The sequence below is a fragment of the Perca flavescens genome, chromosome 18 (assembly GCF_004354835.1).
Source record: "Perca flavescens isolate YP-PL-M2 chromosome 18, PFLA_1.0, whole genome shotgun sequence".
NCBI classification, from domain to species: Eukaryota; Metazoa; Chordata; class Actinopteri; order Perciformes; family Percidae; genus Perca; species Perca flavescens.
In genome coordinates, this window is record NC_041348.1 from 14,968,042 (window position 1) to 15,090,462 (window position 122,421).

At 41.0% G+C, this 122,421-nt stretch overlaps 2 protein-coding genes across 4 annotated transcripts; both read left to right on the top strand.

Moving 5' to 3' along the window:
- Window positions 1-12,771: 12,771 nt before the first annotated feature.
- nkain2 (sodium/potassium transporting ATPase interacting 2) lies at window positions 12,772-100,897 on the top strand. Of its 3 annotated transcripts, none has more exons than XM_028605052.1 (7): window positions 12,772-14,318; window positions 52,459-52,596; window positions 54,306-54,386; window positions 69,182-69,382; window positions 85,637-85,697; window positions 93,468-93,549; window positions 97,586-100,897. In XM_028605052.1, the coding sequence occupies exons 1-7, from the start codon at window positions 14,265-14,267 to the stop codon at window positions 97,593-97,595; spliced, it is 627 nt and encodes a 208-aa protein (XP_028460853.1). In that variant the 5' UTR covers window positions 12,772-14,264; the 3' UTR covers window positions 97,596-100,897. The 3 variants fall into 3 exon arrangements, with proteins under 3 accessions (XP_028460853.1, XP_028460854.1, XP_028460855.1); XM_028605054.1 differs by lacking the exon at window positions 12,772-14,318 and adding an exon at window positions 48,533-48,813; XM_028605053.1 differs by lacking the exon at window positions 97,586-100,897 and having other exon boundaries at window positions 93,468-93,553.
- A 5,429-nt stretch (window positions 100,898-106,326) lies between these two features.
- rnf217 (ring finger protein 217) lies at window positions 106,327-118,319 on the top strand. The gene is made up of 7 exons (XM_028605227.1): window positions 106,327-107,560; window positions 112,509-112,730; window positions 112,880-113,044; window positions 114,022-114,119; window positions 114,215-114,318; window positions 116,247-116,318; window positions 117,062-118,319. Exons 1-7 carry the CDS (start codon window positions 106,571-106,573, stop codon window positions 117,139-117,141), a joined length of 1,731 nt encoding a protein of 576 aa, XP_028461028.1. The 5' UTR covers window positions 106,327-106,570; the 3' UTR covers window positions 117,142-118,319.
- Window positions 118,320-122,421: the final 4,102 nt, after the last annotated feature.

Here is a 122,421-nt window from a genome sequence, read left to right on the forward strand (position 1 = left end):
GCACAAGTACCTGTGTACACAGTGTACTACATGGAAGTGTACTAACAGAAATATCCGAATTGTGACACAGCATATCTCTCTATACCACACTCTGTCCCACTGTGTTTCTTTCCCTCCCTAAACACACACATACATGCGCAAGCGCGAGCGCATACACACACACACACACACACACACACACACACACACCTCTTCTTATTAAATTAGTAATAATGTCACCATCCTCCCTCCCAGGAGGCCAGTGTTATTGACTTCATTATGCAAATGTAAACCAGCCCACAGCTATACTACTGATGGGATAAGACACACATACACACACACACACACACACACACACACACACACACACACACACAATGTGCTGGCCAGGAAAGATTTCTTGCTGTTTCAGATAATTATGTCAACCAGTAGAGTTGATGTGTGTATTAGCATGAAATCTGCTAAATCCAATGGGCCTGGGGCTTTTTATATCTGTCATTGAGTGACAATGTGTTAGTATAGAATACAATACAATAGAACAGAAAATGAAAGCCCACAATGTAAAATTTGTATCTGAATCTGTCACACATTTGTACTGCTTAAGGTATGAAAAAAAAAGGAAATTTATAGTAGATTTTTTGAAAACTCTCTGTACCTCAGCATCCTGTAATCAAAGACTTGGTGGTTTGATACGTCTTAGTGTCCTTGAGCAAGACACTGAACTTGGAATTGCTCCCGATGTGTGTATGCGGGGGGGAAAAGTCAATTTAGCAATGTCTGCTAATGAACGTTTCATTTTAACAAATTAATTTCTATTATATCAGACATAAGAGTGTAAAGAGACAGAACTGTTTTCAAAGATTCCTTTCTCACATTTTTAGATGTTCTTGGCTCCCCAAATATAAAAAGCCTATTTCACATTTGTGTTGGATCTTCATTTTGTTTTCAATGCCAGCTTTAACAAACGTATTTGGCTGTGAACAACTCTTCACAGGAAACGGACTGATGGCAATGCATGTCAGGTGGATGTATCCAGTACCTACCTAAATGGCCCAGAGTGCCTTCTGCAGTGATTTTGGTTTTGTGGCTCAGTCAGGAAGTAATTTTCTTCTCATCTTGACTCTGATCTGCCGCTCATGCAGTTTTTTCCCATCACACTGGCACTCACTAGTCACAGTCGCCAAACCACGCTGTGTCTTGATAGAAGTTCACAGACCTGGAAACAAAGTACTGGAGAGTGTACAGTAAACATACATGCGCACACACACACACACACACACACACACACACACACACACACACACACACTTGGAAACACAGTACTGGCAGAGGCAGGCCAGACAGATGGAAAGACAGCAGAGAGCAGGGAGGAAGTGGAAATTAAAGTCACAGTGTCAGGATGAACAATTAGAGCTCAGGGTAAATGTACGCTGACTGACTGAGGTCAGTTATCATTTTAACATTATTATGTCATTTAATTGTAGGGTATGCTAGTATTGCCATTGTTAGCTTGTTAGAATGCTGGGATTATGCTTCTCTTAGCGTCATAATAATAAAACTTTATTGCAGACCCAGGTCCATATAACACACAATACAGTATAAAAATATAAAAGAGATACAAAAATACATAACAATTACACATTAACCCATAGGATATACAGGCTATTGCACCAATGCTGTCTTAACCTGGAAGTGTATCTATAACAGCTTTTCACAGGGCTGACTAAAGCTTCAATTATGTGGTTCTCTGACTTGTCCAGTCGACACATGAAACTAAACATCAGCTGTCTTAAGAGTGCCTCACAGGTTGGCACTCTAGTGGACACAAACAAATGGCTGGCACTATGCCACCTAGGGACACGGAGCAGCAGCCTCATTGCATCATTGTATGCTACCTGAAGCCTCTGCATACTTTTTTTCTTATAGTTAGACCACAATTGAGCCGTGTATAGCGGTGTGATGTAAGTTCTAAACAAAGAACACTTCACAGAATCGGAGCACATGGAAAACTTCCTTATAAGCATGTTAGCTTGAGAGTAAATTTTACAGCGCTGTCGGTAAAGGTCTTTGTCATCTGTCCAGTCAGTATGACATTACCTAAATATTTAATTTCCTCACACACAGTGAGAGGACTATCTGACAGATAAAAGGTCAGAAAAATTGATTTCCTATCCTCATCGCTTCTAACTATCATTATGTGACTTTTCTTAGCATTATACTTTATGTCATAATCAAGGCCATACTGAGAGCACACCTTCAGCATCTGCTGCAGCCCAGCACTATATGGACAGAGCAGGACCAGGTCGTCTGCATACATAAGATGATTAACAATAGTGTTGCCCACAAGACAGATGGTTTTTAACCTATTTAGCTGATTTGATAATTCATCCATATAAACATAGAGCAGCTAACATGGCTGTAGACTCTTAGTCTTGTTAACGATGTTACAAAAAAAGCTTTTCATAGACAGGAAAATTAAAAATGTATAGGTGATTCATAGGTAAAAAGAGAGCAAGACAGTTCGAGTCTAATAAGCTAATAAAAGTCGATATGAGTGACATTAATAGCAAAGCTGAATACAAATACAAAACACACTGCGTTTAAAACAGCTGAGAGCAGAGTGTTGGTTTCAATTGGTGATTTCTTTTTTTTTTTAAAGAGATTAAAGTGTAACAAACTCAATATGTTTCCGTTTGCCTGTCTTAGTGTCTGAGTGACTGACCGACTGAGTTTACTGACTCACTGACATAGAAAATGATATAAGAACATCTATTCAACACAGTTATTCAGGGAGATGATGCTTTCAGACAGTCTGGTCATAGTGCATTAAAAATGAGGAGCTGCGTACTGTACCAGACATCATGCATTTTTAACCAATCAATATCCTCTTTTCTTCATCTATTTCACCTTCTCTCTCTGTCTCTCAATGTTTCTCTGCCTTTCTGACTGTTGCTTCTTTTGCTCTCATGCTTTCTCTGCTGTAACGTTATATGTACTTTAATTGTTTCCTTCTATTTCTCTTTCTTGCCTTTTGTCCTTGAAATGCTGCTATGTTTATTCATTTGTCTGGTCTGTCTCCTCTCACTCTGTCTGTACTCTCAGTCCATTTCTAGCCCTATCTCTCTATCCCTCTCATCTGTTGTGTTGTCCTTCCTTTGTTCTTTCTCTCTCTGTGTTGCTCCGTATTTGTCTTCGCTCCAATCACTGTGTTCTCTCTGTCTTCCTGCGTCCTGTCTCGTCTCCTTGATTACATCATGAAAGACTGGGCTTATAAACAACCTGCCCCATTTGACTAACTTTGGAAATGTCCCGGTTTACTTTGACTTAATCTGTCTGTGCGTCACAGCACAGACTCCAGAGTGAGACATGTAGACATCCAGAGACTTGGGCTCGAACTCTAATCTCTAGAGACTCACACAGCTATCATTTCAATCTAAGGCATTCATACAAAAATAATGAAGGGTTGGTTCACCAAATTACAAAAAAGAAAAGAAAACACATGTTCTCACTTTCCACTTCTTGTGTCGACCCATGCACATAGTTTTGGCTTCATTTGTCCAAGTTTTAAGATATTGGTCGATTTCTGTTGAGACTGCAATACAAAGGAGGTGAATGGAAGTTTGTTTGTGGTGCTCACTAGGTTGGAAAATTACATTTAAAAAAACTCTCACAGTAACCTTTCTGTCTTTGGTACTCTAATCCATAAGGATGGGCGATACCAGAAAATATACGAGGATCACTGATACATATCACAGATGGGTGGGTGAATGCATCATTTCTTTTTTTAAAGATTATTTTTCGGGCTTTTCCGCCTTTAATCAATAGGACAGCTAGGTGAGAGAGAGGGGGAAGACATGCAGGAAATCGTCACAGATCGGACTCAAACCCTGGACCTCTGCGTCAAAGCATAAGCCTCTCAGTATATGTGCACCTGCTCTACCCACTGAGCCAACCCGGCCACAAATGCATCATTTCTAGGCCACTTCTGAATGGAATTACCACTAAACATTAGGCATTTATTTTCACTGTTCTCTGTTAATTACTTAATCACGTGCATGTTAAAATGTGAGACAGCTTTTAATGGTAAATAACAAATGTTAATCCTAACAAGGTGATCGCCACACAACAGCAGCAGAGAAGAAAAAAGCACTAGAAGAGTGTTCATGTGACCAGAATGGGAACTAATTGACACTTGTATCAATGCTTCAAACAAGCCCTATCATCTGTCTGTATCAATACTTCAGGGATCGATGTGCCCATCAGTATAATCCACAGACAGTTATCATTGGAAAACCTGCTACTACGTCTAAAGAAATATGAAATCTGTTGACAGTGTGTTTTTAAGATTATGGTAAATATTTACTCTGACTCTGGAGATGTTGCTTTTGATTTCTTTTATCTTAAATGAGACTTAAAATGTTGTGGGCACCACAAATTAAATTCTATCCACCTCGTTCTTTTTTTTGTGGTGGCAGCAGAAATGACATGGACCAATTTTTCAAAACCTTGAAAAATGAAGCAGACATCTCACCACCGAAAAGCAGCAAATCTGATCGGCTACATACCACTAAGAAAGAGTGCGGGGAACAAATACAATTCTGTAATTTGGGTGAAAAACACTTAACACTTGTTGTAGCACAGTATGCATGTTTGCATTTGCAAGCACAATCACACTAATGTGTGCACATATGAGGTAAATCAAAAACATAATCCCCCATAAGGCTCAGACACACAAACTCTTTTAGTCTGCCTGTTCAGGACATATTTGTTTTCTCAGAGGGGAAACTCTCGCAAATGAAATTAGCCTGTGATACATTGAGACAATAGCACATATCCATGGGGATAATTTAGTGGTTACTATTTACAGGGGAAGTCTTTGTCCAACAAAGTGCAGAAGCAAGAAGTATGATAGCAGTGTTAGAGGTATTCTGCTTTGTCTTAAAGCAGAGATACAGTAGGTGACAGATGTGGATGTAAGAGGAAACGCTGTTCTTGAGAATATTTAGATACAGAAACACAGAAACTGCAGGATTAAATGTATTGCATAGAAATTGACCCAGGGCTGGATTCGATAATGGGACTTAAAGCTTGTTGTGATTTTCATGATACATTTAGACTGCGCTCTTGATAAATATGTGACAACACACTGAATACTATTGAGCTCCTGTGAGCTACTGCTGCAATATCCAGATCTAATAGCGCTCACAGTTCCGCCTCCAGGCACACACACACATGAGAGTACATGCACTCACATGAGCCCTCGCACACACACACACACACACACACACACACACACACACACACACACACACACACACACACACACACTATGAGGCTAGCCTATTAAAAAGGAAAAAACGCTTCCTGAGACAAGGAGCACAAATAAAACAGAATTAGTATGTGTTCATGGCACAAATGTCCGTATTCACACGGTAGGGACAAAACAACACGTACACGTACACACACACACACACACACTCTGAGGCTGCTTTTGTTTTTGCATAGTAACCCATGATTTTGTGTATACTTGCTGAGGATCTGCATGAACGATTAAAATGTATTTCTTAAGTAAGTGTGTTTAGTGCTGCTGCTTGTCCTTGTTTACCTTGATCAAGGTGACCTGAATGAAATATTCAGGGACATTATTTAAGTGGACTAAATCCTTTCACTCTGCAATTCAAAGTAAAAGAAATAAATACATTAGCTTTTGGATTCCTGGGGGGAAAAAAAGGACTGTGTGCCTCTTAGTCACTGTTGCAAAGTCTTGTATAAGCACAGTTGGTGGCAGCTTATCACCCAGTGGTATAATAATTATAGGGGTAAAGATACCTTTCCTACTGGATCATTAAAATGGGTGTAATGATACATTGTATGTTCCTACATGTGCACAATGTTGGGAGCTTCTGTATCCAGTCATTCTGGTACCAGGACACAGATGTCTATTTCGAGGAGGACTTTTATTGTGTGGTCACAGTTACTGGGATCAGTGCTGTTGAATGGAAACTCCAGTTAACATGGATGTGTATTGACTTTGAAGTCCTTTACAGGGTACGTGTGTTTCAAGATGCATAAATCCAAGCTTCATTGTGAATTCGAATACATGCATGAGTATGAAAATGGCCTTGTAAAACGTTCAAAGGATGACACTGACATTTCATTTACTGTGTCAGCTGTGAATAGAAAAAGTAGCTAGAACCTTTGAATCTTTAGCGAGCATTATATTGTCTCCAATCCCCATGGCATACTGTACATGGTCAGAACACGGTGACTTGTGTTGAATACACCTTTGAATATATCACGGCTACACTTTGTACTTTGCAGCTACATAAATTCAGGTTTCAGTGTCGCTGAATATCTTGTCTGACAACATCAAGGATGTCAGTGCCTCAACTTTCTCAAAAAGAAGACAGTGCTGCTGAACACCGAGTGTCTTTATGAATCACCTTGCGTGCTGTGCCAACGGCTAAAAGCCGCTCTTTTGCTGCACAGGCACATCAAGAGATTAGGAGATGTTTGCCAAGATGTTGCTCATGTGCATCTCATCCTCCCTTCTGCCACCAGCTCCATGTTGGTCCAGGGTCAGCTTCAAAATAATGCTTAATCTGTACAGGTTAAATTATTTGGTATCTTGATGTCTACTCCCTGTACAATAACAGTGAACAGGCTACAATTTAAAATCATTATTTGTTGTACACTGACTGAATACTCCACATTGGTCCTTATCTGCTTTTTTTCCTAGAGTGAATCCATGTTGTCAGACATACTGCTGATGTAAATCTACAAAAATGTGTGTGACTGTGACATTTCCACCTCCTCACCCCGGATGGTGACAGCTGTCTGTATCTTCCTGCTCTGTCGGATTTATTATTTCTTATCTTGCTGACACTGAGCAGCAAATGGTTCAGCTTTGACCAAACAATGGAGCTCACCACCACATTTCTTGACTGTGCTTTCACAACCTTATAAATACCCCGATAAATACATAAAAGTCATTACAAAATGCTGCCGAAAATGTTAAAATTGTTTAAAAAGGAGGGAGCTTCTGCAACAGGTGACTTCAAGCAGATCAGCATTTCTTTTTTTTTTTTTTTTTTTTGCATGTGCTGTGGAAAAGTCTTTAACTGTTCACCAATTGACCAGGTCAAACAACCAACGCACGTAAATAAAGCACTTTTCATACTGAATATTAATTGCAAAGAGCTGAGGAATCTAAATATAACAGGCAGCAATGTATGACCCCATCGACTTGAGCCGTAGCCATGTGGAAAAAAAACATGAAACGTAGAATTTCTAAATGTTTTCAGGAAATGTGTTCATTAGCTTACGTAGTGAGTGTTAGGTAAGAAAATCAATACCACTTTCTTGGTAAATCTGATGCTACTTAGTTTGAATTATAAATCTCTAATACTCTCACACAAAATGTACACGTGCACACATGATTTAGTTTAGCTTAGCATAAATCTTACAGATTAACATGTTTGCTGAACCGTAAATTCTCCATTTTACTGGTGTGTCGGACTGTTTTGTGGCTGGGCGCAGTAACTTCCTGGAGTCTTGTTGTCAAAGTAAGGTTGAAAGGCAAGCAGCGGAAATAAGCTAAGCTATCTGCCTGCTGGGGGTAGCTTTATATTTAGAAGAAGAAGAAGAAGAAATACTTTATTGATCCCCATGGGGAAATTACATTTTTTCACTCTGTGGTTATTTTTTACACATTACACACAGGCCTGAAATAATAGAAATACACACACATGCACAAATAGGAACCTGTGGTGGTGGACTGATAGCTGGAGAGGTGTCAGTTCACCTCCTGGGCACTGCCAAGGTGCTCTTGAGCAAGGCACCGAACCCCCAATTGCTCGGGGCACATTTCCATGGGCAGCTACCTTACTGTGACATCTCTCCGTTAGTGCATGTGTAGGTACTGAGCATGTGGGTGTAATTCAGGCCTGTGTGTAATGTGTGTAATAAAAACGGAGTGAAAACATTGTAATTTCCCCTTGCGGGATTGATAAAGTATACATTATTATTATTAACCCTATGCATGTGCCTTAATGGAGAGATGTTAGAGCGAGGGGGCTGCCAATGGACAGGCGCCCCGAGCAGTTTGGGGTTCGGTGGCTTGCTCAAGCACCTCAGCAGTGCCCAGGAGGTGAACTGGCACCTCTCCAGCTACCAGTCCAAACTCTGTACTCAGCTGTACAGGGATTTGAACCTGCGACCCTCCGGTTCCCAAGCCAAGTCCCCACGTCTTTTTTCCCCCCAGGAATCCAAAAGCTAATGTATTTATTTCATCATGACTATCCATTTTGTGTGTAAATCAGGAAAGGAAAGCCAGAGGCGAGCAGTCTTCTAACTGAGTAACTTTTTCAATGTAATTTTCCCACTGGAGAAGATTAGTGAATGAATTGGCCACAGTCAGGATGCACCATTGGCCCTTTCGTTATACTGTGTATGAAAAAAAAAGGGGATATTTTAGAATTTTTACTTAAAGCTGCTATAAGTAATGTCTCTAAAATAACAATGGGTGGAAAATGATCTCTTGACTCTGCAGTTCCAGTTTCAACTTATTGTTCTGGTTTAGGAAATGTTCAACAAAAGCAATCTCACATCTACTCTAAGAACATTTAAGTCCGTTTTAGTATGACATTCTTAGTATCTCCACACCACTGTTTGATATTTAATTTTCTTCTATTTTTACACAGAGGTTACCAGCGTTTTTCACCAGCGCAATATACTCATGTGTCTCACTTTCCCTCCTCACCTTTTCACTCTCTATCATTTTGCATCTCCTTCCATCTCTTTCAGTCTCTTGTTTCCCCCCTCACTCTTCCTCTCTCTCCATGTCAAATTGTATCTAAATTCTGTCCATCCTCAATTTCACCTGGTGTATGCAGTAGATATGAGTCTACTCTTCACTGGTTCAATCGCTGAAACTGATATTTCACATTCATATGCAAGCTATCTTCAACTACCTGGGTCTGCAGTTAGATAATGTTCAGATAGGACGAGGTGCAGGAGGAATAGCATGTCATGAGAAGGTGTGTGTGTGTGTGTGTGTGTGTGTGTGTGTGTGTGTGTGTGTGTGTGTGTGTGTGTGTGTGTGTGTGTGTGTGTGTGTGTGTGAGTGAGTGTGTTTCTTGCGCATGTGTGTGCTTGTGTGGGCTGAGATAGGCTGGCAGCAGCAGGCATCTGGTGACATCTGGTCCAGACAGATAAAGTAAGAAACACGTACTCACACTCTCTCTCTCTGTCTTTCTGTGTGTGTGTGTGTGTGTGTGTGTGTGTGTGTGTCTCTCTCTCTCTCTCTCTCTCTCTCTCTCTCTCTCTCTCTCTCTCTATCTATCTATCTATCTTTCTCTCTCTGTCTCTCTCTCTCAATTAAATTAAATTCAAGGTTGCTTTATTAGCATGACTGTAGGTGCAGTGTTGCCAAAGCAGTAACAATTAGAATATTGACCGCATTAAGGGAAACACTAACATGTAACATAAAAACCTTTCTCTCTCTCTTTCGCACATACACACACACACACACACACACACACACGTACGCATGTAAACACACCCACACAGACACACACACATACAAACACACACATACAAACACACACACACACACACACATAGACAGTCTACGCATTACAATACATTGGATTAAGTACAGACATTAGGTCGGGCATTGTGGCAAGGTGTCCAACTCACTGTCCCTCATATCATGGTAAGCTGCAACATATTGCTCTCTCTCTCTCTCTCTCTCTCTCTCTCTCTCTCTCTCTCTCTCTCTCTCTCTCTCTCTCTCTCTCTCTCTCTCTCTGTCTCTGTCTCTCTATCAAAATCTCAAATGTGCTTTATTGACATTTGAGCATGTGTTGGCAAAGCACTACAAATGAGTTAAGAAACTGCTTCACAATGAATAAATAGCAACCTAACATGTATCAACAATTATAAACACACATCATCCATTAATACAAACTAGTACAGTGCCCATTCAAAATGTACAGTACCACTTATCCATTAATGCAATCATTTCAGTAGGCTACTGCTGACTTAATTAGCTTCAATATCTGCTCAGAATTACACACACACACACACACACACACACACACACACACACACACACACACACACACAGATTGGATGTGTGATATATTCACCCCCTGAGCTGACAATCCTCTGACCATCAGGGGCCTCACCCTCAGGTGAACTGAGGCTGAAGTCCCTGTGGTTGCAGGCACATTTGGCCCATCAGTAACCTCTGTGAGAGAGCAGATGATGTGTGACAAAGAGAAAATGAAAGAGGCTGACTATTACAAAGGCCACAGAAATGACAAAGACGGGGACAGAAAAAAGAAGAGAAGCAGGAAATTATATAAAAAGAGAGGTGGAGGGATGTTGAGGATAAGAAATTGAGAAGTTGAGTGGAAACATGGGCGGATGGATGGATGACTAAATAGTTAAGATGATAAATAGAAAATGGGATGGTTGGATGAATAGGTGGATGCTTTGAAACATGACCCCCAGGGAATCAACAAACATGCCACTGTCACTCAAGATTAGAGGCATAATTAAAATCCTGTCGCACTGCGTGTGGTTTGAATATGTCTGTGTGTACGTGCACATGCATTTGTTTGTGTCTATCTGAATTTGTGTGTTGTTTTCCTGGGTGTGTGTGTGTGTGTGTGTGTGTGTGTATGGGAGGGGTAGACTGTGACAGAGATTGATGGTGAGGGGAAAGCAGGCCATTATGCTGTAGGCCTATAGCTCAAGCAGTGATAGCCTCTACACCTCTGTGTCTGTTTAAACTGCAGGCCATTATAGGCGTGGCATAAGTGACCCTATGACCCACACACACACACACACACACACACACACACACACACACACACAGAGATTCACCCAATTTTAATTGCTTGTTTTCAGCAGCATTTTGTTGCTTCATTTGGCTGTATTTCGCAGCTGTGATACCTTCACTGAACTCCAACCACTGTGGGAACAACACAGAGCTACTGAGCTAAATTAAGTGTAATTTCTAAATGAGGCAATCTGAAGTCTTAACCCAAGGCTCTTCCAATAATTGATGGATAGTTGTGAGCGATTTTAATGTGCTACATTAATTTTTTAAAAACTCTTTCAAATATTCCGCCTTAATAGCAGGTTATCAGAAACCCCTTAGCCTTCAATTAAGTGAATGAGAAATGAAGATAAAATGACAACTGAGTCAAGACTACCCACTGAGAGAGAGAGAGAGAGAGAGAGAGAGAGAGAGTCATTCTCTATAGTGGTTGAAGGCCATGTTCTTGAGCAGCTGCATGCCGACCAAGCTACATCTCTCTCTGTCTCTGTTTGTGTGTCTCAGTGAGTGAAAAGAGCCCTGCCGCTCCCCTGCCGAGCGGAACATCAGCCTCATCAAGTCAGCCAGAGGCAGCAACAACAGGGGCGGAAGTAAGATCATTTAGCCTTCAAAATAAAATCATAAAAAGAGTCCAAAGAATGAAATATTCTTAGGTTAAGTTTTCAAAAGGGAAATTAAAATAAATACCTATATACGAAAAAAGAAATAATACGCATGCTAGTGGTGCCTTCTGTTAACCTGATACCTGCTAAACAGATACCCTACATCTCCACTCTTAAAAATATCTGGGCTATAATAACAATAAAGCTATATAAAGAGATAAAAATAGATGCAGAGCAAGCTCGATTTATAGTTGAATACCATCATCAGGTACCAGGCAGGCACCAATATGACAAAAAACACTTACTTTGTTAGGCTACTTACTTAGGTGCAAGTGCAACAAAGTATTCAAAAGTCCAAATAATTTGAACCCGACCAGAACAGACTTGAGTCTGAGGTGCACAAGTTCATTTTAAACAAAAAAAGAAACCAAATCCTAAAGGGCCCTGAGGACAATAAGACATGGTCCAAATAGGCTCAACCTAATATTTGGTTTGGACTTCAGCATCTTGCATCAAACACACATTTTGCTTTACTGACACTGGCCTACTGTAGAACAGAGACTAGCCTAATACAATAAAATGGTAGCCTACTCTAAGCAGAATAAAGTTTATTGCAACCAGCCTAGCTTGGGTCCCAGATCAGGTCTTCATTCGCCTATTTACTCGCAACCCAGTGGACACCATAAGGTCAGCTGAAGCAAAGAGAAAGTGGTGGAGTAAAATACGACATATTGTATTATAACGGACTGTGTTAACTGTTCATGTCAATGTGTTTATGTTCATGTTTAAGAGTGTCACTGTTCAAAAGCAGTAGCCGGGCAGATTAGTGATGTTGAGTGAAACTCTAAGATTTCCTGAAGTCAGTGAAGTAAACATGTTGTCAGTTTAAATCATAGACTGTATAAATGCTGAGAGGGACGGCGGTTGAATTATTTCTGGAGGAAGAAAGTTCAGTTTAAAGTATGGGAAGCTAGCGAGCGGCTAGAGTTGACAGAGTTTTGTTTCTTTAATTGGCGTTTGCTACGGGCCACAGTAGCCTGTGTTAAGGTCAGAAATATATCTGCAACAAGCTAACGTCTCACGTCTGCTTATTGAGAGACGTCATGCTACAGTAGGCTACAGACAGTATGTTAAAGTATAAGCAACTAAAGTAGGCCTATTAAGCCCACTTGATTGTGACTTGACTGTCCTGGACATTCTACGAAAAAGAAAAAAAAAGTCAAAGTAGTGGGCTCATTTTGGAGAGTTTCTGTTTATGGCCATAAACCAGATCATTCCCAGGTAGGCTGGTCTCGCTTTACAGACCCTCCTCCATAATTCCCAGGTAACAGGTGAGGAACATGAATGCTTTTATTTTGAAGATCCTAACCGGAATGGCTATGTTTTTGCGCGGTATTTGAGTTGACAGATGGCAAGCGAGAGACGCTCCACGCGGCTGTCTCTCCCGGTCCGTTGGTCCATCCCGGTTCCCATTGTCTCCCTTCTTCACTCCTTGAAGACAACCCCGAGACGACAAACTAAACTCAGCCGTTATTCCGCTCATATCGCCTCGCGTATGTGACGTTTGGAGACTTTACTCGACCTGAAATCTCACCCTGTCCCTCTCCATCCGAAATATGGACATGTTTTTCTGTCTTTATTTTATTTTTTCAAATGTTGCACCGTTAGAGATGTGTTTGCTGTAACGGGAGGAGACAGTGAATGAACCGACCAGCGACTGACAAAACGTCGGTTGTGTTGTGGAGCTGACAGGGAGATGAACCGGAGGATGAGGACTTGTTAGCCAACAGAGACGCCGAAATCAGTTTCCAGTGGCTGGTGACATATCACAACATCCTAGGAGCAATTTTACCCATCATTTCCTAAGTGGATAAAACACCACATTCAGAAAAAAAGGCAAAGATAGCCTACTGGATTACAACCGCGGTTTTGGAGATTAAAAACAAAAACGCTGTGTTTTTGTTACGGTGTGAATGCCCGTTACTTCCCCTGAGAGAGCAGAAGAGAGCAGAGGAGCTGGTCTAAGACAGAGACAGGAGGCAGGGACCACTTTCACTTGTTTTCTCCACCCTAAAACAAATTAGGCTGTTTCAATCAACCACATCTAGGTGGCGCGTAATCGGATTATTAGACAAAAGAGCATTTAATCTGGGGAATACATCCATCTAATCTCACCACTGGCTACTGTACCGTGCTAATTCTGTGACAAGGATGCGACTAATCGACGTGACTGTAGACTTTCTAGTCCAGTAGAAGCTGACTGGTTAAGTAGTCCCTGTGTGGACATAATTGGAGAGTTACTGTAACCTTTTTTCATTGGTCAAGATAGTTGTATTTGTGTGAAGAGACCCACGTTATCAGAAATCTGTCTTCGTTCTGACCAATCAATCAAAATGCACCACACCACCTGATTTATCAGACTACCAAACTGCCTTCAGTTGCAGAGGCTTGCCAAAGGTTTTCCTACATAACCAAGCTCCGTGGACACATCAAGAAGTCATTGTGGACTTGAATCATCCCTAAGGCCCACCTTCCATCTTGATCCCTGACCCCATGTGTGTTTGAAATCCAGGGGACCGCGTTTTCGGCTGTTTACCTGTCAGCAACCCAGCCATTTGAATGAAGTAGTAGCCTTTTATTCCCCTGAGCTCCAGCGAGTACAGGGGCTGCACTGTTCGCTGAGGCCGAGCAGCGAGAGCCTCTACCTGGGCTGCCAGCCAGCCAGACGGCCCTCCAGGGGGATTTGGGATTTTGAAGGTCCAGCTGGAGGATTTGGGAGTTTCACCCAGAGTTTCTTCTCCACGTGGATCACTGGAGAGAAGGAGGAAGACACTATGGGATGCTGTAGTGGCAGATGCACCTTGGCCTTTATCTGTGGCATACAGCTGGTAAGTGTTAATAATAGACTACTATTGATGCTGTAAAGGGGTGACTAGATGGTCAGATCAACCAGGAGAAAGAGAGTTTTTTTTTTGTAAGAGTTCAACAAGTCATTATGAGGAATCAGAAAACACACATGTTTACTGTCCTTTGGTGACAAGACATGGAGCAGGGCATGGGTGGATGGATAGATAGATGGATGGAGGGAAAAGATGGATGACTGAAAGGTCACATTTCAGAAGTTAATAGGTGTGTAAAAGGTCATGATACAAGCTAAGATCTGGTTTCAGGGATATCTTGACAAATGGCTGGATTGAAAGGATGAATGGCTGTTGGTGGGAGCTTTAAGACGGTGCTAAGAGTCCATATAGAACATTGATGGATAGATGGAGGCTGGGAGTGATTTATGAAGGCAGTGGATGTAAAGGAGGGATGGATGGCTGGCTAACAGATGGATAGACGTATGGCGCAGGTAGCCTATGTGTGATTTATGGGGAAACAATGTAGGGAGGGTGGGCCGGGAGGGTGGTAAAGAGCTGACATAAACTCATGGGATCAACTCCCTCTGTGCTTTGTACCTCATTCTCCCATCACCATCTGTGTCAATGGGAACTGGTGGCAGGCAAGACAATAGGGTGTGTGTGTGTGTGTGTGTGTGTGTGTGTGTGTGTGTGTGTGTGTGTGTGTGTGGAAGTGCAAGTAGGAACACGTGTGCTGCCATTAGTTCTGTCGAGTAAATCCTTCACATCAAAAGGAAAATCCCATCTGAAATGAAGCAGCAAATGACAGGTTGATTGGTTCTTTTTGTTTCCCAAACAAAAATATGTAGATGATCTTCTGTCAGGTTATGAAATGTCAGGATAGCTACAGCACAATGGATTTTATTAGAAGAGAGATTTTCATCTGAAACCTTTTTCTTCAGTGTTCAATCATACCGAGAGAAATCCATCACATAAAAAGGAAGAGGAACTTAGCACAACATTGGCATGTTATAGCCTAATAAAGTTGATACTGCGAACATGTTCGCAAACTACTACCTATTTGCAGAACATTAGCATTTTAGCATTGGAATTGTGTGTCTGGCCACAATGTAAGAATGCAGCTCCCTTATTAGCTATGTTTTTGTTCACCAACTCCTGACGGAAATTTTTCGGTCCACCAGCTAGTCACTAACTTTTGTCTGTCTGCTGTTTGGTGCTGAGCAGGTAGCATACAGTGGGTATAGGCTAGCAGAACGACCCAAACAATAAAGTTGTGGGCCCTAAAACCAAAACATTGAGCTGAAAGACGCTAAAACGGGAGGGAACTGCACAGTCGCGTGATAAATCTCTTGTTGGTTTGTCACTATGAGCGACACCTTTTCAAAATAAAAAGGTTTGCTGCTTTAATTGCTATCGTTATCAGCTGCAGGCTACCATGGAAAATGAAGGACATCAGTACCTCATGTAGAATCAGAGGAAGGAGGTTTAGGCAAAGTGGCACCACTCACCACAAAATAAATCCTGCTTTTCTTTAAATGCTACAGCCTCAGTAGATCTAGGAGGGCGTATAGAAACTGAAGCTGTACTGTGAAATAGAATGGGACATTGTATACAGTATGTATGTACACCACTGATACATAAACATGAGCAGAAGTGCTCGTGCTGTGGCATTCTCAGCTCATGGAGTCATGTACAGTAAGTATGTGCAAACTAAAGACCTATTGTCATGTTGAATAGGACACTGTTACAGTCGTGATACTGTGTGTGTGTGTGTGTGTGTGTGTGTGTGTGTGTGTGTGTGTGTGTGTGTGTGTGTGTGTTTGTGTTTGTATTGATACGAAAGTCCCCTAATTTCCTGTCAGATATTAATGTATATGACCCTGGTTGTGCAAATGTGTGTACTGTAAAAATTGGACATTGCTATGCATATTTTCTGTCTTTTTCAATCCTGTTTTGGACCAGCCGTGTAAGCCAACATGTCTACAGTACAATGCCAATGAGATTGACACATGTGATGTACATGAAACGTGTGTGTGTGTGTGTGTGTGTGTGTGTGTGTGTGTGTGTGTGTGTGTGTGTGTGTGTGTGTGTGTGTGTGTGTGTGTGTGTGTGTGTGTGTGTGTGTGTGTGTGTGTGTGTGTGTGTGTGTGTGTGTGTGTGTGTGTGTGTGTGAATGAGATGCTGTCACAGTGATAGTCATTGTGTCTAATGCAGTGGAACTAATGCTATGCCATAGTCAACAACATGTTTTGCTCTGTTAACTGTTGTAATAGCTAAGCCAGCTGATGTCACCACTAGCTGAGCTGGAGGTCTAACACTACTATATGTTACAGTTTGTCCATGCACAGTTAGCTCTGTTATAGTTTTAGCCATTTAGGGCTCCTGCACACTGCCTGCGTGGCGTGAGCGAGGCGTTTTCTATGTCTTTGCACACCAGAAACGTGTCTGACACGGCGCTGCTGCTGCTAGCCTTTTCTGTACGTTTCCTATACATAAACATAAATATATACTGATTTGATTACAGCAAAGACAACGTCTGCAGTATTGACGGCCAATATGCTCCAGAATATTTTGTTCTGTATTGACCGGTGCAATATTTGAAAATCAATAATTATTTATTATTTTTTTTAAATTACATTTATATCTGCATTTATGTCAAAACCTAGAGACTTTCAAACATCAAAATGTCATTTATTAAATGCATTTGTGTCAAAATGACATATTAAACGTCTTTTCGTATTCTATTTTGCCTGGAAACGCTTCCAACACGCTTGCGTGTCGCATGAGAAATAGGCGTCGGCCCTATTTCGAGCATGCAGGCGTTTTTCGGTGTGGCTCAAGCTGCGCCTGCGACGTGCGTGTCATGCAGGCAGTGTTCAAGCTCTAACCTGTTAACATGGGAGCCGAAATAAAAAATCGAACACGCCACACAGCCAGTGTGGAGGAGGGCTTAGAGATGAGCCTCCTGATGGTGAAATCTTCACACAAAAAACACCAATTCTCCACACTGTTGGGACGTATTGATAAAGATATTACGTTCTTTTAGTATCATTGCAGTACCCACAGAAAAACCACACCACCCACAATCCTCTGTGTTCAAAGCAACCTAATTGACCACAAATTAAAAGGCAGCCTTTTTTCTCTGCTTGCTTCTCTGCGTTTTTGCCATGTAAACTTCCACCTAATGGGTGACCTCGCAGCGCCGAAAACAATGCTGGCCAGTGTGTCTTATCTAGTGGAACTGATGTCTTATGTAACTCTTAACAGCACTTTTGCCTCCTGCTTCATTAGCTGGGTTAATTGGTGAGATAGGTGATGTCACACTGTAGCTGAGTAGAGATCAATGATCCAGGTTGGACATATGTCTGCTTTACAGCTGTGGTGTGACTGTGCGCTAGGCTGATACGGTACCTGTAAGGTTACCAGTCCTTGGGAGTCGAACACACTAATTTAAAATAATTATTTTCTGCTTCCCTGCAGTGGCAATTTGTTTCGGTTCATTTTAGTGTGATTTCAGGCGGCAGCTAATGGTTATTTTCATTATTGATTAATCTGCCAAATATTTTATTAATCATCCCATCACAAATTCCTAAAGCCTACAGGGGACATGTTTAAATTGCTTATTTTGACTGACAAACTATTCTAAACTCAAAAATGTTCAGTGAACTATCACATAAGAGAGAAACCAGAAGCAACTGTACGTACACACCGCCGCCGACTTGAGCTTCTAAAGATACCGGAAGTCATTCGTTTTCAATGGAAGCTGGCTTCTCTCAGCTGCAAGGAGCGGCAAATCTGTCAGCGTTGCGTTTTGGGCGTTTTGAGCGCCCAGAGCGTCAATCAGAAAGTTGAAAGTAGGTCAACTTTATGGTAATGAGCTATGACGCGGTTCAATGGCAAGCCGCGGCAAACGCCAGCAACCAATCGGAATATAGACGTCGCGCTGGCTGATTCCGGAGAAACATACGATGTAAACCTTCGTTCCTACAAAAACATTAATTCCGAGAAAATGGAGGAAAAGTTCATAGTAGCCGTTGCTGGGTTCCCTATCATTTATGATATGACGAGGGACTGGTTAACGTTACCTGCCGGTCACATGGTCTCTAAACAGTCCTCTCACGGTGAAGTCCTGCACGGGTCAACAGCTGGCGGCTGCTCGCTCTGCCTGCCTTCTGCTGCGGTTCAGCGGCTAACGAGCGAGCTAACTGCTAACCGATACCGCTGCGACCAATAACCAATACAAATTCTATCATTATACAGTATATGTAATTTATAAAAGGTTTCTGGTGTCAATGTATTGGCCGTGCAGTGGCTGCTTGTGCTTTTTCCATGATCGAACATAGAATGCTGCCACGTCGGAGCGGCCAAAGCGTCAAACGGCTTCCCCGTACTTTACGACAAGCGTCCTTGACCGGGCGGCCAGAGCTTCTTTGCAGCTCAAATCGGCGGCGGTGTGTACGTACAGTAATCCTCACAATGGAGAAGCCGGAACCAGAGAACGTTTGGCTTTTTAGCTGGAAAATGGAAACGGTTTATCGATGATGATTTGTTGCAGGTATCTTTACTCAATCAACCAATTCATTTGACAAGTTATTACAATTTATCATTGAAGCCAAATTTGAAAGTCTGTCGGGCTGATCCTGAATTGAGGTTTCTCACACTCAGTGGGAGTAGCTGATTGGAGGATAGGCTCAAGTACTGTAATCATGTGATTTGGTCCTCACACTATTATTGCAAGTGTGTGTAAAGCTGTGTGTAAAGCTTTCATTAAATCAAGATGTCTGCTTGCAGTGAACATTTTACAAATCCCTAAATAAGAGTATTTTTTTTTCCAGATTCACAGTGTTTTGAAGAAATGTATTTAAAATAAATTCATATTGCTGGGGCGCTTGGTTAGCTCACCTGGTTGAGTGTGCGCCCCATATACAGAGGCTCAGTCCTTGTCGCAGCGGCCGCGGGTTCGCTTCTAACCTGCGGCCCATTGCTGCATGTCATTCCCAATCTCTCTCGTCTTAATCCGTCCTATCGATAAAGGCAATAAAAGCCCCAAAAAATAATTTAAAAAAAAAGAAGCTTTTTATGAATAATAATGAGAATGATAATGATAATGTTATACATCTCTTAAATGTGCTTGACAATCTTTTTGCCGGGCAAGGTCATTTCCTGGAGTCTTGTCGTCCCTGTGAGGTTGCATGGCAGCCAGCAGAGAAGCCAGTAATCCCTCCGCCTGGCCAAGAAATAGTCCTGCACATATAAACAAACAAGCTTTGACTCGAGACTGGTATCAATCTTCTTGTCCACAGTAACTCTCGAAATCCTCCCCAAATGTTGAGCTCTTTCTTTAAAACTCCGATTTTGAAAACAAACTAACATGGTATTTGGTTATTTACGTATATACTAATGATTTGCTACAGTAATATTATGGTTAAAAAACTATAAAGTTGGTTCAAAACAGAACACAGTAAAAAGATCGTAGCAGATCAGATGGTGTTTTTACCAACACCTTTTACACACATACGCGCACACACACACATACACACCTACACATGCCACTGGTGACTCAGTTTCTGTGGTGATGGCTGTGGTCCTTGTTGCTATATCAGTCCACACACCCACCAACTGCTGTCACAAAGATAATTTCTCAATCATCCAATGGCAGCAACCTATGGCTTCACTCCATTGGCTGGTTCAGTGGAGCTTGTGCAGACAGTTGCTGGGTGTTTATGTTCAGGAACGTTAATTATACTGTTGGCCTGTGTAAGTTAATTAAATACAGTAAATGGAGTAGAATTACAGCTTTGCAAGTTAACACCGCATAGTGCATAATTACTTGGGCTTGGTACCGTTTAAAAATGATGATACCAGTACCAATACCAATACACTTAAAATGATACTGATACCAAAAGAGTAATTCATTTGTCTTACCCACAAGTAAGACTGAAAGAGACATTCACCAAGGTACCTGTACCTTTAAGGGAGAGGTGTTATGATAATACGAGTTAACGGGTTAACGGCTGAATTATGTCAAACAACGACGGTGGTGAAAATGCTGTTGCTGCGGCGGCACCGGCCGCTGCTAGCAGCGTGGCTAATGTCGGTGCTATCTACGCGGCCACCATCAAGTTTCAACTTTTGGCTGCACAACCCACGGCCGTGGTTTCAGCACATCGAGGCCCAGTTCCAGCTGAGATTAATAACACAGGACGTTACAAAGTTTTTCCACGTGGTATCGGCCTTAGACGCCTCAACAACAGCTCAACCCAGGGCTATGGGGCTGTTAGAGGCTCCTCCAGCTAACGGCAAGTACGACGCGCTCAAAAGATTCCTGTTGGAGCTCTTTGAACTGTCGGAGCTGGAGAAAGCAGACCGCCTGGCCTGCTCCCCCCTCTCTTCCTCCAGAGACTATCGGGCGCTGGCTGTGGAGGGCAGACAGGATTTTCCTCGCCAACCAGCAGCAGTTTGTCCACGCGCTGCTGCCCCCCCAGCACACGTCTGCCCCGCTTCCAGTCCACAAAATATAATTTATGTAATTATGTATGGTTGTCATCACGTGACGGTGTGGAGGAGAAAGTAGTTTTTTTCTAAGTTGTTATGTTATTATTGTTTCAGTATTAGTGTTTGGCATTCAGTTTCTGAACGGTGCACAAGCCAACAGTTTGGTGATGCCGTCTGAGCCTTACGTCATCATTTTTAATTAGTCACGGTAATACCGTATACTACGGTAAAATAAGGAGGAGGTTTGACGGTATCAAAATGTGGATACCGCCCAACCCTAATGGTGAGATAATAATTCATGATCCAATAGATATGGAATTGATATGGAATTGATCTTTCAAAAACACACCGAAGAATAGGATACACAGATACTTGTTTTAGCTGGCAGTGCAAACAACATTTTGATAATTTTCGCCGAATGTTCAGAAACATTTTCAGTCATAACCCAAATGTACAAGATTGAAGATTACAAGTTATGTAACATGGTTGGACGTATACAGTGGCCATAGGTGATCTGAGACACGGTGTTTGCCTCTCTGCGGCAGTACATTCCTGTGACATTTCCACCATCGAGGGACACAATGAATAATTTACAACTTGGAAGCTGCGGCGTGAATGCAGAAATGGTATCTCTGCATGTGTGCCGTGTGTGTTACTTGATTGCAAAACAGTTGCGTGCCATCGTTCAAACCCAGAAGTCAATACTCATCTCAGATGCATTTCAGTGGGAAAGAAAACCCCGATAAATCAACGTCGAAATGTTGGACTTTCCAGAAACCGTTAAAAGATATTTTGACTTTGGAATTATAGGCAATTTCCTCAACTTGAAATGAAATAGAAAACATGTATTGGTGACTTTGGTTCAAAGGACTAGTGTGTGGGATTTAGGGGAATCTATTGGCAAAAATGGAATATAGGCTAATAGTCTTACTTATGTTTTCATTGGTGTATTTTCACCTGAAACTAATCATTGTGCTTTTGTTAGCTTAGAATGATCACTTCATATTCATATATTAAATTCAGATATTGGAGTTTTGCAAAAAAAGATTTTCCCACTCCGTCTGATTCCAGTTCAACTCCCATATAGTTTTATGATATTCAGTCAGTTATTTTGCCATATGCTGGATGTTCATCATGCTGTTGGTTTTTCAGCATTTTGAAGCAAATGCACTTTGAGAGTGCTTTGAGTTGAAAGCGAACTGAGCTCCTGCACTCTTGCAACAAATGGTCTTCAGACCTTCTTCATCGCCACGACTCAGTGAGATAATAAGACTTTGCTATCCTTTATGTACAACACCACGTTCAACAAGGGCCACACACAATCTGAGCTCTGAGTCTATAGATTTTCTGTCGCTTTTTCTTTTTCGCAGTCTCTAATTTGTCAGTCTCTCTTCCCCCAGTTCTCCGTCTTTTTATACATGCCCGCTGTGTGTATGTGTGTGTGTGTGTGTGTGTGTGTGTATGTGTGTGTGTGTGTGTCTTGCCCTTTTCATTTTTATTTTTTTTTATCCGTCTCTACCTCCTCTCTCTCTCTTTCTTTCTCTGTCTCTGCTTGGAGGAATGCAGCATCACACCTTGGCCACTGACTCGACTGGTAATCCATTCAATGTGTTTCAATAGAGTCTGTGCACAAAACAAGCTATCACCCACGGGTCCTGTTGAGGTACTTCCATTGTCCCAAATCAATCCGACATTAGACCTCGAACCTTGTAGATCAGTCCTAGTTGCATTCCTATTGTTCAGGTTGTTCGCTGTTATAAAAGGGTATTGTACTTTTCTGGCTTTCAGCTGTCAATAAAATACAATGTCTTGAAAAGTGCTGGCTTTTTGGAGAAATTGCTCGGTGAGTGCAGGAAAGGTGGTTAAGAGGCAGTGGGCACTAGAAATGGTGAATAGGCCTTGTGGGAGCAACTGTTGATGACATTTTGTGTTGAGGGCATGTATTTTTGTATTTTTTACTCCCTTTGTTTTCTTGAGGTAATGTTGTTCGCAACCCCTTTAGTTAATGTTGCTACACCTGTCAAGATTTCCATTCTCACATGGCACACAATATTTTAAACTTTGCCGCTTCATTCTTTTGTATTATTACTCTAAACTTTCCTATACAGCACCTTGGCTCTCACACAGTGGATATTTCAGTCCTGAACATGTATTTTTCTAAGGCAACCTGTAACCCCACATAATAATATAGTTAGCTAATGACATTTCCCTTTCCCTTTGGAAATAACGCTATATACTGCTGTAGCTGGAAAGCTAGTTAACTGGACATGCTAACAATTGCTAGTCTATAATTGGAAAATCAATATGGTCACTTTCAGTTTTTGTGTGAATGGAGTCGTGCAGTGGTGTCCAACACACTAACCACCATAATCCTAATAGCCTTTACAAGCCTTGCTAGTTCACTTTATTTATAGATGCCTGTTATGTACTGACAGAAAAACAACAGGCCAATCAACGTGGACCAGGAAACTGTAGTCACATTGCAAAACCATTTTTTGCAATGGTGCAGAAGTAATATTTCTGCTGCAGGAAATATCTGCAGTGGCTGAACTCTCCCAAAACAATTACAGTGCTATTGACAGTCAACTTCACTCAGAGATGTTCAGTTTATTTCAGGGCAATGTGCTGTGGTGCTGTGATACACATTATCGTTTTTAGACAAACGGATCAGCTCTTTTCAAGCTAACCGATATTTTTAATTACTCTGTCGGAACCTCTGCTTCCCAGGACACTAACAACGAAGGAAAGTACTTCTCCCTTTCATAGTCCTCAGCATTGATTTTCATCTTTTGCTCCAGTCCTTTTGAATATTAACTTTCTGTGGCCTTGACCAACTGCCACTTTGCTCGTTTGAAAGCCATATGTCTCTCTCTTTCTCTCTCTCTCTGATGGGTGGGCCAAATTCTCTGGGCGGGCAAAACAGAGAAAGGGGAGGTAACCTTGCTCCTTATGACCTTATAAGGAGCAAGATTCCAGATCGGCCCATCTGAGCTTTCATTTTCTCAAAGGCAGAACAGGATACCCATGGCTCGGTTTACACCTATCGCCATTTCTTGCCACTGGGGGAACTCATATTAATGTTTAAAAACCTCATAAAATGACATTTTCATGCCATGGGACCTTTAAAAAATTGTTGACAGCTAGGTGAGAAAGGGGGAGGATGTGCAGGAAATCATCACAGGTCGGATTCAAACCCTGGACCTCTGCGTCTAGGAATAAACCTCTCCGAACACGTGCGCCTGCTCTAACCACTGAGCCAACTCGGCCACTTGTTTTAGTTTTTTACCGTAGTATCGAATTGGGTATCAAGAATTGTGGAATTTCACTGGTACTGGTTTCGACTACCAAATTTCAGGTATTGTGACATCTCTAATAATCAGGGTTGTCTGTTGTCATGGTAACCAGTCATCTATAGATGTAGGGTCTGAAAACTCTGCACGTCCAAAAGTTTCTTTGTGGTTGCTGGATTCTATGTTCCACTCAACTGAATAAAACCATGGATAAAAGTATTCAACACTTACTACAGGCCCTTCCCAGATGTTCTTCCTGCATCACATCTAATTTGACTGAAGCGGTTGAAAAAGTTTTAACATTTGGAATGTCTGGAATGTTGTCATTAATACTGTTTCAGGGGGAAATTGTGTCTGTTCTACTTATGCTGTTAAGGTTGTAAATGTGGCACCATATTTGCTGTGCTGAAAAAAAAAAATAGAAAGCAGTCCATCAACAAGCTGTCAGCAAACGGCACATAATTCTCCACAACCTGCAGTCTTCAAGTTCAGTCAATACATTAGGGTTTGGAAAAAGACCAAGTTTTGCAATGGAAAATGTGCAGTAAGGTGTGTTTTACGCTGGAATGCGTCCAAGGACCGAGCAGGAGGCTGTTAGAGCCTCCCAGCCTGGATGTTAGAGTGCTACTGCTGATGACAAGGTCTTTCACAACACATCTGGAGGTGACAGAGCCTCTTTCTTCACCATTGATCTCTGATAGCTTAGAGTAACGGAAGTGTGTAGTGTTCTCGGTATTTGAGCCCTACTCTTAGCTCCTGGTGTCATATTTAAGTCAATGGGTTGCTTGTGCTATAGAGAGTTGTAGACCCTCTTCCTGTCTTACCTATAGCTGTGCCTCATTAGCATTAACATGTTCCATATTCTAAGCTAAATTCATACCTGTAACCTATTTCCAAAAAGACCGCCTTTACCAGCACTAGGCTCACTGCAAGACCACTGCTTTTTTCTTTTCTTTGTAAAGCTTTTTTATAAACTGCAATTTTCCACCCTAGATGTTTTTTTTATTGTAAAACCAGCATGAGCACTTCTCCCAGTTCATACTGTGTCGTGTAAACGCATTTGGAGGCTCATGGAAAGGGAAACTATGATGCTGTATCAACTCATGCTGTCATCATAAAACAGTCTGCGGAATTGTGGAAGAGTGGAATCAGTAAAAAGTGAAAATCTTTTTGGAAAAGCTGACTCGATCTATAGTCTTCCACAGCTCAGTGGAGGCTTTAAATTGAACCCCTACACAGTTGGATTATTTGTTCAATAGTCTCAGTGATACTGACATACATAGTGTGAAATCACATCCGCTGTATAGACCACTGTTGTGCCTCTATATACACTATACACTGTACTGTAGCACACAATGTTATATAACACTAACAATGTTAAGTGCAATACTTTAGACAAACAATGTTTTGGTTAGCATTTCATTTGTGACTTTGTCCTCAACTTCTTTAAAAAAAAAATGCCTCTAAATACTACAATACCCATGAACCTCGGCCACCTATACGATGGAGATGAAGGTAGTCGGAAGCCTAAATCAGAGCGGTAGCACATTTTAAAATCTTCCTCATTGTAGTTATGAACAAAAAATGGTGCCATAGTTGCTGAATTCATCTGCAATTGACCCAACATGTGACATTGAATTCAGTTAAGCTGCAGTTTTCTCAACAAAGAAAAGGCCCTTTTCATTGAAAACATTTTGACATGGCACAGTAGGAAAAGTGCAGGTGTAAATAATACAATGAATGAAGGCTGAATTCTATTCAGCTGACTCAGTTTCAATGCCCTGGTATTGTAAATGCTGGTTCACTGTCACACTGTCATGGCGGACACATTAATAGAACTGAATATTTCTCACCTTAGTTAATATCTCTCATTATGTTTTTAAAACCCCCCAAATATTCTGTCTTTTTTTTTTTTACTGATGATTCAACCAGGAGAGTCATTTGCCCATCCAAGTAAGTGCTCCAAATGTCACCTATTATTGTCAATAGAGTAAATGATTCGGCCAAAATTCCGTCCAAACAACTCTGCTGATTTTGTATTTCAAAGAGACAATGTATCAGACGATAATACAAAGTATTGAACATTGGTGTCTTCCTGCAGAGTATGAGGGAAAACAAACAACCATACAATGAAATATGGCACATCACAATGTTTTGAATCCTTCCAGAATTCTCAAAATAATCCTCAATGCATCCCCCCAAAAAATTTCAAAACCTTTGCACCTTAAACTGCAGCTGTGGAGGGCTCTGCCAAAGCCACTGCAGCCAGTTACATTGGATTGCTAGTTTCTGTAGGGCAATCTGGTGGCCAATTTCAATCCTCCGGCATCACGCTCCTGACTCCCAGCAGTGGAGAGTGAGGCGACGGCATGCAACAAAGGTCATATACTGGATTTGAGCGAGTGATACCACAGGCTTGTGTGCCTGCCGAGGTGCTAAGATGTGTATCGACGGTGCTGGAAGCTGACCTTGTGCGTGACCACCACTGATGGATGAGCTGATGGGTGTTTGGCCGAATACTGCTGCCTCAATATTTACACACCGGCAGACGGGCAGCAGACAGAATGCTTGACATGAAGGGCTCACACACAGGCACTTAACTTTTCTTTCTGTTTTATTTTAATGCACTTCAAACTGCTGTGGTGCTTGCTGCTCCTGTATTGCTATTTACCCCTCAAGGTGAAATGCTCCCCCATTGTTCTCTGAGAGCTCATATCCTGTTGATGCAGTTGTTGCTATTGTTGTTGTTGCCGTGAATCCTGATATTCCGCCTTCGCAGTCGTTTTGATCTTGTTACATCAAAGGAGTGCTTGATTTATAATGGTGAGCGACTGCAAAGCAATTCCTCAAGCTTCATTACACATAATTATGAGATGGAGATGTGACTGGTGTCAGAGGAACACCTCCTATGTGGAGGGAAAACAACCATATTTTCAGAATGACACTTAATATTTTGTAGAATGGAACAGATTTTGGGGAGGCTGGGGAAGTTGCTTAGCACAGAAAGGTGTATGAAGGTAGCAACACTTACTATTTAGATGGCAAAAAGCAAGGAAAGTTACAAGGTTTTCAGGTGGGAGCAGTAACAAAATGTCATTTTGCTGTTTGTCATTGCTACAGAGGTAAATTCTATTTCTACTAAAGATTCAACCACCCTGCCGTTGCCTTGATAAAACCTCATGGACAGTCAGTAAAGTTTATAATATTGTCTCGACTCTACTGTAACATGAACATGGTAAGAAAGAAACTTGTAAATTGCTCTTACGTTTAATTTTATTCTATTTACCATACTTCTAATTTTGGTTTCTTATTTTTTTGCCACCACATTTTTCTCTCTCTGTATCATTGTTGCCCTTGTTGCCTTGTAATGTTTCTCTCTGCGTCTCTCAATCTTTCTCCCAGGCTCTCTCTCGCTCTTTTATTCTCTCTTTCGCTGCTTTGCACACACGCTCTCTCCGGGGCCATTTGAGTTGCTCAGGGAGCTGTGAAAACGATGTGCGTGTGTTTTTTCGTCTACATAGTGTGTGTGTGTGTGTGTGTGTGTGTGTGTGTGTGTGTGTGTGTGTGTGTGTGTGTGTGTGTGTGTGTGTTGTGCGTGCGTGTGTGTTCACGTGCAGGGACAGTGGAGGTGGTGGAGCGTGTTAAGTCTTGCTGTAGAAGCCCTTCGACTGGGATGAGGAGCCAAGGGAGGAAGGAGTAAGGAAGGAGGGAAAAATGGATGCTTGGATAGATATATTCATAGAGGACAGATGAATGTGTGTGCGGATCGATATTGGGATAGAGGGATTGAGATTTGGATGAATGAATGGATGAAGAGAGGGCAGGGGGATATGAGTTGGGGAAGCAGGGGAGGAGCGGACGATAACAAGAGAGGATGGATCGATGATGGATAGATACCCAAGATGTATGGATGAACAGATGATTAATGGATGAATGGGTCGTTTAACACTGCAACATTATCAGTAATGACCATAGATGGCAGGCAGTGGAGAGAGACAAATATGTTGGGTGTTGACTTTGTGACAGTGAAGTAAATAATGTGTACGTGCTGCAGGCTTTCAGCGGACAGTGGTACTTTAGGGCCTAAATGATCCTTTTGGCTGACTGTCCAACAAGCTAAATAAGAGCGGGAATCCAAAAAGCAGATCAGCCAGCTAATCTGCTAGCATATTTATTGCAGGTCTTGTGTCAATTTCAGTGTTTCCCACACATAGACTATTTTGCGGCGGTCCGCCTCACTATCAACACCGGCCGCCGCATATTGCATTTCATTATTATTATTATTTTTTTTTTTTAACGCTATTTAAAATACGTTCTTTTGCATTTCCTTTCCCTGCTCTCCTCCGTCTCTCTGTCACTTGTGTCTCGCTCACACACACACACACACACACACAGCTCCTCCCACCGTGCGGTGTTTTTTTTTAAGCCCCTAAACGTCACCTTCCAGGCAAAGCGGCAAAGGTTATGTTTAAGGTTACGGTGACGGTTAGTGCCTGTAAGGCGAAGTTGGAGGCTTAAAACACCATCGTTCCCACTGTGCACACAGCGTCTTTTCACAAAAGTTCACGAAAGGTTGGTATCTATCTCGTGAACACCTTTACACAATCACACATTCACAATCATCGACCCGACTCTTAGCAAACAAGCGATTGTGCCCGCTTTAGAAAGTTAACTAGTCGCAAGTTTGCGGTAAAATGCAGTTGGGTTGTTGAGGTCAAAACCCTATATGTAGCAACTGTGAATCAAATAAACATATTCTAAATAATGTTATGTCATTTTTTTACTCTGACACTGAATGTTTGCTGCTTCAATCCAGATGAGTATTGAAAAGTATTTTCCGCGACTGGAAAAGGCACGTGTTGAGGATGAGGACCAGCCTGAACCAGAGGTATCAGTGGGAAACAGAGCTCAACAGTCTGACCAGTGGAATTAGTTAGGTTATTAATTTGTTTTACAGTATTTTCAGGCTTCAACCAGTGAAAGACAATGGAGAGAAAGAGATAGATTTGTTAGGCATTGAAGTAGGAGATGAGGACAGCATCCAAATGCGTGCAACTCTCTTTCTCTCTCTCTCTCACACCCACCCACCGCCACAAGTTGCTTCCTAATCTGTGGGAAACACTGAATTTGTGCTTTGTTCAAGGTTAATTTATTGTCATTGTACAACACAGGGTTGCACAATGACATGCAGTTGTAGTCCCTTAATGCTACGCAAGAAAAAACAAAACAAAAACAGTAGTGCATTTATTGAATTTGCATCAGGATAATATCATTATATGGCTGGCATCTTAAAGTGCCCATATTATGAAAAAATCACTTTTTCTGGGATTTTGAGTGTTATTTTGTGTCTCTGGTGCTTCCACACGCATACAAACTTTGAAAAAAATCCATCCATGCTGTTTAGAGTAATAGCCGAAACGAGCTGGCTAACTGCAACCGTTAGCGTGCTAGCGTTAGCGTGCTAGCGTTAGCGTGCTAGCGTTAGCGTTAGCATCATTCTCAATAGCAAAGCACTGCTACAACACATAAATTCACCATAATCTACAAAAGAACTACTTACATGTGCGCCCTCGTTTAGAAGTCTCCCAGCTAATCCTGCCTTGTAACTGACCGAAGTTGGAAAACAACCTTTCTTTTACGGTCTATGGAGCTAGCTGACATCTATCTACATCTGAGCTACTGCGCATGTGCGAGTGCAATCAAAGATAGTACAGAAGAAGACAAGAGGTCTCACTCTGTAGCTAAAAACAGAGACCAGGTGAAAAGAGGAGCTGCTGCAGTAAGACAGAGCTGTGCAGTACAACAAAAATATGGTGTTTTTTGAAAATTAAACCATGTAAACCTATTCTGGTACAACCTTAAAATACAATTCTGAACCTGAAAGCAAAAAATAATAATATGGGCGCTTTAACATAAAAAAATTTGACATCAGGGAAACGTTGTCCATCAACTTTGACTGCGTTTGAGCACCAAGTATCATGTAAACACAGAGTCCACTTCCCCTCGTCCCACCGGAGTCTTCCGCTCTGTCTGCATGGGACGGGATGGCACGATGGAGCCAGGTCTCTGCGAGATATGGGCCCAACAGTCTCTGATCTCCCATTGCTGGGCCAGCTCGAGTCCTATTTCATCCATTCCACTTTCCTGCATCTGGACATCAGCCAGGAGCAGGCTGGGTAGTTGAACAGCCCTAGGTCCAAGCTAAGCCAGTCTCTTATCCCGGCTCTCCTCCCGTGACGTGGGCAGTGATCATCTCAAAGACCGCCACACATTCAATCTTCAAGCTTCCTTCCCCGATGTTGATGAGTCTGTCATAGGCCATGCATGCTCCAGCAACAAAGGAGAAAAGACAAAAAATTAAAACAAAAATGTAACATCATGGAAGCTACTGGCCGCCGCATCTGTATGCACCGCCGTCACATGGCTTTTGATATTGAGCCTTTCTTTTGCTTTGATGCGATTGGCTCACAGTCAGAGGGAGTGGATAATGGCCAAAAAGTGAAGACGTTTGAGAACAGGCCAAAAGCAAAGGTTATTGTACAGTTACTGGCCAATATGGTGTGAGACCTTTATTGATATTTCTACTTAAGATTTACTGTCACTTGGTCAATACAGACTATTCCTCGGGTTCAGAGGTTCCATCCACACAGGGACTAAAGATCACATTTTTAACCCCGACTTCATCCATTCATGGCTGTTGAAACAAGAAGAAACTGCATCCAGCCTGAGTTTTCGGTTCTGGCAGCCATGAAAAAGCAGACTCTGTAGTGAATCAAATATTTCTGTTCTTGTGCAAATATTTCATGATTTCACGAACAAATCTCATATGACTTTAACAATACTCCTGCCACTGAGTGCATCTAGTGCTGAGTACCAAGGTGATAAGGAGGTGGTTGCCTTGGGAAGCAGCAGGGAAGCTTTAGGCCATTATCATACCAAGAAATAGAATATCACTTCGCATTCATTGAGAGAATGAATAAGCAATGCAATTTTACACAATAAAATCATATCTCTTTCTTATCTTTTCTTCTTATCTGTGACTTTAAATGGCATTTGCTTGTTTGTAAAATTAAAAGTTATTCTTAAACATTGTATCATCTAATAAAGATATATAAAAATCCTGGAGGCAGACTCAAATTTTTGGTTCAGTGTATTGATTCTGGTTTAAGTTTTTTTTTTGACACTCTGGACTTCAGTGCAGCAATATTAGAGATGGTACAGCGTGTCTACAATAATATGATGATACCCCCGCACATTGTCTCCTGGCACTTCTTGATTTTTTTGTAAATGTTTCTATATTTATGCTTAAAAAGTTACATCCTGATTCCTGGCTGATCGGGACTTCTGTAATATTTGGTAGGATAGTTTAAAAGATAAAGAGAAACAGATGTACTGAACAATTCATTTAGCTTCGTATTGCAACTGAAAACAATGTGTGACAGTATCATATTATGTAATACCTTGTATCATGCAACACAAGATAATTAGCCATAGCTTTAACAGTAAAAAAAATTGTTTTGACATATTTGAAAATATGTTAAATTGCCTTCGATCAATAGCATTTTTGTATCTTTAAGCTTTAAGGGTAGCAGCGAGGTGCATTGACTTCCTGGAGGCCTATTTTTGAAGTTGACAGGCCCAGACTAGCTGTTAAGAGTCTTTATGCTAAGCTAACCGTCTCCTGTAGCTTCATATTTAACGGACATAATGGTGGCATCGATCTTCTGATCTAACTCTCGGCAAGAAAGCACATAAAGGTACTTAAAAATGTCAAACCTTTTCTTTTAAGATGTGTTTTATGTATTTATGTATTAGTTTTATGCTACTTACCTTACTGATTAATAAACTATATAGCACATATCTTGTCCTTAATTCAACTAACACACCAAATATACATGACTCAGTGAAGAGTCTTGCTTCCAGTTCCTTCTGCTTCACGAATTTGTAAAAGGCATAAATATCGCTTCCAAGTGCATTTGTGTTTTCAAAAAACAAAGATTAAGCACATCATTTTGCAGACCTGATACTTGTTAGCCTCTTCGGTTTGGTAGCATGAAAAAAATAACGGTACAAAAGCGTGTTTTGACAGCAGCTTTCTTGGGTCACATTTTCACTGTCGCCTGCCAAAGTCTTCTGTCGCTCCTCCAAAAGCTGCCATTATTTTGATCTATAAATATATTACTTGGGTCTTTGTTCTCTTACACACACAAATGAACATGCACTGCCATGCAAATGCACAAATTCATATCCATGCACTGCCAAGCGTGTACACACACAGACACTGAGATTTACTGTTGCTGTTCTATGCTCTATGCTATATGAATTCAGAGAATCCGCTTCTCCTCACTTGGTCCCTGAAGGCACCAATGAAGAAGAGTTTTGTTTCAGTTTTGAATCCCTTTAAGGACTATAGAAGATGTTGGGTGATGTGTGAGAGCAGAAAGAGCTCAACATTACACTTTCATCTTTACCTGTAATCATTTTGCCATCCCTCTCTCATGCCCTCTCTCCTCCTTCTCCCTCTCAGTATGAATTGATTTTGTCTTATTACCTTACACACCTGCCCTCTGGTTTGGCTCCACTCTTATCTCTCTCTCTCTCTCTATTTTTTTCTGCTCCCTCTGTCATACTTACACATACACACACACAGACACAGTAATCAGACATGGTAATCTCTTGTATTTTTGAATACGGCAGCTAAAGTGAGATACGGATACAGTTTCAGCTTTCAGCCCAGCTCCGTATCAACGTATCAGCCAACTGTAGTCACGTCTCACCAAAATAGAAGCACAGTATTGTTTTGAATGTAGGAGACATTGTGGTGGCAGTGGTGTGTGTGTGTGTGTGTGTGTGTGTGTGTGTGTGTGTGTGTGTGTGTGTGTGTGTGTGTGTGTGTGTGTGTGTGTGTGTGTGTGTGTGTGTGTGTGTGTACCCGTTTTACTATATTCGTGGGGTCCAAAAACCGGGGACTACAGTATACTTGTGGGGTCTGCACAGCCTCGTGGGGACCAAAATGCTGGTCCCCACAAGGTTAAAGGGCTGTTTGAGGGTTAAGACTTGGTTTTAGGATTAGGGTTAGAATTAGGTTATGGTTAGGGTGAGGGTAAGGGTTAAGGTTAGGCATTTAGTTGTGATGGTTAAGGTTAGGGTAAGGGGCTAGGGAATGCATTATGTCGATGACATGTCCCCACAAAGATAGTAATACAGACGTGTGTGTGTGTGTGTGTGTGTGTGTGTGTGTGTGTGGGGGTGGAGGATTCAAGCTCGGGTCCTCTGGGAACATGAGGGTTCTGTGCAGTATCTTAGCTGTTCCTATGACTGTGCTCTTCTGGACAGAGATCTCAGATGTTGTTCCTGGAATTTGCTGGTGCCACTGTCCCAGTTTGGGGGTTACAGCCCCGAGTGCTCCGATTACCACTGGAACCAGTGTTGCCTTCGCTTTGCACATCTTCTCTAGCTCCTCTCTAAGCCCTTGGTATTTTTCAAGCTTCTCACGTTCCTTCTTCTTGATGTTGCTGTCGCTTGGGATCGCTACATCTACCACAACTGCCTTCTTCTGCGGTTTGTCGACCACGATGATGTCCGGTTGGTTAGCCATAACCATTTTATCAGTCTGGATCGGGAAGTCCCACAGGATCTTAGCTCTGTCATTTTCTGCCACTTTTGGAGATGCCTTGCACTTTGACCTTGAAGCTTCTAGCCCATACTCGGCACAGGTGTTCCTGTACACTATGCCAGCCACTTGGTTATGGCGTTCCAGCCTGCATTTTACACCCAGCTGTTATGTGCTGGACTGTCTCTGGGGCATCTTTGCACAGCCTGTACCTGGGGTCCTGTCTGGTATGGTAGACCCCGGCCTCTATTAAACTTGTTCTTGTGCTGCCATGATTAGTGCTCTCTTTCAGTGTTAAGCCTGTCTGTTATTGGGGCTTGGTACCCAACCTTGGATTGTAGGGGGGGTGATGACATCCCTTCCACTGACATTAAGTCCTGGCTCCCCCTTGCCGTAGCATCTTTGTTGTACGTCTTCAATCTCTAATTGTGATATCAGTCTGCGACTGCAGATATTGGAACACTGAACTAGTAGTTGTTTCTTGGTTAGCTTAGATGTTGGGTTTCGAAGTAACCATTGGTCCCACATTATCTTCATGTAACCCCTTTCCCTGGGGTCACTTGTGTAGTATTCCAGTAGTTCCATATTCTCCGCCCTAGTGTCGATCTCATACTCGAGGTAGGCAGATAGTATCAAGAGTCTTGCCAAAGTACCCACACTGGATTTGATGTTAGCCACGTTCTGAGTGGGATTCAAACCCCGCCCTAACCACGTCCTAGCCACACCCTGGCTGGAATTCGAACCGCCAGTGTCCTGCTGAATGACCCACTGTTAGCCAGACCCAGAGCAGGTTTGGAACTCCGCCCTAGCCACGCCCCTGGGTAGCTCAGTGGGTAACACCATTGACCTTCATGCAGCAGACTTTAAAGAATCGATTCTATACCGCTACATCCTGTGTAGCCAAATTTATATCATATCACGAGGCATCTCTACCAGTGTGCAGTAGTTACTATCCTGCCCACATCTAACAGAGGCAGCACATTTGAAAACCAAAAAAACACATAACCTGAACAAACAACAAAACAAATTAAAGCAAATCTCTCCTCTGAATCCGACATAATCATTCACTGAGTCAGATGAAAGCAAGCCAATATCATTCGGTAATCTGTGGGCCTTTTGCAGTGCAGAGGACATGATTGATTGAAATAAAGGGAGATGATGCGTAATGCAGACAGTGTCAGCTGTCCAATCCCCAGAAAGGATTTTATGATTGATGGCAGGCAGTAGCATTTAGAAGTCTCACTCCTCTGCAATGCACTCTCAGCACTCACAGTGATTACATCTGAGAGTGTGTGTGTGCGCTTCAGTGTGTGTGGGGCTAGTGTGTATTAGAGACCTGGGAACAAGAGGAATGTAGCAGTGAAGTGTGTGATTCTGCATGTGGTGGGTTGATTACGGTGTCGAGCGTCTGCCTGTTTGCATGTATTTTTGTGTGTGTGTGTGTGTGTGTGTGTGTGTGTGTGTGTGTGTGTGTAAAGGTGATGGTGCAGATTGGGTTTAGGAAAAGAAGAACGGGGTTGGCTTTAGTAAAAGAAGAAAGCGACGGTTGAGATCCCCGGTCTCCTGGATGAAAGTCCTATGTTTTCGCCCTTTCATACTAGTCGCTAAGGTGTAAATTCACACGCAATCGCAAGGTAATGTTAGTCAATGGAGGCCAAACGGCGTTGATAAACACGCTAAAAAGCGAGTATGCATCTTGATAACATGCCAATAATGGCATACGAATTGGCGTGTCATACATACGCCATTTCATGAGATCAGTCTGCATATTCAAGTGATAAAGGCCTCTAGCAGCCAGCAGAATTGGACTATTGTGCATTGTGAGCAAAGCAAAGGAGGAAGTAGTGTGATGTTGTTATAGTACCACAAAGTCGGCAGAGGGAGGAGGTTGGAGTGCAAAACAAAACTTTAGACTTTAATATTTGAGTGAAAAAAGCCCCACCCCCCCCCCATAAATTTGAGTGAGCTGTTCGTTTCCTACTGACTGAGTGAGCTGTTTGTTTCCTACCGACAGTCTACAATAGTTTCTTTTAACTATCATTCCTTAACCATAACCAGTTGGTTGTTGACGGTTAATGTCCCTCTAACCTTACTGAATAAGTAACCCAAACCAACATTTTTCCTTAACCAAGTTGTTTTTGTGTCTTAACCTAACCAAAACGTAACCATCATTTTATGTAATAACTACTGTATATCTCCATGACAACTATGCAAACTCCATCTGCTGAGGAAGGCCATGAGTTAAAGGAAGCATGTGTTGCTAACGTTTTTGGTCAAGCTGCGTTTCCAAGGTCAAGAGAACCCTCCACTTTTACTTACAGCTCAGTTTTCATTAATCCGTTCCAAAACTCAGTGAGAACACATTGTTATCACATTAAAACCTCCATTTATACCTACAGCATTTAGTTAAACAACAAAAAGCAGTGCTCCTTTCCTATCACAGAAAGGTTGTGAAGAAGTGTCAGATGCTTAAACACTTATTCCGTAGTAAACACAGTAAATTGTAAATCATGTATGCATAGACCTGGCACTGACTACTTGATTAGTTTCCCACAAGAACAAAGAAAGAAAAGTTGTAATGTGGCTCAACCAAAGTTCATTGTTTTACACACGACAGGTCTCATTACACTTACAGACAATGCTCATCATCCGACTGTATTTAAGTCATTAAGTTTTATTGAAAGTTTGTTCACACCCACTAAAAAACTTTCTAATTCATGAGAAACTGTTTTGCATAGTTTAAAATGCATGGTCCTTTTTGTAAAGTCATTCTTGAATTGTTCTTATTTGATTACAGCTGTCTTCTTGAATAATGAGAAATTATGTTATGAAAATTACTGGGTTGTGTTTTCAAACTACTCAAAAAGTTATTTTAGATTTAGTCTTTTTTTTAAACTATACTATTAAAAATGCCGATTGTGACCCTCAAAGTGATTGTGAGTGAGTGTGTGAATACTGTAAATCATCTTGAGGTGTGTGCGTGCGTGCGAGCGAGCATCTGTGCGTGTATGCATGCGTGCGTGCATGTGCACAAATTCATCAGTTATGTTTCTTCATTTTTTCATTGCAGTGCACTGAGGATGCACAAAGAGAAATCTGGAAGATGTTGGAAATCTCAGATTCCAGTTGAAACCAGGGCCGTAACTACCAATGAGGATGTATTATATTACCATGAATTGTTTAGTTGTGGTAGAAAAACAATGGTCACATTAACAGACTACAGGCTGAACCATTCACTTTGTTTTTTTGCTATCTTAAAAGATTGGTAGCTTCCATCTTTGGTTCCATGCACACAGTTTTAGTATCATTTAGATAAAAATAAGAATTTTGGAAAAGATGAAATGGTATCAACCTAAACCTGCTAGTTCATTCTTTAACAAAATCCGGCAAAAAACACCAGAAAGTCCTACAGGTGGCCGGACACAGAGTACAGAGTGGGCGCACATATGTAGAGGTTTACTCCTTGACACAGCGGCCGCGGGTTTGACTCCGACCTGCGGCCCTTTGCTGCATGTCATTACCCCTCTCTCTCTCCCCTTTCATGGCTTCATCTGTCCTGTGAAAATGAAGGCCTAAAAAGGCCCAAAAAATAATCTTAAAAAAAAGAAGAAAGTCCTTCAGTGAAATTAATCTGTGCATCTTTCCAAAATATTTGGTTATATAGGTGACATACTGACTTGCAGGGCTAGTTAGTGAACTACTGTTGAGCTGGCGAGCTTACTGCTAACTAAACTAGCCAGTTGGTCTATCGCTAGTCAGTTACGATAGCTCCCGGAGATTTTCTCTACTGTTCTGTTTACTCCCCATTTTGCTGGCATTTTGTTCACCATTGTACAGCCATTATTCAATAGAAAACGATCCAAGAGGGAAAAAGAAGCTATCCATGCTAACAAACTAGCTAATGGTCAATAAGCAAACTTATTAGATCTTTAGCTTAGCTCTGCCGCTAACAAGACAATAAGTTCACACTCACATTTGTACCATCGACTCCTGTCTCAGGCTCATAATTGTCTGCAAAACATTGCTCTCTTGTGGAACAGTTAGGAGGTTAAATAAAAGTGAATGGTCCAAGCTAATTAGATAGCGTTAGCAGTAGCATCCTCCATTTTTGGACTCTCTGGCTCTCTGTCCCCTCTGGGGATCAAAGTTAACCAAAGTTGCATTGCGATTAATGAAATCCATGAGCCGTGGTGACTCTATTGGAATAAATTGAAATGGGGAAAAGGTGTGCTGTTGTTACTTGGATATCATCATCTACAGAGTGAGCATATTAAGTAGGTTATTTTAGGTCAAAGTCCTTCATAATTCTTTATATCGTAAAGATCGTATTCTTTATATGCTGCTAGTAGTTTGGAAGTCCACCCATGCTGTAAGCACAGCATGTATGTGGGAGAAGGAGAAACATTTTACAATCTGCTCCTTCTTTTATTATTGGCTCTACTTATTATAACAGCATCAGCGTAGCAGTGCTCCAGCAGCTCCACAGAATTGACTTCCCCAGTTTTTAGCACCCAATTTTCAGGGAAAGAAATTGCGTCTTTGAAACTTTTCGAACACAAAAGAAGAGCCCCACACTGCACCTTTTGAATTAAAAATCAATACCAAATTAATTTTGCTGCAGTTTGCTGTGCAGTTTTGTTTCAAACATGGATCATGAGTCATTCTGAGACCATTTCAGCATTGCACTGCAGAGGCTATCTGACAAGAACAATATTGGACCCACAGTTTAACATGCAGCTTAACAGGACAAAATCCACCCGTCATCACTGCATGCATCTAGTGCAGTCCCTGCAACTGAACACTACTAGAAGCTTGTGTGAGTGAATATGTTTGTAAATTGGCAGTAGTTTTATTTCTTACAGAAAGGGGAAATAAAACCTGCTGGAGAACTTAAATATTTCCTCTGAGCTCATTATAGCTCTCAGATCCATGTTCTATACCCAACATTTAGTCTTAATGACATTTTCATTTAATAAACTTCCTTCTTTTGCTGAGAAGTACTACACATTAGTGATTCAGTATCCTTGTAATTATTAAGAGAGGAAACTGAGCAGCTAGCGTTTTTTAAACAAATATATTTTGCTATGTTTATGCCTCGTATCTACACTGCTACGGGATTTCTAAGCCCCTAAAACTGAAACGCTGCAGACCCCATTTTGGTTTGAAATCTCCAGGGTTCGGTGTGGACGGCACAAATAAAGACCTTTGGAAACGACGATGTCTTATCGGTTAGGTAGGCCTACATACCTTTTAGTAACAAATTCCACCTCGTCATCGGTCCAAGTAAATCAGCCATTGTTGTTCTTTCTCCAAAGAATTTTTCTTATTTTTAAATCACACATCCATGATTTTCAACCAAAGAGTAACATTAGACTAATGTTAGACTAACATTAGACATTAGACATCTGCTTCCTGTTTACACCGTGTGTACACAGTGTATGCGAATGGTCATGTGATATGCATTGTCAGACGTGTTCATAAGGATGGAGATTAGTTTTGCTACGGAGCCTAAGCGCTTGTGTGGACGGAGATTGTTTTTTTTGTTTCAAAAAGCTGTTTAAAAATGAAAACGTAGTAGTGTGGACAGCAGTGAGAAGTGAGCACCAAAGATGATGCCAAAGATTCTAATCTGAAGCATAAAAGCCATTAGTTATTATGATAATTACATTAATTTTAAATCAGTGAAGGTTCCCAGCGCAACATTCCAACAGTTCTTATCCCAAATGGCCACTAAAACAAAGTGCGGGACTCCCTGCGTGTAGGTTAATGAAAAAACAAACATGCAAACACTCTTTCCCTCTTCCTCTTTGTCTGTGTTGACAAAAATCAGTAGAGACTTTGTAAGAGCTCTTGTTTAGCACAGCTAGGACTGTTTTTGAAGGCTAAAGAGTAATATCTTTAAGTAGTGTGTCAGTTGGAGTGGCCAGTTGGCTTCACAGAGGATGGACACAGGCACAGATGCTGAAACACAAACACACACACACACACACACACACAGATCCATTTGATGGATTGAAGTGGTTGATAAATCACATTACAGACGAGCATTTAGAGGACCACGCAAACAGTACTTTAGGCAGCAACTCTGGCATCGTATACACACAAACACACAGTAACTTATTTGCCGGGTTTAATATGAAATAGAACTGAAACAATTAGTAATTGTAACAAAGGTATTGATAAGTGTTTATTCGTTCAAGTAATTTATCAAGAAAATGTACTATTCTCCGGTCTCAAATGAAAGGATTCGCTACTTTTCTCAGTTTTATATTTTTTAAAGGACGTAAAAGTACCAACAAAAAAAACCTGACTTTTCACTATTTTTTAACAACTTTTTAGTTAATCAAACAATTAACAATGAAACAACTAATCACTAGTTACAGCCTAATATAAGGTATCAGTTTATTTATTAAAGTTCCCTGTGAATTAATTAGTGCTCTGATTTCATCTTGTCATGATTCAGCAAGCACCTGTAGCCCTAGTTTGTCCTACAAATGAATCAGTTTCTCTGAAGCTATGCCAGAAACAACGTAGAAAACAAATCACAGGTAATTGATGGATTTGTGGACAACCCGGTTTGGAAACCAGGTCAAGTATGCCGGGAAAGCAGAGACCAGGCTCGTCCAGCTCAGTCCTGAACTGAAAACATGTTTGGCCTAATGGGAAACTGTCTGTTTGGCCTGTAGTAGCAGGTAGCTGCAGAGGCTTCCAGATTTACAGCAGCGTAAATGGCTTAAGTGCAATCTGCTTGTGGGCGTTTTTGTACAATAAACACACAGACGAGGCTTCATGTCCACACACACCAGGACCAAGTGCCGGCTGGATGTGCTCCACTGACAGCGAATAGGCGATCAGCAGTGTGGCCTCGGTGATAGCAGCCAGAGTAATATTATGGAAATATGGCCACATTTTCTGCTTCATAACAGTGAGCAAGAGGACATAAAGCACCCGGCGCCCATTGATGCTATGAGCGCTGTGAGGACAATGAAGCTCATTTAAATAAGGTGACAAAGTTGGCAGGCAGTTCATTGTCAGCTGGGACACCACAGGTGCTTTTCATGTCTCCCATTCAGCCCGGGACACAGAGTTAATTTAGTCTTGGCCCACGACCAAAACACAATAAACCACACTGATGCTATTGTCTCCTGACTTACTGAAGGAGCTGAAACCTTTTAGAGAATAGTTTGTGTTGTAAAAGTCTACCTGGCTGTTTTCAAGCTCCAGTCAGTTCTAGGATACAATAAACTAACATGCAACTCACACGCTTTCAGGTTTTATATTATGTATTGACTAAAAGTAATCGTCGTTACCAAAAATTGTGCATGTGTTACATGCACACACACACACAACCACCAATGATGTGGTTGATTTAATTTGGCTCTCATGAGGTTATTCAGAGAGAACATCTACTTACCATTGTGTGTGTGTGTGTGTGTGTGTGTGTGTGTGTGTGTGTGTGTGTGTGTGTGTTTTGATGTGTTAGTGCAGCCCTGTTTCTTAGCCTGCTGGGCGTCCATCTGTGGGTTTGCCTGGTGTCATTTCCACCCTACAAATCTCGCTACTCCTCTCACACACACACACACACAAACACACATATATTAAAAACTCACCATGTGCACTACCATTACATTGCTAATGCACACAGAAATCAGACAAAATCCAGGCTCATACAATGAACCGCACACTAAACATTTAGACATTAACGAACACACACCGCTTCCACACACACACACACACACACACACACACAAACACACACAACGAGAGCCCCTGGGTGCTATAGAGGTCCTCCTTATACTTCCTATTCATCATGCAGCAGTTGAACCCCCCTCGTTCTAACCAGCACACACACACACACACACACACACACACACAAACATTTTATCCTCATAAAAGCATTGCCAGCATAGATCGGCCATTAAGATATAAGAGTGTACGAAAGGAAAACCACTGGTGGGCTGATAATTCATTTACAAACTGACTGAGGGATGCTAATGTGTGTGTGTGTGTGTGTGTGTGTGTGTGTGTGGGGGGGGCTGATTAGGAGAGGGAGTGAAGAACGGAGGCGTGGGGTGAGAGGAGGATAGATGAGGAAGGAGAGATAATGGAAGCGGAGGCAAGAAGGAAAGAGAGAGAGAGGCTGATAGAAATAGAAAAGGAAATGATTAAGGAGAAAGAGAGAAACGAAGGGTAAAGAAAAAACTGATAAGCAAAAAGCAAGACAGAGCAGAGGGACTTTTCATAAAGGAAAGAAAAAAATTGAGAAGAGAGAAAGGGAGAGCCTGGGAGGGTTGAAAGATAAAGAAGGCTGGAAAAGGCAATGGCCAAACCATCAAGGAGCCAGGAGAGGAAAAGCAAAAGAACAAAAAGCGTTTGCACAAATTGTATAACTCCTGACATGTGTTTGAAAACATTTTTGAATGTTCAACCATGGGGCTTTTGTTATTTATTTATTAATTTTTTATCTTTTATTTATCCAGGTAAGTCAATTGAGAACAAATTCTCATTTGCAACGACGACCTGTCATATTGACACAGTTCCACATTCATACCTGGAAGCTGCCCAGTACAACCCCAGTCTGATCGCTAACACTTTACTTGAAGGTATCGACATAATCGTGTCATAACTATGACATGACACTGTCATGAACGCTATAAACAAGCCATAAACGTTTATGACTTCTGTGTCATTCGGTTTTTGTCATGACAAGTTGACATTGTTTGGGTTGTCTAATCAAAGTGACATTACCAGAAGTTGTCTTGGTCATGACAAGTTGACATTAAATTAGTTTGGGATGTCTTTGTAATGACAACTTGACATTAACCAGGATGACATTACCAGAAGATGTATTTGTCATGACAACTTGACATTACATTTCTTTGGAGTGTCCTTATTAAGACAACTTGACATTAAACAGGATGACATTATGTGAAGTTGTCATGACAAAGACATCCTCTGGTAATGGTATCCTGGTTAATGTCAAGTTGTCATTACAAAGACATCCCAAACAAATTGAATGTCGCTCAACAGGGTCTTCTTTCCCCGCTGTTCTGCCAAGCCCGTTCCCTTGGCTGTGGTTTTGCTAGATAGTAGGTAGGGACAGTGGGAATCTCGTTCATTCATTCATGCGCGTCTTAACTTGTCATAATCAAGACAACACAAAGAATGTCAACTTGTCATGACAAAAACCGAATGACACTTAATGACAGAAGTCACAGAACGTTTATGACTTGTTTATAACGTTTATGACACGTTCACGACAGTGTCATGTCATTAAGTTGTACCGTCTGATCTGCTGGCCACTGAGCAGTTCCACTGGAGCGGTTGGGGTTAAGGGCCTTGCTCAAGGGCACCTCAAGTTTTTTACCCCTAACAGCTCAAAAATCCATCACAGAGTTCTGAATAATATATCAGAACTATAATTAGAAATTTAAAGAACCCCCCCCCCCTCCTCTATCATTGAACAAGTGATCTAATCCAAACGATGGCTGTCCAGCTCTGTTGTCTTCTCGTCTCTTATGTGCTTTTGTCAAAATCAGTCCAGTTAAGATCAAAGCGGCAGAACAGATAGAACATATTGAGACAAATGCAAGCCTTTCATACGTTCTGCTTGCCTCTGATAACGTCAGCGTGTCTTTGGTCAGGCCATATCAGACGGAAAAGGGCAATCTGACAGACGGATAGAGGAAGAGAAGGTTTTTCAAAAGAAAGCAGTGGAGAAGACAAAGACGTCAAAGTATAAAGAATGAAGTAAAATGTATTTGCTACTACATAGTTTGTTTAATATCGCAGCGATAGAGACCAGGCAGGGGGGACAAAGAAATAGAAAAAGAAAGCATTTTTTTCCAATAATATGTATATTAATTATTGTCAGTCGGTCAATCACAGGAAATAACTGTAAAGAGCTTCTGCTGCAACCGGCAATTATTACTAATGACACATTCAGCTCAGTATCAGCCCAGGGCAGACACAGTCCAACACACACACACACACACACACACACACACACACACACACACACACACACACACACACACACGTTCTTGTTTGAGGCAGTCTAATGATATCTGATTGATAGTCTGCCGAGAGAGAATGTCCTCCAGCCCCGTGTGTGTGTGTGTGTGTGTGTGTGTGTGTGTGTGTGTGTGTGTGTGTGTGTGTGTGTGTGTGTGTGTGTGTGTGTGTGTGTGTGTGTGTGTGTGGCTCTATGTAGCTTATCCATGGTGTCTGGCTTTTGTTTTGTGTGTGTGCTTAGTTGCGTGTATTTGGATTTGTGGGGACTTGAATGCATATGGGTGTATTGTTGTGTGTGCACCATTCAGATGCTATAAATAACCCTCCCTCTGTCTGTATTTTGGGTTGGGGACAAGCCATCAATTGTACCTCACAGTCTAAGAGTATACCTAGATCTGCTGTGACAAGCTCCAACTATTTTATCCTCTTTTGAAAAATGGAAAAAGTCTAAATCGTTACTTATCAGTTATCAATTATCCTTCTAAAAACGTATCCCATATCAATCAAAATCAAAAGCAACTTCTGGCCAGTTAAATAATTTTCAAATGATAATGCCAGATGCCATTTCAAGTCAGACCTTTTTTTCCATTGTCGTTTCCAGGCAAAGAGACAGCAGTGCCCAGCTGACAGAAAACAAAAGAGCAACGGCAGAAATAGATAGAGACAGAGGGGCGGACAGTCACAGACAGAGAGGGAAGATCTGTTGAAATACCAAACTGATTAGCTGGTGTTTCTGACATTTAAATGCCACGTTTACATAAAGAAATATTTCCTAAGAATATTAATCACTCCAGTTAATTCACAAGAAGATGCGAAATGGATCCCCGGTGCTTGTGGCAGGACAAAGGGGCAGAGGGAAGAGGGACAAGTACAGAGGGAACATTGGCCGAATGGTGCATTATTAGAATTAATGGCAATGTACAATATTCAACTATGTTGAAATTACCCTTCTTTATTATCAGACAAAGACACAGGTATTTTGATGACCTTCAAAACCCAATGGTGTTCAACAAACATGATGGGACCAGCAAAAAAAAAAACATCTAGTTAATAGCTTTTATCCAAAGTACCGTAAAGTACAAGGAATGCAAACGTTGTCAGCGTACAGTAGGTTGTTTCTGTGTAAAATGGAACCTCTGGCAACGTTATATTTTAAGTCAATGGTCCGAACATGGCACAGCCCATTTAGTTAATAGGTGAAATCACGTTGTCTACTTCGAAACATCTTTATCTCGATTGCTGGGCTGAAACAACTTCTCGACATGTGGTGCTCTGACACTTGTTTCAAGTGTGCAAGAAGCTGAATGTATTGCAGCACTTTTGTCAGTGACATTCCAAACTGAGAATAAAATCGACAAAAGAACAAGAAAAAGAGAAGCAGACACAGTGACAGAAAAAAAGTAAATCCAGCAGCAGAAAGATTTATGGAAGGTCTATCAGTCTGTCTTTCCGATGACATTCCATTTAAGTATGTCGGACGTCCGTGGGACTAAAATTGCAGTTACAATTTGTTCAGGTGTTCGGGCTTATTATTGCATATTAGGCGAGAAACTAGATCTTGCCTGTGGGCCAGCAGTTGCTCATCACAGTTCTAAGTAGCCTGTCTAGAGCTGTAGCATAGAGATGAGTGACCATAATGACAGCCTGCGAGTGCTCCTCTACAGCACAGCTATCATTAACAAACTGCCATCTTGATCCATTTTGGTTGTTCCACATGACACTTCTGGGTACTTACAGGGTGTTGCTAACTGGCTAACACTGCTTCCATCCTCTCTTTCCATCTGTTGACAGCCGTGGCGGAAAGATATACTGTATAAAAGCTGACATTATGACGGGCTGACAAAAGTGCAAAACAGATGAACCAAATGCGTATCCTCTGGACCAGGATCCACAGTTTGAGCTGTGACAAGTGCTGGGTCTGACTGATTTGTTTGGCCACTATGCAGTGTGCTATAATGATGACAGATGTTTTGCTACAACAGAAGAAAAAAGGACTTTTATATTCCTTCACATCTTATTCATTTTATGTATTGTTAAATCACATTTTTAGGCCTACTTAATGTAAAGGCAATAATGCATGTTGTACCATTTATAATGATAATATGGCTTAAGCATACTCATCTGTGTAAAATTATTTCATAAGTCTGAATTTCATTGGTGTGTTTTGAGTACATTCACACTGAGCTTTACTTTATCTTCAATGGGGCAGCTACACTACTACTTTAGTTTTTTTGGGTTGGTCAGAACAATGCCATTCGTCCTTCGGTGCAGAAACCGCCTCAGGTCATTGGTTTTGAACCTCTTCCAATGGACAGAGGTGATTTGGGTTTCTACTCTCCACACATTTTGACATGCCATGCAACTTCAAAAACGACTTTTTGAGCCAATCAGTTCAGTTATTTAGTTATTATTTTTGTTTTGTGAGCTACCGTGAACTGATCAAATAGACCTAAACCAAACGCTCATCATAGCAACCATTCCCCACATGACATTACAATATACAAAGTGATCACTCCTTCTGTTTCTAGTACCCTTTTTAAATCTATTTAGATGAAGTCCAGTTCCAGTCTCAGACCACCAGAGAAGTTCATTAAAGCTTAAGTCACCAATAGAAACTTTCTGATGACCACACAACGATACACCATAACAACACTTTTTAGCTTTTTAGGTGTCAGTTTTGACCAGTATTGCTAAACTTTGTGTCATGCCAAGACTAGTGTAACTCCTTTTTTTCTTAGCAAGACATTTCGGATTGATTTACAAGTTGTCTAAAATGCTGCTGCAGAGCTTTTGACCAGGGCCTCTTAAGATCTCATGCAACTCAGATCTTGATCACATCACTTTGACTCCCCATCAAATTCAGAACCCAATTTAAGACTATTGTGATCACTTTTAGAGCTCTGCATGGTCAGACACCTGGCTATATTAGAGATCTATAGTGTAACCTTATATCACCATTAGCTTTCTAAAGTCCTCTGATCATGGTCTCTTAAACTTTGGAACTCTCTTCCTTTGGACATTTTGGGGAATTCGCTTATTCCCTTTCTGATGCTGAGTTAGATGAGAAGATCAATACCAATCTCCTATCTGTCCTTTTAATAAAAGGCTATAGCCAGCAGCCTGTTAGGTTAGCTTAGCACAAAGACTGGAATCAGGAGGAAACAGCTAGCCTGTTTCTGTCCAACAGTCACTGTACAAAACATCTGCCTACTAGCACCTCTAATGAGCACTAAAACATGTCTCACATGTTTAACAGAGAGATACAAGAGTGGTATCGATCTTGTCGAGCTATTCCTTTAATAGATCTTTAAGTATTGAATTCCTGATTTTTCGGAAATAGTAAAATGTATTCTGACTTTCCAATCCATCGTTTTATGAGTACATAACCTATTTGTACTAGTGTAGAAGTTTGGTATCATTTCGGGCATTATTAGTGGGGTCATTTACGAGATACAAATGTTGGTCCATTAGCCCCTGCGCTAATAAGCTATTCAACTGATAACGCTACTCTATGCTAACTCTCCCAATGTTAGACCCTGGTGAAAAAAGCTTCTGGGGGGGGTGTTTGGCTCGAGGTCATGGTGCAAAGGACCCTAGGGTGAAATTACTCCGAACCATCACTTTAATTAACCGGACCCAGGGAGTCTGATGAAATCTGCTCTCTTTGCTCGGTCAGCTCTGAGATAGTTTCGCATTGCACAGCGCGGTGGAGAAATAAGCTCCAAGAATAGGTTTGTTCTGCCTCTGTTTAGAAGTGGTGAATGTATAGCTCACAGCAACTTAATACTATATAGTGTCCGGCTTTTGTTTAAGATTACTTTTTTGGGGCTTCTCCCTATTAAGTAGTGACTGTGGCTAGACATGAAAGGGGGAGAGAGATGGGGGTGACACGCAGCAAAGGGCAGCAGGTCAGATTTGAACCCACGCCGCTGCAGGACTCATGGGGGCACCAACATGGGGCGAACGCTCTTACTGGGTGAGCTAGAGGCCTTAATTTAAGTGGGACTCTTAGTAGGAGTTGTGTGCAGTCTATCTATAGCGGAGTGACTAAGGACTTTATGGCTATTACAGATATGATTGAGCAGTTGTGATGGCAATGAGTGGGCCTGAGTAGGGAAATTGGATCTGTAATGGAAAGGTTTTCACCTATGATCATCATTGTCTTTTTCCATCTCCGGCCTTCTTTCCTTCCCACCATTTGCTCTTCCCTTGCTTTTTTTATCCTCTACATCCTTTTATATATTTTCCCTCTCTCTCTTTGCCAGCCCCATCTTCCCTGCCGTCTTTTCCTCTCTCTCCAAGCCCTAAGTAGCCACAAATGGTCCCTAATAGCCTCCAATGGAGATGAATTGATCGTTGTGTGAACCGAATCGATAGGAGATTGCTTTTGCTGTACACAGTGGGATACGGCGCAGGCAAGCTGCCTTAATTAAGTTAACCATAAACCACAATCGCTTCAGAGTTTTATTAGGAGAATAAAGTTTACGAGGAATACAGAGAGGCAGGACAAAAATCCTGGTTTCAGAATGAATGAGAAGGAAACAGAACACCAACATTTATTTTCCTTGTCGTGATGTTCCTTGTGTGACTCATAGAGTGTTTGTTGGACATTTCTCCCTCCCTCAACCTGTTTTTTCTCTCCACTCCCTCTCTGCTACTTTCCATACCTCCTCCCGTCTTTCTCCAGGTTCTTCTTCTCGCTCTCTATGCCGTCCTACCTCGTCTGACCTCCTCTCCATCCCTCTCCCCCCTCCCCCATCGATGTCGTATATAATGGGAAGAGCAGCATAATTTGATCAGCACTTTTTTTAAAGGTCACAGAACCAAGCAAAAACTCTCAGCCAAAAGCGCTGAGGGAACAAGTGAGGGAAGGACGAGACTGAGGAAGGGAGGAGGCAAGCGAGAGGGAGAGATAACAGGCTGGCAGAGTGGAGGATGTAGGGAGGGGAAGGAAGGAGAGCTATAGAGAAGGAAATGCTGCATGAAGAGAAGACTGGATAGCTGGATATGGAGACGACGAAGACAGGGAAGAAGGTTAGACAAACAGAGAGACGGGAAGGCAGTGCAGTAATGGAGGAAAGAGATGGAGCAATGGAGGGAAGAGAGGGAGGTGAGGTAATTTGCTGTTTTATGACACAACAGATCTGGTAACAGATGAATACATATTAAATATGTAGAAAAGAGAGCAGGGGGTGATGATGAGAACAGAAAAAAAGGAGGAAATGAGAAGATTAGCAGAGAGAAGAAAGAGTGGGCGGGAGAGGGATGAAGGTAAAGATGGAGGAATTGAGGGAGGACGAGAAGATGAGACACTCATCTCTCCTTCTATCCTCAGTAACTGTCGGATCTTAATCACCTCTCCATCTCTTGAGGCCCTCTCAACAGATCTCTTGGCCTGTCTCTCTGTCCCTCACCGTCTTACTCTCTCTCTTCTCTTCTTCTGTTTAATATAAGACACTTTCATCCCTCTGCTGCAGTCTCATGATGGTCACACAGTGCAGCTGTCTCCCTGTCTGGAGCAGTAATACATTCTTTGAGATCATTCTATCATTCATTATCAAATAGACCAAACTTTTCCCCAAACTCACTGAAGGCTCTTTCTCCCTGTTGCCTCCCCTCCCTCTCTCTGCTGTCCCTTTCATCACCCACGTCTTTCTGCTGCCAGTCTATTCCCTAAGTGTTTAGTGTGAGTGTCTTTCTCGATCACTTCAGCGACATATCCTCAGCCTGTGTACATTGGGGTTACTTTTTCTTCACTTTTTCTTCTTTTGGCAGCGCTACAGAGTTAAACAAATTCAGCCTTATTATATAGGCAGGAGACTGCATACAGTGAGTTTGGACAACAGGACCGTGATGGATGCACTGTAGCTCTGTAGTCAGGCTCTCCGCTAACTACTGCATTTTGGAAAACTTGTGCTAACATCTTGCTAGAGCACGAGCATCAGTCGGTGCTTACAAAACAGTAGGTGGAATAAACATTCTTGGTCCCTGAGGGATTTTGTGCCGGCATTAAATAGATTGACAGACGGCGGCTACATCAACTTTTTCTTCCCTTTTCCTGTGTTTTGTGAAGCATATACACACACACACACACACACACACACACACACACACACACACACACACACACACACACACACACACACATACTGTTATCTGCATATATTCATAGACACATTAAATATATTGTCAGTGTTTATTTAGCTCTATAGATTATGTTTAAGTTATGAGCGGCCATTGCAGAGCCATATCAGCTTTAAGGGAGGACCAAACTCCAGGTAACTGTCTCTGCAAAATCAACCCATATTAAGAGTAATGTGCTGTGTCCACAGGTGGATGCACCGTGTAGATAAACAATCTGAATGTGAACGTGCCCCTGCCCTCGTGCTTTAAGTAGCACAACTGAAAGGAACATCTCTGTCGGCAGCATCAAAGCCTGTCGCAGCAGATCCCAAAGGACCCGGCTAGTCAGCTCCAAGCTCCACCTGCACAGGCGCCAAAGCTTTCATCAGCTGCACATAACACAAAGCTGACGTATCTGCTAACATAGCTGCTGCTAGCGGCTACGCTCTCTCTCTAGCTTTCTCTCTCTCTCTCTCTCTCTCTCTCTTTCTCTGGAGTCATAGTTGTTGAAAGGCCGGGCGACTTCACACCTTATCTGAAGCTTCTGTCATTTGACACATGCAATGGATGCTGGGATTACGGCAGCGGGAGGCTGTGTGCATGCATTGTCTTTTGTCTGTCAGGAGAACTCAGTGACTTAATTACAAAAGAGTGATGTACCGAGGCAGCTGAAGTTTGTTGTTTTGCGGCGGAGCCATGTAATGAGAATTTCACATCAAGAGATGAGTGTGGTGCAAATAAACAGATGGTCTGGTTTAAATATTGCTCTTTATTACCCAAGTTAGAGCAATAAACACTAGCAAAAAAAAGGTAAGTTTTTGCTGACTGTCCATTTAGGATGTGTGTAGTAATAACCAGGAGAAATAGATACGGTTGTTGTGTACAAACAAATTCTTTATCCCTCCTATGAAACATCCCTCCGCCACTTGTGTTTCTGTGTGATTTATTGGGTGTTTTTTGTGCGAGTGTGCGTCCCAGCTGGAGTGACTGTTTATATCATTGGTGATGAAAGAGGGGCCCCAGGGGCCTCAGTAATGGGCTGGGAGGCCTGTGACTTCTTATAATGGCCTGTGTGTGTGTGTGTGTGTGTGTGTGTGTGTGTGTGTGTGTGTGTGTGTGTGTGTGTGTGTGAGCGAGAGAGAGGGGCACAATTGCAGCACTTTATAATTGTCAATGGGAGGACACACTTTTACATAATAAAATGAAGCCGATACAGAGAGAGAGAGAGATGGAGCCTGTCCCGCACATAAAGGCAGGGACACAAAGAGACACAATGTCTCTCTCTCTCTCACTCACACACTTACACATTGTGGTGCCAGCTGAGCCCAGTGTGTCCAATAACAGCAGGTGCTGTCAAGTGCAAGCACAGCAGACCTGCCCTGACATGGAAACACACACACACACACACACACACACACACACACACACACACACACACACACACACACGGGCAGATGCACATATGTCAGCACACCACACACTCATTCATATGCCTCTTCTTGTAACTTTCCCATCCAATACATGTTCTCATAGTTAAAGCTCATGTCTGATACAGTAAGTGTAGTTTACATTATGTCTGTGTTATACAGTGTGTGTCTGTGTGTGTATACCTGCTATTTGGCTGTGAAAGGCTGTAGTGTTGCCATATGGTCTCACATTAGGCTTTCAAAACTCAGCCATCCAGAAGAGTGTGTGTGTGTGTGTGTGTGTGTGTGTGTGTGTGTGTGTGTGTGTGTGTGTGTGTGTGTGTGTGTGTGTGTGTGTGTGTGTGTGTGTGTGTGTGTGTGTGTGAGAAAAATAAAGCCCTTGTTATACGTAAGCCATTGGTGTTTAAACACTAGTTGATAGTGTAGAACAGTAAATATTAGGAGTGTGCAAAAAAATCGATTCCTATTTGAATCGCGATTCCAGCTCTAACGATTCAAAATCAATTCATAGATTTCCAAAAATCGATTCATATATTCTTTTTAAATGTCTACTGCAATCACATGGGAAAAGTAACTACATTTACATACTGTGAATCGTCTTTTTAATCAAGAATCGAAAATCGATTTTGAATCGAATCTTGACCCTAAAAATCAATATCGAATTATGACATTTTCTGAATCGTGCAACCCTAGTAAATATCTCTCTTTTTGGGCTAAATGAAGCTAATAATGGTATGTCTTTCTTTCTTTCTTTCTTTCTTCTTAATGCACCACCTCCTTTGTCTCCTGCTTCTTCTTCCCCCTCATGTCTTTCTCTCTCTCTGTCTCCCTGTGTGTGTGTGTGTGTGTGTGTGTGTGTGTGTGTGTGTGTGTGTGTGTGTGTGTGTGTGTGTGTGTGTGTGTGTGTATATTTAGCAGTGCCGTATCATACGCTGTGCTGACTTCATTAACTATCTCAGCATGAGGTTCCATTGACTGAATGATAATACACCTTCAGTACACACACACACACACACACACACACACACACACACACACACACACACACACACACACACAGTCCTGGGAGCCTAACAGTAATGCATAGATAACTGATAACCATTTATACTGGATTTCTTGCTGTCACAAGCCACAACTGTTGTTGTTTCTTGCCACTAATCTCCTCCTCCTCCTCCTCCTCCTCCTCCTCCTCCTCCTCCTCTCAGGTCAGTGTGTTGGAGCGTCAGGTGATAGATTTCCTGGGCTACCAGTGGGCTCCCATCCTGACCAACTTCCTCCACATCATCGTCGTCATCCTGGGCCTGTTTGGCACGATCCAGTTCAGGCCGAGATATGTCACCGGGGTGGGTTTTACACACTTACACCCACACATTTGAAACACATTTTCTTTGCCCTAGATTTAGCAACAGCCTCTCATTAGCTTATACTCAGCTCTCTACATCAGATAACGAGGGCTGAATAATGTTGGAATGGAGTGACAGTTTATAGGTTTTATTTTCTGTCTCACTGGTGTCATCTATGAAAATTAAGCCCTATTCACACAGGACTAGTATTTCCTGGGGACCTCTAGTAATTTGTAATAATTGCACTGGTCGTCTGGGATCTCAATCCCGTGCGAATCTGCCATGTCTGTAATTTGACAAGTAAAAATTCCCATTTTGGGGGTCGTGTTGGCTACGTTGGCAATTATAAATGAAAGCTTTGACAGTGCCTTGACATGATATGTGGAGGATAATGTCAGGAAATTTGAGTAAAATACAGGCTTTGCTTATTCTATGCGAATGCGCCAACAAAAAAAATAGCCGTTGGGGTGTAACTAAATCACATGAGTTCCTCTGATTATACTAGTCCCATACGAATAGGGCTATAGTCATGACTTGAACTGCACCGTGTGAAAAGAGCAATGGTAAATATAATGTTTAAAAACTGATCCTCTCTCATATGGTCATACCTATAGAATGCACTGTAAAATAGCAAAGCCGCAATAACAAGAAATATGGCCCAGTCTTGATTAATTATTTAAATGAATTCCTATCGGTGGATCCAAGACTGAAGGAAGACGATGTGGATTTGACAAAATATTATTTATATAGTGCATAAAAGTTTGTAACAGTGATGTGGAGTGGGAAATGGAATAATAACCTGCCAAGTGGAATTATGTGTTTCTCTTTTCTGTCTCTGGCAGCTGTCAATAAAGTAATTCATGTGTCAGAAAACTTTCAGAAGTTCTCACAGTGGCTGCAGGATCTCCACACATCACATACACCTCACTGACAACTCTCAAAGACCTTCACGTGCATGCACGCACACACACACACACACACACACACACACACACACACACACACACACACACACACACACACACACACACAGACAATTAAGTGAGAACATTCAGATAAAGAAAGGGAATGAAAGTTTTATCCAAGCTTGTAATCTCTGCCTTACTTCCATCATTCATTCATTCACTCTTTCCTGCTTGTAACTAGGCCGGTCACGATAACAAATTTTGCTGGACGATAAGTTGTCCCAGAAATTATTGCAATAAACGATAATATTGTCTGAGACCATTTTCATATAATGGCATAATAATGCAGGTACACCAGATCAATACATTTTTATTTCTAAAGAATATTTAACACTGGAACTGGAAGACATTTAAAATATCCACAATAAATGAAAAAAAAAACCAACCAAAAACAATAAATAAATAATATAATTTCCATTTAAAAATTATCGAGCTCATTTTTTATTTATCATGCGATTAATTGATTTATTGCATATTGCGACAGCCCTACTTGTAATTGCTTACACACGCTTGCAGTCCTGCTATTTATTTTTTTTCTCTCTGTCTGGTTTATCGGGTGATTTGTTGCACTCTTCGCTGTTGTTTTTGTTTCTCCGCATCTCAACAACATCAAAAGTGAAGCCTCTCTCTGTCGTTTTTCTCCATCTCCAGCCATGAACATGCTTTTTTTTAATTTTTCAACAAAGGCTTGTCATATCTTGTCTGCCTCTCACTTTCTTATCCCTCTCCATGTTTTCTCTGCAGTATGCAGCCTGGCTGGTCGTCTGGATGACCTGGAATGTTTTCATCATTTGTTTCTACCTGGAGGTTGGAGATCTGTCCAGAGTAAGAAATAATTTCCTTGGATTTATTTCTGCATCCTTGTGTCAAGTATTCTTCTGTACACGTCCAGACTAACAACAAAGACAGCATCGTTGCATGCAGGATTCGGAAGTTAGCATGGATCTCTCAGGCCCCATTTACACTTGCATTTCAATTGTCTCATCAAAATTGAGATGCAAGAATAAGACTGGCAGTATTCAGTGTTTTGTCTGTCTTTAACTTATTCTTTTGGGCCAAATAGCTCTATTTTTGTCCACTTAACCCATACCACCTTTCCACTGGGTAGACATGTTCCTTTATTACAAACAACATGGGCACTGTAGTTGGTTTTGACTCGGTACCACACCATCCAGCTGCCATTAATACTCACTAGCATGCTCATCCTGTATTGAATCTGCAGCTGAAAATAGTCCCCCAAAATTATTTTTTACTCCTGTTTGAGTACAGTTTGTTAAAAACTACAGTACCAAGATGTTTAGTCGGTTTTTTTTATATAAAAATATATTTTTGTGACCTGTGTTTTTTAAGATTTACACCTTCAGTAAGAACCAACAACTTTGGAGTGAGAGCCACAAGCAGGGGAGAGAAGTTAAAAAAAGTATTGAGACTTATAACTTCCTGCTGTGGGTCTGTTAATGGGATTTGTTTACAATAAGCTACAATTTGATTTAGATTTAGCCACAAATTCTCTTCCTTAGCCAGATCATAAATCGTATTGCATCTGTTTAGGTCCTTCCTTGTCTGATGCAAATCTTGAAGACCAGTCAAGAGGAAGGGTGGTAATGCACCCGAGGCTGCTTGGTAACTTAAGCAATGCCACAAAAAGAAAATAACTATGCATAAACTAGCACAAACTCATGCATGAGTCCCCCTGACAGAACCATGAGCAGTACAAAAGTTTTGTCTTCACTCACTCACAACACTCTCTTACCTACACAGATCACTGCTCTCCGAAACTAGACTGCTGTCTTCGTGATATGCTCCCTGCGAGCCAGTGTCTGTACTCGGCAAATGATCATTTGTGAAGTAAAAGAAGTGCCGCTCTGTAGCATCACTCTCTGCTGTCGCCAGTGGAAGGTGTGTTTGTGTGGAAGGATGTCCCTACTTTAACTGCAAGCGCTGGAATCGCTGAAACGGCTGTCTCTTCTGACAGGAGGGGCCAGATCATTTCAGTGTAATTTTTAGTGTAACTTTAGCTTGCATAATCACAGGGGCAAGACTCTGTCAGTGGCCACTTCCACAGACTGCTTACTGACACTGTTACACTTGAGAGGAGTAAAGATCAGGTATGCAGCTTGTGGAGATGGATTCATTTACACCTTTGAAACATGTCGCTGGAATGTGAAGTCGCAAGTGGCTTAGTCTGAACAGTATACAGTAGTTCTCACCAACTGATTTGTGACGATGTTTGTATTATGAAAGCTTGTCAGTTCGAGGACACACTGATAGATTCACTATCAAACGTTTACATTCTGCAGTAAAGTTAGTCGATTTATAATACAGATTATAAACTTGCACAATTAATTAGAGCCAATCAGCGCTTCCATAAACAGAAGAAATCAGTTGACGCGAGTGCTGATTATGGCTGATTACACTCTGCAGTGTGGTGTTGAAAAAGATTGTAGTTTTTCAGTCATTCATCATTTCCAATTTGCTTTAAGTTACTAATTGCACTTATAGCACAACATATTATCAATCCGAATCCTCATTGTATTGGTATTTCCAGCTTGTCGGTCGTAATTACGGTTAGTGTGGACTGAAGCACATTTGCTGCATATTCTTGTGCTAGTTTTCCTGTTCCCTTTGGTACTCACTCTGCTCCTCTCACACACACGCACACACACACACACACACACACTCACACTCACACAATGGGAGCCTTGTTTATTTTTGTTGCCATCCAAACTAGAGCCAGAAGTGTTTTACAGTTGTATAACCCCCCCCACACCCCCACCACCCCACCACCCCACCCTCTGTCTAGAAACCTGCAAACCTGCAGCTTCATTGATCTCTGATTTAAATTATATTTTACACCTCTCACCGAGGCCTAGTTGAACAGTTACAACACCCACTACAGCTGTGAGGACAGGGAATTGCTGTTTGCACTGCTGTTTATTTTGTTTTTATCACACTGAAAATAAAAGCCTGCCCGCCATGTTGAAAGGCTAGAGAGCCGGTCAGAAACATCTGGAGAAGCTGCACACTAAGGGTTCCAAGATTAATTGAATAGGATAAAATGAACGATGTCACCAAATGTAACATTTATATTCTGTCATGAAATTATACAAGTCTGATATTTCTCTTCATTTTATTAGAAAAAAGCCCTTCAGACCAAAATCATCACATCTGGTTTCCAACGAGGGTGAAGCCGCCAGTTAATTAGGGACACCTTTATCAATTACCTGCTGACCAATCAGAGAGAGGCACACTCAAACCAGATGCTGAACAGCTTGTTGTTATGACCAGAACAGTTTGCGTGCGCCTCGCTCAAAGGCACATCAACCTTGATCCAGTTGCTGAGGGACGGGAGAGCTTCCCCCGCCCCATTCACCAGCTGTTGTATGAGATACAAATCCATCACCTACCGTTCCAGAGCTTTTTTATTGACCTGAGGGCTATTATTACAATGGACCACATGTAAAACAAGTATGGCTAGGTCTGTGATTGTTGCCACTCAGTTCAGAACAAGAATCTGCCCAAAATATGATGAAACCAGATTTACAGTATACTCTGATGAGTGCACGATGTTAAACCCAAAAATAAAAAAACTGCTGAAACAAAGAGCATCATTTTATTATTGCAGGGTAATTGTGTCAACAAAAACGGAAATAAAGGTGATCATTCATGGACGAGAAATACATGAAATTTTAAAAATAATATTAAACAATGTACGTAAAAAAGGCTTTACTGTTTATTATGCAAGTGTCGTATTCAACGATTTACCTGTAAGTCTCCTTTTTCAATGATTGATTAGCTGCTCACCTGTTGTGTTAATAAGCATCAGTAACGTTAGGTCACGTTACCGGTTCCTGAAAGAAAAATGTAACAGGACAGCATGCATTTAGTCAGTCCCTCTGAAAATACGACAAGAAGCGACAACAAACAGGAGGGAGAAAACCTGAAAACAGGCAGGCCAGCAAGCTAACATTTATTTTAAAGGTCCCATGACATGGTGCTCTTTGGATGCTTTTATATAGACCTTAGTGGTCCCCTAATACTGTATCTGAAGTCTCTTTCCCGAAATTCATCCTTGGTGCAGATTTACAGCCACTAGAGCCAGTCCCACAATGAGCTTTCCTTAGTATGTGCCATTTCTGTGTCTGTAGCTATTGAGGAGGAGAGAGGGGGGGCAAGGTGGAGGGTGGGGGTGTGGCCTTGACCAACTGCCACTTTGCTCGTTAGAAAGCCATGATGTCTCTCTTTCTCATGGGTGGGTCAAATTCTCTGGGCGGGCAAAGCAGAGAAAGGGGAGGTAACCTTGCTCCTTATGATCATAAGGATCACATTCCAGATCGGCCCATCTGAGCTTTCATTTTCTCACAGGCAGAGCAGGATACCCAGGGCTCGGTTTACACCTATCGCCATTTCTAGCCACTGGGGGACCATAGGCAGGCTGAGGGAACGCATATTAATGTTAAAAAACCTCAAAGTGAATTTTTTATGCCATGGGACCTTTTAAAAGTAACATAAGCTAACTATCCAACATTTTAGCTGCTCTCGAGCAAAACCCAAACAGTGAACAGTATTTTTGTGAATATTAAACCTAGCGATAGACAAGAACAACACCTGTAACCTCGGTAACTTCCCACATCTAAGAAGCACCAAGCCTCCCAATTTTTTGCAGAAAGATTTAATTTTTTTAAATACTTGAAAAACAAGCAATATTTAAATGTCTTGTTGATTATTACTTGACGAAAAGTAAATGACTAAAACTAATATACATTTTCATCTAAATCAGGTGCCAAAATCAACACTGACTGTACTATTAACAGCAGAGGTGGCCAAATAGTTGAAATCTAACCTTATGACAGCCCACAAAAGATTCCAAAAAATACATGTTTAAATAGAAAACAGAGAGCAAGATGATTATATACCATAGTTTGAAGTCAGTGAGCAAACTGGATCAGAATTACTCGTTGTTATTTGATAAGGGATAATGATGGGGCATTCTGTGCTCCAAGAATACTGTGATAGATATGAGAATCTCTTAATCTCCCTCTCTGTTACTTTCTCATGCCGCTTCCTTCTTTCTTGGTCTTTTTCTCTCTCCCTCTGTGCCTCGGTCTCTTCATCTCCATGTAATTCATCCCTCCTCTCCCTCTGCTCAACCTATAATCAAGTCTTTTTCATGTTGTTTTGCAAAGTGCCATGTGAATCTGTCCCCGCACTCCTCTTCCGCCTCGCTCTTCTTCACCTTCGCCTCCTTCTTTATTCACTCTCTTCCTCTATATTTCCAATGTCATGACTTGAGGAAATGTATCACCGTCAAGAAGGCACTGCAATTTATGGTCCATAGCGATTCATAGTGCGGAGCTTTATGTATTGGCCAGTACTGAGTGCCAATTTAATACATTACTTTACAGACTCAGGCCATCACTTTGGGGTCGCAGGACAAAAGTGGTTGCGACAGACTCCATTTGTCTTCATTATGGAGATCTGACATCTTTCTGTGTATAAAAGAGGCGGAGAATCAGCCGCTTTGATTTATGCCATGTTATCAGTGACTCTTGGATTTGTACTGTAGTTTGATGTAATTATTTTGGTGCCAACACTCTGTTTTATCCATGAATAGAACTGCTATCCAGATTGTGCATCCCCAGTTCCAGCAGTATATGTTTATTAGAGCACTGATCTGACTGTCAGGGAGGTAAATACTTAAAGGCTGCCATTCCCATTCCAAATGAATGATGTCACATTTCCATACATTCGGATGTTGTATTAAAAAACATTTTGCAGACAAAGACAGCAATTCAAGTCCTTTAATAGTGACAGACATGTTTGTTGTGCAAGGTGTCAGTTGAAGTGTGCAGAACATTCAGACTATTTGATGTTCAGCAGGTGAACTGCAAATATATGTTATAGTGCGGCAAAGTCGGACAGATTAGGGCTGTAAAAGTATGAAATGCGCCGATGACATTTCTTCTTTACAAGGAAAGTAAACTCCAGACAGCGAGTGGAAAGGTGGGAGAGACAGCGAGGAGGGGAAATGCGTCAGAGATTGTCAGCTCAGTTTGAAGTCCTGAAGTCGGATGGCCAGATGGACGGAGGTTGGAGGAAAAACCGATCATCATGGTTGAGATAATGGTGGCTTCGATGAGACATCATGTCATAAGTCACTAACATGGTCCCACGCAGACAGCAGGGCTGAAACTCAAAGTTGGATGTGACACACATTTTTTTTATTCATCAATTATTGAGCTTGTTATTGGAAACAGCAGCTGAAAAAAACAATCTCAACTCAATGTCCACTTACTCAATTAGTGCTGCGTTTGCCAATCAAATTGCTCACATAACAACTGCTTGTCTATGCTAGTGCTTGTTGGATGGCCGAACAGCATCTGTAACCCCCCACAGCTTTCTGACATGGCTCCCTCAGACAATTTTGGGGATTTTTTGAAACCCACAATCCAAAATATCATGCCCACTTCACACGGTGATTGGCCAGGTGTGTGTTTTCATTTTTCACACACACAACTACGTCCTTCACGTTTCTGGTGTACAAGCCATCGCAACCCATTGAATGCCTTTCAGAAAAGTGTGTCCCATTATTCCCATTTATATGAGTGTCGCGTGTCGCCCCTCTCTATTTTGGCAGGCTTTCTCCTCCACCTTAGTGTGACCGTTCTGAGCAGCTATAAAAACCTTTGCCTGGACGTGTTTGGACTACATGTCACACAAACCAGTTTCCAAACCAGAATTCCTTGGCTTTTAGAACCGCATATTGGTCTGATCAGCAACCAAAAAACAAAAAGCAGCATGTTTGGTATTAGAGTAGCATACGTAAATAGATAAAAATGGATTTAATAAACAACGGAATGATAAACTTCTTTATCACCAGCCTTGTTACTACATGTTTGCCTTCTCAACTGTTTGCGTTTGATGGAACTTTCTATCTAATATGTATCTTTGCCTCCCATAAGGCCCCATAGAGCCCCAGAGACAGATAAGGTGTATCCTGTCCTGACAGTAATTTGTGTTTAAGCCTGAGATTCATACCATATATCAGTCTGTCACACTCCCATCCTTCCTGCCTCTCACCACTGCACTATCTCAAATAACAGCAATGGCATAGAAATAATCTTTGAAAAGATTTCTGATGTGGCATCCCTGACAGATTTGGAGAGGAGCCTTTAGAGAGGGAACTGTCACCATGTTGCAAACACACCTTCGCATATTCACATCAACTTTCTCACTCTCTCTCTCACACACACACACACACACACACACACACTCTAAGACAGCTAACTGTCAGTAGTCCACTGTGTCATATAAAAGATGCAGCCACCCTCTGGGCGTCAGATGACGCACGGACACAGACACACAGATGCACACATACACCGCGCTTAGCAGTCAATCATTTACTTAAGGGGGGGGGGGGGGGGGGGGCTGTGTGGGAGAGTTATCCCTGCATGTTTTTTTGCATACTGTATATGCCAAAATGTGTGTGTCTGTTTGCTCTGCCAGTAGTTGGAGAACCTGTCATTCGTTTTATCAGTCAGGAGAAAACATGAGGGACCCACACTTGCATATGAGCACAAATCCAAACTCAAAAACATTGCCATTTTGAATCTCATATCTGTCCAGACATCTGATTCCAGTCCGCAATCACACAACGGAAACAGAGATAGAGAGAGGAATAACTGCATGGAAAGTGGTAGATTGAGCGATAACAATGAAAGATGGAGGGAAGAGAAAAGAAGAGGTTGGGGGGTAAAGAAGGCAGGCATCACGGGCAGACAGAGAGACGGAGAGGTTTAGACATGCGAAAGTATGATAGAAGCTATAAAAGATGACGTGTTTTGGGACCACGCTACATGCAAATCAGTGTCCCTTTCAAGAAAGGAAAGAGAGACGAGAGGGGACGGGGAAAAGAAGAAGTACAAACAGAAAAAGTAGGAGCAACAAAACATCAAGGAAAGATAGGAGCACACAGAAAAAAATAAAATACATCTCTTTCATATCAATTACATATGAACATCAATAGCTGCTGTTGGCGGGGCGAGCTTGTTACAGCAGGATAGATTGTAGAAGAAATATGACAGTAAATCAAATAGTAAACCATCCAATTCATCTTGCATCTTGCGGGGCCAGTTTGAATGCTAATAGTCACTTAATTTCACTCCCCCCAGTATTCATTCTGCACTGTCGATTGAGACAATGAATCAGAGGATCCCACACATTTAATCATAGATGTTGTAGTTAAAACATCCACCCTGATTCACTGAGTAAATGCATCAACCCTGACTGTGTTTGATCAATGGATACATTTGTTGAGATCATGGCATGAAATTGCCTTTTTTTTTTTCTTTAACACGCCTCTAGTGGGACATTGCTACCTAGCCAATCTTATAATTTTGAGCCCTGAGCTATTATTGCTGGTGATTTGATTTGATTATTCATTGTTACTGTATAGTTTCATGTGCAACGGCAAGAGTTGGTTTTTACTTGTTAAAATAGAGCCAGCTGATTAAACATAGATTGGCTGTATGCCGCAGTAGATAATGGATTTGATTGACTTGCCTGCCACAGTCAAACTTGTTCCAGGGTTTAAGTGTTTGGTGTTGATTGTGAGCCTTGATTGTAATGGATTCAGCCTGGCTATGTAAGCAGTAATACATACTTTACTGTATTGTATATTTCTTAAAGGTTTGGTAAAATGAGCTTCCACAGAACTGAGTATAACCTGAGGAATGTCTTTCGATTGAAACAATAAAGGAAAGTTCCGGTGTATTACAACTTAGGCCATTGTTGGGCCAAGGGATGATGGCCAAAACTAAAAATAAGACCCCAGTTGTAATAAACCAGAATGATCTTGTTGTATCTTGTTAACTTTGTTTGTGAAACATTTTCTTTGTGTCCTTCTAGGATGTTTCTTTAAAGCTGCTAATCGACGTTTTGGGAAGCTCAGCAATCTGTGCACTACAGTATATTGACGTGTTATCACCTCATAAAGTTAATGTTGCGAACAAAAGGCACAAAGCAACATTTTGGATTTGGAGCTGTGTTCCTGGTCAGCAAACACATTTATCTACTGTCTTATTAGCTCTTCTTTGGTGTCCACCAACTCCAAATTGAAATATCTGGCTCTTTAGCTGCTAAATGCTCCAATGTGTTCACCAGGTATAGTCGCTAACTGTGTCTGCTTTTTGGTGCTGGGCAGGTAGCGTACAGAGCATTTTGGCTGGAAACAGCTGCCTGGAGTGAACCAAAACAGTGAGGTTGCAGGCCGAAAAACCCAAACAATGTGCTGAATACACAAAAAATGCTCCATTAAGCTGAGCGGACTGCGAAGTTGGGTGTATAATAATCATAACATGTCTTTTGATCCATTGTTAATATAACATATTGATTACAGCAGCTGCTGACATTTTTTTATTATTTCATTCCTTTTTCAATGTACATCTGACTTATTGCTTACGGTGTGGCTAGTGGTTTAAAAGAATTAAATAAAAAATAAACTTGTTGAAAGCTTGAATTAGCAATCCCCCCTCCCTCCTTTGTGCAATTATGGCTCCCACCTGGTGTACGGGTAGCAGCGCTATAATTGGCCCCACAAATCTGAGAGATCGAAGGGGCTAAAATGGTTATGTTGAGGCATTTGCTTAGAGATTGTAATGAGTTTGGAGTGGTTAAGGTCAGAGTAAGTATCTGGAACAGACTTCATCTCTACCCACCACCCCCCAGCCCATAAACACACACGCACACACACACACACACACACACACACACACACACACACATACACACACAATTCCCTAACACCCCCAACCAATCTGATAGGAGAGAAGTGCTTTAGGCATTACGGGTTAAGGCCTCATCTAACACCCATGGGAAATCACAGCAAAACAATGTAGGGAAATGCACCGTGACTGATGATATTGGTTTGAAATAACATAGACAGAGAGACAGAGAGACAGAGAGAGAGAGAAAATGATAAAAAAGGGAATAGAGCCACAGAAAGAGATAGAGGTTCAGTTAAATAGAGTGAAAAATTGACTTGAGAGAGAATAAAGCTAATATTGCCCACTCACCGATTTTCTGCACTTTAGCTTGATGATCTGCTGATCTTTCTTGCTGCCTGCTGGACTGACTAAACGTCTGACTGTTGTCTGTCTGAACTGACTTTTTTATTTACTGTCTGTCTGCCTGCCTGCTTCACTATATGACTGCTGGAGCTGATATTGTATGTTTGGAGCATGTGAAAAGGTGATCATGTGCGAGTGGATTTGTGTTCAAAGGTGCGTGTTTGTGTCCAGGGAGCAGATGCTGAAGCACTCGCAGGGGGGAAACTGGCACTCACTCCCTTATGCCCTCTGTCCATCCATCAAGAATATATATGTGGGTCTGGAGAGTAAAACATACGATTATCTCAGTCCTTTAAAATTGCCTTTAACGTTTACTCAAGGTCTGTGTTCGTTTTATTAAAAGCACTAAATTGAGACATTTGGTAATATCCTGTCCAGACAGAGTGAACTGTGAACTGAACATTTGCATATCCTGAAAAACAGCATTACATAATGATTATAAAAAAAACTAATTTTGTTTATGTGACATCTGCTTTGATCTGAATTGGACACAACCTTGCTAAATTATTCATTTCCAAGTGCCCCTTTTTCTTATGCTGCCAAGGTTTAGAACTTCATTTATTTTTTTGCCAGATTTTCTCTTTTTATTTTAAGTGTTAAACTGCTCTCAAATGTAGCTTCAGGTAGCAATAACATGGCACCAGGGGAAATACCATTTTCACCGGCCTTTCCCCCCTCCATCCCTCCATCTCTTGGGAGAGGAAGACAAAGGAAAACGGAGAAGTGGGAAATTGAGGGGAAATTGAGAGAGCGTGAGAGAGAGAGAGAGAGAGAGAGAGAGAGAGAGAGAGAGAGAGAGAGAGAGAAGTAGGGCGAAGAGAGAAAGAGGTGGCAGAGGGAGGCAGAGGAAAAACAGATGTGGTTCATTGAAGCGGCACTAGTCCACAGTCAGAGACAAAGACCTGAGGGCATGAGTGCATGATCCTCAACTAGCACACTGGAAATTATAGACTGTGTGTGTGTGTGTGTGTGTCTCTGTGTGCGTGCGAGAGAGAGAGAGAGAGAGAGAGAGAGAGAGAGAGAGAGAGAGAGAGAGAGAGAGAGAGAGAGAGAGAGAGAGAGAGAGAGGAAATATTATGAGAGACAGTCAGAAATGACTCTTAGTAAAGAGCTAAGGAACTCACACACACACACAGAGATATACAAGTCTAGTCAATATGTTTTGTTTGAGGTTGCACGCCAAACAAGCCCATTCATCACCAGACAGATTAATATTTTGGAGCTATGGTTTCATCATTACGCTGGGTTAAATTCTGCGATGCTAAATCAATTCCACCATATAAAATCGATACATCTATGCCAGCACACAGCTGCAATTGAATTGTTTTGTATTCCACTGGAGAGTGTGGGATAATTTCAGTTTAGCCTCCAAATCCTTTGTGCAGGTTGTGAACACCAAGCCTGTTAATATTTAAAAAACGTATTTATATATATATATATATATATATATATATATAAAAAAAAAAGAACTATGTTCAAACACTGGAACTATTTACTCTGGGAAAATGGGCTTCATTTTGAATGTGTTTTTTTTTATATTACGTTTTTTTTTTTCTCCATCTGTGGCGGTAGAAGTTTGTTGTCGCGGCTCACTGGATGAATAGAAAGGAGATAACGCACTTTTTTTATTCTTAGTACCAGTCTGGTTCCAAGCTTTATTACATACCCTGTAACCTCTATGAATTCATGATCCTCCGACACAGCTAAATGGAAAAGAAAAGCCAGTGTACCTCGCCTTTCTAGGTGTCTTTAGTTGTTAGATGTGGTTTGTTTCATATTGATAAATGAAACCATATAGACAATATGACATCACATTGACATAGCTTCAGTACAGGTACAATGGAATTTAAAGCAATAGACATTTTGGGAAATAAGCTTATTTGCCTTCTCGCCGAGAGTTATTAGATGAGTATACTGATACCACTCTCGTGTTTGTATAGTAAATATGAAGCTATATCCAGGAGAATCGTTTGGTTTATGTACAGATTAAACAAACAAGATATAAAGTGGTGTGCTTTAGAGGCAGATTTTGTTACATTTGGAGAAAGCCAGGGTAGCTGTTTCCCCCTGCTTACAGTCTTTATGCTAAGCTAAACCGAGTGTTTCCTGGCTACAGCTTCATATTTAACAGATAAACATTAGAGTGGTGTCAATCTTCTCTCACTGTCGGAAAGACCGCACATTTTCTAAAATGCCAAATTACTTCTTTAAAGTAGGCATATTGAATCTAAATAGTGGGATTTGAAGTAGATTAACAATTTCTACACAATCTTACCCTTTCTTGTTACTTTGTCTCTCTCCAAAAACGTTTTTGTTTTTGTAAGATTTTTTTGTGCACATATTTCTTATTTATATAAGCTCTTTTAAAACGGCTCTCTGTGTACCAACAAAGCTAAACTTATGAATTCATTAATGCTGCTTTGAATTTTCTTGAAAGAAAAAGAAAAGTTGAATGAAGTAAGTGGCTAGCGCAACTAACTTAACTACAACTAAATAACGGCCGCATCCTTCGCGTTATGCCCCTTTTCATTAACTTCACAACATGAGAGGAATTCTGCGGAATAAGTAGCAATGCAGCCGGCTTGGCCTTGATGACATTTTGCCAAATTTAGCTTTTCGCTGATAATTACTTTTTTGTTTGTGTTTGTTTGTTCGAGAGGCTCATTAGAAAAGCACTGATAGAGACTGTACCGAAATAATTGTTGCTCCCCTCCAAACCCGAGAGAGAGAGAGAGAGAGAGAGAGAGAGAGAGAGAGAGAGAGAGAGAGAGAGAGAGAGAGAGAGAGAGAGAGAGGCAAGAAAGAAAAGAGGTGAAGAAATATAAGATTTGGAGCAAGGCAGTGACCGTATGGGACAGGACGAGGGAGAGTGATGGCAGAGATGGAGCAAGAGAGAGATTTTACTCATTAAAAAGACGAGCACAACAAGGGGAGGTGGCATTAATCAGAGCTCCGCGCTAATGAGGCATTTTACTCATTACGCTGAAATAGAGAGGGGCCAAGGAAGAAAAAGCGGGAGGGGGGAGAGAGAGGAAAGAGAGACCACGGTATGACTAACTGTACTGTAATAGAGAGAACGGGAACAAATTAGGTAAGAAAAAGAACAATATGGAGGGAGGTGACAGAGTTAAGTATAGATGTGGTGGGGGGATAAGTGGGACAGGTTAAGATAAAGACAAAGTGGAGTCTACAGTGTAGAAACCGATAATAGTGATGTAAGAAGTGAATCCATTTGGCTCACTTTAAAGATTTGCCATTTGTGGTCTTTACTAGAATAAGTCACATGTAATCCTACTGGTGAAAAAGTGTGAGCTTTCCTTTATGGCCCTTCCATTCTTTCCTACCTTTATGGGACTGATCACCCCTTCACTCCACTATGTTGCAGTTGTTAAACATTATAGTCCCCAGTGACAATGTACTTTGAGTTGGTTTTTGGCTCATTGGGGAGATTATTCAATATTCTGTGATGCCTTAGTAGTGAGTAACTGGATATTGATAGACGACTACAGGAAAATCAATGTTGTATAATCTTTTCATATCTTGGTAAAAATCAAGATCACCATAGAGCAAATTAGCAAATTAAATGAAAGTCATTTTCGCTTTTAGCGTGCTTTTAAAGAGCATTAAAGCTTTACATTGGACTAATGGCAAAGTAGTGCAAGAGAAAAAACGCGTGTGTGTGTGTGTGTGTAATGCATTTGTTAGTGTGTGTATTACAGTAAGTAGTTTGTGTGTGTCAGTGCAGTTTGCATGGCCATCTGTGGAATGATCTATGTCTCTCCTTGCAAAGTGGAGTCGTTAATATTTGCATTATTTAAACCAAGAGGACTATCATAACTGATTTATTGTGCGTCTTTCAGGCTTTTAGAATTAAAAGGATTTGTAGAGGAGCTAAAGCAGATAACTTTACCCTACGTTGCAACTGCAGGGGCCACTGCTATGTGGTCTTTCTCTGCTGCTGTGAAGAAGAACCGAAACAACCAGGGACCGAAAATGCTTGTTTGTTTACTCGTTGTCAGTTGTGCTGTTCTTTGCAGCTTCTGGCTATTGCTTTAAATTATCTCTGCCAGTGATGGGACTGCTCACGCTGTGGTGGACAAGCTAAACAAACAAAGAGAAGACAATCTTTTAGAGTATACAGCTACGCTAGCTGTGTGCTAAGCTCTGTGAGGCTTTAATCAAAAACAACAGGGCATGAACTAAATACTAAGGGAAGCATGCTAACAGGCTTATAATGAAATTGTTAAAGGTCCCACGGCATGAAAATGTCACGTTATGAGGTTTTGTAACATTAAAATGCATTCCTCCAGCCTGCCTATGGTCCCCCAGTGGCTAGAAATGGCGATAGGTGTAAACCGAGCCCTGGGTATCCTGCTGTGCCTTTGAGAAAATGAAAGCTCAGATGGGCCGATCTGGAATCTTGCTCCTTATGAGGTCATAAGGAGCAAGGTTACCTCCCCTTTCTCTGCTTTACCCGCCCAGAGAATTTGGCCCACCCATGAGAGAGAGACATCATGGCTTTCAAACGAGCAAAGTGGCAGTTGGTCAAGGCCGATCACCAAAGTTGTTAGAATTTATCCTGCTAGGCACCATAAATATCTGTACCAATTTCATGACACTCCACCACGGTTTTACACAAAAATTAAAAATGTCAGCCTCATGGTGGCGATAGAGCAAAAGTTAGCAATCAACTGAAGTCAGTAGGATTTATTCTCTGGGGACCTTGAATGTATTTACAAAGTTTCATGGCAATCCATTCCGTATTTCTTATATATTTCCGTTGGACCAAAGACATTGCTATTCGTGGAGCCACATTGCCATTGTGGCTATGGACCCCCTCAGTAATGTTTGCCACATTCACATTAATATGCCTCTCATTTTTTAATAGTGTCCATAGTTTATGTTTTGTACCACTTAAGAAGAAATAAACCAAGAGAAAAAAAAAACATAACTCTGTTGCCTAAAACCGAAACAGTAACCGTTGTAGTTACTGACCCTCCCATGACACCACAACACAAAGCATCTCCTCTGTCTCTCTCCTCCTCATCATCAAATCATCATACGAGAGCTTTTGGTGCATGAAGAAACACCAAAACAAAACCAAGCTTCTGTTAACTGGCCTCCTCCCATCATTCTTCTCGCTCCTTCTCTTATTATCTCTTATAACCCCTGCCTGTACATGATTCAGATCTAATCTGAGTGATCCCAAACCATTGGAATTATAAATCTGAGATCTATTTTTAGCTGGCGCCAAACCCTCTCTCTTTCTCTCTCTCTCTCTCTCTCTCTCTCTCTCTCTCTCTCTCTCTCTCTCTCTCTCTCTCTCTCTCTCTCTCTCAGATCTCAATTTGATGAACTGTTTGGTTTTAATTAAAACTTGGTTATAACCTGGCCTGACATTCAGCCTGCTGCTGTCTTGTTCCAGGTCTACCTTGTGTCTGAGGATGTAATTCAACTCTTTGTGTCTGTGTCTTTCTGACTCTTTCTTGCCAGGACTCTGACCTTGTCCTGACGTTCAACCTGTCCATGCATCGCTCCTGGTGGATGGAGAACGGCCCGGGGTGCAGGGTGACACCCATCAACCCTCCTCCCTCCTGGGCACCCGAGGACCACCGATATATATCTATATCCGGCTGTCTGATGGATTTCCAGTTCATAGAGGTGGCTCACTCCTCGCTGCAGATACTCCTGGCTGTAAGTACTTGAGCTAAACAAGTACTTTCTAGTATGCACCTGCACTTTCCCCGCATGAAGAATACACGCTGTTACATACTCTTTGTTTGCTTACTTTCTGACATGAGACAGTAACCTCATGGCAACCTCATGTCTGTGCCTTAAGTTGAGTGTCAACTAGCCCCTAGCTTGGCTGGCCCCTATTGGAGGACAGGGTGTCCGTGGGGTTTTAAAAAGTATTAAAAGGTAGTAAATCAAATTGGTAAAAATGAAGGCCATTAAAAGGTATTAATCGCCATTTTACGAGGTATTCATTTTTTAGATATTTTTTTTTGCAAACTATGAGTTGTCCATTTGTTTTATTATGTCTATTTAAGTTGATCTTGTAAAGTTTGTGTGATTATCCTGCATCGGGTTATAGCCTATCCCCCACATCAAGATGTTGGGTCTGGGAACACACCATTGGCAGGGCTCAATCTGAGGGGCGGGATAAACGGTTGTCTTTCAAATTCCCTCTGCACGCTACAACCAAGCAGAGCAACGAAGAAGATAGCGGAGCTAGTTGATAGATTAAACTTTTGCCGTATCCAGTCGGCAAAACTCCGAACACATCTTCCTTTTTTAAGAATGACTTCAGTGCTGTTCTTTGTTCTTTTCTCAAAGAAAAACTTAACTCCAAGTCTTCCTGAGTTGCGGCTTAAGCCAATTCCAAAGACCGCTGTTAGCCAGGAGCAGCTCTTCTTTGTTTAAAATTTGTTTATATCCTACAAAGATGAACAGAGATCCTGAGTGGTGCATCACACAGATGAAGAGTATAGTGCAAACATTCCTCCAGGGCAAGTAGTTGACAGGTGGCATCTCAGCTGGTAAGAAAATATTGTATAGGGACAGTAGAAGTGGATAGGTTATTCAGATTGATTAAGGACATGTGTTAGCGGTCTCAGTGTGCAAGGTGGTTTTGTGCATTCTCTTAACAGTGTGGAAGTGTCATTGCTTTTACCTAAATCATTTATTTGAACAAGTTCTGAAAAAATATACTATGTACTCCTAGCTCTCGATGTAGATGTTGTGATGGTTGACAGTGTTTCCTCTAGAATTGTTTTCAGCAGCGGGGGTGGGGCTGTTGAACGTCAAAAAGTTACCTGAAAACAGCGTGTCGATTCTTTTTAGCATATCACATCACACTTTCAGTCACTATGACCACTACTACTACGGTCAGAAACATTTATTGTGCCAAAATATGAACAATAACGGCGCTGTCAATGGGCTTATCTGCTAATGTTAGCTGCCAACCGTTACCTTAAAACCATCCAGCAAATAGACTGCGCCGTTACCTGAAACCGGTGATTTAACGTCACCGCACATTTTACACACAGTTTAACAACAAAACAAAACGCGGAGTGAACATGACTAGCTACGTTTTTCATGTTGGTTTTGAGCGGTATGCACCCTCATGGGGAAGAAAAAGCAATTCAATAGAAGCACTTACCATGAGAGCTGGGGGTGGTACGGTTCATGAAAAAACATCCGAAGTGCTCGGTTCGCTAGTCTCGGTTCGGAGCGTGTGTGTGCCACACAGTTCGTCAGTACACTGTTAATGTGCACTAACCACTTACTGCCGTAGTGCCCACTTTCGACACCTATGTTAAAACACTTACTGGAAATGAAGAGTAGGATGAGTTTGACAAACGGCAAACCCATGGCAACTGATTGGACGATCGCGTCACATGGGTCTTGCTGCTCCCGAATTTCAAAACAGACTTTAATGGCGGCTCGTTCAGAATACGATCTCGTATTTTACGAAAATAGTTCACCGAAACGTTTTTCTGAAAACATTTTAAGCAAGAAATAGGCCATGCAGTTGCTGAATCTGTCTTCATTTCAGATCGACAAAGGTCAGTTTAAAAGATTTTCGTCAGATTTTGAGAGACACCGAGCCGACCGCTCCTCAAGTGGGGTGGGGTGCTGCTGCTGCTGTAGGTCACGTCACCTGCAGAAATGTCAAGTGGGAGAGAGGCTGCATGGAGCTGGAGGATGCGCCAGCGTCGTTTATAGTCGGGTGTGTGGGAACATTTTGGATTTCACGTTACCTATGATGAAATAAAACAATATATAGAACTGCCACTGTGTGCATGTATTGTGCAACATGCATTCAATATGCTAATTGTAGCTATATATCATATGCTGAAGTATATTCTGGAGTGGTAAAGATTAAAAGAAAAAATAACAAGAACCGTACAGAACCGAAAACCGTGACCCTAAAACCATGATATGAACCAAACCGTGGGTTTTGTGAACCGTACCACCCCTAATGAGATCACAGGTTCACTTAGTTTCAAATGGTTATAATGGCATCATAAGTTCAAACGGTGAATGCTTGTTTGCTTATATGTATGTCTGTTTTCTTGTATGTCTCTTGCCTCATGGAATATTTGTCATGTGTACTCATTTGGGTGTCTGTACATACAGAAGAAGGTTCACTTAGTTTTAAGTGGTTATAATGGCAGCAGTGAATGCTTGTTTCTTTGAACTGGTTTAATTTATCATTTTATTTCATCTATTAATTTTATTATGAAGGTGAAATAAATGCAAGATGGGTTAGGGTTGCAAGATGTTTCCAAAGTCAGTGAGTCTCAATCTATTCTGTTGACTTTCCCTATCTGTATCATTCTATTGGCCTAGAGGGTGTAGTTTTATAAATCTCAAACTCCGTTTAATGGTTAAAAAACGTGTTGCTGTATAAACCTGCAACTCAATGGCGTGTTGGTTTTAAAAAATATTGAGAAGGTATTACAAATGGTATTAAAAGGTATTGAATTTACCTACAGGATTTCTGTATATACCCTGGAGGAGGAAACTGCAGGAGGAAACAGCTAGCTTGGCTTTGTCCAGTGGTGGTTGGTGAGCACAGGTAAAGAGCATTAGCGAATTAGCATTTAGAGAAAGATGACTGGATTCAAAAGGCGTACCGTTTTGAGCATTTGTTACTACAGTATTGTACAGCCATGTACTGTAGGTTTACTGGGGCTTTTTTTGGGGGAAGAAAACAGCTGCTTGTTGTTCAGCAGTGAGACTGAACCAAAAGCTGGGATCCATGAAACCAAAACAAGGAGCTAGAAGACGCTAAAACGCTCCGCAGAGCTGATGGAAACTGCAAAATCGGGTGATTATTGGGTTTGATATCATGAGGGATTTTATCCATAGAGAATAATATGGATATTTTCGTGTGTGGGAGGGAGAGAGAGAGGGAGAGAGAGAGAGAGAGAGAGAGAGAGAGAGAGAGAGAGAGAGCTTTGAAATAATGCAATTGATGTTCTCTACAGTTACACTCACTGATACATTTAGTTTAATGTTTTCTAAAGTGTATTACAACCATGCCAACTCCTTTGTCTGTTGCAATGGGTTAGGGAATTTTGGGTGATTGTGCAACTTTGTGGTAAAATAAAGCATCCAGGCTCCATTAAGTTAATAACTTCATACCCTCATTAACATAGAATGGGCTGGATAAGCTGCTTTAGAGACTCTATCTCAGTTTTTTTTGGGTCTTTCTTGCTCACTCTGTTTTACTTCATTGTTACGAAAAAAAGAAAAAAAACGATTTCCTTCTCTCTGTTTCCCTCTGCCTGTCGCTTACCCTCGCCCTCTGTAATTCTTCCTCTACCGCACTGTCAAACTGCGATAATTAGCAGGATCAGAAGAGACAGCAGAGAGAGAAATAAAGAGTGGGAATGAGGGAGGCCTGTCACTTTTTATACAAGTCTCCTCTGTACTTTTTTTCGGAGCACACACACGCATATGAAAACAGACACACACGCAATAAACAAACTGACGCTTCAATGTGACTGCATGAATAATTACACCAACAGAAAGAGAGAAGGAGTTTGGGAGTTTCAGCATCTTTTTCATTCTGAGGCTCCCTCCCTCACTTATCATGACTGTCGCCCACTCTCACCCGCTGTCCTCGTGCCCTCTCTGTCAATCGATAGTGTTACTTATAGTATGGCTGAGTGCCAAGCCACCACATAGCTGCACCACTGTCTCGCTGTAATTGGTGTGTGGAAACACTGTCATGCTCCATGAGCACACATTCAACAGTTTGACTGGTTCACTGGCTGACTGGCTGGCTGGTTTACTGTAATTGGTGGAAACACTGTCAGGGTCCTTAATAGCATACGTTCAACCAGTCGACTGGCTGACTCAGCGCGGGGTAATGGTTGGGTTGGGTCGGATTCAAAGCTGACTGGTTGTTTGCATCTGGTAAGCTGGTATACTGGCTGGTTAACTCATGCTGGTAATTGTGTCTGGTGAGGCCAATGTTTTCCAGAAATCATGGTGCTTTTTGATGGACAGGGTAAAAAATCTGAAATGAACATACAGTACAGGCCAAAAGTTTGGACACACCTTCTCATTCAATGCGTTTCCTTTTTATTTTCATGACTATTTACATTGTAGATTCTCACTGAAGGCATCAAAACTATGAATGAACATATATGGAATTATGTACTTAACAAAAAAGTGTGAAATAACTGAAAACATGTCTTATATTTTAGATTCTTCAAAGTAGCCAGCCTTTGCTTTTTTATTAATAAGGGAACAAATTCCACTAATTAACCCTGACAAGGCACACCTGTGAAGTGAAAACCATTTCAGGTGACTACCTCATGAAGCTCATTGAGAGAACACCAAGGGTTTGCAGAGTTATCAAAAAAAGCAAAGGGTGGTTACTTTGAGGAATCTAAAATATAAGACATGTTTTCAGTTATTTCACACTTTTTTGTTAAGTACATAATTCCATATATGTTCATTCATAGCTTTGATGCCTTCAGTGAGAATCTACAATGTAAATTAGTAGGTGTGTCCAAACTTTTGGCCTGTACTGTATGTCAGGACAGTGTGGAAAAGTCAGAAAAGCCACTGAGGCAATTCAGCTGTCAAGGTCTTCAACAGAGCATGTCTTTGTTTGTCTGGGTGGTCAATTGGGTATGTGATGGACTCACTGATTTTGTCTCGTGTTTACAGTTACAGCTACATCTCTTGTAGAATGTTTCACACCCAGCTTCTTCAGGCTCTGTAATGTAACGAGCGGATTGTTTTGCTCCCTGACTGTTACAGCAAATTACTGTATTATTTTTGAAGAGTTAACTAACTGATTAGTTCTCCAAACTACAAAACACAAAGGTTTTTCTTTACAATGTGCACAGTGTGAAGCTCTGAGCTGAAGCTCTGAGTCCTGACGCCATCACTGCCAGACTGCAGCACAGTAGGGGAATACGTAGGACTTCTGTGATTACAGTTGTTTTTTTCCCTCTCAACTTTATTTTACCTGCTAATAGCAGAGTGATGTTGAAATGACATTTCACAACAAAAAACATAGCTGAGGCTTCCTGCGGGCTCAGTGGTCTAGAATGCATGCTTGCAAGTCATTTTAGTGATTAGCATTACTTCAACCAGAGTGGAGCAACTAATCAGTGATATCACCTATTGTTGTTTTTGGTTGGGAAGAAAACCTCCACACACCCCTTCGCTGCACACAGTTGAATAGCCTTAACTATGAAATGTTTATGGGTTCAAGTAAATAAAACGATGATGCTTGTTTACACCTATTAGCAACACTGAAACAGGTAACTGAGAGGAAGTGCACTAATTACAACCACTTTAGAGTAAATATACTGAACAGTATTAACACCCACAGTCAAGTATGTTTTGCTCCAAATTATTTCATGTCCTTACATTTTTCTGATGTAAAATCCAAGATGTTGAAATTGTTCTGTCAAAATGGCTCTTAATATCCAACAGACAATATAAACTTTTAAAACAGTCATGACCCTATGCTCACAATGCACACTCTTTTCCAAGTAAACTTTTCAGTTATTTTGTGTACACCAAATATATGAACGATGCAAACAGAGAACCAACAAGTGGCACTGCCGACACAGGACGCTGTTATTTGGTCACTTAAAAGATAGTCTGGATCAACGGAAGTATATTTCCATGTCCCTCACCTTCCGCTCTCTCTGTGTTGCCATTCCCAAACTCTGTTTGCTTCGGGAAACAACAACAAACTTCAAGCGAGTAAGCTAGACGCTGAAAATGGCAAGTTTTGAAAGATTTGGATGGTGCAATAAGTCAGGCCTGCTTGGTCCTTTCGGGGAACGATTGTAAAGATTTACAAAGAATGTGTTTACAGCATTTACTCTCTAACTGGGACATTTTGGAACCAATTGGCGGGATTGCTATAGAAGAAGTACACACAGTGATACACTGGTAAGAGCAAATAACGTTTAACCATGTATCCAGCTAATTTAAATAGCTCATGTTACTGTATTGTCTGAACAGTTCATTTCATTTCATTTAAAATTGTATGTGGCGTTTTTTTTTTTTTTTGTGGGGTGCAAATGATCCACCAAAACAAGTTACTTCCCAGACCATTTTACAGAACCACCGTCACTGCGTCCAAAGCTTAGCGCCGGCCAAGACAATTGTGATTGGTTTAAAGAAATACAAACGACCCAAGGCGTTTTTTTTCTCCTATCCTAGAATGTATCTCTGGTGTAGCCAGACCTTACTCCACAGCGCTGTGGAGATGGGTCTGGCAGTGCGAGACTCCTGCCTACTACTTAGCGCAAGAACTCTCAGGGAATCACCAAAGTCATCAGGATGCATCATCTGGGGCCATGGCTTAAACCTATGGAAATGTTTAACACTTAATGATGTGCGAGATAATACTTACAAAATGTAATGATGTAAAAAAAAAATAAACAGGACAATTAAACCACCAGAAGGTGACACCCAAGAGTTTATAGACATTCAGCAGACGCTCCTTGGTCCGTCCTCTCATAATGATCAGTAAGATGGCCGTGTTTTTTAATGACCACAACCAAAGGACAAACTGTACTTCGGGTTCTGTTAATTCAGTCATTGAAATATTGTAATATAGGGCAGAAATAACTGAAATGCTTTCAAGGTTTACTTGTTCATCATGTGGGGGGAATAAATTGAGTCAGTAGCATACAGTATGTAGTGTTGGTTTAGGGTCGAATTGTATTCATGGAAGCAGCACTGGGACCAGATTGCTTTTCATAGTTATTGTTATTCAAAGATCAGGGAAGAGAAAGAACAATGCATAAGAATTGAATGTCAGTCAACCAAGGCAACCGCTGTGCTCTACAGCACTAATCCCATATTTGCTGAATATGTTAAACCTCCCATTTTTTTTTTTATTCTGATTAAGACAGGTAAGAACTTCCTGAATCAATTAAAGAAAAGCTTGCAACAAGGGATTGTGTATGGCAGATGCAAAATTCGAGGGTGAGCCAGGTTGATACTTGATTTTACTTAATTTGATTTACTTGTTGCTGTAAATTGTGTGTAGTTTTACACAAGCATTAAATAGCACGAACAAATTAAGTTGAAAGTGATTGGACGTAAATATTGATTGTAGCAAGTGATTTTTCAGTGCAGCTTTGACTGGCTGACGAAATATTTTCCTCACAAATAATTCACAGAGAGCAAAACATTAGTTTGAGTGTAAATGGTCATCTTCAGCACATAACAGATTGAATCTAATGAATGTGATACCTTCATCATTGCACAGTTTAGCTGGCGTAAAATGATGCAGCTGTATTGGATTCACTTATTTGGCGATGAATACATTTTCCTAATGGAGTAATGCATCCAACTTAAATGAGATTATCACACACGCAGACAAACAACTCTACAATTACGATTCCTCAAAAAGTTGTGGGTGTAAAGACGCAGGGGAAGGGGAAAAATCATTATGGATCTAAATTACATCATGATCTTCTGAAATGTTGGTCGTACATCAACCTGTGAGCTGATTCAGTTTTTACAAACCTTGAGGGCGATGATGCAGTGGTGTCAGCACTTTCCATTGCGATCGTTTTGGCAAAATACAACCTACTCTTCTGCCTTAGTGGAGGACAAACTGCGTCACCTTTAACTGCCTTCCCCATGGCATCTGTCCTTGCTTTTTTAAAAGGTCTCCTCCCACGACGCTTCCCCTGAATTTTTATGGTCTCAGGCTATGCAGAACTCACACTGTACGTTTCCCCTTCCTTATCAACCACCAGCTGTTTGACATTCTACTTTCTCCCTGAGCTCCTTTCAAAACTTCCAGGTGTTATCAGAATCTCTGCTAAGGGAGCATTTAGGACTTGATAATTGTAGGAGCGAATGATGATTCAGTTATCTTTTTTTTGGGTTAATAACATTTCTTTGCCATGTGGCAAATGTTGCCCTACACTATTATGGGATTCTTGATAATTTTTGGGGCACTAATGATAAAGCATTCGCTGTAATAAACCCAATGATGTCCAAATATCTTGATACTGTATGCTACCTCATTACTCTGGTAAAAACAAAACAAAACAGAAATGCCCAATTTAAATCCCAATGTAATTATTACATTGATTTATTCACTATTAAATGTGTACAAATACCCATGTATATTAGGACTCATTCCAGTGCCCGAAGGATTCAGTTATCTACAAAAAGTGCAATTTTTACCTTGTTGTTTGGCTCTAGGGACAGCAATATCTAACTGTGATTGACTGGTGAGTCCAACACTTTGGTCCAGACTGAAATATCTCAACAGCTATTGGGCAGATTCATGGTCCCTAGATGATGTTTCCGGATGACTTTGGTGATCCTCTGACTGTTCCAGCGCCACCATGAGGTTCACACTTGTGGTCTTGAGCGAAACGCCTCAACAACTTTTGAATGGATTGCCATTCAATTTGGTACACACATTCATGTCCACCTCAGGATGTATTGTAATGTCTTTAGTGATGGCTTAACTTTCCATTTAGTGCCATCATCAGGTCAAAAATACCTGCAAATGTTTGCATGCTTACATGCTAAATCAAGATTGTAAAAAGAATATAATATATATATATTCTTTTTAGAGGGTATAGAGGGTGCATCTGCAGTGCAGGAAGCCCACTTTGGAGTCATTATCATCACAAACATTTGTTCAGAACATTCTGTTCAAGCTCTGAAAGGAAAAATGTTATCGTCAACTATTGAGGAGTGGCAAGAACATTAAATTTGACAGTCTATCACCCATTACTCTTCCCTGCCTTAAGTATGTGCCACTAGGTTTACTCACTTTTGCTCAACTAACTACAGTGTTTATCATGGCTTAGACATGAAAGGAGAGAGAGACAGGGAATGACTTGCAATGGGCCTCAGGTCAGAATCGAACCTGCGGCCACTGCGTTGAGGACTGAGTTTCTGTATATGGGCGCGCGCTCTAGCAGGTGAGCTACCCAGTCACCCTGCTGCACAGTCTTTTAAAGAAATGTGATATGGGTCTTCCTGCTTTCTGGGATAGTGTGTGTCACCGTGCACGTAAAAGCCAATTAAAATGGTTTCTGCTCTGAATGAGGTACATGGCTCTGTGAGGTGAAGTGGTGAACTTGTTCAAGTTCTTGCTTGTCAGGCTGATCGGGGCAGTGATCCCGTCCATGCTGAAGTGGTGCTATTTCTATTTTCACTCGTCAGACTGAACACCCTTCAGTATTGCCGCGGTAACTAGGTAACCCTAATCCACAGACAAAATGAAAAAAGGAACCGGTGTCTGTCTGAGAAACCTGAGGGAACAGCTCACTTTAATTCGGTTCATCCAAATGCTGACAAAAGCTGCAAACCAGGGTAAGAAATATGTATAACAACAAAGAGGTACAGGGGAGAAGCTAAAATATTTCTTCTTGTTAGTTTATTCTAACACACACACACACACACACACACACACACACACACACACACACACACACACACACACATTTGCAACCCATTGCAACAGACAAAGGAGTTGGCATGGTTGTAATACATTTTAGAAAACATTAAACTAAATGTATCAGTGAGTGTAACTGTAGAGAACATCAATTGCATTATTTCAAAGCGCTGCATCTCTCTCTCTCTCTCACACACACACACTCACACACACACACTGTGATCGCTCACCATTATTAATTGTTAATAATTCCTTAGCTCTTTAAAGTTTTTGAAATAGATTAGACTAAACATTTTTTTTTTTTTGCATAATAAAAATTGTTTACGTATAGCACTGACTAAAGTTAAAGTGTTAATTTAATTTTAAGTGTTGACTGAAGTGCTGAAAGGATTCATTGGAGGGACTGAGAGGAACTGAAAGCATGTGTGAGTGTGATACATTTTGGCTGGAGGTGTCAGCTGAAGTGTAAGCACTGAAAGCGGATGAATTTTCAGTTAAACAATAAGAGATGAAAGCAGTGGAAGTGTCCGTTGAGGAACAATTTTTCTGTTAATGATTAAAAATGTAAAAAAAAAAAAATGAATGCAATTGGAATGAATTAATTAACACTGATAGTATGGTATTATATTTAATATATATAATAATAAATAAATAAGATAAGATACAGTAAGATAAGACTTTATAGTCCACCTTGGTGGAAATATGTCTTTGGCATTCCCAAAACATTAAAGGTCCCATGGCATGAAAATGTCACTTTATGATGTTTTTTAACATTAATATACGTTCCCGCGGCCTGCCTATGGTCCCCCAGTGGCTAGAAATGGTGATATGTATAAACCGAGCCCTGGGTATCCTGCTCTGCCTCTGAGAAAATGAAAGCTCAGATGGGCCGATCTGGAATCTTGCTCCTTATGAGGTCATAAGGAGCAAGGTTACCTCCCCTTTCTCTGCTTTGCCCGCCCAGAGAATTTGGCCCACCCATCAGAGAGAAACATCATGGCTTTCAAACGAGCAAAGTGGCAGTTGGTCAAGGCCACACCCCCACCTTCCCCCTTGCCCCACCCTCACTCCTCCTTAATAGCTACAGACACAGAAATTGCACATACTAAGGAAAGCTCATTGTGGGACTGGCTCTAGTGGCTGTAATTTTGCACCAAGGCTGAATTTTGGGAAAGAGACTTCAGATACAGTATTAGGGGACCACTAAGGTCTATATAAAAGCATCTAAAGAGCACCATGTCATGGGACCTTTAAAACTCAACATGACATTGGATGTTATCAACATTAAACATACAGCACACTAAAGGCCCAGACACAACGACCAGACGGCCGATCAGTCTCCCCGAGTTGGTCAAAAAAGTGCCTTGGAACACACCAAAGTGACGAGGCGTAATATGTCTCCATAACAGCAGGCGGCGGTAATCTGTATTTTCGCCCAAAAATTAAAACCGGCAGCTGATTGGACAAACTCGTCACGTGGGTCTGCTTTCTCTGGAAATTTAAAGACTGTCATGGCGGCTCGTTGAGAATATGATCTCATATTCTACTAAAATAGTTCACCGAAACGTGTTTCTGAAAACATTTTAAGCGAGAAATAGGCCATGCAGTTGCTGAATCTGTCTTCATGTCAGATCGACAAAGGTCAGTTTAAAAGATTTTCGTCAGATTTTGAGAGACTCTAGTCACGCTCATTCCGCTCCCCGTTTCCGGGTTAGCACTCTACCAATCAGATGGGTCATTTGAGTCCGACTGCCGGCAGTGCCCGCCCTGCCGATTATATATGTCAAATCGGCCAAAATGAAGGCCGTCGGCCCCTCGGACGGACGACGGCACGGAACACACCGAACAGACTCGAGTCGCTGACCTCGCCAGACTGTCCGACGGCCGATTATCGGCTCGGAGTGTCTGGACCTTTATACTACACGCCATTAAACATAAAACAACAACTGTGCAATGGGCAGAAACAACAGCAGGTGGAGAGGAGGTAGGATACAGCCTACAAGAGAACATATTTAAAAATACCTTGTCTTTTTATAGTGTAGTCATTTTGCATTCAGTGCCTCTACAGCATGGGGAACTCTTATAAATATTCCAGCTCGCCCTCGGGACCCTGAATGGACGGCCAGACGGGAGCAGCTCAAACTCAGAGTTTAGTGGGTGAGAGGCATCCACAGATATCTGTCTGGCCTTCCTGAGTACGGCACTGTCAAATAGATCATTAAGCTGCTTTTGTGGCCTGCCAATCACCTTCCCTGCTTTTTGGAAAGCTTCTTTTTGTCTTTTACGTTTAAGTTGCCATACCAGGTGGTTATATTAAACAATATAATAATCCTTTCATTCCCAGATTTTTTTCCCCCAAAACATAACCCTTGGTAGAAGTTTAATTTCCCCATAGTTACTTTCTCATTTCACTTGGTGGCAATATTAGAATTGGAATGCTTTAAGCTTCAATGCATGAAAAAATATTGTAGATTAAAAAAAATACATAAATAAAGTTACCTTCAAGATCAGTGTACAGCGCTGTGGGCAAAGAGATCTAGATGGTTGTTTGGATGTTTTTAATAATCTTGTTCATATCAACATTTGTTAAAGATTTTGTTATGATATAAATTATTTTATGGAGAACTTTTTAGCACCACAAAACTCAAAATGATAGATACTTAAGTGTTCAGGCTTCACAAACAACGAGTAGTGCAAATATAGCTGCAGGCACCAAACCTACTCAGACCCACAACTCCAACATTAAACAAGATAAGGCGCACACACGTCACAACCCCATAGCTGATATTGGTGCACCGACGGCTATTTTATTTGGCTTCCTTCACATCGGGAGAAGATAAAGCTTATTGTAAACAGGATATTATGTTTACATGCAGCAACACCAAAACGGAATATGTGAGTGTCCAGAATATTAACAGGATATTGATGTGCAGAGAAACGCACTCTTGTCACAGCTGATCAAATGTTCTCTATTGCAGGGCGGCACGGCTCTCTGCACTCTGTTCAGTGGTACTAACAAAACTGCACCCAAAAGTCATTTTCAGAGGCAATGAGCCTGCAGAAGACAGAACAGGCTCCGGTTCAGTGTTTACTGCTTGTGACAGGAAAACTCCGCAAACTCCTGAAAGTCTTTTAAACATTTTGACTTTGTGACAGTAAAAGTGTCCTCTAAAGTGCTCATATGTGTGGCCGGGTTAGCGCAGTTGGTAGAGCAGGCGCACATGTATAGAGGCGTATGCCTTGATGCAGAAGGTCCTCGGTTCGAGTCTGATTTCCTGCATGTCTTGCCCCTCTCTCTCCCCTTTCATATCTGGCTGTCCTTTCCATTAAAGGCTGAAATGCCCCAAAAAAATCATATTATGCTTTTCCCTTTCCTTTATTGTGTTATATATCTTTTTGTGCACATTATAGGTTTACAAAGTGAAAAGGCCCAAAGTCCACCCCAAAGGGACTTACCATCTCCAACAGAAAACACTGTTCACAAACTGCTCCAAAGAGCTCTGTCGTAGTCCAGCCTTTACTTCTGTGACAAACTATCGTCACTTTGTAACACACGTTATAATGCTCGCCTAGCTGCTAGCGTGGTGCGCCCCCATATTCTGCTTCTGATTGGCTAGCAGTGCTGACCTACTTACTGCGCATGTGTGACTCCCAACAAAGATGGAACAGAAGTGAGATGCCTCACTCTGTAGCTAAAACAGAGAGTTCAACACACTGGGTGAAAAGAGGAGCTGCAGTAATGTGCAGTACAAAAATATAGTGTTTTTTATTTATTTTTTATTAAACAGCCTATTCAGGTACAACCTCTAAATACAATTATGAACCTGAAAATGAGCATAATATGAGCACTTTAAGTGAAAACTAATAGTGAATCATTCTAGCCGGAGTGACAATGACTGTCTGTGGCCTGAGGTCATCTTAATCTTTTAAAATAAAGATATTCCACTAAACCGCTGTCAGTGGCAGTAAATTTTGCCTTTTAACAGTGGCAATTTCTTCTGAGGCATTTCTGATACATAAAGCCTCCTGTGTTATCCAAATAGATTTTCTCATCACCGTCGATCCCCATGCTGATACTGGTAGCATTGTCTACTTCCAGTCTTTGGCTCAGCTTTAAGTAAATGCATCCCCCGCTGAGAAAAACACTATATTTCTATAACTCGTATATTTGTCAGAGACAGGTAGAGAAAAAAGGGGGGAGAGAGGAGAAATAAAGAAACAGAACAAAATAGAGGAAGGGAGAAATGAACAGAAGCAGGAAGGAAATAGCAAGAGTATGAGAACAGGAGGGAGGAGAGAGGTGCTTTGGGAGCTGAACATTATTTAGACTAAATGAGGTCAGGACCTTGAGATATACTCTGAATCTCAAATGTAGTTGCTCACATTTGCAGCTCACTGTGTATTTACATGTATGTGTATGGCTGTGTGTGTCCATGTAATACCAACCAGGTCATTTTTGGTTACACTTAAATCCTCCTTTGGCCCCTTTAGTCCGGTTAATGTGTTCTAAATCTTCGTCTCTTACCTCATTTCTTTCTATCTCTCTTTCCTCCTCTATCATCGCTGGGGTAAGAAAGTCACTAGAAATCCGACCTCACATTGGCTGTACCGTCCTACTGCATCTTCGCTCCAATCAGCCACCTCCCACAGGTCGCCTTGGAAACAGACAGCCAATGGGAGATCAGATCAGAGAGCAAAGGTGTTCTGCTAGTGTGGATTGCTTTATCACTGTCAAAACACACACACACACACACACACACACACACACACACACACACACACACACACACACACACACACACACACACACACACACACACACACACAAAGGATCTACTTCCAAGGAGCAGCACTGTAGGCCCTTTATTGTTCAATCTGCAGCCGTTATTGTTTTCAGGTTTATGAACGGCTTCAAGCGGAGGTGAGACCATAAGAGAGAACAATGTGGGATACGCCTCTGCGTTTAGTTACAAGCCCGGCACAACAAAGCCCTGTCAGAGCGGGCGGCGGTGGTGGTGAGGTTTTCATTTTGACAATAGCAACAAAGACGTAACTATCTACCTTGACATCATAACACCAAAGCAATACAGGGAGCTGGAAATTCAATTTCAGCGATCACAATCTCAATAATGTTGACACAGCGCCATAATAGAGACATCTTTTTTTTTCTTCATTTTTTATAGTTGTATATGTTTTAACGACGACGTGTCTTCTCTGTGATATGCAGACACTGTACGCATTTGTGTATTTGTTTAACGAGATAACATAATAAAAATATTTGAATGAAAACTGTGTCAGTACAGCTGGGAAACCATGAAAGTTTAGGCTAACCTTGAGGTTGTCATTGAAGATACAAGAGTGTGTGTGTGTGTGTGTGTGTGTGTGTGTGTGTGTGTGTGTGTGTGTGTGTGTGTGTGTGTGTGTGTGTGTGTGTGTGTGTGTGTGTGTTTGTTTGTCCATTGAGTCAAGTGCTCTATTTTGGAGCAATATACCACAGAGCTGTTCTGCTCCACTTACACCAACACCTGTTTACCCTGTCCGTTCCAACAATTTGTTTAATATCCATGCTCTATCTATCTATCTATTAGGGGTGTGCAAAAAAATCGATTCACATTCGTATTGCGATTCAAGATCTACTGATTTTTTTTTTTTTTTTTTTTTTTTTGTAATGGCGTTTATACTATTGTCCTGAAATGAGTTTAGATCGCCATTCCCATAGATGGCGCTGCGTCGAATTCACACTGACGCCTGGGCACTCTTGTTAGAGAAGAACAAGGGCAGCAGAAGTAGTTTAGTCGGTGCAAACAGTGGCAAACCTCACAGAAATAATTATTCAACCTGCTCCATCCTCATTGAAGGCAAGAGTTTGGGCACATTTTGGCTTTTATAACCTCGAGGGGAAGACCACAAACTTGAGAACTCACATGGTACGCCATCACCCAGAGATTAACATTAATGCAACACTATGTAACTTTTCCCGCTTCGGCCCCCCTACAGGTTGTCTCATTGGAACTACAGCTGCAGCTAAAAGTTACATAGTGTTGCTTTAAAGACGTGGACGAACAACAACCTAAAGTACCTAACATGCCAGTCAACCAACGCACTCTCTTTGAATGCTCTAAACTCCCACCGAACTCTGAACGAAAAGCTCTTTTTATTTAACAGTTTTATTTTGTACTTGAATTAAATGTATTTGAAAGCTGGCCAAAGCTTGGCACTTTGCAGTTTTTAGTTGCAAAAGTTTATATTTTTGTATGAAGTGTGTGTTTCTTTTCTTTTAAATTGTATGTCTACTGCAATCACATGGAAAAAGTAACATTTACATAGTGTGAATCGTTTTTTGAATCGAGAATCATTTTTGAATCAAATCTTCAGCCTAAAAATCAATATTGAATCAAATGGTGACATTTTCTGAATCATGCACCCCTACTATTTATCTATCTATCTGTCTGTCTGTCTGTCTGTCTGTCACACAAACGAATAATCCCTCCTCTGTTTTCTGCTGCTCTCTTTGTCTCTAGTTGATGGGGTTTATCTACGCCTGCTATGTTGTCAAGCTCATTTCAGAAGAAGAGGATAGCTGTAAGTACACATTCTCACACATGCACTCACATGTACACACATTTTACAGCAGACCCCAAAAGCCTAAAAAAAAGTGATGTCTACAGTATATTCATCCTGTGTTAAAAGTCACTGTTTTCGTTAAGCTGCGCCATTGTTGCTACGCCTGTTACATTAAGCTTACTATTCTATCCAGGCACATTTGCAGTTTAACAGTGATAATGGAGGGAGCTTTACCATCTAAATTTAGTTTTTTTTTTTTTTTTAAAACAATGCCTCCTTAATTTTAGACTGAGGTAGAAAAAAGCTGGTGTCCCATTTCCAAGGCAACTGTGGATTTTGTGACAACTGTTGCTAGCAGATTTGATCAGCTGTACTAGTTAACTAATTAAGCTATACATTAGCTCAAAGAGTAGGTTGAAAACTCGTCACCTGACTTTTGTAATGTTTCCAGCTCGTTTTAAAACGAGAACTCCTTAAATATGCACTTGATGGCTACATAAAGTACATAACATTGTGCTAATAGGCCAAGGCTTAAAAGCTGCATGTCTCAGCCTCCTCACCAGTTGATGATCCATGCAGAAGACATGGAAGTAACAACACAATATTGTTCTTTTATGTGTAGAGTTAGCTAGTGCTAGTACTGTGAGTTTAAAAAGCTTCTAACATAACTTCTAACATAACCCTTAGATAGGCTATAGACCGAATCACAGTGATGTTGCACTTACACAAAAATCCCCTCCGGGTAGAAAACTGGCCGTTGATTTGATTTGCAGAGATATGTGAAATCGGCAAACTTGTTTGTTTCTGTTGTCATTTTCAGCAATAGACCTAACCATAACGTTTAAAGATATACTGTATAGTTAAACACAGTGGTCCGACCTATCTGGCGTTTCTGCTGTGCTTATTTTTGTACAGTTACTTTGCTAGCGTCTTTTGCTAACGTGTGCAGCTCACATAGAGCAGACAAACATGCTGTTTAAAAGGTCAAAGAAATTCACCACCCTCCAAACTCTTTAAATATCAGGTATCGCTCAACGGCCCCATGCACCCTGCTTCACTATGTGGAGAAATTCAAAGCTTGACAGACCTGCAGGGCTTAGTTACGGTTGCTAAGCTAAGATTGGACAATCACTGTTCAGGGGGAGGGGGTTTAGCTACCTGTCAATTTTGAATATATTTGGTAAAGTAGGTACAGGTGGTTTAGGTTTATGTGTCTGGTGCTCCTGAATTCAGGAATCAAGTCAAACTCGTGAAGTAAATTCCTCTGTTTTCTCTTCATCGCTATTTCCTGGCGTGTCCTCTCGTTCAATCTTGGACTGAGGGCCTTCACTGACATTTAGACCGAATTCAAAGTGAAACCTGTAGCCTCCAGCTTTTGCAGCCAGGCTCATTCATTTACAGTGACACGCAGAGAAGGAGACAAGAGAGAGAGAGAGAGAGTGTGAAGGATGAGGAGTGCTAGGTAGATTCATGCTCCATCAAAATTGTCTTTCATTCATACGTCTCTCCCACATACTCACCACTTTCAACAATCATCACCAAGCAACAGACCAACAAAACATGTTCACCCATCCATACATCATTTATCATTTATTCAGTCTTTTATAAATGCATCAGTTCATCAATTCAACCATGTTGATTGAGAAGTGTGTCATTGACTACCATTTAGGATGTCTAAATGGATTGCATTTGAAGTTGCAGTTACAGACGAAGAAAATGGGGCAAATCATGTGTTAATCAATGTTAATTCTGCGATTGTAGTATTTTGAATGCAGTGTGTGCCTGTGAGCATTAACATGAATGAGCTCATTTACCTGAGGCCATGAGTTTAGTTTTTCCATTAAAGTAGACGCAGCCGTTCTGTGGGAGGATCAATACGCAAGCATGTCTTATTCAACACTGAATTCAGGGTGGTGTTTGCCAACACATAAATATTGATAGGTGATAAATGCAGACTGGATCAGTGGAAAAAGTTTGAAGTGCTGACAGGAGACTAGTTTTCCTGCGTTCCTTCTTGTCCAAAGCAGATTGGAGATTTCAATATTTTCCATTTGTTATAAAACTGTGGCTCAGCGCGCTGCATACAAGACCTGCGTCTCTTCATGTGACAAAAATGTGTCATGTGTTCAATGAGGTCACAGATAAATATTATAAATCATCACATTGTTAGACTTAAAGAACAGTTAAGAGTGATCTAACACTGCATTTATCCCACGTTTAATGTGGTATAAATTAAGTTTTGGGGGTTATTTTGAGAGGAGAATTTTTCAACACTGCATTTTAATGAGCTTTGTGATGACAGGAAACCTAAAATGCCACTTGTTCCATGTCTAAATAATTAATGTCAAACAGTTATTATTTGGCCTGTGCTTAACTGTTGTATTTTGGCCCCTGGCTCTCAATGCTGCACATCCCTGCTTGTTTTGCAGCCTGAGAGAGAGCTTGTTGTAGCAAAACAACAATTTTAGATGCGATAAAGCTTGAGGAGTATGCTGTATATCCACGTGAGAGTTCATGTGCTTAGTGACATGTAAACTGCTGCTTTTTAAATCACTCTGACCTTCACTGTAACAACTGAATTCAAAGGCAGAATCTTCACAGTAGAACCTTTATCAATTAGTTTCTTGTTTGAAGGCCTTGAAAACCTATTTTCCCAGTAAGCTCCGAACGATGAGTCCGACAAAAAACACTTATTGTTTTTGCCAAAGTTAGAACACTTTTGGGTATTTCATATGACAGATTTTGGCGTTCATGTTTTTGACCTTGCGTTTCTCACTGGATTGGAAAATATGATGCCACAATGTACAGTATTTCCATGCACCAATCGGAGTTTAGCAACATCTCAATAAAAGCATAATGACAGTTGTGTGGTTGTTTGCTCATGTTGCCGGCACTGTCCAACAAATCTGATCAAACCACATCAATCCCATCGGCAACACCTGTCTGCTCTGAGCGCATCCACCTTCACTCTCTCTCTCGCTCGTCCACACACGCTAAGCCCGCGCTACGCACTGAGTGGTACTTGTGCTATTCTTACAAATAGCCATGTTTCCATCCAAACATTTTTATGTGAATTATCTAATTAGAAAAGCTGAATGGAAGCGACCACTCCAGCATTATTTTCCCCAGAGCTGTCAAACACACTGCTGCATTCGTAAAGGAGACTCCCCGCTATAAAAAGAGAGTACTGATTTGGCACCTCTCGGTCATCATCTACAACAAATATGGTCTCATATGAGCTGAAACGGAAGAACCTGCCCAACAGCAGTAAGATTGAGACAGCAAAGCTCTCTTTTCCCATGTTGTTTTCCTGACATTTAAACCTTGTGCCCAGTTAGACACTTTATTTACCCAGCAGATGGAAACGCACCTAATTTACCTTCTATTAGTTGCCACATTTGTAACATTGGATTTAAATTCCCTTGATTGTGGAATCCAACGATTATGCAAAATGATCTTTGGTCAGCTCAAATGATCACGATCAGGTCATCAAGTATTAATTGTTAGGCCTACCCCTGAATGTTCTTCCATTAACTTTCGTATATAGTCATGAATATTAAATGTAAAGAAACACTTAGGGCCCTATTTTAACGATCTGAAACGCAAGTATCAAACGTGAAACGCAAGTAGCTTTGTGGGCGGATCTCGGGTGCTGTTGCTATTATACCGGCGGGATAAATGACCTTGCGCCCGACGCAAATCTAAAATGGGTTGGTCTGAAGTAGCTAGGTGTGGTTTGGACGTAACGTGCAATAAACCAATCAGAGCGTCATCTCACATTCCCTTTAAGAGCAGGCGCGCTTGTTCTATGGCGGATTGCTATTATAACGGCGGGTGTTACAGTGGCGCACGCCAGTGGGGGTTGTCCGGGATGTGGCAAAGTAATAAATGCCCGTCTTAGCGAGGTGGCGATGTTGCTGCGGCGTCTCAGGGGCATCTCCTCATGTCTGGAGAGGATTGGTGCAACCATGGAGCGTGGGCCTCCAAACGCACCACCTGCACCTGTTGTGCCGCTTCCTCCTCCCCCCACTCCATCTCCGTCCACCTGCTCCACCAGGAGCGCATCGAGTGTCCAATCCCGCCGTAGTTCAACATCACGTCTCCTTAAGTCCTCTAATATTTCCTCATTTATGTCATCAACACATCCATGATTCATGGAAATGTTGTGTAAAACAAAAAGAAAACAAAGAATACTGTAAAGTGTCTCCTGATCTATCCAAACACCTAAAGCGCATTTTCAGTAATATTTTTCTTTTTCACACTACATTATGGCCAAGCATGCGCCCCTAAAATAGCATCTGAATAACGCCTTACTGACTTTAGACTAGCGCCACTGACTTTAGACCAGGTTTTTCCTGGTCAGTGGTCAATTGTTTTCTGAAACTGCAAAATAGCACCAGGGAACTTTTGCGCCTGAACACGCCTCCTCTTTTCGCTGAACCGCCCCCGGGAACGCAAATACATTCCCTAATTTACCAACGTGCGTCTGTGGAGGGAAAAGTCCACTGTGCGTCGGGTGCAAAGTAGGAATGATACATGCATCGGTGTACAAAGGCAATTGCACTGAGTGCAAGATAGGGCCCTTAAAGTGTTTAGGGCCAGGGCTTTAACACATTCTGATTTCAGCCCCATGCATCATCAGCTTCTTCTATTCGTCCACTTTGTGAGCCACTTGTGATGCTGTTAAAAGTGGTTTGGAAGCTGGAGCCTGGCATGCATTGGGCAAGAGGCAGGGTACACCCTGGACAGGTTGCCAGTCTATCACAGTCTGTCACAGGGCTAACACATGTAGACAAACACATTCACACCTGTGGGCTATTTAGAGCTTCCAATTCACCTACATTTTATATCTTTGGACAGCAGAAGGATACACAGAGAAATGAGAAAGCATGCAAACTGCACACAAATGGGCAATAATACTGTAAGCAACACAAGTAATTTTCACACGTTTTTCTCAAGGGACAAATGTTGTCAGAAGGAATCAGTTCAATTGGGGATTTCAGGCCACTTTTAAGCCTTAATGAAATATGTACGCAATGGCAGCATCATTTCACATGCATCAATTTCATGTGACAAGAAAATAATTTTGGGATTCATTGTAATCTTCATGTTGCCGAGCCTTAAGTCCCAAATGTGGCTGTGGGAAAGCGCTGTGTAATAATGCAGTCTGGGAGACTAAATAATAATCAGGGAGCTTTGTAGGGAAATGTGCCTTGGGTGAAAAAGCTAATACTCACTGAGGACCAATGAAGAGTTTGACTTGCTGAGAAAGCTAATTACTCTGATAATTATGCTGGGCGTGTGTGTGTGTGTGTGTTTGTTTAGGTGTGTGTAGGAGATTAATCATCATAGTGAGTGTTACTGTATCTGTCTCACAGCTCCTTGAATGTGTCAGACAGATTCTTATCAAACATACACACATGGACAACACATATACAGATGCACACACAAATCCTAACACTGCAATCTTTGTATGATCAGTCTTTGTGTTTAAACGGAAGCTTTTTTTAGTCAACACTCACAACTGGCAAAATAAACAAATATCACAATAGTTTAAAATAATTTGACCATAAAAAATCAGAACATCTGTTTTTTTTTGTTTTTGTTTTTTACAGATCAAAGTGCAGTTTCTGTCTTCTGGTGAGAATTGTTCTTACGTGCTAATTGGACAAGCCTGCGCCTTATAATTAACATATCTGAGTTTTTAAATTGAGCTGCTACAGCTTGATAGGCAGCGCAGTGACAAGGTTAGAGGCTCCATTTCCTCTTGCGTTCAAAGGGTCGAGAGTGGCAGAAACTCAGCTGAGACGGTTTGACTGCAGCATGAATCAGCAGGAAACCCTTACCATTCACACCGGGCCATTCCTCCCCAAAAGGATCCACATAAAGAAGGAGCACATCAAGAGCACAGGCAGTGTCTCCGCATCGTCTGACTGAACAACCATAATGAGCCGAATGATCATAAAATATCACAGTATTGCAGCAGTCCAGGAAAACTGCTGACAGACAAAGAAGATCATATGTTGTCCCGTTGTGTAGCGTTATGACAATTTCACACGAATGAAGTAAGAGGATTAAGGGAGACGTGTTAAAACTCACAGCCAAGACAAGGTGGCTTATAAGGAATTTTTACACAACTTCAACACAATTAATAAGAAACAAGAAAGGTATGCGAGGACAGAAACATTGAACCAGCACTGTGATTTAAAAATAAGACAAATACTTTTAATGCAACATTTCTACATTCCACTGATAAAATGGTTCTTCAATCCAATGGTTCTTTGGAAATCAATAAAAGTCGTAGTTGTGCATTTTATTAAGAGAACCGATCAACATTTGGGGTATTATGCTTATTTGCTTTCATGCAGAGAGTTAGATGAGAAGATACCACTCTGATTTCTGTTCATTGACACTTGAGCTAGCAGCTGGTTAGCTTAGCATAAAGACAGGAAACGGGAAAACAGCTAGCCTGGCTCTGTTTGAAGTTAAAATTTGCCTACTAGCGCCTCTAAATTTAAGTTCTGTACAAGGGTGGAAGTTGTATCTAAGGTTCGATCTATTCCCTGGAGCAGTGACCAGCGTTTACATTGCATAAGAACCTTATGGGATGGGAGTGATTGTTCCAGGTATTAGTCAAACCCTCAGGGGTAACCAGGAAAACATTGTTTGGAAAAACTTTAGATTTTGATTATAAAACATATTAAAATATGAATGAATGTTTAAAAAAAAAAAGTGACAAGTTTTGGCAAGTGACCAAGGTATAAGCGCGTTGGACGGTTCAGGACTCGCCTTTGTCCATTAATACCTGACAATGGACACCTCGTTGGGCATTAACCTTTACTTAATCAGTGAGCTTTAGAGGTATAGGTAGGCAACATAAAAAAACATAATGTTTGCATAGAGCCAGTCTTGCTGTTTCCACCTGTTTCCAGTCTTTGTGCTAAGCTAACCCAGTAGCTGGTAGGCTGTAGATTTATATTATGTGTACAGACCAACGATTCCTCTAAAAGGAAAGTTACAGCATTATATTCACTATACTTATCATCATGAGGTGTAGCAATGTAAATACACAACAGTTTCATACATATTCATGGGTGTTATTTATGGTTAGTTGGCAGAAGCAAATTAATTAGTGTAACTGCCCATTTGTGTTTGGCTCCCATATCATGTTTGGACTTGCATCCCTGCTTCATGCAGGCTTAAGGTATACTTAAAGCCACTTTCATCTCTGCAGTGACAGCCAAATTCCACATTGTACTTGATGTTATAAAAACCTCAGTCAATAAATAAGAGTACGCTGCTGATCAAGGCAAGGAAGTACCCTTTTATGAGCTCTACAACATCAAAGTGAAAAAAATATCATGGCTTCTTCTCTTCAAAGGTCCAGGCTCTCTGCTTCAGTCTGAGGAAAGCAACCACCTGCTGGCAGCTCCTCGGCCTGGGAATCTGTGGAGCCATCCTAGATAATTTAGGAGTTAGGAGTATTCTCGAGGCATAAATATATCGCTGCTTAAGTCTTAGTCTTCCTCCTAAAAATAGAATTAGATTTGCATCATGATTCTCATGCAGTTGAGGCCAGGTTTTTGCTCGAAGCCGTTTCATTGCCTACAACCCTGATGAGCGCTCAGAGCAGCAGCGATTGAGGTGGTTGTTCTGGTACAAAATGTTCTGCTGATACCTCCGTAGGTGTCGAAAGGCTTAATGCAATGAATCATCTGTGGTGGGATGTTCCCAATTAATAACCACAGAGGCATACGCTTTCTCTAATTGGTGTTTGTTTGTGTACAGTTGATTTTATAGGAGGGTTTGACTCGTACGGTTACCAGGGGCCTCAGAAGACCTCCCACCTTCAGCTACAGCCCATGTACATGTAAGTATGGTTATATTCCGTCTATGTATACACATATTTCTACAAATATTTTTTTTTTTATCACATACCCATAATATTAGTCTTAAAGATGACCATAAGATTGCATATATTGTGCGAAATGTTTGCCAGAAATCCAGTTTTCATTCCTCAAATACTCTCCATACACTTAAATCCCACCCAATATCAACAGCAAACAGTGTTTAGGGACAAATTTATTATCTGTGTTAGAAATCTAGAGTTCTGCAGCGAGGATGATATAAGCACATTCTCGCTGTATCAGCATAAGGGCTTATCATTTATTAGCCCAAGGTCTCATCAGTTATCACTGTCGTAGCACTTTTTATCACTCTCCTCACACTTGGCAAATAAATGTGGGGTATGTGGTGAAAGTCTTGAAGTCGTTATTGCTGAAGCTGTGTTTCATAATAAGCTGTTTTACCCACATTGACTGAACAGGGCACCCTTCTGAGCATCGTTTTTGTGTGATTAAATGGATTTAAATATTGCTTTGGATGCTTTTATTTTGTATCGTCGCATGCTACATTAGATTATATGGTGATTTCCAGAGACTCAAACCACAGAGTCCTGTTTCGTTGAGATCTTCAGCTATTCTTAGGCCCCCGAAGAGCCAATATAGGATAACACAAAATGAGTCTGAGTCCAGGCTTAGACAGCCCTGCATCAATCTCGCTGTCTCACTTCGTCCTGTGGAAAGCGGCAAGCAATACAGCAAAAGCTTACACTCCTGCAACAAAACAACAATACAAAATAACGGTGATTCCACTGATGTGCAGCAGACAGGTGATCAATAACTGTTTTTATTAGAGAAAAGAGCAGGAGCGAATTAGAGCGAGCTGCAGAAGGGAAGGAAGAGAGAGATGGAGAAATTGAGATCAAGATTGGGGAGAGACTAGTAGATAGAGAGAAAAAGAGGGGTGGGGAGGAGAAAAGAAACAGAGTGATGGATGAAACGTAGGACTAAACAAAGAAGAAAGGCAATAAAGGGCCATTCTGTAGTTTTATATGTCCCTTGTGGAAGTCATAACACAGATCATAAATCATCGACCCCCAAGATAATGGCTGCAAACACAAACACACACACTCCTGCACATCAATACACATCAATACACCCTGGACCATCAATACACATATCTGTGCACACACAGATGCAGGCACTAACACACACACACAAACCCAAATACTGCATACATACAAACAAACAAACATCTAGACACACAGTAAATGTGCTGACATACATCTTTTGCTTGTACATTAATGCACACACACATATAGACACACACATATATGCACACACACTCGCACAAACATTATCAATATGCTATCATTGTTCCCCAGCTGTTGTCCCTTCACTTTGGTGTTTATTGGCTCTGGCCAGAAGGACCAATAAAAAAAGCATCAGCTGTATCGTCCCAATGGAACCCCCACCACCACCACACCACACACACACACACACACCACACACAAAATAACTTCACAACAATTACCGCCTCCAGAATATTGTTGAAATTAGCACTTCTTTACATAGAAAAAAAAAAAAAGAGATCAATTTATTGTTGACCTTCAAAAGCATGTTTCGCCATGTGTATTCAACTGGGAGTATAGTTAAGCATGATCCCAAACACATCATAACATCTCAAAATAAAACTACAAACAGAAATATTAAGTTCTGACCGTGAAGGTCTTATTCTTCTTTTTCCCCAACAAAACAATATATGTGTAACACCCCAACCCCCATATAATGCCTAAACTGCAATAACTGACTTTAGACGGGAATGATGAGGTGTTTGGGTTCGTTTCCTCAAAGTAGCTACCATGAAGGTTTACCTATTTTGGGTTAGTATATACGCCTGTTACCCATGCAGTTTATTTCATTTTGCACTATATTAAAATAACTGACCCCAGGCAACTCTTTACAAAAAAAAAAAAAAACTATTATATATTACTGGACGACAACTTAAGAGTACAAATAATAGTCAGCAGTCATATTAAATAATAAACACAAAATATATCTAACACAAATCACACCCTTACAGTAGTGTCAAGGTCTGGCTAACTTACTCAAATCCTACTAGCTAAGGTGGTACCACACTCGCACACATACACGCACACACAGAGGGAGAGAAAAACAACACGTGGCAGGCCTGATAGTAGCTCGCTTGAGTGGCGTCCGACAGAACGTTATCTTCGGTGAAACAAGCACACAGAAATCCAACTTACAGTCAGCGTCCAGTCCAAAAAACACAGTTCCAAAACGAGAATGAAAAAACATCCACCAGCGGCAGCAGAGTCCTCCTCAGCAGAAACACGCAGTCCTCCTCTGAATCAGCACTCCCCGCCGTTAGCTCCAGCGTTAGCCGTGAACACTCGAACAAAGTTTGCTTCACAAACGGCTGCCAAACAAGTGCAGTGCCGTAGTGTCCAGCTCTCCGTCCTCGCCACTCTTGTGTCTCTCAATGGTTCTCAATGTCTCTCCGTCTTTTCTTTTTACTCCTCTGGACTTTTTCCGTTCTCTCTCCGTCAGCTACTTCCTCTCGTCTGCCCTTTTTCGTATTCCTCTTCCCAGAAAAACAAAAAACAAAAAAACAAAAAACCCCTCCCTCACACATTCACTTCCTCACTTTCAACCATTCACCACACACGACACTGACTGACAACTAAACTGACTAATCAATAAAACACTTCAAAATAAAGGCCCAATACGTGTAAATATTATTCAGTTCTTCTTCTTCTTCAGTTGCTTGTTTAACGGCGGATGCGGACTATATTATTCAGTTTACACCACGGTTAAACTTTGAAACCATTTAGAACGTGTATATTAACTTCAAATTTTTTTAAATCTTACTAAGTAATGTATAATTCAAAACTAAAGTGTTTAAGCTCTCAGTTAACACCTTTTTATTTCTCTTTTAAAACTAAAATGCTTTCAGTTAAATTGCGTTAATAACATTTTTCTTTCTTAAACATAATTTATACATAAAGTAACCGGTTTAAATCCCTCAGATTTACGCCAGGGCTACATATGCAATTCTATCAAATGTTTTATTTCTGCATGTGTTGTTCTGCTCTCATGATTAAGCTGTTGGTTGAACATGTAGCCAGTTAGTTTTGTTTAGAGCTCAAAAGATATTATATTATTAAATGTCAATGGAGAAAATGAATCCAAACATATCTGAAATTCGGGGTAAATTGGTATCAGTGCTGGAACATCTATCCAGGAAGTGTATTTGGTAAAGGTATGTTAGAACTGTGCTAATAGTTCCCTTAAAGAGACTCACTTACTCAAGTGACAGTTAGGGGCAATGCTAAATGCTGAACAACAACTCTCTTTAGCATTTAGCTAAAATGCTATGGTATTGTAACAGTGTCACAAGTAGAGAAGAGTTATAAAGTCTGTTATCCATCAATATTTACCCGAACGTTTGCTACCATTAGCCACCAGAAGCTACCGGTCATACGGCTGCAGCAAAACGCCTGAGTGTTCGAATTAAGCAAAGGTGCATTTAATGAATCATAAATTTTATTTGGAAAAAGGAAGATGTGCTATTTCTTATCGTAAATGTTACATAGTCTCATTTTAAAGCACTGTTATTTACATTGTGTCAATGATTATATTGATTTCGTTGGCAAGCAATCAAACAGCATTTTATCTTGCTTTTCCAGTTTTTGTCCTTCCTGTAATAGTTTGGGGGAAAGTATCAGTCTGTCTCTGGCAGTATTATCTTTTATAAAATACAAAGGACAAGTGCTTTTGATGTCCTCGTTAAACATTATGTTGTTCAACTTATTTGCCAGAGTGAATTACTTTATCAGGAACGATACCACACAAATGCATCGCCAAGCATTTAATCAGAAACCTCTTAATCTTTACTGTCCCCAATTATACTGTACCTCACACAGTTGCAGTTTAAGAGGTTCGCGTAAACATTTACCTTCAAATCTATACTTAAGCAACACAGTGAAATGGATTCAGTCACTCTTTTGTGTAACCCTCTGCTCTACCCTTCTCTTCATTCAGGTCAAAGTAAACCCAGGAGCTACTCGAGAAGCACTGCCTTACCAATCGCCACTGCTTAACCTCCTGTTTTTACTACTCCAACTGTCTTTTAATAAACAACAACCAAGACAAAGACAAGTAGACAGGATACAGAAGACACTAAGATATTCTGCATTTCAACCTACAAATCCCCCTCCGCCCCCCCGCTGCCGCCTCCCCCTTCCAGTCCTTGGTCAGATTGCTTCCCTGGTCTGCCTGTCTGCTGTTTTTAATGGAGTTAGGTCTGTTCCTGATTAAACACTGGCCTTGTGTGGTTGAACACTGTAACTGCAGGACACATGTGCAACACCAGTACAGGCAGCTTCAACAGCAACTGCATTTTTTGTTACGCGATCAAGAGCCAATGATTTGCATCCTCTTGTGATGTTGGGTATCTGCGTTGTGAAAGAAACCAAAGGGATCTAGAGAGGCCCATTGGTGAATTACAGACGTGTTTCTTCAGGCTTCCAAGGAGAACTCATGGTGTTCTGCTGTCAGAGTGATGTTAACATGCAGCCCTCAAGCTGCTGCAGACAAGAGCACATATGCCTGACCAAAGAGTTGAAGAAAAAACAACCCAGAGAAACATCCTCCACGTATACTGTTTCACCATCTCTGGAACTTTTTGCTCTTTGTGCCTGACACATCAGACACTGGACTTCCAACCAGACTGACCAAGCATCTACTAACAAGACTACCGATATAGGAATGTCACACATCTTCTTCTTTTTTCTAAGGTTACTTTTTGGTGCATTTGGTTTCTTGTTGCTCCAAAGATGGGAGCTCGATACAAGTCATCATAACATGCTGCACATTTTCTTCTGTTGTTTCATCAGAAACGTTGAATGTCAAGCAACAGTGCGATGTGTAGAGTTATACACTTTTATTCCATATGTGCATGTGTATAGGAAACACACACATTCAAATACGAAGGCATTAAGCAGTGCATACACACATACACACAACAGATGTATTAACGTTTTTACTACTAATGTGAATCTTAATGTTTACAATAGAAACTCAGACAGGCAGACTGGGAAACAGACAGGAGACTTAACGTATAGCTGCAGCATCCCAAAGGCCATGGGGTTTTTCTGCCATATTACCGGTAATACCAACAGGACAGTTGTTCCAGATGTGTCTTTTGGTCTCTTGCTGTCTAAATATTTTGTCTTCCATCCAAGACAGGCCGGTAGAGGTAGATAGAGACAGAACATGACAAAGAAAACAACCCCAGAAGAGGGATTGAGGTCAGGCAACAGTTTCCCTTCCACCTCAGTCCTTTTGTAGCTCTCCATGCCAAGCTCCGTCGACACTCACCCATCTCTTTCGGCAGGCAAGTTTTTTCCCCCTTTTTTTTGTCTGAATAATAATTAAAAAAAAGGCTGTTGGCTCAATTAAGTGCCCAATCAGCCTAATCTGCAGTACCTCTTCCTCATACCAGAAATAGTTCCAAATCTTCCACAGGCAATGCTTACATAAAAAGAAAACACACACCTTTTACAGAAATGACAATCACAGTCAGAGTGGCCTAAACCTCCTCATGTATTGGCATTTCTTTTGTATCATAAACAATGTGACAAAAAGATGAAAAATGCCTGTCATCATGTGGGAACAGAGACACATCTAAGTTAAATTATTTGATTAATTATTCATGGTTTTGATTGATATATTGCATTTCTAAACTAACTGGTGGATGACAAAGATTGGTGAAAGAAGGAGAAACAAAACGACAGAGGCTGAATCTCCGAAGACACTGCACGTGTTCATCCTCGCCTGCAGACTAACGAGGACAAAGAATTGTACCAGAGGGATGCCAGAGTCGTAGCAGCTCCCTCTCTTCACCTCACCACTCACATTTTAATGTTGAAAGTGCCAACTGTATCACCACATGGACATCTGTAGAGCCTGGTTTCTGAAAGCCACAGACTGGGACCAAAACTAATGGGTCTCAGGTTCACTTTTCTTGGGTTCCCATGTCAAAAGAAATAGCGAGGATATCACAAATCAAAACCTTCACATTTGCATTCCATGCGGCTAGCAGGTTTTCTCTTTTATTCCGCTGAGAAAAATCAACTGATTCCTTCTGGAAATGTAACTAAACATGTTGCATTTGTGTTGCAATCACTGGACCAAAACTTTGATGCCTTCTCCGTCAACCAAGGAACATTTCTGGGTGGAAACATTGACGTAAGGATGGACTATTCCACTCTACAAACTACAAAGTCCACCCCCCTCTGCTCAGCACTTCATGTTTTGTAACAAAACTCTGTGGGTTACGTTCAGAGTCGCTGCCCCGTGCCGTGAGGCTCCACCGACTCTGGAGGACAGAAACAACAGTTTATGTGTTTGCATGAGGTGTTTCCAAACTGTTGCGTATTTATTCTCATGCTGCGTGTGACTAACTAGCTACTTAAAATGGGAACTGTTTGGTCTGTTGAATATCCCTCAACTCTCATCAAAGAGTCCTAAATGTGAACTTTGTGATTTTTCTATAAATAACACTAAAATGTCTGCAGAGTAAAGGAGATAAAATAGCTACTACAATGTAAACGATGAAATGTAACTTTGAACTTCTAGACGTTTTTTAATCCCGTGGCCGTGTTTACTGTTTTTTCTAGTTGACTACTAATGTATTATGTTGTGTACAAGTGGGACTACTATGTTTTATTTCTTCTAATTGTACAGTGTATTTTGAAATGAGAGCGTAAGAGGAGAAATGGAGGAAAGGGAATTAGTTGCACAATAGTCTGTCATTAACCATTCTGTCAGGGCTGAAAATTCACTTTCACTTCAGCACATAATTAACTTTACAATATTAATTTATATTTGAATTGTCAACCAACACCACCCGTTGCTTTTTAATAAATGAAATGACTGTTGATGAAGTGTCTTGTTGCAAAATTCAAATCAGGAACTAATGCTGTGAAAAGGGTCACATAAACAGTATTTAGAAGCTTAATTGAAAAAGATAGTTGCTTGTGTCATTAGTTTTGAATTTGAACTGAAAGTGAATTAATTCATTAATTTGTTTATTGTTTATTTGTTGTCTTTAATGGATTTGATCAAGTCACTATCACCTGGCACTGTGGAACCAATACCAACCTAAACGCCTACCTGGCAGATATAAGAGAGGATTTCAGCTATATAATGTGTGTGTGTGTGTGTGTGTGTGTGTGTGTGTGTGTGTGTGTGTGTGTGTGTGTGTGTGTTCCACATGTGGAACTTTGTACTGCATTACATTGTACTTTTCTGTGTCATGGTGAACTGAACACTTAACCCAGAACCTGAAAAGCCATGACTTCAACACAAATGAAACTGAAGAAAATTGAAGAACTCATCACAAATTGATTATCAACAGTAATAATAATATATGTTTAAATAATTCACAGTTGCTTTATCACATGTAGACATTGGAACAGTCAATAGAGCTTTTTGTCTGTAGATCTAAGATCTGTACATAAAGAGTTGAACATTTGCAGAAGAAGCAGGAGGCGAGCCATTTGTTAAATGGCATCAATAAACAGTCAGTCAAGCTATTGTAAAGTTCTGAATCTGTATTAAGAGTTACAAAGCTCTCCTTAAATGTAACTTCTCCATTTTGAAGCTTTAAAGTTGTGGCAAGCGTAAAAAGTTATAGTTATTACTGTAACATGGTGCTGAGTAAATGTATGAATAATAGGGAAAGACATATATCCTGTGTTTGGTTACATTTTGATTTGATAAGCAAAATGCAGCATTTTAGCTTTGTTTCATTCTGGTAAATATGTTGAAGGGTTCAACATTTTAAAGCCCCTGAAAACTTGGTTTCAAATTTAATTATTTCTCTATGTTCTTAAATATGTGTGTCTAAATAAGCAACATTCAAAGTTAAGGTTTGAAAAGAAAAACACATATCTTTAGCCATTATTTATTGTGTTTAACTTTTGACGAACTTACACTAGTTTATTCGCTCCACATGGAAACATGCCTAATTCGCATTTCTTTTTTGTGACATTTCAAAAGTTTGCTTAAAATTCACTTGACAATTGAATGGAAACATTAGACTGGGTAAACCCAGCCCGATCTGCCGGCGATTTGATTTCGCGCTGCAGCTGAGGCTGGAAACCTGTACATTTATTTATCCTCCTTCCGTTACAATTTTGCAGGGACCAATCACAAACCGGCTTATCCACCTGGTGCGCTATTGGTGGGTTTAGCACGATGACGATAGAGAAACGACCAAGCAGTTTTTTGTTTACATTCAACATAGCGGCCACCGTAGTGCAGCAACCCATTGATGCAGCTGTCGGTGCTACGTCATCCAGATCGTTGATCTGATTGGTTGAAGGACTATCCCATTGCGTACAGAGTCATTTGAACTATGCCCGTTGATCATGCCTTGTGTGCAGTAGAAAATACAGACTCCCCAGACTAATGTTCAATCTTAAAAGATTGAGCTTGGTCTGGTGATAGCCAGACTATGGAAACATGGCTAGTGGCCTGGAAACAAGCAGCCAACCTAACTGTCATCATGTTTTGATTCAAATGTTGCTAAATTCTGATTGGAATGACAGGAATCAGCACAGAGAGAAATCTCTCAGTTGAAACAAACACAATGGTGCTATATTTGGCAGAATATTTTGTGTTCATGTAGGATCCCATCACTTATTTAATTATTTAATTTGAGAAAATAAGTTTTCTGCGTCATCAAGTATTGTCATTGGTGCTTGCACAATTAGTTTAATAAGGAAATACAGCTGTAAAGGGCAAAAAAGTAAAGGGTTAGGAATATCATGCAAGAGAAATGTGTAGGACCCAGGACAGAACCCTGAGGTACTTCACAGATTAGATCAGTTTATTTATAAGTAGTAGACAACTGCTTATCATAGAGAATAAACTAAAATGTATTTTGTTCCTACAATTTATCTTATTCCTACAAATTGTGTAAAACTTTATTTCCCTTAATTGTAACGTTAAATTAAGGGACATTGGACTGTCACAGCAGAAACAATTATGCTAGAGGAGAAATCATAATAAATTAAGTAACTATTCACTGTCAGTACATCAATGCAGGAACATGTCACTAACTGCCAGTGGAAATATCCAAACTTCTCTGTGGCTCTGGGTTGATTTGTTAATGTTCACCACTGACTAGAATCATCTATGTTGGTTTAACTCCTCTTTTTATGGTAGTTTTCACACAGGTGACTGACTGTACATAAACTAGACAGTTGGGAATAAAGTAGACAATGGAGAAAGAAAGTCTTTATTGTGTCCTCTCTTCTCTGACACCTTTCAGTCATTTCTTTGTACTTTCTGTGACCTCAACTAATTTACATTTGCTACATTATGCATGTGAATGACACCGTATTCACAGACTGAGTTATTTTTTTTTAGGTTTTGGGTTTGTCTTTGTTGTCCAAGTGCTTTGTTGTGTTTGCCAAGTGTTTTCCAGCATCTTAAGTTCTGAAGTAAAGAAAGAAAATGCATGTCCTAAAGTGACTGAAAAGCTAAACCTGTTGAAACAGGATCCAAAAAGACAGCTGAGGGCAACATCATTGCACATCCTGACCAGTCATGATATAGTACATCTCCATCTCCTTATTTTACACACACACAAACACACACACACACACACACACACACACAGAGAGTTGTTGCCAGAAAGCCCTATTGTTCCTTTGCCGAGGAAGGAGGGGTATGGTGGGTGGTATTCTCATCTAGCGCTCAAAGGTAAATGCAGTGTTTAAATCCCTGAGAATAACGTTGTTAAAGTAAATCAGGAAACATCTACCCAATTAAGAATAAAAACCTCTTGAGTGAAAGGGATTTTGATGCATTGGGCTGAGTTTAAGATGGAGTTAATGCTCAAGATTGGAAGCACTTTAAATATTTATTTTTAGCCTGCAGAGCGTCCCCACTTTTTGACCTGTTAAATGTGGAACAGCACATTCAGAAAATTGGGTTTCTGGCTTTATGTAATCAGCAGATGACTCACACTTGTAAAGGCTTTTTAACACTGTTGGTATTCTCCACTACAACCACTTGGGTACAGCCAGGACAAGCAAACTAATTACCGTGTGGCTTGCACCCTATGGCATTAATGAGGAATTGTTATGGAGCTAACAACCCATTTTACAGGCGCCCCAGTTAGGTTTATTTGAAAGTTGTGCCAACAGCGCTGAACTAAAAATGTGTCCGTCCAAATGACTTTCATTCTTATTTGTTCAAGTGTCACCTTTCCTGTCGGAATTGAAATTAAATACTCTATGGGCAATTTAGAATTGTGTGGTGTGTGTGTGTGTGTGTGTATTGAAAAGTAATAGGTCTACAACTTTTCAAAAAACTATATGTAGCCTTGAAGTACCATATGACTACCACTAATAATGTCAAGTAGTCTTCAAGATTACTTTATTTGTTCCTAGGGAAATATGTCTTGGACATAAAGTCTGCCACATTAAAATACACACACCTATAGAGCAGTAATGGATGTAAATGCAGACATAAAGTGCATTCAAACTTCTGACTGAAAGGTTTTGCTCCTGTCAAGTATACCACCATATACAACATAATAACAAGGATGGTTTTGTTGATGTGAAGCCGCCACAATCAGGCCCTGGCTGTGACACCAGTCAGAGCTGCCGTTCTAAAACTGGCACTGCTCACTGTCATGGCTTACTGGGAAACATGATGGAACTGAGCCATTGTTAATGAAGTTTGTTTCACCTGTGCATTTCATGCTATGACAAGTCAAAATATCTGCTGTGAGAAAATATATTGGCAAGAAAAGCAAAAGCAGCAACATTTGAGAATTGTATCTAGACATGAGATTTGCACAATCTACACTTGATGATGAGTGTTATAATTGCGACTTGTTTTTTGTTTTAAAGTTAGGTGTGTGTATGTGAAATGTTCTACTTGAGCATGGAGGTTCACTCTTGACCTCGGAAATAGTAGTTTGACAAAACAATCCTAATCAAAATCCACTTACTAGCTTTCTCCACAGCTTTCAACCGCATCCTCACGGTCTTCGTCAGGAGATAAAGTTTGTTCAGTTGTCATAGAGATGTCATGGCTCTATTCATGTTAGGTCACGTGATGACAGCTGAGCCATCTCGATGATAACTGTTAGTGAGTGGACGTTGGCTTAGTGTTTTGACAAATTTGTACACTTTTAACCTGCAAAATAAAATGTAAAAGTTTATTTAGGCTAGTGTAATCTTAATGGAGGCATTATATCAGCACAATATACTTAAATTGACTTAATGTCTGTTCAAGGTGGAGCTTTTAACTCTTATTATAATTCTAGATAGTTTAATGAATAATAATGTATTATATTTTATTTGCGATATTTTGTGAGTCAAATTTTAATTTCAAATGTAACCAGTGGAATTTCATTGTTAGGTAAACGTAGTAGTACAATGTTTTTTATGAAGTAGAAGTACACAGTTGAGTTGCATTGGAGGCCTTCGGTCAGTTATTTAGGAGTGCAGTAGTTCTGGAGAAAGCTACAAGCAGCAATACTGGAGGCCAAGTGTTTTGAACAGGCACTGCACTAGTTTGTCCACAGAGATTAAAGGTAAGTAATTAAACCAAAGTTGGATTGTATTTTGATTCAGTCGTGTCCTTGCTTCTGAATATTTGAGTACACCTGGACCTGTAATTGAAATAATTTATAAAGCTGCTCTTACGGTAGGCCTAGGTTGTAAAACGACTAGTGAGCTCCAAACAGCAGACAGTAGACTACTGTACAGCCTTGGACACGTATCTCACCCTTGATAACAGATAATATGAACATTTTGCTACCAGCATGACCAGGCTATTATACATGGGCAAAAATGAGGTGCCACCCCTGTTCTTTATACTCTCAGGGCAGGATGCACAGTTTTCTATGCTGGTTGTGATAATATGATTAACACTTTAACGTAGGGATATGCAACATATTTAAACAAAACTGAAACAATTCAGGTCTTAAAAGTATAGATGTTTTAGACACAGGGGCTCTAACACGAGGACTTCAAGATTAGGTGATAACGCATGATCCATTTTACATTTTCAGTCGATATTGCCAAAAATATTTTTAATAAAACTCTTCACAGTGAAGCTGGAAGATCTGGGGGGCCTGTAGTTCTGGTAGCCCGGTGTAATTGTCCGCTTTGGCCAGCCTTAGGCCGGTTACACACTGGACGCGTAACACGAGCGTGTCAGCCGCGTGGCGTGTCCCTTTATATTTCGGCTCCCATGTTAACAGGTTAGAGCTTACACACTGCCGGCGTGAGACGCGCGTCTGCTAGAAATAGAACCGACGCCTATTTTTCACGCGAGACGCGAGCGTGTTGGAAGCGTTTCCAGGCAAAATAGAATAGAATATGTTTATATGTCATTTAGACACAAATACATATTAACAAATGACATGTTGATGTTTGAATGCCTCTAGGTTTTGATATAAATGCAGATAGGCCTATATGAATGTAATTTATTTTAATCGATTTTCTAATATTGCACCTGTCAATACAAAACGAAATATTCTGTATCCTATTTTGCCGTCAATACTGCGGACGTTGTCTTTGCTGAAATCAAATCAGTATATATTTATGTTTAACATGGTATTTCATTTTATCAATGGGAAACATCCATGTGTCCAGACAAGGCTAGCAGCAGCAGCGCCGCGTCAGACACGTTTCTGGTGTGTAAAGACAGACAAAATCCACGCAGCTGACACGCAACAGAAACGCCACGCTCCCGCCACCCCTGCAGTGTGTAACCGGCCTTATTTGCTCTGATATTTGCTTGCGCCAATCTGCCCATCTGCCAGGGCTGCTCTTCGCCACTAGGCTTTCCCATCGGCCTATCGCTGCTCTCCTACATGCTGACGACGAGACCCCGGAAGCACCGAGCAAGCTGCCTGCTTTGTTTTGTTTTGGTAGTGGAGTTGCAGAAGAGGTAGACAGGCCGAGGTCCGTCCGGGAGAGAACCGCTCACTAAATGGGGAGAGCCATATCGGGGATGGAAGATGACAGACCGATAGCCGACGCCTGTAAAATGCCGAGTTTTATCAGCGGTTTCGAGGAGGAGAGGGTGAAGTTGTCCCGTAACCTGCCGGAAGAAACTTCCTTCACGGACAGCAAAGTTGAGCACTCGGTCAGAGATTTGAGCCGTCGTGTCACCAGATCAAACTCGCGGTTATCCCTGGACGGAGGTGAGCGGGACTCGGAGGACAGGAGCAGCGAGGAGGAGAAGGATGCGAAGGGCAACAACAATAACAACTGCAACGGCGGAGGAGGAGAGAGGAGGAGGAGGGCGAGCGCTGTCGAGATTTTGAGGAGGAATTTCGGGGTTTCAAAATCTTCCTCTCTGTGTCTTAATACAAACAGCCGGATGCAGCGCGGCGCGGAGCACGAACAACATCGCGATGGAAATGTTAATAACCACGTTTATAACGGTTATGGAACTGAACGTGGCGAATGTAAAAAGTCGGAGCCTGAAACGGGCGAAGCGGGTACTAAAAACGAACCAACTTTGAACGACTTGACTTCGGTTGTACAAAGAGTTGAATTTGTAACCGTTAACGTTGCTGGTCAGCGCCATCGTAAACGAGACAGTGACAGCAACACAGTCGCTTTAGACGAGTCTTTGAACACTAAAGAACACGTCTACTGCACTGTGTACTGCATCGCTAACGACAGAAAAGACGTTGTAATCACAGACGATGAAACGGTCACATCTGACGCATCAAAAATGGACTTGGAGACAGAACAGGAAGCAGGCTCGAGTCCCGAACCGGCTCTGTACACATTGGACGACCTGGTGGATCCTTTCTGGGACATGACCCACCCGTTGTCCATGGAACAGGCCGGTGCAGGGACTACGATGCAGAGTTGCCGGGTGTGCCTGGAAGAGAAAACCATCGCACCCCTGCCCTGCTGCAGGAAGGCCGTGTGCGATGAGTGTCTGAAACTCTACGTCAGCTCTCAGGTTAGTAGGAGGGAGGGTGAGCAAAAGAAAAAAAATGGTTTAGTGCAGCAGGGTGTCACAGAGCCTGTCCCAGAACCAGGCATTGCTGGGCCAGTCAACACACACACACACACACACACACACACACACACACACACACACACACACACACACACACACAAGATCAATCCTTTCTGTCACACTTTTTAATTCTTATGTTTACTTATTTACTCCAAGAAAATATCTGCAGCTGGCATTGAACAATATGTCCCCCCATGTTTTGATTAAGGGCCTAAATGGACTCTCTGTTGTAATTTAAGAACATTTCATGAAATTGTTACTAAAAGGTCACAGGCCAGCATCTGCAGGTCTCTGTGTTTTGTGAATCTGGGTCACTGACACATTTTGCACACAAAATCTTACATTGTGCGCCTTTGGGCTTATTCTGCAGAATTCCCTTCTTTCATACTCATCTATTGAAGGAGGATTTCGCCATCAGATAAACTACTTATATTATGTTGCGCATTATTAGTTTAGTTACACTCGAACAAAGCAAACGTGTGTGCTTCAACTTATCTCATCGTTCTTCTACATTGTTTCCTTCACTTCCCAAATGCCTTTTGTTGATGCCAGAAAATATGTTGAGCATCCCGGCAGTGTGTTTTAGTATACACAGAGGAGCAGCATCATAATAAAGTCATTCTTTAACTCAGCCAAAATAGGTCACAATAGGGGCACAACATTATCTTGTGGCTACAATGCATGTTTAGTAAGAGATTCCTGTTCATTGATTCTTATGACAATTTACATTTATAAATCAAAGAACTGAATATTAGATGGATACAAGATTTACCTCCTTTAATTCAGTGTAGCTTCCATGAAAATAAGGACTCAGCAATGAAAGGCACATTGCCAATCGCTGCTCCCTAACAGAGCTCTAGTGTTTCAGGAATGGATTTGTCTTTAAGTGCCTTGTTCATTAAATTGTACCCTCCTCTGATCATATCCCAGTTTTTAATATTCACATATGCTGTCCCTGTTACTAATTTTATGAGTTGGGAAGAAGTTACAATCTCAGGTTTTTGCTACTGTTACTACAATCTGCTTTAATCTGTTTAGGTAAAACAGTTTTTATCAGTCATCTAGACTACTTTTTATCTGCAGTTATCTTGCTTTGATAACAAGACATGAGTAATCACACAAACACAGAGTCAAGCAGACTCTCTGATAAGCACACTGAGAATGAGATCAGGGTCATGTAAACTATCCTGTGTAGGTGGAATTTCTTTCTGTCAATGTACTGCAAACCTTTTTTAACAAACAATGCCTACTGTTATTTGTTATCAGTAGGTACACTAAGCATTATGTCAGAGATATCTGAGTATGTGGTCAAAGATAAGGGGTCGGTACCTTGCCCCTGGGCACTTGGTTAGAAATTGCAGGCATCTGGGCTGCGAAAAAAAAATCTAAAATCGTATGTATTGTGATGTTTTTTTTGTGTGGCAATTTTTAAAATGGATTTCTTTCCCCTAGAATCAATATGGCTAAATATTTTCTGTTTAAAGGGTACAGCCGATGGCGAAGTTCTACATCCTATCAATTTTCAGCAAAACCGCCCGAAAGCAGAAAATGCAGAAAATACATGTTATGTACTTCTTTACAAAGGAAATAAATGTCTCATGATATATTGTCTCTAGAAGTGTAGTGTTCCACTTTTGATTTTGTTAAAAGGAAAAGAAAATCGCAATACTCCAATACTATAGAATCGCAATACTTCTAGAATCGCAATAAATGAAAATCGCAATACAAATCAAATTGGTACCCATGTATCATGAAAGAATCGAATAGGGACAAAAGCATTGTGTCCCAGCCCTACTAACCATGTTGTTGTGCCAGGGATTTAACCAGTAATTTATGAACTTGCCTCCTCAAATTAAGGCAATAGTGTTGGGCTTATTTTAAAAAGTTATAAATAGGAATATATAGCTGACAATCTAGAATTTGTTGTGCCTTAACACATCATGTGTTTAGATTCTCTGGAAAAATGAGCTTTTCTACATCATAGGCCTATCAGATGAGCTCAAGTACCCCTTCACTGGCACCACCCTTCATGTTCCAAATATGGTTTTATGCATGCATTATAAATCGGATGTTATTTAACACTATTTATTTTATGAGTTTGCATTTGGAGTGAAAGAGGCTGTTTGTCTATTACGTTTAGCTAATTATTTCAACTCTGCTCACTTGCTAACTGTTTTTAAAACACTCTCAATTGCAACATGTGGTGTTTAGGTGTTACAACGGACTCGGGTTGATGAGCAGCTTACTGGATATGTAGTAAAAGCCTGCATCATATTGATTTATCATCCTATTTCCTATCCTACCTATCTTATTTTTCTGTTGCTTTTTTGTCCTTATCATAAATATGACGATATATTTTAAATCAAGTCATTGTTTCTATTTTTAGCTGAGTTTAGCGGATGGACACCTCAGGGCACACATACTCCTAGTTAGGAGTCACTGCTGAAGAGAACACCACAATGTGCACAAACCTTACACAAGGCTAACTATATTGTCACTGCATACTGCCACTACATAGTACTAATTTTAGCTTTGACTGAGCTTACAGTCACCACTGTCCTGGGACGCCAATATACCCATTGTAAGCTTACTTGATCATGCATGCTTTATTTTGGTTTATGTTTCGCCCCCACATTTCAAAACACCAAACACGGTGACACATGTATCTGAGAGACCGATAGAGTGGCAACAGTCTTAACCTGTACATCCTGTCTGGAAGTGGTCACCACAGTGTTAGCGTTGTGGCAACAATACTACACACACACATCAGCTCTAATGCCCTTCAGAAATACATATTTATGATTTTGTGTGTGTGTGTGTGTGTGTGTTTTCGTGGTGTAAGGGATGTTGGGTGCAACACTATCTTTTCTTTGCTTTCTGTCTTTTCACACACAGTCTCTCTCACAAAATGCTGTATCGGGTGTCAGTACATCTGGTCTCACTGGCATGTGGGGAGAAACAGACAGAACTTGAATATGAAATGAAGAACAGAGAGAGAGAGAAGGAACCAGAGAAGCCCTGTGATGAAAAAGACAAAAAAAGAGAGCTAGATAGTGAAAAATAAACTATGATACTTACCGTATCCAAGGTCAGATTAGATGAGATCTAAACACACACACATGTATTGCTTTGGTTTGTATGAAACCAGGTGTAAGCTTAATGACGGAAAATGTGTGTTCTTTTGTAACCGAGTAGTAAAATTATGAAATAGTGCACCCTAAAGTAAGAGCATCAATTCAATCCTGTGTGCAGATTAAAAAAAAATCCTGAGGGGGGTGAATTATTGTGTCAGGCTTTAAAATGTTATGTTTATTTTGACTTCTTTGAAAGTTTTCAGATGACTCAGAAATGATGTTGGGAGACCTCAAAGATGACGACCAGTCCGATAAATACAAATCAAATGCAGCTTTATTTACACAATGAACAAACTTTCATGACACTGGGACAACCATGAGCATACAGACATGTCTGCTCAAGGGTGACCAACATGTACATCAAAATGAATACCTTTTAAACTCTGTTTGTGCTTACACAGCTTAAGATATCTATTTCAGTTGGAACAGTTTACTCTTAACCTGTACCTTTTTATGGCACGCGCTCCTAATAGATTCCCACATTCCTGGCTCCAATAGATTCTACACATTCCTGTGGGTGAAGGTTGTCCCCAAACTAAACTTTTTGTGTAGTACACTACATACAAGATATAAAATACATTTGAAACATGTAGGCTGAAATATCCAACCTATCAATCCTCCCTTTTTTATCCTAGTTGAGATACAGTACTACAATGTGATATGTAACAGATGAGTAGGTTTAAATTTTATATATATAATATAATAATATATTTTTTTAAAAGTGTCCGTTTCCCCTGTGGCTCTGTAAATGTCTGTGATGTTAAGGTTAGTTAGTGTTTGACTCCGTGGCCAGACTGTATAGACTAACTCGTATGGAAAAGGTCCACTCAGTATAAAGGCGCGGACACACCAACCAATAATCGTCCGTCGGACAGTCTGGCGAGGTCAGTTACTCGAGTCTGTTCGGTGTGTTCCGTGCCGTCGTCAGTCGGAGGAGCCGTCGACCTTCATTTGGGCCGATTTGACTTGACTTGAATCGGCCAGCGTGAGCGTGACTAACGCCTCCTCAAAATCTGACAAAAATCTTTTAAACTGACCTTTGTTAATCTGAAATGAAGACAGATTCAGCAACTGCATGGCCTATTTCTCACTTAAAATGTTTTCAGAAACACGTTTCGGTGAACTATTTTCGTAAAATACAAGATTGTATTCCGAACGAGCCGCCATTATAGTCTGGCTTTGAAATTCGGGAGAAGCCATTTTTTGGACGGCAATACAGATTAGCGCCACCTGCTGTTATGGAGACGTATTACGTCTCATGCAGGCGCAGAACATACGCTCAAGTCGGCGTCGCTTCAGTGTGTTCTGAGGCACTTTTTTGACCAACTCGATCCGCCTTTTCTGCCACGGTCGGCCGTCGGGTTGGTGTGTCAGAGCCTTAACTGACTGCCGAGCATTTGGTCTGGACTAACTAATGTGTGTCTGTGTGTCCTTCGATACATATTAACTTCCGTTCTCTCCACAGCCTCCTTCAGCCTTCCATTCATATACCTTTTAGTCCCTCTATCCCTGGGTAAATTATTAACCATTTCCCATCAGTGGTGTGAATACATCTACATGTAGATTTAGTACTGATAGTCCAGCACAATAACAGAGAAACCCACCATAGACAGATCCACGTTGTGGAGCAGGTGATGTTACAAGATATGTTCAGTATTAACATTTTAGTGTTACTTTCACATACTTGAACATATATTCTTTGTCTTCAATGTGCTTGAATCCATTTGCAATCAGATTTCTGTAATGTTTCCCAGGTGCGAGTAGCCAAATCTTACATCAGCTGTCCAATCCCAGAGTGCAGTGGCTTCCTGGAGGAGGGAGTGGTAATTTCCCATTTAGCCAATGAAGACGTAGCAAAATACCGTTACTTTTTGGAGCTGAGTCAGCTAGACTCGAGCACCAAACCATGCCCCCAGTGCAGTCAGTTCAGCTCTCTGAAGGGGAACCACTCCAACCACTCCGAGCACAAGTACAAGGTAAGATGACCGTTCCAATACACACCTCCAACTGCATACTGTATAACACTTACAAAACATAAGGAAATTTAGAGAAAATTAAATTCCACATACAGCTGATATATATAAGTTTAAAAGTAACGTAAGAATGTCTTCTGTCCCTACTGTAGATCCAGTGTAGCAATTGCCAGTTTGTGTGGTGCTTTAAATGCCACGCACCATGGCACAATGGGGTCAAATGTCGCGAATACAGGAAAGGAGACAAGTTGCTTCGAAGCTGGGCTAGTGTCATAGAGCACGGGCAAAGAAACGCCCAGAAATGTCCACAGTGTAAGGTAAGGATACAAGTTAGTATGATACCGTATTTTTTTTTTTTTTTTTTTTTTTTTTGCTGTAGAACAACACGGCCAGAGGACTGCTGTTGGGTGTGGGTTAATGGAAAGAGAGTTGACTGATGGAGGATCGAATCAAGGTAGATGAATAAATCAATGAAGGCTAAGAAGCATGAGAGCAAGAACAGATGACGGATGGGGAGCTGTAGAGAAGTAGACGGACGCTCCGATTTAAAGTGAATGTGGAACAGCAGGACAGAGATGCATAAATAGTGAACATATTAAAAAAGTAATGATGTCTTTCTGCTGCACAAAACCAAATATGGTAGACTCACTGGCATCTCTCTCACAGTCATAAAACAAGCCCGGTCTCATAGGAGCAAGTTAGTCTACACAATATCTAATTTGACTGTCAGAAGATGACTATAGGAAGACATAGATTAAGCTAATTACCGGTTTGTGGGAACTGTTTGCTCGCAGCAGCAAACACTTTCCATCTGTTTTCATCGCACTGATGCCTCTGAATTTTTGCTCTGGAAGCAGGGAAAGAGGATCGTGTTTGACTGTGACACCAGCAAATTGGTGTCATGCCGTGTTTCGCTGGAAAAGAGGCTGAGAGCAGCTGAACTTAATGCACAGTTTATAGTAAGACTACTTACTGCTACAGCAGCCAAATAGCAAAGATCCATTAAGTTTACCGCTGCATGCATATTGCAGTGCAGTTCAATAGATGCTGAACCAGATGCTTCTGGTTTCCATTTTAAATTGAGAGTGTTGCATTTTAGTGCTGCTAAGACTGGGAAATTGTACCCTTTTTACAATAAACGGAGCTGATCTTGAGTCTGAAAGGAGAATGTAATGATGTATTCAAATTGGGCCCCAAGCAGAAAGAGTGAAACTTCTGATAATGCATGTAGCATACTGTAAAGATCTCCCTTTTCACCCCTCCCATCTTGCTCTTGCCTCATCTACTTCTGTAGATCCATATTCAGCGTACAGAGGGATGTGACCATATGACATGTACGCAGTGTAACACTAACTTCTGTTACCGCTGTGGAGAGCGCTACCGACACCTAAGGTTGGAATCTTTGATTTCTTTTCTTTTTTATCTGACTGCCTTTTCCACCTTTTCGATGTTATTATCTGATTTAATCTTAAACTTCCTGTCGTCAGGTTTTTCGGGGACCATACATCCAACCTCAGTGTGTTTGGATGCAAGTTTCGCTATCTACCTGATAAACCTCATCTGAGACGGCTAATTAGAGGGTCTGTCTGTGGTAAGTGTTTGTTTGTTTGTTTGTTTGTTTGTTTGTTTGTTTGTGTGTGTGTGTGTGTGTGTGTGTGTGTGTGTGTGTGTGTGTGTGTGTGTGTGTGTGTGTGTGTGTGTGTGTGTGTGTGTGTGTGTGTGTGTGTGTGTGTGTGTGTGTGTGTGTGTGTGTGTGGCAATTATGCTCAGTTGGTTCACCATTTCGGTCCAAACTGACGTCTCATATTGATTGTGCCGAGACGATGAATCCTTTGATATCTTTGGTGATCCTCTGACTTTTACTCTAGTGCCAGTCCACTATCGGATCAAATTTTGAATTGGTCCAATACTTTGGTTTATGACCAAATACCTGCAAAACTAATGATATTCCCATGAGCCTCAGCTGTACTCTGTGTTTATTGCTATTTAGTAAATGTTAGTATGTGAACACGCTAAACTAAGCTGGTGAATAAAAATTGTAAACATTATACCTGCTAAACATCAGCGTGTTAGCATTGTCTCTGTGAGCATTGTAGAATGCTGACGTTAGCATTTAGCTTAAAGAACCACTATGCCTAAGTACAGCCTCTCAAAGAGATGCTAGCATGGCCGTACACTTGTTTTTCCAAGCACATAGTCAGGAATATTGGGTTTTACATTAATACAGCTGCATATTCGCAAAATGACATGTCATATTCACACTTTGAAGCTACCCAGTTTGACAGCTACGTATTTGGGATTCTATGAGTTATTTGGCAATAAACTGTTAAACTTTCTGCTGTACCCACATTCCCCCACCCTGCTTTATTTTCTGTAATTCTACTTTGGTAAGTGAATTCCTGACCCAAAATACATCAGAGCTACCATGTTGCACTCTGCTGTGGATTATCATCGTAGATTAGAGAAAGTAATGGAAATAGCAGTGGAATAGTTTTTTCTTGTCATCCAATGGATAAAAACCTTAAGTCAAAATGCATTGTTGCTGCCTTGCATGATTGCCGGCCAGCCCAACTTCTCTGTGACAGACAATAATTTCCTCCTTGTGACAACAGCAATGAACACTTCCATATTTAACTCTGTACTTGCGAGACACCAATGAGGAACGCTTTATGATGAAGTGTGAAAGCATCAAATATCAGAGTTTGTTAGTTGTAATCCTCATTCCCAGTTATTAAATGTATGTACCAGCAGCAAGCTTCCAGGAAGCTGAACTCTGATAGATTTGTTTGACTCTGCTCTCCATGACAGCTACAGCTAGTTTACATCAGCAGGGTGCCTGTTGAACTGAGAGCTAATTTGTCCCTTAACAAGAACCACTTAGCCATTACAGCTCTCGCCGCTGTCTTCATGCCATGGATTGTTAGTGGCACAGATTTTGCACGTAATAAGCGGCGCCTTAATGTGGATGGGAGAATTTTCCCTAAAACCTGCTCAGCATTCAGCATCCTCCTCAGTTAGATTGTTGCACTTGTGGCCAAACATCTAGTAAGTAAGTAAGTAAAGTTTATTTCTATAGCACATTTAAAAACAGCTTGCGCTGACCAAAGTGCTGTACATAGCGCATTAGCCACAGGGTAATAAAATAAAATAAGAAAAATAAAATAAAACACGTACAAATCAGTGATTTAGGCTAAAAAGTACATCGAAAGACAAACACTTAATTACAAACGTAGCAGGATAAGACAATTAAGATACCGGGAAGGCCTAAAGGAATGTAAAAAGATGAGTTTTGAGCCTGGCTTTGAATATCACAATTGAAGGGGCATTTCTGATGTCTGATCTACAATTTTCTTGCAGCAATTCATTAAAATTTAAACAAAATTTAAACAAAACAACACGTTCATTTTGAATCATGCATTTTCTATTCCATCTGAAAGAAACATTTATTCATTATGAATGATTATTATTCTGCTCTCTCTCTCTGTCTTTCCCTTTTTGTTTCTTTGTTTTTCTCTGCAGCCACTAAGGTGCTGATAGCTCCAGTGGTCATTTTGTTGGTCATGGTGCTCGGAGCTTTCGCACTGGTGATAGGTAACACAATTATACACATGAACACACACATGCACAAACAAATCAGGGTGAAGCTCCAGCGAGAGCGGCAACCTGAAATCAGCTAAATGGTTTGACTATATTACAGATATTTTCTTCCACACAGCAAAGCAGGTCCACTCTGTATGCAAAAATGACAAACATAATCATGCCACAAACTTTATATTAGCATGCATGTCAGTCATTCTCAGTTTTATAAAGAGAAGTAAACTGCCAAAGCTTTAGATCCAAATTATCACTCTCTGGGTGACTAACTTTTATTTCCTGAAACTACATTTACTAGTAAAATCATCCAGCTGCACTCTGTGAGCACTCCTTCAGACAGGGATGTGAACTATTGATGCCTCGGCTGAACTGTAATTAGTGTTAATCTCTTTCCCATGTCTGTGCGTCTGACAGATGATCCGCTGCGGGCTAACATGCCATAATGGAAGAATCACATTTATTGTCATCGTTATTAGAATCAGTGCTGTGCTGCTGCTGTCTTTTTCAGCCTAATTAACATACACATACAGTATGCCAAATATGTAGGCAGTTTGCTATCAGATAGAATAATCAAATCCATATAGAAAACTCATCAGACCTCGACATTAACAGATAATTCAAAGATTTACATTGTACATTAATTAATAGTTAATTCAAATTAGTATCAATTGAAACAAGGTTTAAATCCATCTTTCTCCTCTCTTCCACTTCATCTCTACAACCACCTTCCCTGTCTGCAGGTTTGGTAGTTTTCCCGGTCTACTATGTGTGTAAGAGGAGGAAGAAGCAGCGCACACAGGGCTCCGGACGGTGGATCTGACTGCAACCTGCACTGCATCTAGACCACACACACACACACACACACACACACACACACACACACACACACACACACACACACACACACACACACACACACACACACACACACACACACACTGCTTAAAAGACAAAGCCTGCATCTCCTCAGGGATGAACACGCCAGCCTGAGTCATTGCAAAAGTCTGAGAGGAACATCACACAATTAACAATGGTGAATGGACTTTTTAAGATGGAAGGAAGTATATAAACATATGAAGTAAGGCCTGGATAATCATACTTCATCACGCAGAATATTTGTATTTCAGTGGACCGCTACTGCAAAAGAAATGCTGGATATTCAAGTAAGAAAGGAAAGGAAAAGAAAATGCTAATTTAAACTGAGTTCTCTTAAGATGATGGTCAACATGTGTTGCAATCCCCTTAAATCTCCACTAAATTTAACAGCATTGAACTTTCTTGCTGGCCACCTTTTGTCCCGGGCACAATACAGGAAGTTTCAGCAGTGTACATTTGACAAACATTAGCTTGGAGCCCGTCCGTTAGCCTGATATGACATACTGTTGAATATTGTGGATGAAAGCTTTTTTTCTAAAGGTTTGACAGTGGTGGATACAACTCGACTTGATAAACGCTGACTGCTGGAAAAGGGGAGGAGGACCTCACAGACGAATAATAGAGAAATGTGAGGAAATTTAATCTTCTTGTTGAACTTTTGCAATCGCTTCTTCAGTCAATTGTCAAAAGTGCAAGATGGAAACTGAATTCAGGACCAAGCCATGATGGAAAAAATGAGTTCTCACGGATGCAACAAAGCTATCATTGGATTTGTGCAATCTTCATAAAAAATGTGGACATTTGGAGTCTTTGACAAGCACACACTATTCAAAATAATATGAAAGGACTTAATTTGGACGGATGGAAGGATGACACGTTACTATTCTTGGCTTTCCTGAATAACCTTGACTCTGCCTCAAGCTTTTGCTAGACAGAGTGAAAATTGGGTCCTGTGTCCCCACCCTAAGAGTGACACCTAGTTTCAAATGCCACACCAACCTTAGCTTAAAAAAAAAAAAAGGTGTCCTGTTTGCAACAAATATTAAGCCCACTGACCGCTTAAAGGTCCCATGACATGGTGCTCTTTGGATGCTTTTATATAGACCTTAGTGGTCCCCTAATACTGTATCTGAAGTCTCTTTCCCGAAATTCAGCCTTGGTGCAGAATTACAGCCACTAGAGCCAGTCCCACAATGAGCTTTCCTTAGTATGTGCCATTTCTGTGTCTGTAGCTATTGAGGAGGAGAGAGGGGGCCAAAATCTCTGGGCGGGCAAAGCCGAGAAAGGGGAGGTAACCTTGCTCCTTATGACCTCATAAGGAGCAAGATTCCAGATCGGCCCATCTGAGCTTTCATTTTCTTAAAGGCAGAGCAGGATACCCAGGGCTCGGTTTACACCTATCACCATTTCTAGACACTGGGGGACCATAGGCAGGCTGGGGGAACAAATATTAATGTTAAAAAAACCTCATAAAGGGAAATTTTCATGCCATGGGACCTTTTAAAGAAATATTGGAAAGCGGAATTTTAGCAAGCCACCATTGTTTTCTGTTGTGGTTCTCCATCAACTCCTCCTCCCATCTTTTCCTTTCTCCCGCACTTTCCTTGGGTCTCTGCCCTGGCTGGACGGTGGCTCACATACCCTCGTCTCTGCCTTGCCCATTACTGTACGCCAGTATCTGCATCATCAAAAAAATAAAATAATTGCTGCTGCTGTGGCAATTGTGCCAAAACAAAACGCTGAATGTGGCAGGACAGACAGTTGACCCCGTCCTCCTTTGTTAGAGTTTTTTGGGGTTGCTTGTTGCAGCAGTGTTGGGAGGTGATGCTGCCAGTGTGTAGTGGAGTCTGCATAAAGAAATAGATTTAGAGGCTCTGTAGGATTATAGGAATATGCATTAGATAGTTGAAAGCTGCTTAGAATTAAAAATGACTGAACTTATTATTGCAACTGGGTGGCGGTTTGCGTAAGTTGCGTTTGCTTTTTTTTTTTTAAAGAAAATTAGTTCAGAAGTTATCGTCAGGCTGCTGTGCACTGAATGTGGTAGATTACATTTGGATGTTAATTATTAGGTGATCAGGTTTTCAAGGTGTTTAAGAATTGATGCAGTTTGGATTTGTGCAGTGATAAGAGGACGTCTGTCTGCTCGAGACTTTGGATAGTGACATAGTGGCTTTCGACGCACACATACTTAACTCATCCACACTGGCGCATGTTGCAAGAAAGCAGACACGCGGAGTGCTGCCAGGAAACGGGAGATTTTCGAGAGCTTTAAAGTTCATCACCTGGCAGCAGTCAGCTTGCTGTCCTTCACTTATCCCTCGATCCTCCCCTCCCTGCTGTCAGTCCTTAGTTTCCAACACGGGTGCACATCCACTGGAACTGTGGCTGCTCTTCAGCCACAAAAAAAAAAAAAATCATCCAAGCTGGATGCTTTTGAGCCTCTGATATGTGAGAATTACACAGGGCTAACTGCGATGCACGCTGCGGTCAAGTACATACAAGTGGTTTCCACATCACTTGCAGATGTTTCTTTTGTATGTATTTTTTATCCCATCACTTCATGGAGCAATCTTTTCTTTTCTTTTTTTGCTCCATCATGAGACATTTATGAGGACGTTTTAAAGAAAGTACAAAAAGACGAGGAGAAGCACAATATATCTGCACATAAAAGATGCTACGGCAAGAAAAAGATGTGAAATGATAGAATGATACAAATTTGAGGGGAAATGATCTTGCACAGTGAAGATCACTGCATCTTCAAATCTGTTGTGGTTACCAGTGGAGTAAATTCTGAGTGCGTCAACACATTTCATCACTGAATCTTCACTGAAACCAGGATTTAAGGCATGAAAGCAGGGTTGATGTTCCTACATATTGAACATCATTAGCTTCACTTTTATCCCAGGTTTCTGGCACCTTTTCTACATCTGGGAGTCAATAAATACCAACTGTCAAGTACAGTTTAACTGTACATACAAGGTTCCTAAAGGACACCAATAATTTATTGTTACACACTGCTTTCGATAGGTCCTGACTCTGGGTTTGAATCCACTCTCAGGGAGTTTGTTTTCTGGTCACTTTACCCAGGGCCCTCCATCCACATGAGCTGTGACACCGAAATGGCTGAGCAGCACCGCACAGTCAAAATGTTTCCTTGTGTGTTTCCCCAGAGCTGCTTAGCACCCATATTTAATTTCAAGGAAGTTAAAACACTGTAGTGTCAAAAGAGATCCAAATATCTCGGTGATGCAAATACCATGTGTGTTTCCCAGCATGACTCAGCAGTTTTGCGAACGCTGCTTGGGGGTCAGGGGACTAAAAAGTGGTACAAGAAAATGTATTCGTAATACAGCACTGGGAAACTACATTTGTAATGTTTGCGCCAAACAAAAACATTGAAACTATCTACTTAACAATTGTTCACTTGCATCATATGCATTCATGTTTTATCTAACTGCTCAGCTAGTACTACACTGACATGTTCCATTGCTGCATTTTTTTGTTTGTTTGAATGAAATATGACTGTCAGTGTGTGATGGGCATTTGTACTGTCTTCAGCACAAAGAAATTGTTTTAATGTACTGTGGACACATACGTAAATATTTTATTATTTCCATGGCATTTTACCAAAAAACGTTGCCCAGCAGTTTACACTGTACCAATGCTGAACCGATTTGATTAGCTCATTGCCTTAAAATTAACAAATAGGATATTTAATAATTGATTAATCATTAACATAATTTATCAAGTAACAATACATAACATTTGGCCAAACAAAGTAAGCAACTTCCTAGGAGCATGAGTTTACAGTCAAATTTATTTGGCAGTTTTACTGTGAGACAGTAATTGCAAATATGAATTTGTTTGACCTGGTCAGCTACAGGACAAATGTAAATGAATAATAACATGATAATATTTGTCCTGGTTAGCCGCTCATATATGATTTCTTTCACTTTTATACATGTACAAGTGTGTTAATTCTTCTCATGTTAAGAGGCCATGTGGAAATGCCATCATTGCTTTGTTTTGTTGTCGTATTCTTACATATAACTGATGTTTAGGTTAAAGTTAACATGCAAAAAAAAGAAAAAGTTGCTCTATATAAATTCATCCAGTGATGTGAACATTAATTTGGCCAATGAGATTTCCTTTGCTGGGTTTGTATTGGCTGGCTGATACCCCTGGCCTTTTTGTTTGTTACATTCCCAGCGATATTGGCATAAATATGCAATAGTGCCTTCACAGCCATTATAGATCAGGGTTTGCCAACCTGTGGTTCAGGGCCCCTGCATGACTCCAAACATTACAAATGGGTGTAAAAATCTGTCAAACTCTCACCAAGTTATGTGTGTTAGAACAGCTAAAGCAAAGCATAACATATACTAATATGGGGCTCCTAATGTATGGAACCACTGTTAAATATATCTATGGATCTGTTACCCCAACACACCGGGCAATGTGCAGTGCAATCAGCCCCTCGATTAAGAAGGTGTGTTTTAAATAGCTAAAGATTTAACCAAACCTCTAAAATAATACAGGTAACCACAATACATGGTGTCAGCTACATCCCAAATACTATAGTTTTGCACTTTGGACTCTGAAGATTAAAAGGAGGAAGCAGTAGCAGAGCGAGCATTGTTTCCAACATTGGATGAACGTCATAAGGCTGGTATGGACAAAAATGCTCAGTGAAGGAAGTGATTATATTAAAAAGATGTGCAATTTAGGGACAATATATCATAGGTTCATTTCAACTCAGGAGGCCTGTGAATATTGGTTTTGCATAAATGGTGTATCGTCAGTAACTTCAGGATGGGTTTTCACTATCTAGACATGCAAACTTGTTGGAAAACGGCCACATTTTATGTCTATACACCATTTGGTTTTCAAGGGTATTTCTTTTCAAAGAAATGTCTTAAACTTGATTACTGTGTTCCTTGTTTGCACTAAGATTCTTCCACCTGCTGCCATCGTTAAAAATGTCTGCTGATATTATTGCTCACTTAGCCAGGCACATTGTTTTCATCTGAGGATCTGATGAAGAATAAACAAACCTGGGTCAAACGCCAAAATGTTCTGGTTTGACTCTTTCATTTGATATTGACGTATTATACTTATACTATATATATATATATATATATATATATATATATATATATATATATATATATATATATATATATATATATACTTTTTGAGACAGCCTACTTTAGAAACTGTA

Excerpts from the sequence above, each read along its gene's own strand:
- nkain2 (XM_028605052.1), top strand. The coding sequence starts at position 14,265 with ATGGGATGCTGTAGTGGCAGATGCACCTTGGCCTTTATCTGTGGCATA. Across the intron at positions 14,319-52,458 it reads TTATCTGTGGCATACAGCTG|GTCAGTGTGTTGGAGCGTCA; the intron begins GTAAGTGTTAAT and ends TCCTCCTCTCAG. Across the intron at positions 52,597-54,305 it reads GGCCGAGATATGTCACCGGG|TATGCAGCCTGGCTGGTCGT; the intron begins GTGGGTTTTACA and ends TTTTCTCTGCAG.
- rnf217 (XM_028605227.1), top strand. The coding sequence starts at position 106,571 with ATGGGGAGAGCCATATCGGGGATGGAAGATGACAGACCGATAGCCGAC. Across the intron at positions 107,561-112,508 it reads AACTCTACGTCAGCTCTCAG|GTGCGAGTAGCCAAATCTTA; the intron begins GTTAGTAGGAGG and ends AATGTTTCCCAG. Across the intron at positions 112,731-112,879 it reads ACTCCGAGCACAAGTACAAG|ATCCAGTGTAGCAATTGCCA; the intron begins GTAAGATGACCG and ends TCCCTACTGTAG.